Below are 109,586 nucleotides of genomic sequence, written 5' to 3'. Positions count from 1 at the left end.
ATTGACAGGTGGGACCTAATTAAACTAAAGAGCTTCTGCAAGTAGAAGAAACTAGGGCCAGGCACGGTGGCTCACACCTGTAATCCCAGCACTTTGGGAGGCCGAGGCGGGCAGATCACCTGAGGTTGGGAGTTTGAGACCAGCCTGGCCAACATGCAGAAAACCCGTCTCTCCTAAAAATACAAAATTAGCCGGGTGTGGTGGCACATGCCTGTAATCCTAGCTACTCGGGAGGCTGAGGCAGAAGAATCGCTTGAACCAGGGAGGCAGAGGTTGCGGTGAGCCAAGATCACACCACTGCACTCCAGCCTGGGCAACAAGAGCAAAACTCCGTCTCAAAGAAAAAAAAACAAAAAGAAGAACAGTTTAAAGTCACACATATTCAAGCACAATGTATACAGTTCTAGGAACAAGGATGTGACAAACAGCTCATTTTACCAAACTTACCACCACTAGATAAATATTATTTAAGAAAATTTCTATAAATATTTGTAGCAATTTGAATTATTTCAAACTAGTCATTTCAGCAGTACAAGAAGCAGAAATTCAGGAAGTTAAAACAGGCCTATTTGATTTTAAACACTGTGGAAAACACAAACATGCATGGACCTGGTTCTGTGTTATCGTGTAGAGTGTATGATAACACAGCCTTGGCCTGGAGATCTGAAAAACGTACCCAGAGAGAAATAAAACTTTGGAAAACAATAACAAATTAGGTGTATAGGCTCATAATATTACAAAATGTTAAGAAGATAGAACTTAAATGTGATTTAGGAGTTTTTAATTATTAAAATATTTTTCACAGGCTTCCCAAATTTAAAAAATGGGCAATAAAAAACTTAGAATAAAAACTAAAAGCAGCTATAAAAGACATTTTAAGGCCAATTGGGGAAAATTCGAATGTAGACTAGCATATGATAGCATGTTAATGTCAATTTTCTTAGGTGTGACATGGAGTAATGTCATATCTGCGACTTTCAAGATGGGGGGACAGTTTTACAGATCTCAACTTTTGTTTTTCTGTTTTTTTTTTTTTTGAGACAGAGTCTCGCTCTGTCGCCCAGGCTGGAGTGCAGTGGTGCAATCTCGGCTCACTGCAAGCTCCGACTCCCGGGTTCACACCATCCTCCTGCCTCAGCCTCCTGAGTAGCTGGGACTACAGGCGCCCGCCACCACGCCCAGCTAATTTTCGTATTTTTAGTTGAGACGGGGTTTCACCCTGTCAGCCAGGATGGTCTCGATCTCCTGACCTCGTGATCCGCCCGCCTCGGCCTCCCAAAGTGCTGGGATTACAGGCGTGAGCCACCGCGCCCGGCCATACAGATCTCAACTTTCAAATGGAATAGAGAAGGTATACCTATCTCTATCTATTATCTGTCTGTCTGTCTGTCTGTCTGTCTGTCTATCTATCTATCTATATCTCTATCTACCTACCTACCTTGGAAGAGAAAGAGAGAGAGAGAGAGAGAGAGAATGTGACAAAATATTAACCAGTGTTGATTGCAGGTAAAGAGAAACCAGGGTTGGTTGTGGCATTATTTCACTTATCTCTACTTATTTAAAAAATGAAAAGATAGATGCTGGGGTGAGGGAGAAGTACCTGATCTCTTTCCATAGCGACAATTACCCAAGCGCCATTAAGGAGCTAGGACCGGCCCTGACCCTCCCCTGTAGGCAACAGGTGCCATTCTAATGGACTTTGGACACCTAGGGAGACTTTTTGAAGTCTGTGACATAATTTTAAGAACAGCCATTTTTGGCATTCCCAGAGCTATCTTTTTGGATCATTTTGTGCTGCTGGCATTTTTTCTCCGTTCTTAAGATATCATGAGTAAAGACATTGACTACATATACGGCGCTCATAAACTGTAGTAGAGTCCATTTCAGGTAACTACTCTGCAAAATGAGGATACCAGGTGCATTTTGCCCTTTGTTTAGAGTCAAGTCACAGCTGACTCTAGGAACATTACCTATGGGTTAGCCCTGCTCCACCAGAAACAGTGTTAAAAAGGAAAAAAAAAGCTTGCTTCCCTGACCGGGAATCGAACCCGGGCCGCGGCGGTGAGAGCGCCGAATCCTAACCACTAGACCACCAGGGAAGGCACGTGCTGAGGTTTAGCAATATCCTATACTAAATAAATACCCTATGACGTATATCCTATAGAGACATATGATTGGATGCGGTTTCCTCGCAACATTTGGGAAGATGCCGAGAGCGCTTCCCTCCCCTTGGTAGGTAACCCCCTTGCTGCGGCAGATAGGGAACACCGGGCAGCAAAGATGAGTAGTTGTAACCTTCTTCCTGCAGAAAGCGACAAAATACCAACGGACTCCGGGAAAATTTTGGGATTTCCTAAGGGGAAGAAAATACCAATAAAACGAGTGTGTCAGAAGTGGGATTCGAACCCACGCCTCCATCCGGAGACCAGAACGCCCGTAGGCAAGGTGGTTACCTTGAGTCTGGCGCCTTAGACCACTCGGCCATCCTGACACTCGGAAGCGAAGCGCCTCTCACTTACCCTCGTACTTGTGTCCACTGGTGCCAGCCTGCCGCGTCACACCCGCGTTGCGGCCGTGGGAATCCTACTGGCTGGTCGCGAAGTTTCTGCGCTTCCCGTTCCAAGCCGGAGCTCTGGAGAAAGCCGAGACTGCAGTGCAGCCCGGAGTGGCCGATAGCGCTGTCCCAGGCCGGGAATCGAAGCTAACGACCCGGGGTTAGTGACCGTGCGCCAGCGCCTGGCCCCGCAAATGCAGGGCAATGCCTGAGAAAGGCAAAGCTCAAGCTACCGCCTCACATTCCGGCCCAAGCTGGGGAAACTGGCAAGTAGTTACTACTTGGAAAGTAGTTGGAAAAACGCTTGCCACAAAGTGACAAATGGATGCTTTTGTTTTTCTTCATTATCATCATTATTACAGCGGCTTTCTGCTTTATTGTGCCTGCGCATACCCTCCCCTCAAGGTCCACCGCTCTTCCTCCACGAAACCACACAGATACGGTTGGCGATAACGGCCGGATCGGGAGGTCCGAGGTCAGAGGGGCCTGATGCGGGCGTCGGCTGAGGTGAGGGAAGTCAGCTGCGTTTACCCAGCAGTTAACGAGTGCTGTAGCGTCCAATGCCCGGGACTCGCATTGCAGAGCAGCTCTGGCAGTGTCCTCCCGGTTGGCTGTGAGGTTGTTACCTGTGAGCCCAGACACCACTCATCCAGGCACTCATTCGTTCAATCTTAACATCGAGTGTCCACTGGGAACACAACGGCAAATAGAGAAAGCCCAACTTGGTGAGCTGACTTGCTAGTGAAGGAGATGACCAGCACAATCACATGTACAGAGCGTGAGGAGAAACCAAAAGCAATGAAGTGGTGGAGACGTTCTATTTTTAGACTGTGCAGTTAAGTAAGGCCTCACTAAATGACTTTTGCCAAAATATTTTTCAAAAACTAAAATAAATGTCATGCAGCCGGGCGCGGTGGCTCATGCCTGTAATCCCAGCACTTTGGGAGGTGGGCGGATCACGTGAGGTTGGGAGTTCGAGACCAGCCTGACCAACATGGAGAAACCCCGTCTCTACTAAAAATACAAAATTAGCCGGGCGTGGTGGCACATGACTGTAATCCCAGCTACTCGGGAGGCTGAGGCAGGAGAATCGCTTGAACCTGGGAGGCGGAGGTTGCGGTGAGCCGAGATCACGCCATTGCACTCCAGCCTGGGCAACGAGAGTGAAACTCTGTCTCAAAAAAATAAAATAAAATATATGTCATGCAAATATAAATCCACATGTGTCAAGATTTTATTCAATTAACTAATGATGAAAGATAATAACTTTAAAGAGAAAATTATTCTGATACTTGTTCAAACAGCAAGGGATAATTTTATTCAAACTATTACAATAGGGGTGAGAGATTGGGCTCAACTCCAAATCAACAAAGACAGCTAGAAATTTAAAGCCAAGGAGCAGAGTGTGGGGGGTGGGGGGTATCAGTGGATGGAAAATTACTAAGAGAATGGGCCAAGTGGGGCAGCTCAGGCCTGTAATCCCAGTGCTTTGGGAGGCCTAGGCAGGAGGATCGCTTCTGCCCAGGAGTTTGAGGCTTCGGTGAGCTATGATCAAACTCACCTTTCAAAGAAATTTGAAATTTCAAAAAAAGAAAATTACTAATAGGAGACATTACGGGTAGGGGAGAAGGAAAGAAGGAAGGAAGGGAGGAAAAATTACTAACAGGAGTAGGGGCTGCATGCTAAACAGGACTTGAAAGATTCTTGCTTAATGGAGGCCAAAGACTTGGACATCAAAGGTGAGAAATGAGTAAGTTGATCAATATCAAGGCTGGGGGAATTCACACTAAACTGACTTAGCAGGACCGTTTGCTAAGACTAGGCTTTACAGGCCAAAGACAGGCTAGGGACCAAGGTGGAGGCCTGATCAAAAACAGGAATCAGAGGCGCCTGGCTAAAGTTTGGTCAAGGAAGGCCTTTGTCAGTGACCTATACAATGTTACAACTAATTAAAGGGAGAATTTCAAGAGACTTTTAAAATAATAATTCAGCCAAATGAAGGCTGAAAAGAGGTTGCTAACAGATTAAAGTTGGGTTAATATCCTGAGTAATAAACTGTGATATTGGAAGTTGGGATTTCTACTTCGGGGTTATCTTTTCTTTGCCAGAGATAAATCGGTTGTGTCTCTTGACAAATTTTATTTATATTGCTATCCTTGGTCTTGCTCTCAGACAGAAACCATTTTCATTACTATTAGTTTTCTAAAAGTTAACCTCGGCCGGGCGCTGCAGCTGACGCCTGTAATCCCAGCACTTTGGGAGGCCGAGGCGGCCGGATCATGAGGTCAGGAGATCGAGACCATCTTGGCTGACAGAGTGAAACCCCGTCTCTACTAAAAATACAAAAATTAGCTGGGCGTGGTGGCGGGCGCCTGTAGTCCCAGCTACTCAGGAGGCTGAGTCAGGAGAATGGCGTGAACCCGGGAGGCGGAGCTTGCAGTGAGCCAAGACCGCGCCACTGCACTCCAGCCTGGGCGACAAAAAAAAAAAAAAAAAAAAAAAAAGCTGCAGAATAGCCAAGTCAATAAAAATTAACAAAGGTGCACATGCCAATGAAACAGTAATCACAAAGGTTTAATATTTTTTCCTTTTTAAAATATTTTATCTCTAATTGACAAATAATAATTATATATCTTTATGGAGTACCATGTGATGTTTCAATTCATGTACATATTGTGAAATGATCAAATAAGGCTAATTAATATATCCATCACCTCCCATACTTTTATGATTTCTTTGTGGTCAGAACATTGAAAATCCACTCCTGCAGGAATTTTGAAATATGCATTATTATTAACCACAGTCACCATTCTGTGCAGTAGGTCACAAGAAATCATTCCTCCTGTTGAACTACAACTATGTACCTTTTAACCAACATTCCACCCTCTCTTTCCTCATTCCACCCGCCTCCCCCCCCAGCCTCTGATAACCACCATTCTACTCCTTATTTCTATGAGTTCGACTTTTTTAGATTCAAAACATAGGGGATATCATGAAGTATTTGTCTTCCTGTGCCTGGCATATTTCATGTAACAGAAGGCTGTCTAGATTCACCCATGTTGTCACAAATAACAAATTTTGTTAACCATTCATCCTTGATGGGTATTATGGTTGTTTCCAGATCTTACCCATTGTGAGTAATGCTGCAATAAACGTGAGAGTGCAGGCATCTCTTCAACATAATGATTTCAACTACTTTGGATATATACCCAGTAGTGGGAGTGCTGGATCATATGGTAATTTCGTTTAAGTTTTATGAGGAGCTTCCATACTGTTGTCTGTAAGAGCTATACTAATTTACATTCCCATCAACAATGTGCAAGATTTCCCTTTTCTCCTCATCCTCACCAATGCTAGTTATCTTTCATCTTTTTTGATAATAGTCATTCTAACGGAAGGTAATATCTTTTTTTTTTTTTTTTTTTTTTTTTTTAGGAAACAGAGGTTCGCTCTTGTCACCCAGGCTGGAGTGCAGTGGCGCAATCTGGGCTCACTGCAACCTCCACCTCCCGGGTTCAGGCAATTCTCCTGCCTCTGCCTCCCAAGTAGCAGGGATTATGGGAACGCACCACCACACCCAGCATAATTTTTGTTTTTAGTAGAGACAGGGTTTCACCATGTTGGACAGGCTTGTCTCGAATTCCTCAGGTGATCCACCCGCCTTGGCCTCCCAAAGTGCTGGGATTAGGGGCATGAGCCACAGGGCCCGGCCAGAAGGTAATATCTCATTGTGGTTGTAATTTGCATTTCCCTGATGATTCGTGATATTAAGCATGTTTGCATATATCTGCTGGCCACTTGTATGTCTTCCCTAGAGAAAAGTCTATTCAGATTCTTTGCCTATTATTTAAGTGGGTTATTTGTTTTCTTATCATTGAGTGGTTTCTTTTCGATTCTGTACAAATTTTGGGATTGTTTTTTCTTCACCAAAGGTATTTAAGGATTGTCTTTTCTATTTCTGTGAAAACTGCCTTTGGAATTTTTATAGGGATTGCATTGAATCTGTAGATTGCTCTGGTAGCATGGACATTTTAATAATATTGATTCCTCCGATCCATTAACATGAAATATCTTTCCATTTACTCATTTCTTCTTCAATTTCTTTCAATAATGTTTTATAGTTTTTAGTGTAGAGCTCATTGGTTAAATTTATTCTTAAGTATTTTATCTTTTTTTAGCTATTGTAAATGAGATTGTTTTCTGGATTTGTTTTCTGGATAGTTTACTGTTACTGTGTAGAAATGCCACTGATTGTGTATATTGATCCTCCAACTTTACTGAATTAATTTATCAGTTCTAACAGACTTTTTAATGTAGTCCTTAGGGTTTTCTATATATAAGATGATGTATTCTTCTGCTGTTGGATGGAATGTTCTGTGTACATGTGTTAGGCCCATTTGGTCTAGAGTTTAGTTTATGTCTGATGTTTCCTTATTGATTTTCTGTCTGGATTATCTGTCCATTGCTGAAAGTGGGGTGTTTAAGTCCCCTAGTCTTATTATATTGCAACCTATGTCTCCTTTTACCTGTATTAATATTGCTTTATATATTTAGGTATCCCAATGTTGGGTGAATATATATTTACAATTGCTGTATCTTTTTGCTGAATTGATCCCTTTATTTTTATGTAGTGACCTCATTTGTCTCTTTTTACAGTTTTTGACTTAAGGTTTTAAAGTTTATTTTATCTAAGTATACCTGCTCCTGCTCTCCTTTGGTTTCCATTTGCCTGGAGTACCTTTTTCTATCCCTTTACTTTCAGTATATGTGTGTCTTCACAGGTGAAGTGAGTCTTTTGTAGGCAACATATAGTTGGGTCTTTTTTTTTTTTTAATTCACTCAGCCACTCTATGTTTTTTAATTGGAAAATTTAATCCATTCATATTCAAAGTATTTTGAATTCTTTGTTGAGCAATTTATACATCTCCATCTTTTTAGAGTCAGTCACTGGTGCTTTATTTTGTCCCTTTGGTGATGCATATTTCTTTTTTTTCTTTTTTTTTGGAGATGGAGTCTCGCTCTGTTGCCCAGGCTGCAGTGCAGTGGTATGATCTCGGCTCACGGCAATCTCTGCTTCCTGAATTCAAGCGATTCTCCTGCTTCAGGCTCCCAAGTAGCTGGGACCACAGGCATGCACCACCACACCCGGCTAAGTTTTGTATTTTTTAGTAGAGATGGGGTTTCACCATATTGGCCAGGCTGGTCTTGAACTCCTGTCCTCAAGTGATCCACACTCCTTGGCCTCCCAAAGTGCTGGGATTACAGGCCTGAGCCACCGTGCCTGGCCGGTGATGCATATTTCTAATTGTTCTTGATTCTTCCATGCATCGGTGTGTGTGTATTTGAAGAAGTAGCTACTTATTCCAGTCTTTGAAGACAATTATCTAAAAACACCCTTTATCTATCAGTCAGCCTGTACAGAAATTCTGGGCAGGCTGCCTGTTGTGGCCAGTGGGTGAGCTTGCTGCTTAAGTCCTCAGGTTGGCTGGTCTAGTGACTGGATGAGCGGATGGGCAGGTCTGAAGGCTGGATCCACTAGGGTGGACCAGTTGATTGGATCTGCTGAGGTGGACCTAGAACCTGTGTCCCTTGTGGCAAACCTGAATCCCAGGTCTGCAAGGGCTGACTTGCCACTGGAGTGGGCCTTGAGCCTGAGTCTGCAGGGACCAGCCAGGTACGGAGATGGGCCTGGAGTCTGTGTCCTCTGCAGCATAAGTCCACAGGAGTAAACCTATGTCCTGAGTTCACAGAGGCTGGCTTAGAGGCCTGAATCTGCAGCAGTATCACTAGATCCTCAGTCCACGGAGGCTGGCCTGGCTCCAGGGTCTGCTGGGGTGGCCTGGACCCCGACTCCACTGGAGCCTGGGATTATACATACTTACCAGGTACCTGGATCCATGGGGGCTGGCCTGAAGCCTAGGTCTACAGGGGTTGGCCTGAAGGCTAAGAGTGTGTGTGTGTGTGCTATTTTGAAGACTAGGTCTTTAAGGTCTAAGGGTGTTGACCTGGTGCCTGAGGCTAGACGTGCTAACTTGGCTCTGGGGTGGGCCTGAAGCCTGGAGCTGCAGAGGCAGGCCTAGGACCTTGGGCTACTGGGGTCAGCCTAACGCTGGGGTGTGTCTGGAGACTGAGTCTGTAGGGCCTGGCCTGGTGCTTGGGTGAGCTTGAAGGCCTGTGCCACTGGTGCTGGCTTGGTGCTGGAGTAGGCCCAGAGGCCAGAGACTGAGTCCCTGGTCTGGAACTTGGGGATGCAGGATCCAGCCTGGGGCCAGGGACGCTTGAAGGCTCAGACCTCACGTGCTGGCCTAGAGTCTGGGGATATGGGGGCCTTCCTGGTGCTGGGTTTGACTGGGGTGGTCCCAGTGTTAGGGTCCAAGGCCAAGTCCAGTGCTCACTTCTCTCTTCTTTCTCCAAGTGGAAAATCTCTCTCTCTAATGTGCTGCTTGAGGTTGAAGAAAGGGTGATGTAGGCAAATGTAAAACTGTCCTTCCCACCATCTTCGATGCCCCCTTCCTTTTTGTGTGTGTGGTGCTGTTTATTACATTCTATTTTTTTTTTTTGACAGCGTCTGGCTCTTTCACCCAGGTTGGAATACAGCAGTGCAATCCTGGCATCTTGACTCACCGCAACCTCTGCCTCCCAGGCTCAAGTCATCCTCCCACTTCAGCCTTTTGAGTAGCTGGAACTACAGGTGCACACCACCACACCTAGATAATTTTTGTACATTTTTTGTAGACATGGGGTCTCCTGAACTCAACCAATCCACCTGCCTCAGGCACGTGCCAGCCACACCGGCAAATTTTGTATTTTTAGTAGAGATGGGGTTTCTCCACGTTGATTAGGCTGGTCTCAAACTCCCGACCTCAGGTGATTCCTCCTGCCTCGGCCTCCCAAAGTGCTGGGATTACAGGCGTGAGCCACCATGCCCGGCCATGGTTTCCTTACTTCTTGTGAAAATATTTTCATTTGTGAATAGTAGTTCAAATTGATGTATCTAAAGGGGGATAGGAAATGGAGAATCCTGGGCTGGGCACGGTGGCTCATGGCTGTAATCCCAGCACTTTGGGAGGCTGAGGCAGGAGGAATCACCTGAGGTTGGGAGTTTGAGACCAGCCTGGCCAACATGGTGAAACCCTATCTCTATTAAAAATACAAAAAATTAGCTGGGCGTGGTGGCAGGTGACTGCAGTCCCAGCTACTTGGGAGGCTGAGTCAGGAGAATTGCTTGAACTTGGGAGGTGGAGGTTGCAGTGAGCCAAGGTCGCACCATTGTACTCAAGCCTGGGTGACACAGCAAGACTCTGTCTCAAAAAATAAAATAAAATAAAAAATACAGAAAAGAAAGAAATGGAGAATCCTTTTCTGTCATCTTGTTCTATTCCTAAGGTGGACAATTTTTTATCACTTTGGAGTCCTGTCTGAAGGGAGAAAGTGAAAAATGGAGGAGGGTTGTTTTCCATTACCCTCATATCCTAATGCTTCTGGTGGCCTATTTGGCCTTCAGACCCTTCTGGCCAGCCTGACCTCACCTCCCTGTCTCCCATATGCCCCAGCAAGCTTGGTGCCTTTTCCTAAAGGTGCTTGATCTGTCTTTGTTCTTTTTGCCTTGCCCAGAAAAGTCCCTTCCCCTAGCTGAGCCCCATGGACCAGGGATGCTGCAGAGAATAAAACAAATTATCTGTCCTCAAGATGCTCACATTCCAGCAGAAAGACCTAGAATAAATAAAATAATTATTGGGTGGGTAGTGATACGTACTGTTGACAAAAATAACGCATAGAAAGAGGTTAGGGAGAGATGCAAGTGGTTCAGAAGGTCTCTCAGTATGTGGCATTTGAGCAGAAATTTCAAGAGAGTCAAGGAGTGACTAGACAAAATATCTGAGGGAAGAGGGCTCCAGGGAAAGAGAAGAGCAGAAGAAAAGGCCAACATCGAATGCAAAACAGACAATATGGTTGAAACTGAGTGAGAGGGCCTGGTGCTAGCCTTTGGATTGACAGTGAGTGAAAAGGAAGGTTTTGAGCTGTGTGATAAGATCTTTCCTGCTTTTCAAGGATCCCCTTGGCTGTTTATGGTCGCTCATGCCTGTAATCCTGACTCATGCCTGTAATCCCAAAGCTTTGGGAGGCCAAGGAGGGAGGATCACTTGTGCCAGGAGTTTGAGACCAGCCTGGACAACATAGTGGGAGACCATCTCTACAAAAGATTTAAAGAATTTGCTGGGCATGTCGGCACGCACCTGTAGTCTTAGCTACTTGGGAGGTTGAGATGGGAGGATTGCTTGAGCCAGGACTTCAAGGATGCAGTGAGCTATGATAGTGCCACTGCATTCCAGCCTCAGTGACGGAACAAGATACTGTCTCAAGAAAGAAAAACAAAAAGCATCCTCTGGCTGCGTGTGGAGGGTAGACTATAGAACGCAGGAGTAAAGCAGAGAGAACAGTTGAGAGGTGCTGCAAGCCACGTTGGTCTGGACTGGGTGGCAGCAGGCCGCGTGGTGAGCAAGATTTGAATTCTGGGCATATTTTGCAGGTGGAGCTAATAGGATTTGTTGATGTGCAAGAAGTAAATGAGCCACAAAAAGGATTTTTTGGCCTGAGCAATAGAAGGAAAAAACTCATCATTTACTGACAAAGGGAAGGCTAAGGGGAGGCAGATTATGGAGGAGGGAGAGTTCAGTTTTAGACCTTCCAGTCTGAGATACCTAATAGATATGTCAAGTACAGAGTTAGGAATGACCCTCTGGAGTCCAGGGGAGAGGTGATGTTTTGTGATCAAGTCCTGTCCGTTTAGTTTTCAAGGTAAAGCATCTTTCATTATGGTCTGGCCTCGGGGAAAAAGCATGCTGTGGTTAGCCTCTGCATGAGTACCCACAAAGTCTAAATATAGGCCAAAGCCTTGAAATAAATATAGGCTTGAAGCCCAAGGCCCTAATCTAGTGGATCATAGTCTCTGCTCAGGGCTCCAAATGGGATGTTTAGTCACAAGCTTTTAGGTGCTTCTGGAGAGAGTGAACTGAAGACTAACAACGAGGAAAGGGGAGACAGAGAATTCTTTAGTTCCAACCATGTTTCCCAGTTCTGACTGGTGGGAAGGGCTGCATTTCTAACCAGCTGAATGAGCAGTGTCAGGAGGGTAAGATCTACCAGGTCCTGGTGGGTGGAAGCATGGAGAGAGAGCTAGGGAACACCTCAAAAATAGTCTGTTGAGTGGACTAAACAGGAGCGGAATGCAACAGGAATAGAACTAGAAGAAATGTCTTCAAATTGTTGGTAGCTCACAAACTCGTCTGTATTAGAAGCTTAATGCTGGAAGATGGCTGAAGAGAAATGGTTGGGTTCATTTTTTAGCCCAAATGCAAAACTTTTTAGGTACAGAAGGAGGAAATGAGATGAGGCAAGGAAAAGGGGAGAAGATGAAGGAGAGAAAGAGGGGGCAAAATTATGCAATGAGAGAGTCAGAGGTGAGCAGGAGGAAGGGCAGTTAGAAGTAAAACAGAAGGAACAACATTAGAGCACCCAGGCTGTTCGTGCTGAGGGGCACCTGCAGGTCAATACTGGTCTGCCCTCAGCCCTCACCTCGGCCTCCCTCCTGTGCTCCTTGGCGCCCAAAGTCCAGAGGGGGCCGAGGCAGCAGGAGGCTGGCATGTCAGCGCTGCCCGAGTGTGCGCACACCCGGCCGGGTTGCAGTAGCGCCGGCCTTGGCCTCAACTTTGCTCTGAGATCAGAGTGGGCACTGGTAGCAGGGGGCAGCCAGGCAGTGGGAGCAGGCATTTCAGAGCCCGTGCAGCAGGCACCAGGAGCGGAGAGAGACCGGGCAGCAGAATCAGGCATTTCTGAGCCTGCGCGGGCAGGGGGGCCTTCCCAGCCCCTGGAGAGTGAAGAGATGCCTGGGTCTGCAGCCACAGCTTGAGCCGCAGTAGCTGTGCCTGGGAGGGCGGGGCTCCTGGCTGCTCCTGGCCCCCAAGAGCACAGGGAGGCCTTGGTCCGCAGCCACAGCGGGGCGGCAGCGGCCGCACCCATGAGCGCGAAGGTCCCACCCTGTCAACTCAGGAGGGGGCGGGGCTTCTGCCTGTTCCTGGCTCCACTTGCCTCCCCCACTGCAGCCAGCATCACGGCAGTGGCCACTCTAGACGGGCTGCTGCTGCCATCAGCACAACCACAGCGAGGGTGGGCAGCTGCGGCTTCAGCACCAGCAGCAACATGTCGCTCCGCGGCCGGCGTCGCGGGCTCCGCCGCGTCGAGCACCCCTGCAGACGCCGAATTTCCCACGGCGAGTCTTGGCGGCTGGCTTCCTCCTCCTTCGCGTCGTCTGCCCTCCGGCCCGGAGCCAAAGCTAACAGGGCCAACCCAGGCAGCTGGGCCAGCCAGGAGCAAGGGCAACGCCTCTCTTATATACCCCCCCTCCCACCTGGGCCACATGGCATCACCGAGGGCCCAGGTCAGCCGCACTCCAGCGTGATCAGACTCGGTAGAGGCATCACCCTTCAGTTGTCAGGGGCTCAGGGGAAATGGAATTGGCTGGAGGATGAAGATACCAGTCACTGAGAGGATGAGGGCTGAGAAAGAGGGAGGATTCATGCAAATACTCGGAGCTGGGCTGGGCTGAGGGTGTCTGTGGGTCTCGTGGAATTTGGGGTACAAAGTCCTGAAGGAGTGTTCCTTTTCCCACTGGGAATACATCTCAGGATTTGAGGGCAGTGGGTTGACTCAACTTCTGTAGCAATTTGGTTCATTCCTCCTTGGATCCGGGGAGTGGAAAGTAGTTTTTCTCTTTGGAGAGAAGATACTAAAAGTTCAGAGGGTACAGCAATATTAGATTTGGCTGTGCCAAAGCAGGAGATAAGAAAAGCGCTATGGTGCCATGCGTGGCCCAGGAAAAATAAATGTTATGAAGATAAATATGCCCTCCACATGGACCCTTTTATGTGTATAAAAGAATTGGCAGTTTCAGCAGTCTGTAAACTGTATAGCTCAACAGTGACAAAAATACAAATAGCTCACATTTAATCTTAGCCTTTGTAATGGGATGCTAAGATGGAATTCAAGGTCTCAGACTGCAATGAGGTCACTAAAGGCAGAGAACCAACGTTCACAGAGAACCCCTCCTTAAAATGTTAGCACTCCTTTGCAGCACTTACAAAGGAAGGGGCTGGTGACTGTTTTTGAGAGAGTTGGCTCATTCCTTACCTAGATGATATAAGAAATTAAAGAGAGCCTGAGAGATTTATTTGGAGACGGTTATTGAAGAGCTGGGCGTTGGCAGTAATTTCATTTTATTATTTTAAACAAGATCAAACCAAGAGAACCAAAAATGTTCTTGGGTCTCAAAGTGAGACCCAACATTCTAAAAGTAACCAAGAATTACAAGACCTTTCATTCCCTTGGATGAAATCACAAGGATTTTGCAGATATCTATTAAGGGACGATGAGGAAAGGATAAAGTTTGTTCTCGATGGAGTCCTGCCCTTTTGATGTAAAAGTTACACTTTCATTAACGAGTAAAGTAGCTGGAAAAGTTACACATTCATTAATGAGCAAAGTACCTGGGACACCTTCCTTCCTACCTTACACTAGTCAGACAAGTATGTTGAGTCACTGATACTACAAATCAAAAGGAATATGCACAGGACACACTGGGCTCATCCTAAGGGTGTTCATGTTTCGACACCATGCCATTTGAGATATTTAGGCTGCAGAGGAGAAGGCTGGGCTAGTCAACAATCATCGTATACCAATAACAAACACACAAACAAGTCCCTGAGATAATTTCAGAAAGTGCCATGAAGAAGATGCAATAGGGCACAGTGAAGCAGAGCATGACTGAGGAAAGGGAGCTTTCTGAATGAGAGATTTTATGGCTGAGTGGGTGATCTTATAGCCGAGATTTACATGACGAGAAGGGAGCAAACATGAAGAACTGGGTGGTGGGCTGGGGGACGGGGCGGGGGCTGGGGGGAGAATTGAGTGCTCCAGAGACAAAAGAACTCCCTCCGGGATACTTGGCCCACTTGAGAAATAGCAAAAAGGGGGAGGACAAAGTGGGAAAGGTTGGGGGATGATGGCAGAGAAGAAGCCAAGGGCCCAGTTAAGTAGGGCCTCGAGGCCATGATAAGGATTTTGGATGGCACCACTCACAGATTTTAAGCAAAAGATTTGATCTTTGAGGAAATCTTCCCTGCTTTTTGAGGGTACAAGTTAAAGTAGGAGGCAGATCCATTAGGAAGATGTAGCCATAGACCAGGTGAGAGATGATAGTGGTATCGTGGGCTTAAAAATAGTCCTGGAAAAGATATCTGTGTCCCAATCCCCAGAACATGTAGAGATTACTTTATTTTATTTTTATTTTTATTTTATTTTAGATGGAGTCTTGCTCTGTCACTCGGGCTGGTGTGCAGTGGCGCAATTTCGGTTCATTGCAACCTCCTCCTCCTGGGTTCAAGCAATTCTCCTGCCTCAGCCTCCTGAGTAGCTGGGATTGTAGGCCCACGCCACCACGCCCAGCTAATTTTTTTTTGTATTTTTAGTAGAGACAGGGTTTCACCATGTGGCCAGGCACATCTCGAACTCCTGACCTCAAGTGATCCACCCACCTCGGCCTCCCAAAGTGCTGGGATTACAGGCGTGAGCCACCGTGTGCAGCCGATTACTTTATATGGCAAATACTTTACGGAAGTAATTGTCTTAGGATACTGAGATGGAGAGATTATTTGGATTATAAGGATGGACTCTAAATGCATTCACAAACATCCTTGTAAGAGAGAAGCAGAGGGAGATTTGACACAGAAGGAGGCAATGTGACCTCAGAGACAGATTGGAGTGATGTGGCCACAAGTCAGGGAATGCTGGCCACCATTAGAAGCTAGAAGAAGCAAGGAAAGGATTCTCCCCTAGAGCCCTTATATGGCCTGTGGCCCTGCCAATGCCTTGATCTGGATTTTTGGCCTCCAGAACTGTGAGAAAATAAATTTGAGTAAAGGGAGCAAGTTTGTGGCTGAAAACAACACACAACACATTTTGTTACAACAATTACAGAAAATTAATACCAGTGGCTTGGAGTAGGGTTTTAGCAATTGAGAGGGTCAGAAGTGATTGGATTTAAGATAAATTTTTGGAGACAGGACCAACAAGATTTGCTGATGTATACGGTTTAGGTGTCATAAAAGGCAAAGAATCAAGGCTGATTCCCTTTTTTCCGAGCAAGTGGGTGGATGATGACATCATTTACTGACATGGGGGAGGGTACAGGCGTTATTGTTATATGTTTGCCATATTTACGTTGGAGAAAATATCAGCTATCATGTGTCAGTGCTCTCCACATGCCAGGCACTGTCCTAAATTCTTTACATGTGTTAGCTCAGTTAAGACAGGTAAGTCAAGTGGGCAGTAAGATGTATGACTGGAGTTGAAAGAGGGCTAGACTAGGAGCCATCAGTGTATTCCAAGCCATGGAACTAATTAGATCACCCAAGAGAACATATGCAGACGAGAGAAGATCTGGTTCAAGGCCTGAACCAGGGCACACTTCATCTTTTGGCAGAACAGAGGGAATGGATCCAAAAAAAAGGAAAGAAGGAGCCAATGAGGAGGGTGGAAAACCTGGAGCGTATGAAGTCACAGAAGTAAAACTGGGGCCAAAAAATGTAGAGGGAGCCATAAGGATGAGGAAGACGAGAGCTACATAGTCGCGCCCTTTCTAGGGCAGAGAGGCGGACAGAACTGACAGCTACTATGTAGCAATATGACCGTCCCAAGTGACCTTGTGAAGCGCCACTGCAGTGGCTGGGTGGGGAGGAAACCTCCATCAGAGCCATTTGAAGAGAAGAGGATGGGAAGTGAGTGTCCACAGAGAATGTAGGCAACTTTTAGGAGGAATTCTGATGGTAACAGAAGTGGGCTGTAGCTGGTGGGACTCTGCGGTCCACAGAGGGCTCTAGCTGGCTTTCAAAGTGACTGATTCTGCATCATGTTTGCGGGTGGCAGCTGTGAGGGGGAAATCGAAGGTGAATACAAAACGGGAACAAGTGAAGAGGCAACATCCCCAGACAGGCCGGGTGGGCTGGGGTTGGAGCACAGGAGGCCTGACCCTGTCTCTTCCACTTTCCCTCAAACCTTTGGTCACCAAGCGCAGACGCTCACCACAGAAGCCACCCAACCACAACTGCAGCGGGGCTCCGCGACACGCGCGGCCGACTTGAGTCGGGGGACCACGATTCCCGGCGGGCGTTGCGCGGGGCACCCAGTGCGCAGGCGCACGCCGTCGGCCTCAGACTCGCCCCTCCCTCTGGAGCGCGGGCCTCAGTTCCGGGCTACAGCAGCCGTCACCGAGAGGCACCGGTTCTTCTTAAAAGAGAAACGCTGCGCGCGCGAGGTGGGCCCCTGTCTCCCAGCAGCTCCGGGCCTGCTCGCTAGGCCGGGGAGGCGCAGGCGCAGGCGCAGTGGGGGTGAGGGCGCGTGGGGGCGCACAGGTAAGGCGGGGGTGGGGGTGGGTCGCGACGGGGGCTCTGGGCAGCCTGGGAGCTGCCATTGGGATTGGTCTGCTCCACTCACTGTCAGCATTAAGTGGGGGTGCCCAAGACAGGGTAGGGGGTCCCTCCAGACCTCTGACCCCGGCCTCACCCCACTCGACCCAACTATGAAGAGCGCCCCCGGCTGCACGCCAGGACACGACCTTTCCTTCCCCTAGAAACCAGTAAAGGCCGCTGCCCTATTCAAGATGAAATGTGTGGACCCCCCCAGCCCAGTTGAAATTTCCCGTGAAAGTCTCTCGCCCCTTCCCCACACAGCTCCACTTCAGTGGACTGGAGGGCGCAGGCCTTTGTTCTGACTGCTTCTGTCTGCCTGCCTCCCACCGACGACACCCACATGGTAGCGCTGAGCTTCAACACCCTGTATCATAGAAGGACGGGGTTTGGCTCCACACCTGCCACTGCTGTTGAAATAGTTTAGTTTTGCCCCAGTTCACTGATGAGGAAACTGAGGCCCTAACGACAGGTGGAGCCGGGTCCCCGACCCCCAAGATCGGCTGGGCGCTGAAGACGTCCTTTCCACCCTCCAGCCTCTGGTGCGCATGGCTTCCTCCCCGGCGGTGGACGTGTCCTGCAGGCGGCGGGAGAAGCGGCGGCAGCTGGACGCGCGCCGCAGCAAGTGCCGCATCCGCCTGGGCGGCCACATGGAGCAGTGGTGCCTCCTCAAGGAGCGGCTGGGCTTCTCCCTGCACTCGCAGCTCGCCAAGTTCCTGTTGGACCGGTTAGGGGCCGGGAGAAGGGCTTGGGGGAGGGTACCCAGGCAGCAGCCCCTAGCCTCCTCTCCAGGGCCTGTCCTGCTGCTCTTTTCCACCCTCAGGTTTCTCACTTTACCAGGACGGCCTGTGTGACTTGTGGCCTGCGAGGGTCCTGCTCCCCTCCTCATGGTCTCAGCGAATAGCGGCCCTTAGGGCTGGCCCCTTACATGTGTGAGTGCCCAGGGCTGAGGGTGGCTGGCCACCTGAGTCCTGACCTGCCTCTTCTCCTGCTGGCAGGTACACTTCTTCAGGCTGTGTCCTCTGTGCAGGTAGGTAGGGGATGGCAGGGGGTGAGAGCCAGAGGGAAGAGGGACCGCAGGGTGACCCAGAAACACCCTCCTTTCAAAGGGAGCCCTGAGTGAGTTTGGGAAGGGTGGGGTGAGTTGGGGAGCACAGGGTAGTTCGATGGCGGCAACCTCTGGGTGGGGAAGGGAGCAATGTCTCAGGATCTAGTGTGTCTAGGTTCTGAAGAATGATAAATTGGACTGGGGCTCAGGTTGCCCTGGGGTTTGAGGGAACAGGGCTCCCTGGGTATGGCTCTCCAGGGTGAGAGGAGGAGACTTCCCAGTTCAGCCTGACTGCTTCCCCCATCCCTCCAGGTCCTGAGCCTTTGCCTCCAAAAGGTCTGCAGTATCTGGTGCTCTTGTCTCATGCCCACAGCCGAGAGTGCAGCCTGGTGCCCGGGCTTCGGGGACCTGGCGGCCAAGATGGGGGGCTTGTGTGGGAGTGCTCAGCAGGCCATACCTTCTCCTGGGGACCCTCTTTGAGCCCTACACCTTCAGAGGCACCCAAGCCAGCCTCCCTTCCACATACTACCCGGAGAAGTTGGTGTTCCGAGGCCACAAGTGGGCAGGAGCTTGCAGGTAGGCTGGAAAAAGCAGAGTTGTGGAGAAAAGGGAGGAAAAAGGTTTCCCATTTTCTGTAGCTCAGAACCCTGTTCTCTAAAAATGATCCTTTTTCAATGGAAAAACTCTATGTTGACAAAGAAATATATCATCAAATACATTGTTGGGCATGAAAAGCAAAACAAAATACGGTGTATGGTATGCTATCATTGGTGAAAAATACAAACAAGGGGAAAGTGAATGTGTGTATGTGTGTGTGTAAGTACTTGCGAATGTATAACATATCTCTGGAAGGCACATAGGAAACCACGTTGCCTGTGGGAAGAAGTAGGCGATGGGGGACAGTACTGGAAAGGAGATTTTTGATTGTATAGTTTTGTGAACTATGTGAATATCATCTCTGAAACAGAACAATCCCTCCTACTCCAATAGCCTCTGCTCCCTCCTCCTCAAGAGTCTCTGCCTGGGTGCGGTGGTTCACGCCTATAATCCTAGCACTCTGGGAGGCTGAGGCAAGAGGATTGCTTGAGCCCAGGGTTTGAGACCAGCCTGGGCAACATAGTGAGACCCCGTATCTATTTAAAAAAAAGAGGGGTCTCCCATCACTTCAGACCTTAGACCTTTACGTGTCCTCATCCCGTGAGTCCAGAGTTCCTTCTCTTTTGACTTTCCCTGTCCCACAGATTTGGAATCTGAGCATGACGAGAAGACTCAAGAGGCCAGGTTGCCCAGGTGAGGATGTGGGTAGGAGGGAAAAGGCAGAATTGCATAGGTGGGAGGATGAGGGAGCAGGACCTCAGGTTTGCCTTCTTTGGGCCTGCAGGAGGGTGGGACCCCCACCAGAGACCTTCCCACCTCCAGGAGAGGAAGAGGGTGAGGAAGAAGAGGACGATGATGAGGATGAAGAGGAGATGCTCAGTGATGCCAGCTTATGGACCTACAGCTCCTCCCCAGATGAGCAAGTTGGGGTTGAGGGAGAATGAGCAGAGCAAGAGAGGGAGGCAGCTGGCCTGGCAGTTCATGGCTTTGCAGACTAGAGGGAAGGGCTTGTTAGTGTGGAGGGAAGGCAAAAAAAAACTAGAGGCTTTGAACTGAGGGGGTGAAAAAGGGTGAAGTCAGGCGCAGGGAGATTGAGGGCTGAAAGCAGATATGAATGGGGAGCCTAGGGTGGGGGTAGGGTTGTTTCAAGTTTGAGATCTTTTCAATTTAGGGGCTAGGGTCGGGCAGGGGATGGCTGACTGCCCAGAAAGTTAATGCCATCTTCCTCTTTGTTCTCCTTTCAGTAGTGAGCCTGATGCCCCCAGACTACTCCCTTCCCCTGTCACCTGCACACCTAAAGAGGGGGAGACACCACCAGCCCCTGCAGCACTCTCCACTCCTCCTGCTGTGCCGTCCTTGTCAGCATCCTCATTGAGTTCCAGAGCTCCTCCACCTGCAGAAGTCAGGGTGCAGCCAGAGCTCAGCAGGACCCCTCAAGCGGCCCAGCAGACTGAGGCCCTGGCCAGGTAACCTGATGGCTGAGACAGAAAGGGCAGGGGCGTCCTGGGATGTGGCCCTCCCTCGAGGCCCTCTGCTCCCTCTTTGCTGCCCGTAGCACTGGGAGTCAGGCCCAGTCTGCTCCAAGCCCGGCCTGGGATGAGGACACTGCACAGATTGGCCCCAAGAGAATTAGGTAGGACTTGGGGAGATGGGGTTCTGGGGAGGGCCGAGAGGAGGGAGGCAGAGAAGGGCAGGCAGGAGTCATCCTGCTCCTCTCTATTCTCCTCCTCAGGAAAGCTGCCAAAAGAGAGCTGATGCCTTGTGACTTCCCTGGCTGTGGAAGGATCTTCTCCAACCGGCAGTATTTGAATGTGAGGGGCACAGGTTGGGGCCTGTGTGGCTGCTGGGGTGGGGGAAAAGGGCTAAAAGAAAAACTGAGGAAAAGGATCTTAAGGCATGGGAGGATTCAGAACCAGGAAGCAGAGGGTACTAGACATGTATAAAGTCTTTTGGTCCTCACAATATCCCCATAGATTAGGTGCTGATATTATTCCCACTTTGCAGACAGAAAGGTTAGGCATTGCTCAAGGCTTTTCAGCTAGTGTGTGTTAGTGCTAGGGTTCTGAGCCTGGTGGCCTGGCTTCAGAGTCCATGCCTGGGCTGCCTCATATCCTGGCTTGAGAGGGTAGTCCTAGAGTGAAACGGGCTGGGAGACGGTCCTGTCCCCAATCTCATTGCCTGAGAAATTTGAGGCACAGAAGGGGAAGGGTCCAATCCCTACAGTCTGCCAGAGCACTTGGCACAGCAGGTACCAAGGCTGGGGAGGGCCACAGACACTGGGATGGTGAGGTGAGGGTAGACAGACGGGAGAGTGCCGCCCACAGAAGATGACAGGAATCAAGTGAAAAGGGAAAACGACCCGGGATGATGGGGAAGCTCTAGGCTGAGAAGAGCATTCGGCAGGGCATGTCAGACATTCTGGAGTCTGTTATGGAGGAGATCAAAGCAGCCCCTGGAAGTTTAACTGTGGAAAAATGGGATTCTAAAGAAGGGGACAGCCCATGCAATTTAATTTAGTGAGCCAGGATGCCAACTTAGTGAAAAGAGAAATACTTTGATATTTAGGAGTTAAGGTTGAAGAGCCTGTTACCCTTAATAGTGTTCTAGGTTGAGTGCATGTGTGTGTGTGTGTGTGTGTGTGTGTGTGTGTTTCCAAAGCAGATTTAGAAGAAAATCATATTATATATATACCCATGGTGAACTATTAAAAAGCAAGCAGATGGGGAGATACTGTTGTACGTGAATACTGACATCAAATAGGATAATCATACTTACCCAAACTGCTTTCCCCTCTGCAGCAGACAGTGCATTCATGATTAGGTGAATCAGGGGTGTCACCCAGAGTGATACTTTGTACAGGGAACATTGCAGGACATTGCAGGGTGAGAGTGTGACAAGGAGGTGAGATAATGGAAGTCAAGCACAGAATTGGGTGACAGGAGAGTTGAGTGGTCAGGTGGGATGGGTGTGGTGCTCATGGTGTAGGTGAGGACTGAGCCTCAAGGAAATGAGCAGGCCATGACAGGGAGAACTGCTGGGGCACAGGGGCCAGGAAGGGGACGGAGGAGCATGCTTGCTGGGTCAGCTCAGTTGATCTCTCTGTGGAAGGCGGCTATCCTTTTGCCCCTTCTCTCCCTACCACCCACTTCCTTCTCTAGCACCACAAAAAGTACCAGCACATCCACCAGAAGTCCTTCTCCTGCCCAGAGCCAGCCTGTGGGAAGTCCTTCAACTTTAAGAAACACCTGAAGGAGCACATGAAGCTGCACAGTGGTGAGTGGTGGAACTCCACCTTTCTCTGTGGGACCTTTTACCTTCCTCTGTGGGTCCCGTCACCCTGGGCTCTGTGGATTTCTTCACCTCCCCCTCTACAGGGTCCTGTCACCTCCCGCTCTGTAGGTTTCTTCACCTCCCTCCGAGGGATGACTCTCCCTCATCCTGTATGCCTTGTGTGTTGAGCACCTGCTTGTTTTAAACTGTTCTGGGTACTGGGTATAGCAATGAACAGAGCAGGCAGCGCTAACCCTCTTGAGACATCCACTTTAGTGATACAGGGCTATGAAGAAATGTGGAGGCAAGGGAAAGGAGGAGAGCATAAGGAGGAGTTGCTATTGTAGAAAGAGAAGATGCTTTGAGCAAAGACTTAAGTGAAGTGAGGAATGGAGACCTGTACTTTACAGACTACGGACAGCACCTGTGGAAGGGCCCTTAGGTGGTATCTGGGTGACATGTTCCAGGAATAGGGAAGAGGTCAGGAGCTGAGAAAGGAAGAGAAGTCACATAGTTGGTGGAGGCCTCTGAGACCATCCACAGGACAGTTTGACGTCTGCTTTAAGTGAGATGGGTGCCATCGCAGAGTCTTGAATGGCAGAGGGACATGGCTGACTTTTTAAAAGATCATTGTGGCTGCTGTGTGAACAGGGGGACCTCAGATGAGCAGAACCAGGCACTCAACTGTGAGATGACTGCAGAGACGCGCAAGAGGGCAAGGTGGTGCCTGGATTTGCTGGTAGCAGCTGAGTCAGTGAGGAATGGATGGAGGCCAGTGTGTGTGCAGACGGAGCCAAGTGGGCTGCTGTGGGAAGGATGGGTTGGCTACAGTCAAGTGGACAGGGAGGAGTTGGGTAACTTGGAGAATTCCAGCCTCAGCAACTGGGCAGCAGGTGATGTGATCTTTCTGAAAACAAAGGAGAAATGGGCTTGGGAAGGGAAATTTGATTTGAGACATGCTAATTAAACATCCAGGAGATGTGAATGTGGAGATCAGGGGAGATGTCAGGCAAAAATATAAATATAAATGTGTGGGTCATGAGCATATGGGTGGTATTTAGAGCCATGAGGCCAGAGTGTCCCTACATAGAGGAAGTGAGTGTCATGGCACTCTAGCCATCAGAGGGCAGGCCAGGTGAGTAGTGAGGAAGATGAAGAGAGTGGTATTTGAGGAACTGAGTATAGAAAATGCTCCAGGGAGGAAGGGGGGATGATTGCCAGTGCGACAGGCCAAATGTGAGCTGAGAACAGGCGACCAGATGTGGCAGTGGTGAAGCCACCAGGTGACAAGATGGAACTGACAAGAGGGGCAGTGGAGCTGTGGGGATAGCCAGAACGGAGTGCATTCAAGGCAGAGTGGAGACAGCAAGTATGGACAACTCTGTTTTTCTGTGAAGACAGGCAGAGAAATGGAGTCTTAGCTGGAAGGCTGTGGGCTCAGGGCACGGAGATGGGAATGATTCCACAGAGAAAGGCTTGCTGCTGATGCTGGAGTGGGGTGGGGGACCTCAAGTGAGAAGGGGTCGGTCTTGAGGGGCACAGTGGAGGGCTGCCAGGGGGGAACAGTTTGAGCGGTTGTTTACATAGGCACAGATGCAAGTTGAATAGTGGATTTGGTGGGCAGAAGATGTGGGTGTTCTAGTTTCTTGGCGACTTTAGAAACGAGCACTGCTGAATAAGGCTGGTAGGCTGGGGGTGTTGGAGGCTGGTGGAGAAAGGTGGTGGTGTGAAATGTCTTCTGTATTTCTAAAAAGTTGGAAAAGTGAACTGATGAGGGAAATGCAGACACAGTAGGGCAAGAAGGGGGCCTTAAGACTTGTGGTTTTAGATGAAGAGTGGCCAAGAGGCAGATTGTGCCCCCTACAGTACACACGTGCAGGGCTGGAGCAGACCAAAAGTTGTGTCTGTCCCGAGTTGGGCTTTAACCAAGCAAGTACAGTTGACGGAGAGAGGGACGGAAGATTGGTAGTGTGAATGAAAGAAGGCAACAAAGATGGCTGTGGAAATGCAGCTGAGCAGGGAAGGGGCTCAGAGGCAAGATGGTGGGGCCAGCAGACTGGCCTGGAATCATGGGATTATCATAGCAAGAGGACAAGGTAGGAGGCCCTGGCACGAACCAGGATGTTTGAAATCACCATTTCTTTTTTTCTCCTCCTAACCCACTGTATCTCAGAAGAAATAGCAATTTCTGAAGTGGTGCAGTGCATGGGTGTGACCTGAGACTGGTGGCTGAGGAGGGTGGGCGATGAGGTCAGTGAGGTCAGGGAACAGAGGGCTGGAGTGCTGACTGACAGCAGGAATAGTGGCTGACAGGAGTAGAGGGGCTGAACCTAGTTGTGTGGATGGAGAGGGAGTGATGGGGCCAAAGGAGGAGGCTGCAGGTGTGTGTTCGTGTGGTCTGATGGTGGGGTCTTCGCAGAGGTGGGGATGTTAGAGGTGGTCTAAAGGGCACCATGAAAAGCAAAGACACCTTTTCTACTGTAGACCCTGGGGTTTGGTGGGTTAGAGAAACCACAGTAGCCTGTGAGAGCTGCTGGCAACACAGTGACCGTGGGCAACAGGCAGGTACTATTGGAACAAGCAGGGAGTGCAGGCTCAGGGAAAAAGAGGAGAGGGGACTGGCTGCCTGCAGACAGGTGGTTCCACAGGGCACTGCTAGGGTCTGGGACAGGTGGGATATGCAAGCCTGAATAGGTGGTAGATGATTCCAGGTGCCAGGGTCTGTCCTTGGGCCTTGAGCTTCAATCCTAATTCCCATCGCTGACTCCAAGCTTCTGCTTGGCTGCTGCCCAGTGCCTTCAATTCATACATAAGGACCCAGCTCTCCATTCCATGTGTCTCCTTTGAGAAAGAACCAGCCTAGAGGCTGAGGTGGGGTGGTGCACCTGCATCGGGAGTTCATTGGTTTGAGTGGGATTGGCGGGAGGGGGCTGGGGTGAACAATAATGTCTTTTAGCTGGGTTCATATCTTACTTGGTTGTCATGACCCATCAGGTAAGGGAGGTCCAGACGGGCTCCATGATTTGGATAACAACTACTTAGAACCTGAGCCTCCTGAATTCCAATACTGGTGCACTCCGGTGAGGGACAGTGGGTGGGGTGGGCCAAGGAGGGGCCACAGGGTGGGGGCAGATGCTGGAGTGTCCCTCATATGCCTGCAGACACCCGGGACTACATCTGTGAGTTCTGCGCCCGGTCTTTCCGCACAAGCAGCAACCTTGTCATCCACAGACGTATCCACACTGGAGAAAAACCCCTGCAGTGAGTGCTGGGGTGGGGTCTGAGGGCCAGGGGCCAGAAGAGAGGAGGTGGAGTCTGGAAGCTAGGCATATAGGACACCTAGGCAGTGGGGAGCAGGAGGAACCCCCTAGGGAAGTCATGATGGCCTGAGGCCTGTTCCTACTCTCCTCTGTTCCTGACTCCAGGTGTGAGATATGTGGGTTCACCTGCCGCCAGAAGGCTTCCCTGAACTGGCACCAGCGCAAGCATGCAGAGACGGTGGCTGCCTTGCGCTTCCCCTGTGAATTCTGCGGCAAGCGCTTTGAGAAGCCAGACAGTGTTGCAGCCCACCGTAGCAAAAGTCACCCAGCCCTGCTCCTAGCCCCTCAAGAGTCACCCAGTGGTCCCCTAGAGCCCTGTCCCAGCATCTCTGCCCCTGGGCCTCTGGGATCCAGCGAGGGGCCCAGGCCCTCTGCATCTCCTCAGGCTCCAACCCTGCTTCCTCAGCAATGAGCTCTCCTCCAGCTTTGGCTTTGGGGAGCCAGACTCCAGGGACTGAAAAGGAGCAATGAGGAGAGGGTCTGCTTGAGAACGCCAGATGATTGGTCCCCAGGAACTAAGGTGACAGAGTGCAGGGTGGGGGCAAGACTGGGCTGTAGGGGAGCTGGACTACTTTAGTCTTCCTAAGGGACAAAATAAACAGTATTTTATGCAGGCATGTGTGGGCAGAGCAAGTGTTTTGGCACCTGAGGTGCAGAAATCCTAGATCCCTTTGAAACCATGTACCAGAATGCAGCTTAGGTGCAGGCCCTGTTTCTCTCTGCAGGCCCTCACCTCTGACCCTTTCCAGACTCACTTTGACAGTTTGCAGCCCTTTCCTGTGGACTAAGACACCCACCCTTACACTCAAATAGAGCAGGCGGAGATAATCTGGAGAGTGCTGGGTCACTCCTGGCCGACTGGCTGGAGTGGAAATAGAGGCATATGATCCTGAGCCATCTTGTACTTGCCATTAACAGAGAAAACCCAATATGTAGGCCTTGAAGTCTCACCTTGTAGTGTGGAATCAAGTGGTCCTCCATACGAGATCACTGAGCTGCCTTGGGAAGGTACAAGAGACCTTGGAACTGAATGGACCTGCTCTTGGATCACTTCCAAACTCTGGTGAGCAGCCGTAGGTTTGACAAAGGGGGCGCTTGGCATCTAGTACTCAGACAACTTTATTTCACTAGCCATGAGCAAAAAGTTGTTGACCAGCTCCAGGGGACTTTCCACCCTGCCCTCTCCTTACTGGTGGCTCCCATGATTTGGAAATAACCTCATGTTCCACTTGGCAGTGCCTGGCTTTGTGGACCCACATGGTTTTGGCCTGGGTCCCAGTGAAAATGTTCCTCACCTGGCTGGGGAATATTGTCCTGAGAGGCCCCTTGATCTGCCCTGGGGACATGTGTGGCCATGCTTAGGCCCCTGCCCACCTTCACGTGACTGGCCACCTCTGCCAGGGTGCAGGCAGCTCCTAGCATGGAGACATCCTTCATGGAAGTGAGCTTTCCCACCTCTATACCCACATTTCTCAGAAGCAGAGTTAACAGTGAGCCAAGAGTCAAGAAGCCACAGGGCTGGTAACATGTGACTACAGCCAAATCTGTGACCATTACCTGAAGAGGCAGGACAACAAAAGTAATCAGGAAGGGAGAAGATGCGGGCTGGAATGAGATGGGACATGAGAAGACAGAACAAAGGCAGGAAAATCAGAAACACCAGAGAGCACAGTCGCATTAAAGGGACACACCAACACCTGGGCTCTTGCACACAGGGGAGTCTAAGGGTTCCCTGACTCCCTGCACCTACACCTGAGGGGAGAATCCGAGTTATACGAGGACAGGATGGCAAAAGGGCCGACAGGGTAGTAGGTGTAGAGGCGAGGCAGAAGGCCAGGTGAAGGGCTGCCAACAGAAACGGGAAAGGCAGGAGGCCACATAGTCTTTTCCCAAACCTCCATCTACGAGTTGCCTCAACTGTCCCCGTGATACTATATAGGTGCCTGCCCAACCACCTTTAGAGAAGCCTCAGCAAGCCTCCCTCAACTAGGACACAGAAAACTTTGGCTTTTCCTGTTCAGCCGGCCCCTCAAAGACGAGGGTAGTGCCCACTGCGGACTGGATGGCAACGGCGGCAGCGGTGCGGGCGCGCGTGTGGGCCCGCTGATGCTGCGACAGCGAGCGGCTGTGGCTGAAGCACTTGCCGCACTCTGCGCACTCCGCTGGCCGTTCGCCCAGGTGCGTCTTGCGGTGCAGTGCAAGCTTGGAGGCGACGCTGAAGGCCTTGCTGCACTCGGGGCATTTGTGTGGCTTGTGGCCGGCATGGTTGCGCCGATGCACGTTGAGATTGGACACGCACGTGAACCGCTTGCCGCACAGTTCGCAGCGGTAGGGCTTCTCGCCCGTATGCGTGCGCCGGTGCTTGGTGAGGTCCGAGCGGTCGCTGAAGCGGCGGCCGCAATCGGGGCACGCGAAGGGCTTCTCGCCCGTGTGGATGCGCTGGTGCACCACCAGGTCGGAGCGCTGCCCGAAACCCTTGCCGCAAGTGGCGCACGCGTGTGGCCGCTCGCCCTGATGGCTGCGCTGGTGGCGCAGCAGCGTGGAACTCTCGCTGAAGCAGCGTCCACAGTCGCCACATGCGTACGGCTTCTCGCCCGTGTGTGTGCGCTGGTGGCGCACCAGCGTGGCGCTCTCCAGGAAGCCCTTGCCACACTCCGGGCACTTGAAGGGTTTCTCCCCCGAGTGCGTCTGCAGGTGTCGCGTCAGCGTAGAGCTCTTGCCGAAACACTTGCCGCACACGCCACACTGGTGGGCGTCTGAGGCACGGGGTCGCATGGGGCTCCGGGACACGTGGATGCGCGCGTGACTCCGCAGCCCGGCGCCGCTTCGGAAGGCTCGCGGGCACTGCGCGCAGCGGTGGGGTGGGGCAGCAGGGTCAGAGGTTGTCCCCGAGGGGTGCGCCCGCGCCTGGTGGAAGAGCAGCGCGCTCTGTCGGAAGGTGCGGGCGCACAGCGGGCAGCGGCGGGGCCGCTCTGGCAGATGCTGGCGGCGCCGGTGTAGCAGCAGCGCCGGAAGGTGCGGGAAGCGGCGGCCGCATGTGCGGCAGGGGCAAGTGCGGCATCGCTGCCGGTGTGCACCCAAGTGTAGGTCAAGGCGGCTGCTGTGGCGGAAGCTTTGTCCGCACTCACTGCAGATGTAGAGGGTCTGGCCAGCATGGGTGCGCCTGTGCGCTCGGAGGTCAGCAGCCCGTGCACAGCGCTCACCGCATTCTAGGCAACGGAAGCGGCCGTCACCGCCGTGAGCACGTTCATGTCGCAGCAGCACTGAGCTGTAGCGGAAGCTCTTGCCACACTCGCTGCACGAGTAAGGCTTCCCCGCTGCCACTGCCCCAGATGTGGCAAACATGGTGAGGACGGGTTCACAGGGAAGCGTGCCACTCACACTCTGGGGTCCACCTCCTGACGCTGCAGCTAAGTTTTACTTCTCTTAAGGCCTGGAAAAGGCACTGTAACAGAGAGGAAAGGGGGAGGCCGCAAAAACTGGTCTGATTTCAGGGTTCTTCTCTAAGGGGCAGACACTGCGGCTGTTCCAGAGGTGAGCTGTGGCCAGGTTCACCCTGCACCGTGAGCCTGTGGGGAGAAGGTCATTGTGAGCCTCTGCAGCAGCTCCTAAGGAATGGAGAGGGGAACACGAACTCCCTATTTGTTATAACTTCTTTAGGTAGTCCATCTCCAGGATTCCCTTCCCCAAGACAAAGCAAAGCCATGGGCATCCCGGAAATACGGAGTCGGTGTCCTTGAACCACTTGGAAGGGCAGGAGGGAAACTACAAGTGTCCTGGAGAACAAACACGAATGGATTCAAAGGGGAGCTTCCATTTAGCCTGGGAACCATCAACACTGCTCTGAGGGAAGGGAATGCCAAGCCTGTTTGCTGGCCTCAGATGGGGATCCTTGTCTGGGGATGCATTAGGAAATGACCAAGGAAGGATGGGGCAGTGAGAAGTCCCCTGCGTTTAGACTATACCAACGCCTTCCTCCAACACCCAGCTTTCCTGAGTCACTGACATGAACCCAGCCAGACTTGGGCTGGAAGAACAAAGTGGGTAATGTGATGAAGCACAAACAGGTCCAGCAGCAACAGCCTAGGCAAAGGGCTCAGACCCTGAAGTTACTGAAGGGGCTGGGGTCTGGCCAAGGGAAGGTATTTGAGAAACCCCAAAATACTGTTCCTTGGCTTTGGACAGCACTTGATAAACACACTACCCCATGCCAGTATACAGCCCCAAAGTTGAGAAAGCAACTCGGGACCCGGTAAAGGGGTAAAACGGGAGCATAGATAATTCACAAAAAACATTATTAAAAGTTGGTGGCATTATCCAAGAAACACTTTTCCCATTTTCAGGAAAGGCTGGGGAGAAGGAAGGGGCATCCATTCTATAATAATTGTCAGGATATCCAAGTTTTTTGTGAAGGTTTGAATATGATGAATCTGATCAAGAAAAACATATTGTTTATGAACGTTCTGCAGCATTTCCTCACTGTCTCAGCCACAGGAATCTGAGAATCTGGAGTAGCAGAAAAACTCCTTTATGGAGACCAAATCTGCTCTATTATCCTATTTGTCTCACATGATATTCCTGAATTCTTCTGACAGGTTGCTCCGGGCAGCTGTCTGGGAACAGGGTCAGCCTTTGTATTATGTGCACAGAACCTCACATGCCCTCTAGTCAAGAGCACAATGTGGCTGCCCTCCTTACCTGGCCTCAGCACTGACGACTTCTCTCAGGGGCCACGGGTCAGTCTCTAGCCTTATGGGAGATTAGGTCTAGTTACTAGTACAGTATAGCCCCTTGTCACTCAACAGATGCAGCAGAGGACGCAAACAAAATGGTCAGCTGCCACTTTCTTCTTAGCAGATGAAAGTTCATCATAAATACTCAGAACTTTGGTTAAAATACCCCCATAGACAGGGTTCTTATGTTTTGGATACAAATGGGGGTAAAGTGAGAATAGCAAACCTGCAAGTCTGGGCTCTGGAGCTTCTGCTGCCCCACTACGCTGGGCAGGAGTAGCCGGCATGGGGTGTCCTCCTCTTGTGCCTCTGCAGTAGGGTGTGCTGTGCCCAGTCGACATGAAGTAAAAGGGAAAATGTGAGTTACAACGGAGCAGGGGAAGAAAGGGAGGGAAATGTTTTCTGGAGGAGGGTATTTATTTAATGGACATTTTAAAATACAAAAAACTGAATAGTGTCACAAATCAATCCCCATTTTACCATTCTTGTTTCATCCACACCCCCACTCCACTTTTTTGTTTTGGTGGGGGGAAGCTCTAGAGTATTTTAAATCCCAGACATCTTATACAAAGAGTATGATTAGTATGATTTTTAAACAAAAAATGCAAGCAGGAGCGCTGGAGTAGACTTTCTGACAGTCTCGCCCTGTCGCCCAGGCTAGAGAGCAGTCACTCCATCTCGGCTCACTGCAACCTCTGCCTCCCGGATTCAAGGATTCTCCTTGCCTCAGCCTCCTGAGTAGCTGGGATTATAGGCACGTGACACTGTGTCTGGCTAATTTTTGTATTTTTAGTAGAGATGGGGTTTCACCATGTTGGCCAGGCTGGTTTTGAACTTCTGACCTCAGGTAATCCACCCGCTTCGGCCTCCCAAAGTGCTGGGATTACAGGCATGAGCCATCACGCCCAGGCTGGAGTAGACTTTAGAGAGAGTTCCTTGGTTCCTCCAGAGGGACTTTCAACCCAGACACAGGCTGCTGATTTTAGTTAGATGTCAGTTCAGAGGAATGTTTGCCCTCCTGAAAATAAAAACTTCCCTGGAGACTCAGTGGCTGATCCCAGATGCCAAAGAAAGCAATGCTCATGCCCCACTGAGTGCTCTGCCTCCTCCTTGGGTATCTGGAGACCATGGTACCTCTCAAACCATGTTTCTAGGAGCCCACCTTCTCCCAGGCCACTGCCTCCCAGGGCACATGCCCAAGGACGGCAAATGCACAAATCCCAACATGCACACTTAAACGGCATATAAACAACAATACCATTTCCTTCCATTATGGATGTGGAGTAAGACACTTGCTAGGGTACAGGTTTGGCGCTTGAATCCCAAGGCAGGCTCTTCAAGTCTCTCTTCTATACCTCACCCCATGCTGGAGCTCATCCCACAGGCAAAAGGGTCACGACTGAAGTGGAAACCTGAAAGAAAAATTATTACTGTGCCAAAAAAAAAGACTGACTTCTAGATCATCCTAATCCCCACTCTCCTGATTGAATGTGAGTTTTAAAGTTGTTATACCACCAAATTTCTTTCACTTTGGAAAAAAAGTACAGGAAAGTTTGGAAAGAGGGAAGGGGGAAATTACGTCTGAATTGGTGAAAATTCTCATTGTTGAATAAAGTATGTAAGTACCTTTCAAGCATTTAAAACAAATACTATACATGTAACTAAAAAAACCGAAACAAAACAGGTACTAAGAAGGAAGATAAGCTAATGGAAAAACCAATATTTACAATAGGGGCAAGATAAACTTCTGAGTTTCATATGTCATTTTGTTTCTTAATAATAATTGAATAATAATTGAAAATAAAATAATTGAAAATTCTTATTTTCAATCAGAATAAAGATTTTTCTTCCCTGGTTATCTGTTCTGCCATGCCAGCATTTCTGGGGTGGGACAAAAGACCTCAAAAAGTCATGATTCACAAGAAACAAGTGGTCATCTTGAAGTCAGAGTTGGTAAACCTGGTCTGGGCAGCGGGGAATAGGGCTGAGGGGAACTGTTCCCTGCTATGCTGTCTACTACAGTGGCCCAGAGCCACATGTGGTGAGCACTTGAAACATGGCTGGTTCAAACTGAGTTGATTTGTAAGAGCCAAATACTCTCCTCATTTCAAAGACTTAGTGTTAAAAAAGAATGCAAAATACGTCATTAATAATGTTTAGCATTGATTATTTGTTGAAATATTTTTGGATATATTAGGTTAAATGAAATATATCTATCACAATATATTTTACCCATTTTTAAAGAAAATTTAAGATTATAAATGTGGCTTATATTTTATTTTTATTGAATAGTGCTTATCCAAATGGCCTTTCCAAATCCTGGAACATTTGAAGGGAGGCTGGCCCACCTCAGTCCTTAGAGGGCTTTAGTTGAGAAAAGGTCACTGACCCTGTCTGACCTTCAGAGCTTCAGTGAGCCCAGAGGAGAGCTGTTCCCCTCATTTTCCAAGGCCCTAGTTCCTAGCCGCCCTCTCCAGAAAAGTCCACCTGCTGTTTTGGAAACTGGACACCTAGACCCGGTAGGGACCTGGGGTTGTGACTTACGCAAAACCTTCTCTCACTGTGACTCTCAGAAGGTGAAACCATACCAGCTGTTACTGGTATTAACACACAAGAACTCTCACATGTTTGTACATGTGTTTCCCTTTCGTCCTCCCAGTAGTCCTTTGAGGTGGGTGTTATTAGTAACCCCCATGTGACCTGGGCTTCCTATACAGGCTTGTCCAGTCATCCAGCACAAGTGTGCAGGTGGGTCTGGGGACAGGACTAAGTCAGCAGGCCATGTAGCCCATCTCTCAGTCTCCCTAGGGCAGCCCCGCCCCTTCCTAAAGGCCCCAGGAGGCTTGCAGCAGCTCAGTGAGCAGCAGGGACAGACCTGGCTGTGAAATTCACAGGTGAGCACCAGGCAGCCAGGGGACAAGGGGGTAAAATGCCAACCCCAAGAACCAGCACTTGGGGCCCCAGGGAATGCTCTGTGTTAATCTTGGGCCCTGACCCAGGAATGGAATAGTCTCCATGAGAAGAGGGGCAGGAACTGGCGGTGGGAGGGTGGGAGTTGTAGCTGCATCAGGAGAGGTGATTCTTCTGCTGGCTTCTCCTTGTATTCTTACCCCTCAGGATCGAGTGATGCTGCTGTCTCCAGGATTCTGTGGTACCCCTAGACTGCCCTGAAATCCAGATGAGATAGAAGCAAACTATCCATTCCCCAATCTAGATAGGGTATGGAGTAGAAGTTTCCCTGGCCTTCAGGAGGCAGTTTTGGGGCCTTGCCACTTACAGTTCCTTCTGCCAGCAAAGCTCTCTCACTCCTTCATTCAGGACTCTCTACCCTTTCTCAGAGAGGCTCCCCCTGACCCCACACCTCCCTCCTACTCATTGCTCAGCTTTATTCTCCCTGATCTGAGGTGCTCTGGCCACTCTGGGCTTCAGTGTTGCCCATGTCTCAAAGGGACAGGATAAACTCCCACTATCTATGTTCTCTCCGTGTTCACATCCATACCTTCTCTACACTCCCCAGATTTCACAGGAAAATCTTTGTGAAACCAAAACTTTCAAAAGAATGTATTTGGATCATGATCAGACTTAGGCACTTGGGGTAGGAGCGAACTGTTATTCCTGTTTCCACCAGCTCCTTAGACATGTCAGACTGAATCTGAAGCTGGAAGGAGCGTATATTAATCAGTGAATGTAACAAGAAGCGGGGATTCCTGTCCACTCTGGACAGATTTAAGCCCTATTCTAGGAGGTGCGGATGGGGAATGGAATTTAGAGCACCAGAATTGCCACTCCTTGCTTCCTTCCCCCATAAAGAAACAAAATCCAATACTTCAAAAGAAGTTGCTCCTTCCAGCTTCAGATTCAGTCTATATCTAAGGAGCTGGTGGAAATAGGAATGACAGTTCGCTCTCAGCCCAAGTGCTCAAGTCTGATCATGAGCCAACACATTCTTTCTATTTTGGAGGCAGAGTCTCACTGTGTCTCCCAGGCTAAAGTGCAGTGGTGCCATCTCAGTGTGATCTCGGCTCACTGCAACCTCTGACTCTGAGGTTCAAGCGATTCTTGTGCTTCAGCCTCCCAAGCAGCTGGGATTACAGGCTCCAGCTACCACAGCTAATTTTTGTATTTTTAGTAGACACAGGGTTTTGCCATGTTGCCCAGGCTGGTCTTGAACTCCTGGCCTCAGTTGATCCTCCTGCTTCAGCCTCCCAAAGTGCTGGCATTACAGGTGTGAGCCACCATGCCGAGCCCAAATACATTCTTTTGAAAGTTTTGGTTTCACAAAGATTTTCCTGTGAAATCTGGGAAGTATGAAGAAGGTATGGATGTAGACAAGGAGAGAACATACATAGTGGGAGCTTGTCCTGTCCTTTTGAGACACAGGCAACACTGAAGCCCAGAGTGGCCAGAGCATCCCAGATCAGAGAAAATGGACTATAAGGTCTTTTGCACCTTCCCTGGGCCTAGCAAGGACTTGGGCACACAGAAGATACTCAGTGCTTTTTAAAAGTGATGTATTAGTCTGGAATCCAATTTTCCCAAATGTTAGGTCCCTGGAGGAAAGGGCCTGACTACAGTCATCATATCCTCCATAGCACTACCCACTGCACATACAAATACTCTGACTACAGTCATCATATCCTCCATAGCACTACCTACTGCACATACAAATACTCTGACTACAGTCATCGTACCCTCCACGGCACTGCCCACTGCACAAATACTCTGACTATAGTCATCATATCCTTCACAGCACTGCCCACTGCATATACAAATACCCTGACTACAGTCATTGTACCCTCCACAGCACTACCCACTGCACATACAAATACCCTGAGTACAGTCATCATATCCTCCATAGCACTGCCCACTGCATATACAAATACCCTGACTAGTCATCGTATCCTCCACAGCACTGCCCACTGCATATACAAATACCCTGACTACAGTCATTGTACCCTCCACAGCACTGCCCACTGCACATACAAATACCCTGACTACAGTCATCATATCCTGCACAGCACTACCCACTGCATATACAAATACCCTGACTAGTCATCGTATCCTCCACAGCACTGCCCACTGCACATACAAATACCCTCACTACAGTCATCGTATCCTCCACAGCACTACCCACTGCATTTACAAATACTCTGACTACAGTCATCATATCCTCCACAGCACTACCCACTGCACATACAAATACTCTGACTACAGTCATCATATCCTCCACAGCACTGCACACTGCACATACAAATATTCTGCTTTGGTTTACTAGTTGAGCCTGCAACCTGTGTAGCAGAACCAGAGAGGCAGGCATCCAAATTCTGGTTCCTCCCATTACTAGTTGTCTGATCTTAAGACAGTAGACTTGGAGTGTCTGATCCTCCTGGCTGGGACTTTAGTAAAGAAAGTTGGCCAGGCATGGTGGCTCATGCCTGTAATCCTAGCACTTTGGGAGGCTGGGGTGAGCAGATCACCTGAGGTCAGGAGTTCGAGACCAGCCTGGCCAACATGGTGAAACCCCGTCTCTACTAACAATACAAAATATTAGCCAGGCATGGTGGCACGCGCCTGTAGTACCGGCTAACTCGGGAGGCTGAGGCAGGAGAATCGCTTGAACTGGAGAAGCAGAGGTTGCAGTGAGCCGAGACCGTGCCACTGTACTCCAGCCTGGGCGACAGAGTGAGACTCCATCTCAAAAAATAAATTTAAAAAAAGCTATTATTACGGTGTTTCATATGGAAAGGTCCAAATATTGCTAAATCTTGCTGGGCATGGTGGCTCACGTCTGTAATCCCAGCACTTTGGGAGACCCAAACGGGCAGATCACTTGAGGTCGGGAGCTCGAGACCAGGCTGGCCAACATAGGGAAACCCCGTCTCTACGAAAAATACAAAAAACAGCCGGGTGTGGTGGCGCCCGTCTGTAGTCTCAGCTACTGGAGAGGGTGAGGTGGGAGGATCACTTGAGCCCAGGAGGCGGAGGTTGCAGCGAGCCGAGATTGCGCCACTGTACTCCAGCCTGGACAACAGAGCAAGACTCCGTTTCAAAAAAAAAAAAAAAAAATTGCTAACACTGAGAATTGCGGTTGCCCGGTACTTAGGATTTACTCTCCCTAGGACAGTCCTTCTTGTTGTTGTTGTTTGTTTGTTTTTTGAGACAGGGTCTTGCTGTCACCCAGCTTGGAATGCAGTGATTTGATCACTGTCTCACTGCAGCCTCGCCCTCCTGGACTCAAGCAACCCTCCAGCCTCAGCCTCCTGCGGAGCTGGGACTATGAGCAGGTGCTACCACACCCGGCTAATTATTATTATTATTATTATTTTTGTAGAGACGAGGGTTCTCACCATGTCGCCCAGGCTGGTCTTGAACTCCCGAGCTCAAGAGAGCCTCCCACTTTGGCCTCCCAAAGTGCTAGGATAACAGGCATGAGCCACTGTGCCCGGCCCTGGACAGTTCTTAAGATGGACTCTGAGTAAGGGGCTTAACTCCTGTCTCCACTCCAGGCATCCTAAACGGTCTGCAGCCCTTTTCAGTCCTTCCCCCTCAACCCCTAAGAATCCCTCACATGATTAGAGCAGCACAGCATGGGCCTTCCATAGCTCCACTTGCGCGAAGTGTGGGCTCCAAGATGAAAGAAGGGAAGCTGGCTACTCATTTGGGGACTTGGTGCCTGGTACTTAAGAGCAGAGCACAACTATTCGCCGAATGCGGAACACCGCACCTGAACAGGTCGCTTTCTGTGACCCACAGCAGCGCAGCTAATCCTGGGGCGCCTCGGTCGGCGCGCGTCACAAGTTGCTGGGCAAACTTTCTTTGCGCGAGCCCCTTCCCAACCCCGAGCGCCCCTTACCCGCGGCGCCAGCCGACTTGGAGGGCGAGACCGGGCACCAAAAACGTAGTGGGGAGCGTTTAACGCTGCCAGAACCCGGTGGCGGCCATTGCCCCCTTAAGCCGGCTCAGCCTGGCGATGTTTGTCGTGGTGACGCCAGCCCCAAAAAGGTCACCCGGGGAGGACCAGGGAGGAGAGGCTGAGGGGAAGGCCTGGGAGGAGCAGGCCGCGCGGACGTGTCCGGCCAATCGCTCGCCCCGCAGTATCTCCGCGTCACTCGTAGCCCGGGCGGCGCTGGCGACCGCCGCAGACACCAGTCGCCCGAGGCAGATGGGAGAAGACTAGCCACAGCTGAGGACGGCTGCCCCGCGCCACCCTTGCCCTCCCCTGCCCTTCAGTCACCTCACCGGTCGCCGACTGGCTCCTCAGACACCGCGCGGTTCCCACTCAGCCAGCTGCCGACCCCCGCCTCCCGGACTGCGGGACTGGGGCCGGGGAGCGAGGAACGGGCTAACGGCGCGCGCGGCCTCCGAGTAGGGGAAGCGGGGAGGCGTCCGAGCGTCCGGCCCCTCGGGATGGGGAGGTCACGCTCCAGTCCCTCTCGCCCGCGTCGGCTAGTGGTCAGTCTCGCGCGGGCAGTGTCATCGGTTGCTGGGGAGACTGGGAGGCCAGCGAGCAGCGTACGGACCACTCAGCCTCTCGGGCCCCAGCTGGAACCGGGAAGGAGGCGGGGCTAAGAGAGAAACCCCGGGGAACTCCACTCCCGCCTCCCGCGCGGGCCAAGGCCCCGCCCTCTCTCCGGGCTTAACCAATTCCTGCCTGCCGCTTTGTCTGTCGGCCCACCCCTGGGCCTCGTCCCGCCCAATCAGAGCAAAGGGCGCCGAGCCCTGCGCGCGCGTCAGCCCCCAGCCGCGGAGTCCCGGGAGCTGGGCGGTCCACAGTCTAGTCTTCTGGCAGCTCCTCCCGCGGCCGCTGGCGGGACACAGGCAGGTGTACCCTTCGGTGCTGCCGGCGCGGTAGACGGTGCCCGGCGCGGACAGGGCCGCGGCAGCCATCCCCGTAGTTAAGTTAGCGCCTTCTTATAAGTGAGGCCAGACTGAATACCTATTATATCTCAATCCTCACCACAACCCTGTCAGGGGAAATATGAGCATTTATCCTGTATTTTAGGTGAGGACCCCACAAGTTAATGATACGCCCAAAGTCGCGATGCCAGGGATAGGGGTTACTCCTGGTCGGCTTGCCAGCTGCCTCTCCATGAACTTCCTGGGTGAACTGCCTGTCCAAATGTTGACCCTAATGTCTTCTACTAGGAAATGCTACTAGTATTGTTTTCCGGAAATGCATTTTGGGGGCCTGGCCATCCTTTAGTGTGCCTATATCGTCAGAACAGACGCCCAGGGATGGCCCTCAACGTCCTTCTTCACTGCTCTAATCTTCCTTTGGAGGTCACTTAGTACCACTCTTCTGAGCTCTGCTCAGGGGGTCCCCTAATTAGTGTACTTAGACCTGCCATGCTTGGCCTGGAAAACTCTTACACTCTTCTCTGTTTTAATTTGTAAAAGCTTAGTCGAATGCCATCTCCATAAACCTATGCTAGAATACCCTTCTCTGTCCTCAGTCCTGGGGACATATCCATGCTGCAGCGCAACCTCCCGCATGTTGTTATAGTCAGATGAATACTGTTCCCCCATAGCTTAAGGGACAGGCCTTGTCCTACTCATGAACAATTGATGCCTTGAAGCATGAGCACAGGGCCAGCACGCCACAGATGATCAGTGAGTGTTTGCTGACCTGCATATGACAACACGGATTAAGGAAGACAGATCTGGTAGCAGCAGGCAAGAAAGCTGAAAAGCAAGACACAGGATGCAGGTCTGGAGTGATCAGGGCCTGAACCAGGAAGGGATAACATTGAGAGAGACATGGAGAATGCGCTTTAAGTATGTATATTTTTATTGTAAAGAATCATACACAGATAAGGTAGTATTATATAGAGAATGATTAGTTGAGGATATTTCCAGAGTCTTTAAGCCAGAGAAATATACTAATTTAGACATTTCTGGAGTCATTGCTCAGTATTGATGTCATGTTTTTATTTTGAGACGGAGTCTTTCTCTGTCCCCCAGGCTGGAGTGCAGTGGCGCGATCTCGGCTCACCGCAACCTCCACCTCCTGGGTTCACGCCATTCTCCTGCCTCAGCCTCCCGAGTAGCTGGGAATACAGGCGCCCGCCAACACGCCCGGCTAATTTTTTGTGTTTTTAGTAGAGACGGGGTTTCACCGTGTTAGCCAGGATGGTCTCGATCTCCTGACCTCGTGATCCGCCCGCCTCAGCCTCCCAAAGTGCTGGGATTACAGGCTTGAGCCACCGCGCCCGGCTTGATGTCATGTTTTTAAGGACACTGACACACTTGGCTAGTCCTAGAGACATGAAGAGGATGGTGACTAGGATGGTCACATAATTAAAGGGGCTGGGGATATTTAACCTAGAAACATTTTTTTGTGCACATAATGACTGTACACAAATTCTAACAAACTTTCATGTGAAAGAGGACTGGATTAGATGACTTTCTTCTGTGTAGCTTTGGAGGGAAAAACACAAACAATGGGGGGAAAGAACAGGAAGCTGGATTTAGGTTTCCTATGTTATGGAAGTCATCACAGTGGGGGATGCTAATTGTAACAGGAAGATGGAGGGTAGTGAAAGAAAGGTCAAGAATGAAGTTATGTGTATATTTGTCAACTAAAAATATCACATCCAAATAGTTTTATTTCTGTACACATCTACATCAATAAATGACAACTCTTAATGTGGTTCTGTAAATATTCAAAATGTTTATGGAAGGTCTACTATATGCCAGGTAGTATTCTAGACGTTGGAGATAACAGCTGTGAACCTACTAGATTAATCTCCCCAAAGTTCTGCTTGCATCACATTCCTGCTCAGTAACAGTCAAAAAAGTCTGTACAATCACCAAATGAAGTTTACGCTTCTGGCGTAATATTCAAGACCCTCTTTCACCTATTCCAACCTGTCTCTCCAGTCTGTTCTCTTAAACTCTCCATTAAACCGGATCACTCCCCATCTACCCTCTACATTTCTCTCAGCTTGGCATACACTTCTCCTGTTCCTCCACTTTTTCTTGTCTGCCAAAGTCCTACTTATCCTTCAGGCTTCTGTTCAAAGACCAACCCACTCTCAAAGTGAAAACTGTATCTTCTTTCTGAAGACCACTAGTATTGTTCATCCAGAAATTCCCTAAGTATTTATTGTCTTTGCAAGCCACAAGACACTTAAGACACTTTCTCTGTTATTTACATCCTTTACCATGTACTTTAAGATAGAGTCTTGCTCTGTCACGCAGGCTGGAGTGCAGTGGCATGATCTCGGCCCACTGAAGCCTCTTCCCAGGTTCAAGTGATTCTTGTGTGTCAGCCTCCCAAAGAGCTGGGACTACAGGCACGCATCAACATGCCTGGCTAATTTTTGTAATTTTAGTAGACATGGGGTTTCACCATGTTGCCCAGGCTTGTCTTGAACTCCTGGCCTCAAGTGATCTGCTGTGTTCGGCCTCCAAAAGTGCTAGGATTACAGGCAAGAGCCACCATGCCTGGCCACCATGTACTTCAGAATAATGTGGATACTTTATTTCTCCTACTAAATTATAAGCTTGAGGGCAGAGTCAGTCAGAGGCTGGATGCACATTTCTGAACACCTGCTATGTGCAAAGAAATGGGCTGAGTATTGGAGACAAAATGGAGATTGAGTCCTTTGAGGACATGCTGAAGGAGGGCACCCCCACCCCCCATCCCGGCCCACAGACCTTGCCATCCCATCATGTGCAAAGTACAAAGTGGTATAAAGGTACAACAGGAAGAATAGGGTAATTCTGCAATAGGTCATCAGTAAACTTCATTGGCTCAGCATGTAGCCAAGATTTTGTATAGGGATCTGTGGATGGAGGTGACAATGATTTTCACCTTCCACCACACACCCCCACTGGCAGATTTCTGCAATGTAAGTGATGGGACTGGGTCAGGCAGAGGGATTAGATGAACAGGAAGGGAGTGAGCATGCACTCAATCCAGACTGAGTGAGTCAAGGAGGCTCAGAATCCTGTGGAAGATGCTGAGTGGGGTGGGACAGGAATTCAAGAAGGTAGAGTGGGTGAAGGTATTGGAAGAGGAAATGCAAACAAGTTTTGGGCTAAATCAAGGAATTTATCCTTTCCACAAGCTTTTATTGAGGACCCACTAAGTCTGCACCTGGGTGGGTAATAGAAATACAGAGATGAATAAATTATGTTCCTTTACAGTATGGAATCTATCCCATACCCAAGGGTGTAGGCCTCCCTCAGTGAGAAGAGGAGGAGCCATGGTGTATCAGGATTTGTAAAGACTAGGAAGTTAGAGATGAATACGTGAAGCCGTGGGCGTGGATGACATTTCTAAGAGGCTATAGGTGGATTAGTAGGGGCTGAAGGCACCGTACCTAGAGCACCAGCCTCCAAAAGGAAGCAGCTGCAGAAGGGGAAGCCAGTAAAGGCTTTGGGGAGGAAGAAGGTCAGGACACGGTCAGGTTTTAGATTCCCATGTGAGGAAGTGGTGGACAATGTCCAATGCTGAAGTAAGTCAAACAGCATCAAGGTGGTTGTGTTTGGCTAGAGGGCACTGTCAGTGGTTTATGAAGTAAGACAGAAAGGAAGGGAAGTAAAAGTTACAGGCATGCAGAGCAGGCACATAGTACATGGCTTACGTTGCTGTTGGGGGCAACTGAAAGGCAAGTAAGTCGGGCTAAGGTATAGACCACTATTTCAAATCCCGGTCTGAAATGTGAGCCCAGTGGATATTCACAATGCCAAAAATCAGATGCTGAAGGCTTACTGTGTTACCGGGGGTATAAGGACTGAGAAGACTGTTTCAATTTCATTCATCTTGTTCCTATATTGCTAAATACAATGTTTTCCATTCTTCAAACATTCTAATTTCAGTTACAATAAAAACATTGGCTTCTAGAGCATGGTAGCTTCCAGTTCTTACCCGAATAACTCCACAGATGTCAACTGACACAGCTTTCAAATAGAGGAAAGAACCACATACAGAAAAGTGAAATCTAACAATTTAGAATAATAAGAACTGGAAAGACTGGCTGACTAAATCCTGAAATGAAGATTTTATTTAGTGTTTAAGGAATAAGGGTTTGTATTAATTTCAAGTTGCAAACATATTGTAAAGCCATATCAAAATGGATTTCAGAAAACAAGAAGATAAGTGAAAACATAAATTGAATCAATAACACACATATTAATCTTAATGGCTTGACAGAGGATTTAATGTCTTTTAAATTAAACAGTAACCTTAATAGAAAATTATTGGAGTTTGTGCTGCTTACAGTCTGTGGTCAGCTTCAAGGACTCAAACACGATTCCATCGGAGAGATTGCTACTTTAATTATTTTTACATTTGTACAGGTAAACTAATTGTGAAGAGCTATAGTAAACGATAAAATTGGAATAGCACAAACGTAGAATATTTGTTGAGGGGATATCTGAAGATCAACTTCCTTTAAAATACAAATTGTTTCCTAGTCCTTAACGACAATTTTTTTTGAGTTATGTTATATAGAAATTATGTTCAAAATTCACATCTAGGCTCAGTGGTTCACAAAATAAAATACAGAAAATGAGCTTAAAATCACAAAGCAGAACTTTCAGGGGAAAAATCAGTTTCAAAGTAAAATGCAAGGTAGGATAGAATCAGTTTTTATAACTGAAACCACTTTAAAGGTTAAGAACAGTAGTATAGGGGCCGGGCGCGGTGGCTCACGCCTGTCATCCCAGCACTTTGGGAGGCCGAGGCAGGTGGATCACAAGGTCAGGAGATCAAGACCATCCTGGCTAACACGGTGAAACCCCGTCTCTACTAAAAAATACAAAAAATTAGCCAGGTGTGGTGGTGGGTGCCTGTAGTCTCAGCTACTTGGGAAGCTGCGGCAGGCGAATGGCATGAACCCGGGAGGTGGGGCTTGCAGTGAGCTGAGAGAGCGCCACTGCACTCCAGCCTGGGTGACAGAGTGAGACTCCGTCTCAAAAAATAAATAAATAAATAAATAAATAAATAAATAAAATAAAAAAGAACAGTAGTATAAATAATAATGGTATCACATGCAAACCTGTCGGATCTTTAGAAAGTATTTTGATTTTGGTTGGTTATTTTCACAAATTAGAGCATTTAAAATGTAAGTAGATACATTTAATATATGATGTGTCGCTATAAATTATTTTTAAAAATCTTAAATACTTTTGTCTGTGTTTAAAGACTGGTTCCACCACTTAGCAGCAGTATGACCTTGGACAAGTTATTTAATCTCCTTATCTGTCAATTTCCTCAACTGTAAAATGAAGGTACAATTTACTGTAGTTGGTTTTTGTGAGGATCAAATGAATAAACCAGAACAGTGCCAGGTAAAAGGCATACACTGCATAAGTGTTTGCTGTTTTTATTATGACATGTGATGAGCAACTCGGGGAAGTAATTTACCTCTGGAAAACTCAGCAGATTTAATAAGGGTAAAAATAAAGATTTTTAGTAATACAGGTTTAGGGCAAGCGTGGGGGCTCACGTCTGTAATTCTAATGGTTTGGGAGGCTGAGGCAGGAGGACTGTTTGAGGCCAGGAGTTCACAACCAGCCTGAGCAACATAGCAAGCCCCAATCTTTACAAAAACAAAAATCAAAACATTATCCAGGCATGGTGGTGAAGGCCTGTAGTCTTTGCTACTTGGAGGCTGAGGCAAAAGGATTGCTTGAGCCCCGGGGTTTGAGGCTGCAGTGCATAGTGGTGAAGGCCTGTAGTCTTTGCTACTTGGGAGGCTGAGGCAAAAGGATTGCTTGAGCCCTGGAGTTTGAGGCTGCAGTGGGCTATTATCAGGCCACTGCACTCCAGCCTGGGTGACAGAACAGGACCCTGTCTCTAAAAAGTTAAATAAACAAACAAGCGTAATACAGGCTGTCCCTTTCATTAACACTTATTAGTAGATTTTACATTATATATGTCTGGGAGCAAGTTTTCAACTGGATTTTAAAAAAAGTTTTAGGGAGGTATAATTGATACACAAATTACACACTGAAATGTACAGTTTGAAAAGTTCTGACATATATATATACCCTCAAGAAAGCCTCACTACAATCAAGATGGAGAACATATCCACTACCCACAAGTTGCTTCATGCCACTTTGTAATCACTACCACCTCCCCACCAGGCAACCTCTGATCTGCTTTCTATTACTATATATTTGTCAACTAATATGTTTAATCAGCAATTAATGGTGGTATTTATTAAATCTATAACTGATAGTAGGAAAAAAGTTAAGAACTATAAAAAGGTAGCTTATGTTGGTAGACAAAAAAACCTAAAAAAGGTAATTTTTAATGATGGAGGCAATTTAGGGTACTTACGTGAGAAAATCAGAAATAAAAGTTACAAGTAAAAATTTATGAAAAAATTATTTAAGAAGTTGATTTGTGATATTACATAGTAATTGACAGTGTTGCTAACATCTTTATATGGCTTTCATATTTTTACATTTCACTCATTAAGTCAGTCTACAGGGGTTGGTTGGTTGTTTATTAGTGCCAGGAACTAGGAGGGATCCTTGTGGCAGGATCCATATGTGGCTATTTAAACCCGCTCAAGAGCTACACATGACTCGTAGCTACCATATTGGACAGTGCAAATATAGTAACTTCCATCATTGCTTAAGTGCTACTTTAAGCGCTGATTTAGAAGACTTCTGAGGTATGTGATCTATGATGGAGATGAGGAGAGTCTAAGCTGAAGCTACGGTAATAAGATGAACAGAAGGCATCTCTCTGAGATACTTAGTGTGATGAAAAGCAATGTGGGGGGTGCCTTCTAGGTTTTTCCCTGGGTTAAGAGCTGGACTGTAGAACTGTTTACCAACATTAAATGTCAGAAGAGCAGGATTTGGGAAAGGGGATGAAATCAGATTTGGATCCACTGAGAGAGGCAACTCTGGGACAGGCCAGCGGTATCTCAAAGGCTGACAGATCTCAGAATGTGATCTGTGGAAAGTCTGTGGAGACAGCTCTAAGGAAGGAACAGTAGCCCTGGGTAAGGACTACAGCCATGCACTAGGGTAAGGGCACTCAGGGAAAGTAGGCAGCATGACATGGTCAGAAGCTAACATCAGGGCCTGGGGCACAGTAACATTTAGGACAGGGTTTTCAGCTGTGAACAGGTAATGAAATCAACAGATGAGATCTCCACCAGCATTTAAAAGTAGTATAAAATATTAATGTGCTTTACATATAATTTGGGTAAAGATCTTTTCCTGTATCTTTTTAATGAATATATTTACACACATATATGTATACTGGGTTGCAAGGTAAAACATGTATCTGAGTTGTCTTCCAATTAGTTTGAATCCCACCAGTTTATAAAATAAGCACCATCGGCTGGGCGTGGTGGATCACACTTGTAATCCCAGCACTTTAGGAGGCCGAGGCAGGTGGATCACTTGAGGTCAGGAGTTGGAGACCAGCCTCACCAACATGGTGAAACCCTGTCTCTACTAAAAATACAAAAAAATTAGCTGGGTGTGGTGGCATGCGCCTGTAGTCTCAGCTGCTCAGGAGGCTAAGGCAGGAGAATCACTTGAACCTGGGAGGCGGAGGTTGCAGTGAACTGAGATCGTGCCATTGCACTCCAGCCTGGCGACAGAGTGAGACTCCATCTCAAATAAATAAGTAAATAAATAAAGAAAAATAAAATGAGCACCATAGACTATCACCTACATGGGAAGTGAGATAGTGTCCTTTTTCTCATCATTGCCTGAAATTCTGGCACATAATAGGCACTCAGTAAAGACATATTGCATAAAGGAATGAATCAACAAGCCAGAGAAGAGGAAACCCAATACAAGGGTGACTCAGAAGCTAAATGATAAGAAAAAAGAGAGAAATAACCCAGTGTCAGATGTCAGTGATGTGGCAATATTGAGAGCATGGATGACCTTATCTTTGTAATTCCTATGAATTGGCAGCATCCGGAGCCAGACTGTAGGGGTGAAAGGGAAGGGAGGGAGTGGAGAAAAGACAAACGATAGTGGAGACTGAGAGGCTGTTTTGTATTGAAGATGTGAAAGTTCAGTAGGTTTTCTGAAGAAATTATATAGAAAAGGCAGGTTCTAAAAACATGCTGTCCAGGAAAGGAGCCACTAGCTACACAGAGCTATTTAAATTAAAATAAAAAATACAATTTCTTAATCACACTAGCTCCATTTCAAGTTCTAAATGGCCACATGTGTCTAGAGACTACCATACTGTGCAGAGCTGATTAACATTTCCTTCTTTGCAGAAAGGTCTTTTGGACAGTGCTGCTCTAGACAAAAGTTTTAATTCATCATGTTTGTGCTGGCTTCAATAAACAAGTTTAGGTTAAATCAATGCACAGCATCGCCCAATCTCTTCCTACCCAAAACATTATCCAAACCCAGCAGAAAAACTACTGTGCGATTATATCACAATCTATACATGATAGATTCACATGTGGTCTCAGTGGGTGAGAGTTAACCTTGGAAGAGGCCAGTGGAGACTTTAAAGGGGCTGCTAAAGCTCAGGATGTGATCTAGGGGTCTGGTCATTATATGTATTCGTAATGTTTTCCCACCAAAGATCTGTGACAAGTAGCAGCAGTTTGTGATTGCTAAGCATTACACAGAGAAAAGGAGCTATGGGATAGGGTATAAGAATGACAGGTATTGGAGCAGTGCGGAATAAGAAAGGTTGGATAATTCAGGCTAGGGTAGACAGAACATCTTGGGTAAAATGAGGTTATTACAGTGAAATTCTAGTTCTACAAAAGTAAAGTGACTGGTAGACAACAAATAAATCATGTTTATCACCTTATATTTAATTTTTATGGTTTTGTATGGCACCTTAATAATAAAAAGGACTGTGGTAGAAGACTGAGGCATTATTATCCATCAAAGCTGTCCACTTAGACAATGTTACTCAAGGTCCTGCTGACTTATTGAAATTAGAAAAATCAATTTTGTAATTTTAAAAACAAAGCCTCCAATTTAATGGAAAAATCTGTTTTCAATCACCTCTTTTAAAGGAATATATTTTGCTCTGCTCAATTAAAAAAATCGTTATTCATGGGATGAAGGGATAGAAGAAATGGACTGAGAACTGTAGAACTCTTGGCACATGACTCCATCCAAACCTCTGAGTTACTAAGAGACAAACTTTAGCATGCCTTCTAGCAGTGTAAGATCATGTCCCTAGGAGAACCCCAGCTCCCCCATGAAAATGCCTGCCTGAGAAAGCTCAATGCTACCAGGAGAATTTACTATTTGTTCTAGCCAACACCTCATGATAGGCTCCTGACCTCCCTTTCTCAGGGCGTTTATTAAGGGCTTACAATTATGAATCCTTCCTTCTTCTCTTTAAGGTGTTTATGCGTCTGCTACAACTCAAGAGGTCCTTCTAAAGGACCTGAGAGCCATTCCTTTGAAATGGATCGTCAGGAAGGGCAGAGCCTCTACCTCCCAATCTCAGTGCAAGAATAGCACAATAGGCTGGGCGTGGTGGCTCACGCCTGTAATCCTAGCACTTTGGGATGCCCAGGCGGGTGGATCACCTGAGGTCAGGAGTTCGAGACCAGCCTGGCCAACGTGGCAAAACCCCGTCTCTACTAAAAATAGAAAAATTAGCCAGATGTGTTGGCATGCACCTGTAATCCCAGCTACTCGGGAGGCTGAGGCAGGAGAATCTCTTGTACTCGGGGGTGGGGGGGGAGCGGAGGTTGCAGTGAGCCAAGATCGCGCCATTGCACTCCAGCCTGGGCAACAAGACTGAAACTCCGTCTCGAAATAAATAAATAAATAAATAAATAAGCACTCTTAACTTCTATAGCTGCTAGCTAGCAGACACATCTGGCCTAATCACATCTATGCCAATCAAATCTGTAATTTTTCACTTCTCTGACACTATTGAGCCCTGATCACCTTCCTTCCCTCATTCTCCCTTTGAAATGCCCAATCACTTCTGTACAAATCCCTTTGAAATGCCCAATCACTTCTGTACAAAACTGAACAGAGGTCAGTTCTTTTCCTTTCTGTAAGCAGTTACTGAATAAAGTCTTTTTCACTGCTTCAATGTCTAGCTGGGTTGTCTCTGACAGGATCCAAAAAGGAGGGGAATTCAGCCCATTTGCCTTTTCCATCTGCAGGGCAAACTTTCAGTTGACTCTGAGGAAGTTACGCCTTTTGTGAAAACAAAACATCCAACCCTGAATGAAGCCCTTCCCCTTAGGCTTAGGCCCTCGCCTCACCAAGCGACACCTAGAGGTGTCAACCAGGCGCTCGTTCATGGACCTAGGTAACGATACACAATGCCATGTAACAAACTCCTGCTCATCGAGGGCATCTGACCTTGGGTGCACGAGTGAATTAATTGAGTTAATGTTGACTAAGTTCCTGATTAGTATTCACGGAGTAACCGGTGACCCCACCAAAATGTCGTTCAAGTGCGAGGTCCAGAGGCCTCGAGGACTGGGATTTACCCATCGGAGCCGTCCGCTCAGACGCCGTTAGTAAGGGTTCCACCGACTTCACTGGAGTGAGGAAAGTCACTTTTGGAAATCCACTTTGCCTTCGCCGGCGAAGCCCGCCAGTGCCCTTACTCGAGTTGCCCCAGGAGCCACCGCCGGAAGTTTACCAGCTCACTTTCAGCGTCGCGCCCGCCTTCGTGGACCAGGCCGGAAGTGGCTTTCGGGCAGCCGCCGCCGCAGCTCCGTAAAGCAAGATGGCACTACTCGCTCTGAGGCTATTATCTCCGTTTTATATCTAGTATTCCTCTTCTCACCAGTTACTCTCGATTTCCATCCCGCGCCCTAATTTTCTTCGGCACCACATTCTCATGTTTTTCTTTCATTCAGCCTTGGTGAGGATGGTCCGGAGGCAACCTACGGCCAGCCTGAGCAACGTGGGGCACCATTTTGTACGGAAACTGAAGGCAGGGCGGGGGCGTGTGAGGCCTCCCGAGGAGGCCCGGCTTGAGAGAGAGCGTGGGAGGGAGGGCGTTGTTCACCGATGATGTATTTCCGCTTCTGACCTGCCTGGTCGTTTTTGGTTGGATCGGCTTGTTGCGGAGAGGGAGGGGGGAAGATTGTTTGCAGCCTAGAAGCTCCGCGGATGGGAAGGTAAACTGAGGTAAGGCTGTGAGGGGGGCTTTTGCGCATGCCTGGGTAGAATAGACGGGAGTAGGGTCCTTGGGATTGCGGAAGAGTGTGGAATTGGAGACGGGAGGTTTAGATTGTCTCGGGTTGGACAGAGAAGGTGGGGTGGGGCTCGGGGTTACAAGGTGAATCGCAAAGCCGGGTGGGGGTGGAGTGGGACGAGCGGGAGACCACAGGAGATGGAGGAGAGCCTGGGGTGCAGAGGAAAGTCTCGAAGGCGCTGGCTGAGGAGGGGCTGGGTCGAGAGGAGCTGGGACCGGGGAAGAGTAGAATCTAAAAGTCCTTGAGGGCTAGGGAGAGAAGTTGAGGTAGGGACTGGTCGGCATACATGGGTGGGGGCGTGGTGAGAGTGTACAGAGTTGGAAGGGGCCGGTGGCTGCGGTTTTGATGCTGACATGACCATATACTTGGCCTTTGTTTCTCTGCAGCTCCCCAGAGACGCTCATCCTACAGCCTCAGCTCGGGCCCAGCCTTCTCTCTTCAGCTGCCACCACAGCCTGGAGGCGCCTGCCTCCACCCTCCCGAATGGTGCTCCTCCTAGCAGGCCTCGGCCCAGGATCCAAGCCCCCTTTGCCCCCTGCCTTGGAGCTGTTGCTCCGGGTTTCTCATAGTGGACTCCCTGTGGCGGGAAGGGAAGAACTTTTGCACAGACAAGGCTTCAGCTCTAGGAACCCCACTGACAACTTGAATCTCAACCTCTAACCTAGTGTGAGGTTCTTCCTGTGCCCACCTTTTCTGCCTTTTGAGAAGAGAAACTCTTCTCCTGGCATCTAGAGCCCAGGAAGCCCCAAGCTGGGGCCCTGGTCCCAGCATGTCAGTCCTCTCTTGTGCATAGGGCTCTGCCCTCCTCCTGTTAGCATGGCTGAGCTCAGACAGGTTCCAGGAGGGCGGGAGACCCCACAGGGGGAGCTGCGGCCTGAAGTTGTAGAGGATGAAGTCCCTAGGAGCCCAGTTGCAGAAGAGCCTGGAGGAGGTGGAAGCAGCAGCAGTGAGGCCAAATTGTCCCCAAGAGAGGAGGAAGAACTGGATCCTAGAATACAGGTGAGAACACTGAGAGCGGGGAGAGAAGGAGAGCCGAGATTCCAGCCTCCCTGAAGAGTGTTGGATGAATGAGGGCTTAGACTTACTCTGTCCCCATTCTGCTGGGGCAGGAAAGGAGAACAAGTTTGTCAACAAATCATTGCAGGGTAATGACAAGTTCCAAAAGAGTTGTGTGTCTGAAGTGCTGATGGAGTGCAGAGAAAGGCCTGGCCTTAGTGCTTGGGAGGCATTGCTGAAAGCTTCACTGAAGGAACAAAGCGTCACTTGGCAGTAGATGGAGGAGGCACACTTTAGGTCGGTGGAGGGTAGGCGTGTTGTACTTCTTTCCAGATAAGCAGAGGGGCTGCCACCTTAGTTAGGGATGCTGTGTGAGAGGAGATGACTTTGATACTGGGAGACAGTTTTGAGGCTGAGTGAGAGCATCATTTCCCCTTTCTCACCTTCTCAGCAGTACCTTCCAGGGATGTGCAGCCCACATTGCTCTGATAATGTGTTTCACTCTTGTAAACAGTGAGACCTTTCCAGTGTTATAAAGGTAGCATCAACTTTAGATCTATAAAGAAACCCCATATGTTCAAGGATTTGTAACTTTTGTTGTGGCCAATCCTTAGTAACATACATACCCAGCCCTCAGGATGGTGGGTCTCCTAAAGGAATGGAAGAGCAGTTTATTACCTTGGAGTGTCTACAGTCTAGTTGGTAGGACAGGCAGATCTTTGTGTAGGAGACCTGGGGGTAGTCAGTGAGGAAGACCAACTCCATGTGGAAGAGATGCCTGGCCAGTCAAAGCTGGGTTGCAGTGTTTCAGGGGATTGGCTGAGAATGACTTCCTGAGGAAGCTTCTTGGGCAGGTGAAGACGACCAGGATGCTCCTGCATGTATGGGGCTTCAGTCTGCCATTTGTTCCGGTCACATCTCCAGGACTCTGATGTTGTGGAAGTGACTCTTCCATAGGTGAGCAGGAACATATGAAGGCTCAAATTCCTAGGCTTATCTGTCGGCAAACCTTTATTGGATTACTCCAGTGAGTTGGGAAGAAATCAAAGCCAGTCCTGGCATTCTTCCTTCACTCTCCGTGTGGGTTCCTGGGATATGCGTGTGTGTGTGTGTGTGTGTGTGGGATCCTCTTCTACTGTGTCCATGCTTATAATGGAGCAGTGGTGAGCCATTCGTTTCTGGCATGAGTCAGTAATTTATTTCTGCTCTGCCTGACATTGCATTGAAAACAGCCAATTTCTCTTGCTATTTCTACAGATTTATTATCCTCTGAGGAAATCAGCTGTAGTGAAAAAAGCCTTGGGCTGAGTTTCATGCTACCTCCAACCCCATGATTTATGATTTTTATGGAAGTTTCTTTACATTTCTGAGCCTCAGTTTTTTCATCTGTAAAGTGAGCAGTTGGTCTAGCTGATTTGCACAACTCATTCTTGTACTGCTCTGACACAAGTCTACAGTTCTTTCTCAAACTCTTTTTGCTTGTTCCTTGGTGATAGTTTGTAGATAGCACTTTGGGAAAGAGCTGTCTCTGTTGCTTGCGGAGGAGGGCTGTGTAATGTGCATTATATGCCTCCCTGCAGCCTTCCTTGCCATGCTCCAGAGGAGGTTTCTGCAGAGGAGAATCCACTGTGGTCTGTTTACTTGGCCTCTACTACTCCTATGTATTTTTCCAGTGTCCGCATAGGCAAATGGTAGTAGTAAGAAGAGTCATACTTGCACTGTGCTGTCTAATAGGGTGGACTAGCTGCATGTGGCTTAAACACAATCAATTAAAATTAACATGTAAAAATGCAGTTCCTCTGCTGGGCATGGTGGCTCACACCTGTAATCACAGCATGTTGGGAGGCCGAGGCAGGTGGATCACCTGAGGTCAGGAGTTTGAGACCAGCCTGGCCAACATGGTGAAACCCCATTTCTACTAAAAATAAAAAAAGCTAGCCAGGTGTTGTGGCGGGTGCCTGTAATCCCAGCTACTTGGGGGGTTGAGGCAGGAGAATTGCTTGAACCCAGGAGGCGGAAGTTGCAGTGAGCTGAGATCGTGCCACTGCACTCCAGCCTGGGTGACAAGAGTGAAACTCTGTCTCAGAAAAAAAAAAAAAAAAAAAAGCAGTTCCTCAATGTTATACTGACACTGCAGAAATAGAACATTCTGTCATCACTGACTCTTCTATCAGATGAGCTCTATGAGAGTTGGAGTACACTGAGGTAGCATAAGATTTACTTTGCCTCCAGTGAACTTGTGATGTCACTGGTGCAGGAAGGGTAAACCAGACCCTAGTCCCTTGCTAAACTGCACAGCATGTTGTGGAATGTTGTGAACCAGACCCTAGTCTCTCTTGCTAAACTGCACAGCACATTGTGGAATGTTGTGGGTTGTATAGGGAGGAAAGGTCTGGTAATAGCTTCCCTCATTTGATGACACAGGTGTGGGTAGGCCAGTGCTCTGACCTCAGCAGGGAGTTAGTGTCTTCTTGCTGTGTGAGAGAGGCAGCCTGGCTTGAGGGGCACGCTTCATGGAGGAGGCCGGTGGCATTTTGCTCTTCTGTGGTTGGGCTTTCAAGATGAGGAGGAGATTGGGGTGTTTGTCTTTCGAGGTCCCTTTTAGTGTTGAAAGTTCACCAGACCATGCACATTGCTCTGATCATGTGTTTCAGTGCTTTAAGTGGGTGCTCATTTCTCTGGATTCTCAGTGCATTTACTGGGTTTCCATCCACAGTCCATAAAAACTCACCAGGGAGCTTCAAAAATACCCTTACCTGAGCCTTTCCAGACACGTGGATTCTCTTAGTCTGGGTGGGGTGAGAAGGGATTCTAATGTTGCAGTCAGAGCCAAATCCACTGGGCCAGGTATATCCCAAAGGTAGAGCGCCTGTTTTGGTATTTTCTGAGGCTCCCAGAAATGGCTGTCCTTAGGGTGAGGCCCTCTTTGACCTGGGGCTGGGGTTCCTTCGCAGGCAGGCAGCTCCATGGCCATTTATGGTGGGATTCCTCTGGAAGTTGGAAGGAAGTCAGCTGGTGCCTACCTGGAGTGTGCTGTCCCTCCAGGGAAGGCTGCTGGCTGTGTCTCTATGTCACGATCTTAGTGGAGTTCTTTTGAGTCCTCCAGGCTCATCCTCAGCTTTCCGAGAGGGTTCCAGTGGAGGGAAGAGGAAAAGAGCGTGGATCTAGGATGGACCTGGGTCTGTTCTGTGACTTTCTCATCCTCCTCTTAGTGGTTGCATTCTTTCCTCAGATGTGAGTGCTCTCGTTTACCTGCTCCTTTCCAAACTCTCTAGGGTGACTTTGCAACCTCTGTGACCTCATCTAGAAGTATGGGTTTAGCTTTCACAGGACAGTCATCACCCTGGCCCCAGTTACCATTAACTTGAGTCTTTTGATGGTCTGCACTAGGTGGGGTGGGAGCATCTGCAGCCTGAGTCTCCATGCCTTTGATTCAGTGTCCTGGCATCCTGGGAATTTGACTGCTGTGCCCTGGGAAGGTCACCCTCCCTGCTGGCTGCTGGCTCACTGATGGATGATGCACGTTGATTCAGACTTTGTCCTCCCTGAATTCCATTTCAGCTGAGTGCCAGGAGTCCCTAGTGAAGCAGGCCAAATGGAATGTGTTGCTGACTGCCGAAAACCGTCCCAGGTCCTCAGTGGATTCCTGCTCAGCCTTTCCCTGGGTATCCCCTAGTTGGGCTATCCCCCTCCCTCCCGTGCTGGCCTTGCCCTCCAGGCTGCTTTGCTCCCCAGGCATCTTCTTGTCCTGTTAGGGAGAGCTTTGTGACTCTGAGGGGACAGATCCCATCAGCAGATGGCTTTCTGTAAATTGCTGGAGGTGCCACTGGGTTGCTAGTTCCCATATAGAAAGATAATGCCCACTCCTGCCACTTGCCAATAGCAACAGCTCTTCTTGTCCTTTTAACAGTAGTAACAACTTATGCTGAGCCATCCAATCCATTGATTATCTTGTCAGGAGCTGGAAGTTGATGACTGGAAGCATTTGAGGCCATGGAATCCAGTGGGGATCCAGTCTTGTACTTTGATTTGCCACATGAACATTGCAGGGTGGCCTTTACCAACTGACCCCTCACAATCAATGTTTGTTACATTTCCAATCCCTGTCCTTTTCCTACCTGGGCTGTGGTTTTCCTAGATTACAGCACTTCTTTCTTTACTGAGATGTCCTTCCAATGGTGTCCTCAGTCCCAGGAGGCTGGTCACAGTGGAAGGAAAGTGAGATCAAAGGTCGGTCCTGGATCCAGACCCAAGTCTGTCACTAATTTTCTGCCTGGTTGTTTCTCATCTATCAAATGCAAAGGAGCTGAGAAAGAATATTCCAGCAGGAGGTGCTGAAAGAACTGGTCACTCGTCTCCCAGATAGCCTAAAAGCCCCTGTAGGCCACGTCAAGCCCCAGGAAGCTGGGCCCCCAGGGAGATAGGTTGCCTTTCACCTTGACAGACATTGCCTTTTTAGGGCCTGTTAGGGTGATCGTGTCAGTTGCTGGTGATGTCTCTGTTAGGAAGGCACTGTGAAACTTGGAGTTCTGTGTATCTGGTAGTGTTGGTGCTGACCCTATGCCTCCTCTGGGGCCCTGAGCTGTGTTGGCTGCCTGTTCTTCCAGAATGGTTGTTATTTTATGGACACTGGGTTGTGTGACACTGTAGATGCATCTACCCAAATACAACAACTTCTAGACCTTCGCCATCCAACACAGGAGCCACATACCACTGTCTAGGTTGAGATGTGTCCTAAGAGTCAAGTGAATATGGATTTTGAAGACTTAGTTTAAAAAAGTAAAAGTATGGATAATAATCTTATTTTATGTTGATCACATGTTGAAATATATTTTACATATATTGGGTTAAATGTATTTTTATAATTTCACTCTTTTTTTTGTTTTTTTACTTTTAAAAAATGTGGCTTCTAGAATTAAAAATTCCATGTGCAGCTCCTGTTAAGTTTCTGTTGAACAGGTCTCTTCAAGAAAGTTTAGAGCAAGCCTGTTCAACCCGTGGCCTGCGGGCCACATGCAGCCCAGGCTTTGAACTTTGAACAGGGCCCAATGCAAATTTGTAAACTTTTCTTAAAACATTATGAGATTTTTTTTGCGATTTTTTTTTTTTTTTTTTTTTTGAGACAGTCTTGCTCTCTCACCCAGGCTGGAGTGCAGTGGTGCAATCTCAGACCACTGCACCTTCCGCCTCCCAGATTGAGGTGATTCTCCTGCCTCAGCTGTCCCAGTAGCTGGGACTACAGGTGCGTACCACCATACCCAGCTATTTTTTTGTATTTTAGTAGAGATGGGCTTTGCATCATGTTGCCCAGGCTGTTCTCAAACTCCTGAGCTCAGGCAGTCTGCCCACCTCGGCCTCCTGAAGTGCTAGGATTACAGGCGTGAGCCATTGCCCCGGCCACGATTTTTTTTTTTTTTTTAGCTCATCAGCTATAGTTAGTGTTAGTGTATTTTATGTGTGGCCCAGGACAGTTCTTCTTCCAGTGTGTCCCAGGGAAGCAAAAAGACTGGACACCCCTAGTTTAGAGCCAGATTTGTGGCCCTCCTTAGGCAGGGTCTACACTGTTGTAGGTGTGTGCCTTTTCATATCCTCATTCCTCGTTCCACTACAGGTTTCTACCTTTGTGTTCTTCCTGTTACTGTAATTAACATGTCAAACCATTTCCTGTATTCTTACCTGCTGACCCAGATCTTTTCAGGATCAAGGCAGGGGATGGGGGGAGGACAGAAGGGATAGAAAGGACTAAAAGGAAGATTGTGCATGTCAGCCTGACTCCCTCACCGGGTTGCTGAAAGGCCCGAATGAGGTGAGTGGGGGCCATATGAATGGGAAGTGATTGTGGCGTCACTGCCAAGTGCAAGTCATGGGTCTGGGCAGCAGGCACATGCTGGGCTGGGTCCCTCTAGCCTCTTCAGCCTCCTGTCCAGAGACAGCAGGGGCTGGTGAAGGCAAATCCTATAGCTAGGCAGCAGGTATTTCCTGGCACAAGGCCCTTGGCACAGACCAGCACTGCTCCCCAGTAGCGTCCTTAGCTCACCAGGGGCTCTGGGAACTTTTGTGTTTTCTCGGCCAAGGGAGGATGACTTGAGGCCAGTACCCCCTCAGCTCTCTGCCATTTCATGGAAAGCCCTGGTTGGTTCTATTGCTTCTCTCTCCAGTCCTTCCAGGGGCCAGGAAGGCACTCAGACCAGCTTGTCCAGCGACTTCTCCCCAGGACTCTCCCTCCCTCCCACAGGATCTGCCCTGTAGGGACCTGCGGTCACCCATTGCCCAAGCAGGCCAAAAGGCTTCTTGGACTCTATACACGTTCCTGATCTTGATCTTAGTCATCCACCAAGCCCCTGTGATTCTGTGTCCTGCATTTCCTTGGGATCTGCCCTCTCCTCTGCCACCTGCAATACTATAGACAGCCTCCACCTTTTTTGTGTGTGTGATGGAGTCTCACTGTGTCGCCTAGGCTGGAGTGCAGTGGCACGATCTGGGCTTACTGCAATCCCTGCCCCCCAGGTTCAAGCCATTTTCGTGCCTCGGCCTCCCAAGTAGCTGGGGTTATAGGTGTGTGCCACCACGCCCAGCTAATTTTTGTGTTTTTACTACAGACAGGGCTTTACCATGTTGGCCAGGCCTGTCTCGAACTACTGGCCTCAAGTGATCCGCCCACCTCTGCCTCCCAAAGTGCTGGGATTACAGGCGTGAGCCACCACGCCCGCCCCAGCTTCCACTTTTGTCTCCCTGGCTCCCCCAGGCTGTCGTTACATTGGCACCAGGCTCTGAGAGACCCTTTTGCCACTGCAAAAAGTCCTGGTAGTACCTCCCGTAAGTGCTGTAGCCTTACTGACCTTCTCACCTGCCAACTTGTCTGCCCAGGGTACCTGCTCCCCTTTGGTTCCTTGGCCTTTTGTTCTTCACTGGCACTTTTTTTTTTTTAGACAGAGTCTCGCTATGTTGCCCAGGCTGGAGTGCAGTGGTGTGATCTTGGCTCACTGCCGCCTCTGCCTCCTGGGTTCAAGTGATTCTCCTGCCTCAGCCTCCCAAGTAGCTGGGACTATAGGTGCACGCTGCCACACCCGGCTAATTTTTGTATTTCTAATAGAGACAGGGTTTCACCATGTTGCCCAGGCTGGTCTCGAACTCCTGACCTCAGGTGATCTGCCTGCCTCGGCCTCCCAAAGTGCTGGTATTACAGGCATGAGCCACCTTGCCCAGTCATTCACTGGCACTTTTGTGTCTATGAAGTCCTTCCAGCTGGGGAGCAAGTGTTCCAGGCATCCTACCCTGACCTTGCTGCCCAGAGGGCACCCACACCCACCCCTCACAAGGCTGCACATACTGCCCAGGACCTGCTGCTGACTTGCTGGGTTTCCTTACAGGCTGTAAGCTGCCACCTCTATGTCCTGAATTCTCAGGTCTCACGGTCCCGAGAGGTGATAAGTGTGCAGTAAACATGTGCTGACTGAGTGGCCCTGCCCTGGCCCAGGTGGCCACCCTCTCGCATAGAGCGAGCCTTCAGGTCCAAGGAGACTCCCTCAGTTTGAGGAAGTGTTGCAATCTCATGGAGAGAGTGAGGGCTCACCACAACTTCACGTTGTGCATATTAGTGTTGCATTCTCCAAACCTCAATTTCTTCATCCTTGAAACTGGGGTTTTACTACCCAATACAAGGTAGAGTTGTGAGGATTACATGAGATTGTATGTATCAGGTCCCTGATAGACAAGAAAGCATTTGGCAATCTCCATATCTTCTTTCCTTTCCTGAGCGTCTCATCTCCCTTCCTTGGGCAAGTGGGGCTCTCTCTCTCTCTCTGTGTTGCTCCTGCCTCGCATGGTTCACTCGAGGCTACTTCCTTCCACTGCACTAATTTGCCACCCCTCTCTGTGGCAGGAGGAGTTGGAGCACCTGAACCAGGCCAGCGAGGAGATCAACCAGGTGGAACTACAGCTGGATGTGAGTGTCCTTTTCCTTATGTGCTTGGGCTGGTCCTTGGAAGTATCTCCATCTGTCTCTTTCCCAGATGGAGGCAGTGGCAGTGGGAGGGATGTGTCTGAGAAACAAGAGGGGCTGGGACCCAAACATGTGCCTTTCCTCTCCAGGAGGCCAGGACCACCTATCGGAGGATCCTTCAGGAGTCGGCGAGGAAACTGAATACACAGGGTTCCCACCTGGGGAGCTGCATCGAGAAAGCCCGGCCCTACTATGAGGCTCGGCGGCTGGCTAAGGAGGTATGGCTGGCTGACCATGTTTGAGGACGGCTACATGCTGAGCCTGGCCTTGGATTCTTCTGTCTCTATATGGAGTGAGAGACAAAACCCCGGACCCTGAGGGCAGAGCCCTGGGCTAGACCTGGCTGGTCGGAACCAGCTCTGTGGGCTCAGGAGGTTCCTTTACCACCGTGGGCTCTGGGCTCATGGTCTATAAAATGGTGAGGGTGGGTGTGGGAGAATATTTAGTTCAGCCCTGCTAATGTTTAAGTGCCTTCTGCGTATCAGGAACCAGGCTTTAGGGTATATCAGATATGTCAGTTCTAACATCCTGTTGTTTTCATCTGCGCCCATTTCCTCTTCCCTTTGGTTCGTGTCTCTCTTCTGAATCTTTTCTTTGCTTACTCCTCACTCTTTTCCCCATCCCACATCCCTTTTTTCTGTAACAAATTATTTTTAACAAATAATATGTGTTCACCATTGGAAAAACATAATAAATCAAGAAAGAAACAAAAATCACCCAAAATCCTACCACGCATGTTTCATGCATTCTGTTTCCTGGGATTTGCTGTCATCCTGTATGGTGAGGTGATAGATACAGAGACAACTGCCTTGGAAGAAGAGTGTTCCCAAGAGGAGGGGACATACCATGCCATGCAGGGCCACACTGGGAAGCAACCAGGGTCCTTCAGGAGGCAGAAGAAGTGAAGGAGAAAGCAAAGCGCAGAGCCTTATTGTGGTTTTTGTGGAAAGGAGTAGGTGAGGCAGGGTGGGCAAGTTTGGATAAGTTTAGGAGTGGATGCTTGGAATAATTTTGCTAGGCCCTGGGCTATAGGGGCGGCCTCTGATTGTCTAGTACCTGGCCCTGGGATGACTTAGGGCAAAGGAAGTAGTGGTTTGGTGGGGGAGAAGTAGGTAAAGGGGTTAGTTGGGGATCCAGGCTTTGGATTAGTTGGTTGGTTTGCATATGAAAGGCACACTTACAGAGGAGTTTACTGTCTCTAGGAATTAGCCCTGGAAGGGGCAGTTTGTCCTTGGCCAGCAAGGTCCCCCAAGACATGAAAGCATCATAAAGTATAGAAGATAAAAATATGATTAATACAGCACAGATAACCATGTGTGCTGTGTTAATCATATTTCACGTCCGTGTATATCCAGCCAAAATGGGATTACACAGTATGTGCTATTTTGTTCTTTTATTAGCATTATGACATGGTTCCATGTCAATAACTATATATCCAAGCCGTCATTTTAAAGGACTGATTAATATTTTATTTTTTTAAGAAATGGGGTCTTGCTCTGTTGCCCAGACTGGTGTGCAATGGTGTGATCACAGCTCACTGTAACCTCAAACTCCTAGGCTCAAGTAACCCTCCTCCCTCAGCCTCACAAGTAGATGGGCTCACAGGCAGAAGCCACTGCACCCAGCTTATTTTCTTAGATGTACTATTATTTATTTAACCAATGTCCTATCACTGAAAAGTTAGGTTTGTTTCGTTTTTTGCTTGGTTAGTATGGCGGTGATGACCGGCTCTGTGCACTTGTCTGATTATTTCCTTCAGCTTGCCTGCTGAACATGGAATTGATGGTCTCAAGGTCATCTTTTCTGTAAGACTCTGCCTATGTTGCTAACCACCTTATACTAAAATGGTTTGTATTTTCCTTTGTTTTCCCTAGGGCAAAAGGCTAGCAGCCTTTGGGAGTGCTGGATTTCACACACCTACCCTCCACTGGCAAAATTTTTATTTCTTCTAGTCCATATCCTTATGAAATATTCTTTATAGAGTGTTGCTTCCCTGGCATTTATCCTCAGCACAGTTTGGAAAATGAAGCCGACATTGCTAGTAGGCCTTCCTCCTTCTCTTATCCTCACATCTATTACGGGTCTCCATGGGCAGCTGGGGTCCCTCAGCGTTCCCCATCCTGATATCCCTTTTCCCCCAGGCTCAGCAGGAGACACAGAAGGCAGCGCTGCGGTACGAGCGGGCCGTAAGCATGCACAACGCTGCTCGGGAAATGGTGTTTGTGGCTGAGCAGGGCGTCATGGCTGACAAGAACCGACTGGACCCCACGTGGCAGGAGATGCTGAACCATGCTACCTGCAAGGTGAGCCGGGCGGTGCCGGCAGGTCCCCTTCGCCGGTTCTCATCCATCCTTTGCTATGTCTTTATCACCTCACCTCCTCACTCTTTCCTCCATTCTAGCCTTCTTTCAACTTTGATTCTGTTTCAGGCAAAACCTGTTCCTACTTTTCTGTTCTGTTTGGCCTCCAATGCTTCCCATATTCCATTTCCCTCTGACTTAGAATGTCATCCTGGGCTCTTCTTGAACGTTTGCCTCCGGGTGTGGGACTAACCCAAAGAATTCATCCCTGGTGGATACTCAGGATTCAACATTCACATTTTGTTATGTTTAGCTGTGTGACTCCTCGCTTCTGTTTTCAGAATCTGCCCCCTTTCCTGCTTTTGAGCTCTGACAATACACCTCAAGTCTTGAAGTATAATTTATGTATCATTTCCAAGCTCCTGAAAGGGGACTGGGGAGCGGAAGGATCTCTGCCATTGGCCCTGTCTGCCACCTTCAGCTTGCACAGGGCAGGTGTCAGCTCCTCGAGGGGGTGTTTGTGGCTTGTGATTCTTCATCTGCCCCTCGCCCCTCACTTCTACTCTAGAGCTCATGCAAATGAGAGCACAGAGCACTGGGGGAGGGGTTAGGGTATGGTGTACAGTCTAGAGCTACACCTGAACAGGAAGCAGGTGAGGGCTCCAGCCACTTTGTCTACCAGGACAAGTGGGCCAACTGTACAACACCCTGAGCAGAAGCACACCAGAGCCCCATCCAACCTTGGCCCACTTGTCCTGGACGGTGCCCACATAGGGTGTGGAAACCTGGAGAACCCAGTGTACGTCTGTGGCTCCCCACACAGGCTCTTCTCGTTCCCAGATCCCTAACCATTGGCGCTGAGGGCTCCTTGAAGAGAATGGCTGTTGCAGATGTGTGATGTGCTGACAGACATTCCCTTGATGCTCTCAAGTGGTTGAGTGGGCACCAGCATCCCTTTCCTGGCAGCAGCAAAGCTGAGTAGCCAGTGGTGCAGGTGACAGTAGGCAAGAACATGGGGAAGAGGTGGCTCAGAGGCACTGTGCCTGTGATGTGGTCCTCGACGGTCAGGCAGCAGATCCAAGAGAGACAGAAATAAGCTCTCTTGAGGCTCACAGACCCTGTGTTCCCCTGCGTGTCTCGGGCTCTGTACACAGTTGGGGGTTTGCAGAGGATGTTCCTGTTTGGGTTCCCCCCAGGGCATTGTTCAGATTGGCAGCCTGGGGCAGATGCCAGAGACTGAAGCATGGGTCCTGGCTCAGTGATGTGTCCTCTGGGCCAGGTGAATGAGGCGGAGGAAGAGCGGCTTCGAGGTGAGCGGGAGCACCAGCGAGTGACTCGGCTGTGCCAACAGGCTGAGGCTCGGGTCCAAGCCCTGCAGAAGACCCTCCGGAGGGCCATCGGCAAGAGCCGCCCCTACTTTGAGCTCAAGGCCCAGTTCAGCCAGATCCTGGAGGTAGCTGAGTGGGTAAGGGGGAGGAGGAATGGGTAGGTGGGGGTGCAGGCTGGAGGGGATGCTGGTCGGCCTCTCTGGGCCATCTTGGTGAGGTGGCCAGGGTGAGGCCTCTGGCTAGTGGTGGGGAAGGCTGGTGGCACACATGTTCCAAATGACCTTGCGGGAGTGAGAGGCAGGGACGGGGGCTGATGACGGGGGCTGGTGATGGCGAGAACGTAGTTGGAAGAAGGGAGGTAAACAAGAGGAAAAGAACTGGTGGAAATCCGGGATGGGGAAGAAGAACCAGCCATTGGGTGAAAGAGAACAGTGGGGAGAGGATGAGGAGCAGGAGCTGGTGGAGAGGAAGGCCTGAGAGGAAGGCTCTGGAAGGTGGGGCTCAGGTCAGGAGCAGGATTGCTGGGGAAGAACAATGCAGAGCGGGTGGAGCAGGGAAGGGTGTTGTGGGTCTGTGGTGGGTGCTGAGAGTGGAGCAGGGAAGGGCGTTGTGGGTCTGTGGTGGGTGCTGAGAGTGGAGAAGGGAAGGGTGTTGTGGGTCTGTGGTGGGTGCTGAGAGTGGAGCAGGGAAGGGCGTTGTGGGTCTGTGGTGGGTGCTGAGAGTGGAGAAGGGAAGGGCGTTGTGGGTCTGTGGTGGGTGCTGAGAGTGGAGAAGGGAAGGGTGTTGTGGGTCTGTGGTGGGTGCCGAGCCGGCTGTCCAGGTATTCTGGAGAGCAGGCCCTCAGACCTCAGTGCAGAGTGCTGAGTAAGGTGGAGACGTGCCCCATGGGTCGCCTTACCCTGTTCTTCCCTCTGCAGGAGCACAAGGCCAAGGTGACAGAACTGGAGCAGCAGGTAGCTCAGGCCAAGACGCGCTACTCCGTGGCCCTTCGCAACCTGGAGCAGATCAGCGAGCAGATTCACGCGCGGCGCCGCGGGGGTCTGCCTCCTCACCCCCTGGGCCCTCGGCGCTCCTCCCCTGTGGGGGCCGAAGCAGGACCTGAGGACATAGAGGACGGAGACAGCGGGATTGAGGGGGCCGAGGGTGCGGGGCTGGAGGAGGGCAGCAGCCTGGGGCCCGGCCCCGCCCCCGACACCGATACCCTGAGTCTGCTGAGCCTGCGCACGGTGGCTTCAGACCTGCAGAAATGCGACTCCGTGGAGCACCTGCGAGGCCTCTCGGACCACGTCAGTCTGGACGGCCAAGAGCTGGGAACCCGGAGTGGAGGGCGCCGGGGCAGCGACGGCGGAGTCCGTGGGGGTCGGCACCAGCGCAGCGTCAGCCTGTAGCCGAGGGGCCAGGGTTCCTGGCTTGAATCTGCTACCACGGGCCGGTTGGGGCCCACAGTCTTCTCACGCCCTCTCCTCTGGGGCCTTGTCTTCCCGAAGGTCCTCTTCTCCAGTGCTTCCCTGGGAGAGGCCAGCTGTGTTCGAGTCCTCTGTGCCTGCCCTGGCGTTCTCACAGCCTCCCCCTTCCCCTCAGCAGGCAGCTCTCTTTGCCTTACCCATTCAGAAGGCTTGCCCTCGGCGCTCTGTCTGCCTCTCCCTGCTAGCTCATCCCAGTCTGCAGGGCATTGACCCTTTGCTTTCCCTTTCTGCGCCCTCTCTTTCCATCTGTTTGGCTTTTTCCCTCAGGGAACTTGGTCTAGAAGGCACTGGGAAGCTCATCAGAGAAAATGGGTGCTGGGCCTGAGTACTCCCGTCGGAGGGGATGGACAGTCATCCCTCCCATTGGTTTCCGACCCCGCCCCCATTCCCAAGGCAACTCTGGAGGGCACCCTAGGTGTGCTGCTGAGCCCTGCACCCCCGTCCTGCTCCAGCCTGCCTCTGTGTAACCTGTAAGATGTACTGTGTGCCTCTGGAAGACACCACCTTTCCCTTCAGCGTTACCTTTCCTGACCTGAGGCACCCTGCGATGTGTGCCCCAAAGCAGAACTTACAGGACCTGCAGGAAGCTGGTGTCAGGGAGAGAAACCCAACCCCGCTGTCAACATAGGGAGTGTCACCAACTCCAGACTGGCTCCTGTGGGTGTGGTGTTTCCACTGGGCTTGGTCCTCAACATTGCCAAGGTGCTAGTGGGTCCCTACCAGGGCCCATGTTGGGGGCGAAGTCATGAGGTCCTGAAGGTGTAGGCCCCTGTCATTCCCACCCTCACTCTTGCTGCACAGTCGTGTTTACTTTTTCTGGGTAGAGGATGCTGAACTGACTCAGCACCCTCCTGCAGGGCGGGGTTAGGGAATTTGGTGCTCAATTGCTCTCCCTTGCTCTTCTCCAAACTGAACAATACCTACTGCAGGATCCCTCGGGGCACACTGAAGCTTGGCTGCCAACTCTCTTACTTCCTTTGTTACAGGGAGGGGTTGGCTTGGGGTGAAAATTTCTGCCCTCCGCAGGGAGCAGCTCCAGCTGCCTGGCAGTGCTCCCAGTTTGTAGGGAAGCCACACCAGATCTGGGTGCCTTGGGAGAACCGGTCCTTCCTTTTGACCCACCCCGGGATGATGGAGTGCTCTTGTCTAGGCCCATGTTCTGCCAGCGACCGGGATGAGTGGGCAACTGGACTCTGCACGGGGGTCTACAGGTCGAGGGAGGTTGGTCACAATGAGAACCTCGGGGTTTGAGGTGGCCATGGGCAGAGAGCAGAAAGGGAGGGAGGGTGTGGGTGTGTGTGCGTGCATGTGCTGGTGTGTAAGGGGGAAAGGGTCTTTCCTGGTTTTATTTGAATAAAGTAGTTTATGTAACAGTTAACATCTACTGTCCTTGCTGGAGGAAGAGAAAAGGGGCAAAGATGAGGCAAGGGTTGGGGGAGGGAAGAGCAGGGTTAGGCGGCAGGCTTTTTAGATGGTGTGGTCAGGGAAGGGAGGTGAAGGACCAGATTGAGTGAGCCGCGCTATGCATGCTCTTGGGGGGTGCAAGGCCCCATGGCCAGGGTGGTCATGTACAGGGCAAGTGTAGAGAAGCAGGGGAGGAGTTGGTGCCTCATGGGGCCATGGTGTGTGAGGTGATGGGTGCCAGGAGAGGGTTTGGTAGAAAGGGGCCTGCAGGGTGGAGTGGGCTCTGTCTGAGCTAAGAGATGAGAGTGCCAGAGGGGTGGGATCTTAGATGTGTCTGGATGTGAGCATGAAGGTAGAGAAGGGACACAAGTAGTGATGCCAGATTTATCAATACAGTGAACCCACTGAAATTTCAGATAGATAGGCAGTATTTTTGTCCGCTGCAGTGTTTAGGATGTACTTAACATTATGAATTATCCATTGTTTCTCTGAAATTAAAACCTAGATAAAAGGTGACTTCCACGTCAGGGCTTGACTGGCTGGGGGGTGGGAGGGGTTTGAGGGCACTTGAACTCACAGGTGGGAGATTGGATAGGGATGTGAACTCCAGGAGCTTTGAAGAAGAGCAAAAGGCTTTGTTTAGCCTGAGCTGCACTTGGGGTGTACCAGTATTTGGAGTTTTGTTGAGAAGAGGTCAGCCAAGGGAAGAAGAAGGTGCTGGCAGGGAGGAAGACCAGAAACCTTGGGGGTCAAGGGGCAGGGTGAAGGCCAAGAATTGGAGGCACACAATCAGAGCAGTGACCCTGGTGGCTGTGGACGCCATCTGAGGGGCCATCTGGGGCCACTATGTGCTGAGCACTCACTGTGCCTTTGGACGGGTGCTGTCCAGGAGTTTGAGATTGCCTTCCCTGACTTGGCAGATGGGTGTCATAATATTTTATTACTAGAGAAGCTGCTATGAAAATGCATGGCTTATGTTTTTGGGTGAGTGGGCTTTAAATTTTTTAAATTGTATATATAGGAGGTGTACAACATGGTATTTTGATGCACATAATGAAATAGGTATCAAATTGGCCTATCATTTTGCACAGTTACCTCCCCCCTTTTTTTGTTGTAAAACCACCTAAAATCTACTCTCAGCAAATTTTCAGTCTGTAATACAGTATTATAGTCCTAATGAGGGGCTTTCTGAGATGACACACAGTGCTGGACTTCCCTACCCAGTTACTGGCAGGCAGGACCTGTGAGGCTTCTGGTACAGAAGAGCCCCAGAAAAGAAGGGCTGTGCCATGCACATGCTGTTTCTTCTTGCAAAATCACCTACAAGATAAGGCAGGCGGGAAGAGACACCAGGAAGGTTAGAGCCAATGGTACTTCTAAGGAGAAGAAAACAGAAGCCACAGAGCTCCCTCCCTCCCACCCTAGTCATAGTAACTTGTACTCATCCAATGCATTTCACGTACCAGGAACACGCCGAATTAATCTCCACAACAATGTTATAGGACAGATAAACACTATGATTTCCTTTCCACAATAAGAAAATAAGGCACAGTGGGGGTACTCAGCCTTGCTGAAGGTAACGGAGGTGGCTCCCTCTCGGCACTTGGACTCTAGAGTCCAGACACTTGAACCACTGAGCTCACAGGAACAGGAGGTGAGGAAGTGGAGGTAGTCATCTCCGAGGAAGTTTTGCTGGGAAGAAAAGATGAGAAGTGGCAAAACTGTTTCTTAGCTCCTTCTCCCAGCAAAAAGCGTCGAGAAATTTTGTTTAAGGTGAGGAAGAGATGGTCAAGGTGTGGGGGACATAGGGCCCCATCCCCCATTCCTGTACCATGTCGTGTTACATGTTACATTGGCCTGTTGGTAATGAATTGTTCTGATCTTCATCTTCCTCAAGTGTGAGGCTGGGGCCTCAGTCTACCCAACACCTGACACAGGCTCTGCACCAACAGATGCTCAGGAAATCTGGTTTTGCTTCTTGCCCCTTCTCTTAGCCCACAGCTGTATCAGGTGAGTTTATCAGTACAGCAATTCGGAGGTCAGGACCTGGTGATGCACAATCCCAGGATCACATCTCCATGGGAATTCTCAAATTTCATGACGCTTCAATTTTATTGCCTATAAAATGGGAGCACGGAGGCATTTGTGGCATGATGCTACATCAGTGGATCTGAGGTGCAGCGATTCTTGTTAGCACCTCTTCGCAGCCTCAGGGCTTCATCCCATCTTGCGCTAGGCAAGTGGACTCTATAAAAGGGTTGTGTTTCCCTCCTCGTCTGGATGTGATTTTTGACAAGCATGACAACCCCACTGCCTTTTTAAAAATTTAATTTTTAATTTTTATTTTATTATGAGACAGGGTTTCGCACTGTTGCTCAGACTGGAGTGCAATGGTGCAATCATAACTCACTGTGGCGTGGGACTTCTGGGCTCAAGCAATCTTTCTGCTTCAGCCTCCCTAGTAGCTATGACCACAGATGCACACCACCATACCCTGCTAATTTTTAACTTAATTTTTTTTTTCTCTGTAGAGACGTATTGCAGTGTTGCCCAAAATGGTTTTGAACTCTTGGACTTAAGCAGTCCTCCTGCCTTGACCTCCTAAAGTGCTGGGATTACAGGCTTGAACCATTGCTCTTTGCCTTTTTTTTTTTTTTTTTTAACCCCTCGTTCTAGCCCAGGCTGGCGTGCAGTGATGTGATCTCGGCTCACTGCAACCTCGACCTTCCCGGCTCAAGAGATCCTCCCACCTCAGCCTACCAATAGCTGGGACTACAGGTGTGTCCCACCATGCCCAGCTAATTTTGGGATTCTTTTGGAGGCGGGGTTTCCCTGTATAGCCCAGGGTGGTCCTAAACTCCTGGGCTCAAACGATCCCCCTACCTCGGCCTCCCAAATTGCTGGGATTACAGGCATGAGCCACCATGCCTGGTTATGCTTCCAGCCTTTAGACGTCTTTTTAAATTGACGTAATTGTACGTATTTATGGGGTGTGGAATCAACCCATCTGTAGATGCTCCTACTCTGCCTGGCAGGAAGAGCGGGGATGGCCTTCTTGGGCTGTCAAGGTCTTGCTATGCCAGCAGGGGGCAGCAGCTACCAGAAAGTGCGCAGAGCCCGTGATCTGACTTTCCCTGTGCGCGCTGCGTGTTGACCCTCCAAGCCTGCGTGGTCAGCCTCGTGGACACTTTGCAGAAGGGCCTGAAAAACTGCACATAGAAGGGTGGGGGTGTGTATACATCAGAATGGAACCCCATCTGTACTTCTCATGGGCCTCTTGCATTCCCGTGTGTCCTCGGAATCGCCTACTGTGTGTGAGAGCTGGCTCAAGACTGCAGCGCAGCTGGTCTTATGAGGAAAGATGTTGGATATCTGTAGATGTGCCCTGTTCTCCTCAGAGCTCACCTCCTTCCTTGGCCTCCTTAGTGGCTTTTCCCTCTCCCTTTCCATAGCCTGTTTATAAATTTCTCCGCCCGTGCCTGCTCACCATTCCTGAGCCCCAGGCTGCACCACATTGCTCATGCCTGGGATAAGGGAACCAGGAGACCATACACCGGCTGGCAAATGGATATGTGTGGTTTACTAAGAAATGTTCACCAGGATCTTTCAGTGTACAAGCACTGTGGTAGGAACACTATACACTATAATGCCACTGGTGGGTCTTCCGGGTAAGGAGTGCAGGTGTGCACAGGTGGTGCAGGGCAGTAAAAAAATAGATAACCAGGCCAGGAGCAATGGCTCACAGCTGTAATCCCAATGCTTTGGAAGGCCAAGGTGGGAGGATCACTTGAGGACCAAGTTTGAGGCCAGCCTCAGCATCATAGTGAGAACCCGCCTCTACAGAAAGTAAAAACAGTAGCCAGGCGTGGTGGCGTGCACCTGTGGTCCTAGCTACTCCTGAGGCTGGTCGGACGATCTCCTGAGCCCAGGAGTTTGAGGCTGCAGTGAGCTATGATCACACCACTATTTCAGAATGGGTGACAGAGGGACAACCTATTTCTAAAAATAAGTAAATAAATAACTAATGAGGGCTGCAGTCAAGGAAAAATCTGGGAGGTTACAGCCGGGCATTGCTCTCCGAAGCTCTGAACCAGCCCCTTGGTCTCAGACTGGAGAGGTAGCCCCGGCTCCCAATCCTCACTCTTTCCAAATCTGTCTTGAGCTCCCAGGGCCTGTGTCTCACCCATCTTGGTGTTCTCGGGACCTGGAACGTGGAAATTTTCACCAAACAGCTGTCTACTGACTTACTTCTGCTCGTGCTACCCTTGGCACAAGCTTCCTCCCTTCTCAACCTGTCAAACTGCTGCCTGTGGTTTGAGGACCAGATCATGTGGTCAAAAGTCCCCATGAGCTGGGATTCAACCACAGGCACCTCTCTGGCCAGTCTGAAATAATCTTATCACTCTCAAGTTCCCCATGGCTCTTTTGACTTACTGAAGAATGGGCCGGTTGTTGTAGACATGTCTCTTGTTGGTCCTAAGTCCTCAGAAGAAGGGGTCAGTATCATCCCTGACTCCATCTCACTCAACACATAACACAATAGACATATGTACAGGGACCATACGTGATGTATAGTCTAAATTGGGACAGCTGAGTGTGAAAGGGGACAGGTGTAGCCGGGGACTGGCTTGGGTGATCTAGGACATATGGTCACCCTCATTCTAGGTACTCAGTAAACAGTTCATTTGAGAGCTTAGGTGTTAAAAACACTAACCACACTATTCAGAGAGGGTTGTTCTTGGCCTACCCCTGCCACGAGGGGTTATGTGCACAGGGACAGTTCACTCAGCTCCTCTGGGCCTCAGTGTTCCAATCTGCCGGAAGTGTGGACAGACTCAGTAGATAAACTCTAAGGTTATCTAAAGCACTAAAATTATACAGCTGGCAGTGGAGGCTGGGCCGTGTGAAGAGTTTTGATGGATGATGTGAAATGGTGCATGTGTTTGCAGAAAGGGTTAGGGTTGGAGCATGAGAAACCTGAGCAAGTCCAGAGCTGGTTAGGACCCAGCCCGGAGGCAGCAGAGGGCTGCTGGATATTTCTGCGTGGGTGTGAGATGATGGTCATCCCCTGAGGTCAAAGTGCTGAGTGCTAGGCAGTAGTTTCTCTTTCTCCAGGCAGGCAGGTGGCTCTCACTGCACAGTGCAGACAAACTTGTTGATTTATTCAAACATAGGAGGAAGGGAGTATCAAAATGAGTTTCTTCCCCATTTAGAAAAGAGGAACCTTCTTGGTCTAGGATAGAGTGGAGGAGCAGAGCTGCCTTCTTCCTCAGCTGCTGCTTCATCTTACGTGCTCCTTCCAGGCCACCCCATCCTGTTTCCTCTCTGTGATTTCTGCAATAATATGCAGAAGAGCTGGATCCTCTTCACATCGACACAAGGAAATCTCAGTTGTGCCAGGGGCTGCTTTTTTCCAGCAGGAATTCTTAAGGGCCTGGGGGCCTGGGGCAGCAATGAAGGCTGGAGGAGGCTCATGGAACTGTACAGTTTCTCAGGGGCTGCTGTGGTTTAGGGAAGAAGGAGAGGATGTTGCTTAATGTCACCACCCTTGTGTGCTAACCTCAGTGTTGCTATGGTTTCAGCCTCCCACTCCACTTCGAAAGAGTGGCCAGGAGCCCACCAGCCTCTGCAGCCCACCTGCCTCTGCAGCCCACCAGCCTCTGCAGCCCACCTGCCTCTGCAGCCCACCAGCCTCTGCAGCCCGGGGTTGGAATGTAACAGTTCCTGCTGTACGATCTCCTCTTTCACTTTACAATTTCAGAAGCCTCAGATGACAACCTCTCCCTTCCCTCAAACAGTTGCATTTGGCAATAGCGACCATGGCTGCCCCATTGGAAGGGACTGTTAACAGAAAAGGGCATGAGGCCTTGGGATGGTCTCCCTTAGGAGGAGGGAGCTACGTCTTCGTGACACTAACAACAACAAACCCAAGGTTAAATAAAGTGAACCAGGTATTTAGTTCACCTGCCACCTGGGATATACTTTTTAATTTTTTCTGAGTTGGTTAAAAATATATTTAGGGCCAGGCACGGTGGCTCACGCCTGTAATCCCAGCACTTTGGGAGGCCGAGGCGGGCGGATTGCCTGAGCTCAGGAGTTGGCAACCAGCCTGGGCAACATGGCGAAACCCCTTCTCCACTAAAATACAAGAAATTAGCCGGGAGTGGCGGTGTGCATCTGTAGTCCCAGCTACTCAGGAGGCTGAGGGAGGAGAATGGCATGAACCCAGGAGGCAGAGGTTGCAGTGAGCTGAGATTGTGCCACTGCACTCCAGCCTGGGAGACAGAGTGAGACTCCATCTCAAATATATATATATCTATATCTATATATCTATATATCTATATATATATATAGATAGTGACACATTCAGAGAGAATGTGACAGAGATAAAGGCTGAATAAGAATGACAGGAAAACTGATCTGGAAGCATAAATGATGAGGATGAGAGAAAACATCTGCAGCTAGACAAACCCAAAAGACGTGGAGAAAGTGACAAAAGTGAAGCCGCAGGGAAGAGGAGAGATGTGAAAATACACACTGGAGAGAGGGACGTCAGAGACAAGAAGAGGAAAGCCTCATGGGTGACTGGGACATCAGAGACAAGCCTCGTAGGTGACAAGGCTGGTAGCACAAATGATACCCATACGTGCCAGGACTCTAACTGAGCCCGAGTTAGATTTACAGCCCTCCTTATCTTGACCTATCTCCAAGTTCCTAGATGAAGTGGCTGTTCCAGTGCTGCCTGAACCCTTCAGCTGACTGCCTGCCAGAGGTTTATGGCTCTGATCAGGAAGGTCACTGATGAGTCTTGTTTCAGACACGTCCCACCCTCTGTTGGCTCCAACAGTGTTTGATATCCAACAATAGGAAACCAGATTCTGTGAGTGAACTCGAGCTATAGGCAGGACCCATGGAAGGCACAGGGAAAGGAGCTGTCTTCCCAGGAAATCTTGGATTTCTCCCTGGAAGTAGGTATCCGAGGTACCAGGTGGGAATGTGCCTTAGGACGTGGCTGAGAGCCTCTCTACAGCTCTGCATCATTAATTCCGTGGGGATCTGTGTACCTGGAGCCACTCTAATCAAAACGGTGTTTCTTTCTTGAGGACCTGCTGGTTGTGAGAGATTTATGCTTCTGTGTGGGATATGTTCTTTCACCTATAAACATCAAAATCCCACAGTGAAATCGGAACAGAAAGATGTTTATTTCCCACCCGACCTTCATCTTAAACATGGTTCAATAGGAAGGTATCACTCAGAGACCCTGGCCCAGAGAGGACCCTTCTATGACTCTAGTTCCTAAAATGTGTTCTCTAGATCAACAATATAAACATCACCTGGAACTTGTTAGACATGCAAATTCTCAGCCCTACTTCACTCCTCTGCCCTCAGCAATACTGCATGAGAAACGCTGCGAGTGGACCCCAGCATCTTTTAACAAACCTTAGAGTGATTCTAGTGTACCCTGGAGTTTGAGAACCTCATCTTCCAGGCAGGCGGAAGGGATTGGCAAACAGTGCACAGGGCTCCTAAGACTTGTCCCTTCACTCACCTTTCACTGGCAAAGCAAGTCACCTGGCCTTGCTCCCCCATTGCCTTCTGCCGTGATTGGAAGCTTCCTGAGGCTCCCCAGAAGGAGAAACCACTGCTTCCTGTACAGCCTGCAGAACTGTGAGCCAATTAAAACTCTTTTCTTTATAAATGACCCAGTCTCAGGTATTTCTTTATAGCAATGTGAGAACAGACTGGTACAATGTGCAAAAAAATTGAAAACAGGCTCTTGAAATATGTGCACACCTGTATTGAAGCAGTATTATTCACAATAGTTAAGAGGTAAAAGCAACCCAAATGTCAATTGACAGGTAAATGGACAAACCAAATACGGTATATACATACAATTGAATAGTATTTAACGTTAAAAAGGAAGGAAATTCTGACATATGCTACAACATAGACTATCCTTGAGGACATTTTGCTAAGTGAAACAAGCCAGTCACAAATGAACAAATACTGTACGATTCACTTACATAAGGTGTCTAGAATAGTCAAACTTACAAAAGCAGAAAGTAGAACATGGTAACTAGGGAATCTGGGGAGAGGAAAATGGGGTGTTGTTGTTTAATGGGTAAAAATTTCCAGTTCTACAAGATAAAAACTTTTGGAGATTGGTTGCATAGCAATGTAAATATTTTTAGCAAAACTGAATGGTGGCTGGGTGCGGTGGCTCACACCTGTAATCCCAGCACTTTGGGAGGCTGAGGCAGGCAGATCACGAGGTCAGGAGTTTGAGACCAGCCTGACCAACATGGTGAAACCCTGTCTCTACTAAAGATATAAAAATTAGCCAGGCGTGGTGGCACGTGCCTGTAATCCCAGCTACTTGGGAGGCTGAGGCAGGAGAATTGCTTGAACCTGGGAGGTGAAGGTTGCAGTGAGCCGAGATCATGCCACTTCACTACAGCTTGGGTGACAGAGCAAGACCCTGTCTTAAAAAAAAAAAAAAAAAAACCCAAAAAACAAAAAAACCACGGAATGGTAAGCTTAAAAATGCTTAAGATGGTAAATTTTATGTTATCCACTTTTTTTTACCATAATAAAAATAGTATCTTGACAAAATTAATAGAAATCATACAAAGTATGTTTTCTGACCATAGTGGGATTAAACCAGAAACCAATAACAGAAAGCTGGAAAATTACAACATATTTGGAAATGAAACAAAAACTGTTCTAAATACACAAAGAATCAAGAAGTCTAAAGAAAAATTTTTAAATATTTAGGACAAATGAAAATGAAAATGCCACTGTCAAAATGTGTGGGACGCAGCAAGAGTGCATAGAGGGAAATTTTTAGTAACACGCCTATATTAGAAAAGAAAATGAGCGAAAATCAATAACCCAGTGTTCCACCTTAGGAAACTAGAGAAAGACAAACAAATTAAGCCTAAAGGAAGCAGAAGAAAAGGGATAATAAAAATTAGGGCAGAAATGAATGAATTTGAAGACAAGAAACAATAGAGAAAAATTAATAAAATCAAAAGCTGGTTCTTTGAAAAGACTGGTAAAATTAATAATTTAGGCTAACCAAGAAAAACGGAGAGGAGACAAATTATCAGTTTTATAAATGAAAGAGTGTTAATTATCCCTTGTACATTAGAATGATAATAAAAAGATAATGTGAATAAATCTATGCTCACAAATTGGATGATTTTGATGAAAGGACTGATTCCTTGAAAAATATAAATTGCCAAAATTCACAAAGAAGAAATAGATCAGCTGAACAGGTCTATAGATTAAATAAATCATTAATTATCAACCTTCCAAAAAAGAAAACATCAGGTCCAAGTGGTTTCACTGGTAAATTATACCAAACATTGAAGGAGTGACTGATACTAGTTTTCCACAATTTCTTCCATAACATAGAAGCAGTGGAACACTTCCTAGCATACTCTGTGAGGCCAGCCTTATCCTAGTCAAAATCAGATAAAGACACCAAAGAAAGGAAAACAATGGACCAGTATTTTTCATCAGCAGAAATGTAAAAATTATCAACAAAATATTAGCAAATCAAAGCAAACAGTGTGTAAAAAAATTTTACACCATGACCAAGTAGAATTTATTTCAGGTATGTAAGACTGATTTAACTTTCTTTCTTTTTTTTTTTCTTGAAATGAAGTTTCACTCTTGTCTCACCGCAACCTCCACCTCACCTCACCTCATCTCATCTCACCACAACCTCCGCCTCCCAGGTTCAAGCAATTCTCCTGCCTCAGCCTCCCAAGTAGCTGGGATTACAGGCATGCACCACCACGCCCGGCTAATTTTGTATTTTTAGTAGAGACGGGGTTTCTCCATGTTGAGGCTGGTCTCGAACTCCTGACCTCAGGTGATCCGCCCGCCTCGGCCTCCCAAAGTGGTGGGATTACAGGCGTGAGCCACTGCACCCGGCCGACTGATTCAACTTTCTAAATTGAGCAATATAATTTAGCACATCAGCAAACTAAAGAAGAAAAACCATATGATGATTGATTCAGAAAAAAAGTTTGACAAAATCAAACACCCATTTGTGATAAAAATTCTCAGCACATTATGAATTAGCAAAACTTCTTTAACATAGAATTGCTACAGAAAACATACAGCTAACATCACACAGAATGATGAAAATGGCATGCTCTTCTGAGCTTGGAAACAAAGCGGGGTTGTCCTCTATTACCACTCCTATTCTACACTGTACTGGAAATCTTAGCTAGTGCAATAACACAGGAATGAGAAAAAAGTTACAGGTTAAAAGGAAAAAATTAAACTCTATTTGCAGAAGATACAATTTTCTATGTAGAAAATCTCAAAGAATTGACAAACAAAACAAACCAATTTATGGAAGTAAGTTAGCATTGCAAGGTCATGGGATACAAGACTAACATAAGAAGTCAATGACTAACTTGAGGAAATTATGCTAAGTGAAATGTGCCAGTCACAAAAGACAAATATTGTATGATTCAACTTACAGGAGAGACCTAGAAGACAAATTCATAGAGGCAGAAAGTAGAATGATGGTTACCAGGGAAAAAAGGTGAAATGGGAAAGTCTTGTTTAGTGGGTATAAAATTTCAGTTTCACAAAATAAAAACGTTCTGCAGTCTGGTTGCATGCTAATGAGAATATATTTAACACCACTTACTGAACACTTAAAAATAGCTAAGATGGTAAATTTGGTATAATGTGTATTTTACCATAATTAAAAATAATTTTTAAAATGGAATACAGATTTTCCCTGGCTTTTTTCAATGGAGTCCCAATCAAAATCCCAGAAGGTTATTGTAGATAGCAACAAACTAATTCTAAACTTTATATGAAAAGGCAGAAGATCTAGAGTAGCCAACACAATATTAAAGAAGAAGAACAAATTTGGAGGAATGACACTACCCAATTTCAAATCTTATTATACAGCTATAGTAATCAAGACAGCATATATTTTTGTTTTTTTTTTTTTGAGACGGGGTCTTGCTCTGTCGCCCAGGCTGGAGTGCAGTGGCACAGTCTCGGCTCACTGCAAGCTCCGCCTCCCGGGTTCACGCCATTCTCCTGCCTCAGCCTCTCCGAGTAGCTGGGACTACAGGCGCCCGCCACCGCGCCCGGCTAATTTTTTGTATTTTTTAGTAGAGACGGGGTTTCACCGTGGTCTCGATCTCCTGACCTCGTGATCCGCCCGCCTCGGCCTCCCAAAGTGCTGGGATTACAAGCATGAGCCACCGCGCTCGGCCAAGACAGCATATTATTAATTGAAGATAGTCACACAGATCAGTGAAACAGAATATAGAGAAGAGAAATAGATCCACATAAATATAGTCAACTGAACTTTGATGACGGGGCAAAGACACTTATCAATTTTCTCAATCAGTCCATTTTCACACTGCCATAATGAACTACCTGAGACTGGATAATTTATAAAGAAAACAGTTTAATTGTCTCACAGTTCCACATGGGTGGGGAGGCCTCAGGAAACTTACAATCACAGCGGAAAGTGAAGGAGAAGCAAGACACATCTTACATGGCGGCAGGAGAGAGAGAGAAAGAGAGAGAAGAAGGAAGTGCCACGCACTTTAGAACAACCAAATAACCATGAGAACTCACTATCATGAGAATAGCAAGGGGGAAATCTGCACCATGATTCAGTCACCTCCCACCCGCCCCCTCCTCTGACGTGGGGATTACAATTCGAGATGAGATTGGGGTGAAGACACAGAGCCAAACTGCGTCACATCTCTTCTGTAACAGTCCCTGGGCCTGGAGGGATTGAATAGTTTTAGATTTTTAGAGGTGAAACAGAATATAAAGAATTAGCAAAGTTTTAAACCAAAATGTCATAAGCCCTGCCTAGTTCTGAGAATGGCAGAAAAGGAAGCTTATAGGTAATTAAACATTTAAATCATTTAGTATCAAGACATAGAACAAATTATATTATTTTAGATAAAGGCAAAATTATTAAATGAATCCTAATGGTTTTGAATACTGGCCTGTCCCTGTGTCTCACAAAAGCAGTTTACTTTGGTTGTCACCTTTGGCTCCATAGATAAGGCTCTAATTAACTGGAGTTGAGGTGTCAGATACTGGCAGGAGTCAATGTCTTCTTTGGATAAGATATGTGCACCTGCAAGTCAAAGCTGTATAATTTAATAGCACAAAGATTAGTTAATAGCACCTGATAAGGACCTTTTTAAGTGGTTGGAGATAGTGGTACTGGAGTCCGTGACCTGACTGGAAGCTGCAAAAAGATCTTCTAATCTTATGGTGATTAATTTTTATAGCTTTGGGCAAAAGGCCAGACACAATTCTAGACTCAGTTTTAAAGACATATGTAAAGATGTTAAAATAAACTATTTGATTAAAACAGAATCACAGGTCATTGTAAAATAATACTCATTTAACCAAAGTGATTATCAGAAGACATTAAAGGCAATATAGAAGGTTACAATGGATGTAAAAACCTTAACCCTTTTAGATCGGTTTTTCTAGGCAGTTGAAAACCCAGTAAAGACAACATAGTGAAACCTGGTCTCTGCAAAAAAATACACGAAGTAGCCAGGTATAGTGGCGTGCTCCTGTAGTCACAGCTACTTGGGAAGCTGAGGTGGGAAGATTGCTTGAGCCTGCGAGGTCGAGGCTGCAGTGAGCCGAGATTGTGCCACTGCACTTCAGCCTGGTAGACAGAGGGAGACCCTGTCTCAAAAACAAACAAACAAACAGAAAAACAGCATAGGAATCATTTCAACAAAACATAACACGTTGTTCTCCTTATGGGAAACCCATTAGATAACCTGGAAGTTAAACCTGATGAAAGAAAGTGCTTCAATTTAATCAGGAAGAATGTGTTCAAGGCTATGAGTATAGCAAGGAAATACATAATTCTTAGTGACTGTATGACAAGTGTCCTGATCACATTGCAAAATTTAGACATACCAAGAAAAGCCCAGAGCACAGAATCAAGTTATACTGGAGGAAAATATTGCTTTTCTGGACCTTTAAGATAAAACATTTTAGCATTAGGCCACAACAATAGTTATAACTGGAGGAAAAAGTTACGGGAGCTGATGAAAAGGTAAAGGAGAGTTTTAGGCCTTCATTTTAAGCCTTCTCAAGCGGAGAACAAGCTGAAAGCAGTGAGACACAGCAAAAGTTGAAGTTCTGAGATATGAGTCTGAGGAATTAAAAAAAAGGTTATAAAGTTAAAAAGAAACATTCTTCTAATTCATTACGAGCAAATGAACCTTAAGAAAAGCTTGTTCTAACATAGGGGACTAATGCTAGAGAGATCATTATAAATAATTCCCTTTTAATTATAGTCAATCACATAGAAAATTCCCCTTGTAAATTCTGCTTCATGAACCTTATTACGACTTACACAGGCTGCCACACGCTTAGACTTTCTGACTTGTCTTACGTTTCTCTTTCCTAAACAATCAGCTATTTTACTTTAGGGCAAAAAATTACCATACAAGATTTTCTTTCCACATAAAATTATTTTTGGCCGGGTGCGATGGCTCACACCTGTAAGCCCAGCACTTTGGGAGGCTGAGGTGGGTGGATCACCTGAGTTCAGGAGTTCAAGACCAGCCTAGCAAACATGGTGAAACCCCATCTCTACTAAAAATACAAAAATTAGTCAGGCGTGGTGACACACACCTGTAGTCTCAGCTACTCGGTAGGCTGAGGCAGGAGAATCGCTTGAACCCCAGAGGCAGAGGTTGCAGTGAGCTGAGATCACAACATTGCCCTCCAGCCTGGGTGACAGAGTGAAACTCCATCTAAAAAAAAAATTATTTTATTTATAAGATTTTTCATTAAAAATATGCCTTGAAGTGGGCAGGTCAGGTAGTGGGGGCGTGATGGCTAGGAGTGGGCCAGGGTGGGGGAGTTCTGCCAGGCGGAGGGAGGGAAGCTCCAGGCTGCGAGGGAGTTGGAGGGGCGCCCCGCGCCCTGAGTGGACGAAGGCAGATGAATAAGGACCAATTGTAGAGCTGCGTTAAAGAAAAATGCCAAAATCTTCAGAAAATAAGGAATCTGCCAAAGAAGAGAAAATCAGTGACATTCCAGTTTCTGAAGGCGCTCCAAGACGTCTGATTTCAAGGCTTCGCAAAGATTTTCACTGGCTGTCTTGCAGCAGTTACTAGTGGTATGATGTATGATCGCTACTTATCTGTATACCACGAACAGAAATTCTGGTTTTCCAACAGGCAGGAGCTTGACCAGGAAATCACATTTCAGGGTGACAATGGCATTTACTACTCATAAAGGTGAGTTAAAGGCGCCTTCATTTGAAAGAGGTGTTTATGAACTGACACACAGTAACAAAACAGTATCTCTGAATAGCATAAATGCAGTGTAGCAGATGTTTCTATATCCAGAACTTATTGCCAGCGTTTTATATCAAGCCACTGGTAGCAATGAGATTATTGAGGTGGAGTATTTCTATATTGGCATTGTTTTCGGAGTGTAAGGAATATATGTTATTGCTTTGCTTGTTACAAGTTAGCTTATGAATGGAACGTGGCTAGCAGGAATGCTTACTGTTGTGTGGGTCATTATTAACAGGGTAGCTATAATACAAGAATTGAATACTCCATTCCTTTAAGAGAAAACTGGGCACTACCATATTTTTCATGCCAAGTTACTGGACTTACAGGCTATGAGAAAGCAACTTCAATACTTATGGAGAGAGGTTTTGCTACTTGCCGATGAGTGCTTCAATTTACGCGTTTATGATGATGGGGGGTATAGCCACTCTCCCGTTTCTCCGAGCTGTATCTCTGTTCCTGCTAGATATCTTTTCACTGAAGCAAAGTGATGAGGTTTATGAAGTTTATAAAATCTATGTATTTTCTCTCTTCCTGGGATATTTACTGCAGCTAGAGAATCAAGCTTTATTGGTATCTTGTTTATTAAGTTTGGTAGCAGTCTCAATGCTTGCTAACTGCCTTTGGCTGAATCTAAAGAAAGGAACCTTTGTAGCTAAAATAATGAAAGTGATTAATTTTTACTTGGTGTGTACTCTCACTGTGACATTGTATGTTATAATGAAGACGTTTGTCCCACACAAAGAAAATGGGCTCATGCTGAAATTCCTTGAAGTTAAGTTGGGACCAAATATGGCTAAGAATTTTACAATGATTGGCTCCTCTGTCAAGAATCTCTGCAGGGGCCATCTCAAGATTTTTGTGTGTGTCTGTGATTGACACAGTCTTCTTTATTACCCGTTCATATTTTAGTGTTATTTATTTTGTTGCAAGTTATTTTTAGGAGGATTAATGGTAAATCCCTGAAAGAAGCTGTTACTCTTGAAGATGAACGAATTGGTGACATTATTGGAGAAATTATTTCATAATTCACACTATTTTATTGGATTCTCTTGCGATGGTTGTAGAAGGCTTGAAGTACATCTGGATTCCGTATGTCTGCACGTTAGCGGGATTTGGTGTACGCTCTTCTGAACTCTGAACGACACTTTTCAAGTGGTGCCGATTAAGAACTGTACACCCAGCGTTGCTGGCTCTCCCTGAGCGTGGCTGTGCCTACGATAGTAGGTCTCAGTTTATGGAAAGAGCTTTTTTCCAAGATTAACGACACAATTAATGGAGCGACAGGAATTCTATGACCCAGGTACAGTGGAACTTATGATGTGGATAAAAAGGCCAGTTTCAGCTGCAACTGTGTTTGCAGGGAGTCCTCAGTTAATGGGTGCGATTAAGTTACGCACTGAATGGCTGGTGACAAGTTTGCCTCTTTACAATGACGATCTTCTCAAGAGAAATGAAAATGTCTACCAAATATATCCAAAGCGATCTGCTGAGAATATTTATAACACACTGACAGCCAACAAAGCTAATTACCTAATTGTAGAGGATACTGTCTGCAACGAGGTGGGAACCGGAGAGGCTGTGGGGTTAAAGATTTATTAGACACTGAAAATGACCACACGGTTTGTGAAGAAGGTGACAAGCTAACCTACTCAAAATATGGGCAATTTTTTCGTGAGGTCAGAATTAACTGTTCTCTATGCGTGAATTTTTTCGCTAGAGTCTACTGGAACAGATCCTACTTTGTACCCAAAATCAACACTGTGGGCCGGGCGCGGTGGCTCACACCTGTAATCCCAGCACTTTGGGAGGCCGAGGCGGGCGGATCAGGAGGTCAGGAGATCGAGACCATCCTGGCTGACACGGTGAAACCCCGTCTCTACTAAAAAAATACAAAATTAGCCGGCGCGGTGGCGGGCACCTGTAGTCCCAGCTACTCAGGAGGCTGAGGCAGGAGAATGGCGTGAACCCGGGAGGTGGAGCTTGCAGTGAGCTGAGATCGCGCCACTGCACTCCAGCCTGGGCAACAGAGCGAGACTCCGTCTCAAAAAAAAAAAAAAACAGAGCGAGACTCCGTCTCAAAAAAAAAAAAAAGAAAAGAAATCAACACTGTGATGTCCTCCCAATCTTGAAAAATAACTGAACCTTAATTTCACAGATTACCTGAAGTAGAATGCAATTTTTTTCTACCTGCTCAGATCAAATAGGGACATTTGAAATATTGCCGCTGCTTCTCCCTACCTGCTGTTAACTGGATCCAGAGTTCTGTGGGAAACAAAAGATGAGACATTACCGTCCTTTGATAAAATGTGATATCTACCACTCTGCAATATTCCAGACGGGCATCTTGTTTACTATTAGCCAATCTTTAAAGATTTTACTGATTGCAACATTTCCCCACAAATTTTCATTCTATTATAATAGTGATCTTGAATTTGATTATGTTCAAGGTCAGAATATATTTCTCAAACTTAATTTTATAAATATTTAATGTGATATAATTATATAATAGAAGGAAAGAATTATTTCTACCTTCAAGCAAGTTTCTGAAAATGTTTCGTGATTTATAACAACTGAAGCTTTACAACAAAAGACTAATTTAAATGTTAGCTGAAAATATGTGACATTTAAAGTAAAATCAAAATTACATAAAGGGAAGTAAGTGATTTTTAAGGATATACATAAGGATATATCCAGAATTTTCGGGATACTCTTCTCATCATCTGCTGCTTATCTGAATTACTTTCTTGGTAATATATAGTGAATGATATTATTGCATTTTTTATGACTAGTAAGTGATTAGTTTTTTCACTTATGCCTATGAATTTGATACCAATTTAATCATGATAAAACAACTGTTACCTATTATATATATATATATAAAATTTTGATTTCCATGGGTTATTGGGGAACAGGTGGTATTTGGTTACATGAGTACATTCTTTTTTTTTTTTTTTGAGACAGAGTTTTGCATTTGTTGCCCAGATTGGAGTGCAATGGCTCGATCTTGGCTCAATACAACCTCTGCCTCCCAGGTTCAAGCGATTCTCCTGCCTCAGCCTCCTGAGTAGCCAGGATTACAAGCATGGGCCACCATGCCCGGCTAATTTTTTTGTATTTTTAGTAGAGACGGGGTTTCTCCTTGTTGGTAAGGCTGGTCTTGAACTCCTGACCTCAGGTGATCTGCCCTCTTCAGCCTCCCAAAGTGCTGGGATTACAGGCGTGAGCCACCACACCCGGCCACATGAGTACATTCTTTAGTAGTGATCTGTGAGATTTTGGCGCACCCATCACCCGAGCAGTATACACTACACCCAATTCGTAGTCTTTTATCCCTCACTCCTTTCCACCCTTTCCCCGAGTCCCCAAAGTCCACTGTGTCATTCTTATGCCTTTGCATCCTCATAGCTTAGCTCCCACTTATGAGTGAGAACATACAATGTTTGGTTTTCCATACCTGAGTTACTTCACTTAGAATCATAGTCTCTAATCTCATTCAGGTCACTGAAAATGCTATTAATTTATTTGTTTTTAAGGCTGAGTAGTATTCCATCATATATATATTTATCAGGTTCTTTATGCACTTATTGATTGATGCACATTTTGATTGGTTCCACATTTTTGCAATTGTAAATTGTGCTGTTATAAACATACGTGTGCAAGTATCTTTTTTGCATAATAACGAATAATAATAATTTTTTTGTATAATAATAAATAATAAATAACTTCTTTTCCTCTGGGAAAGTAGTCGGATTGCTGGATCAGGTGGTAGTTGTACTTTTAGTTCTTTAAGGAATCTCCACGCTGTTTTCCATAGTGGTTGTACTAGTTTACATCCCCACCAGCCGTGTAGAAGTGTTCCCTGTTCAGCGCATCTACATCAACAGCTATTATTTTTTGATTTTTTGATGATGGCCATTCTTGCAGGAGTGAGGGGGTCTTGCCTTGTGGTTTTGATTTGCAATTCCCTGATCATTAGCAATGTTGAGCATTTCTTCATATGTTTGTTGGCCATTTGTGTATCTTCTGTTGAGAATTGTCTATTTGTGTCCTTAGCCCACTTTTTGATGGGATTGTTTGTGTTTTCCTTGCTGATTTGTTTGAGTTTATTGTAGATTCTGGATATTAGTCCTTTGTCGGATGTATAGATTGTGAAAATTTTCTCCCACTCTGTGGGTTGTCTGTTAACTCTGCTGATTATTTCTTTGTCTGCAGAAGCTTTTTAGTTTAATTAAGCCCCATCTATTTATCTTTGTTTTTGTTGCATTTGCTTTTGGGTTCCTGGTCATGAAGTCTTCGACTAAGCCAATGTCTAAAAGGGTTTTTCCGACGTTATCGTCTAGAATCTTTATGGTTTCAGGTCTTAGATGTAAGTCCTTGATCCATCATGAGTTGAATTTTGTATAAGATGAGAGATGAGGATCCAGTCTCATTCTCCTATATGTGGCTTGTCAATTATCCCAGCACTATTTGTTGGATAAGGTGTCCTTTACCCACTTTATGTTTTTGTTTGCTTTGTCAAAGATCAGTTGGCTGTAAATATTTGGCTTTATTTCTTGGTTCTTTATTCTGTTCCATTGGCCTATATGCTTATTTTTTATACCAGTACCTTGCTGTTTTGGTGACTATGTCCTTACAGTATAGTTTGAAGTTGGGTAAAGTGATGCCTCCAGATTTGTTCTTTTTGCTTAGTCTTGCTTTGGCTATGTGGGCTCTTTTTTGGTCCTATATGAATTTTAGGATTGTTTTTTCTAGTTCTGTGAAGAATGATGGTGGCGTTTTGATGAGAATTGCATTGAAATTGTGGATTGCTTTTGGCAGTATGGTCGTTTTCACAACATTGATTCTACCCATCTATGAGCATGGGATGTGTTTCCATTTGTTTGTGTCATCTATGATTTCTTTCAGCAATGTTTTGTAGTTTTCCTTGTAGAGGTCTTTCATGTCCTTGGTTAGGTATATTCCTAAGTATTTGATTTTTTTGTAGCTATTGTGAAAGGGACTGAGTTCTTGATTTGATTCTCAGCTTGGTCACTGTTGGTGTATAGCAGAGCTAATGATTTCTGTGCATTTTGTATCCTGAAACTTTGCTGAATTCATTTACCAGTTCTAGGAGCTTTCTGCATGAGTCTATATGGCTTTCTGGGTATACAATCATACCATCCACAAACAGCGACAGGTTTACTTCTTCTTTACCAATTTGGATGCCCTTTATTTATTTCTCTTGTCTGATTCCCCTGGCTAGGATTTCTAGTACTATGTTGAATAGACGTGGTGAGAGTGAGCATCCTTCTCTTGCTGTAGTTCTCATGGGGAATGCTTTCAACTTTTCCCCATTCAGTATAATGTTGTCTGTGGGTTTGTCATAGATGGCTTTTCTAACCTTAAGGTATGCCCCTTCTATGTAGATTTTGTTGAGGGTATTAATCATAAAGGGATGCTGGATTTTGTTAAATGCTTTTTCTGCATCTCTTGATACGATTATGTGATTTTTGTTTTTAATTCTGTTTATGTGGTGTATCACATTTATTGACTTACATATGTTAAACCATCCCTGCATCCCTGGTATGGAACCCACTGGATCGTGATGGATTATCTTTTTGATTTGCTGTTGGATTTGCTTAGCTAGTATTTTGTTGAGGATTTTTGCATTTATGTTCATCAGGGATATTGGTCTGTAGTTTTCTTTTTCGGTTACATCCTTTACTGGCTTTAGTACTAGGGTGACACTGGCTTCATAGAATGATTTAGGGAGGGTTCTGTCTTTCTGTACTTTTTGTAATAGTGTCATAAGATTGGTACCATTTATTTATTTATTTATTTATTTGAGATGGCGTCTCGCTCTGTCACCCAGGCTAGAGTGCAGTGGCGCAATCTCAGCTCACTGCAACCTCCACTCCCTGGCTTCAAGCAATTCTCTTGCCTTAGCCTCCCTAGTAGCTGGAATTACAGGTGTGCACTACTATGCCCAGCTCATTTTTGTACTTTTAGTAGAGACGGGGTTTCGCCATGTTGGCCAGGCTGGTCTTGAACTCCTGGCCTCAAGTGATCCACTCGCCTCGGCCTCCCAAAGTGCTGGGATTACAGGTGTGAGCCACTGTGCCTGCCTCTTCTTTTAATGTCTAATAGCATTTAGCTGTGAGTTTGTCTGGTCCTGGACTTCTTTTATTGGCAACTTTTTAAAAAAATTACCATTTCAATCTCTCTGCTTGTTATTGGTTTGTTCAAATATTCTATTTCTTTCTGGTTTAATCTAGGAGGGTTGTATATTTCCAGAAATTTATTTATCTCCTCTAGGTTTTCTAGTTTATGCATGTAAAGATGTTCATAGTAGCCTCGAATGGTCTTTCGTATTTCTGTGGTATCAGTTGTAATATCTCCTGTTTTGTTTCTAATTGAGCTTATTTAGATCCTCTGTTTTCTTATTTTGGTTAGTCTCACTGGTGGTCTATCAATTTTATTTATCTTTTCAAAGAACCAGCTTTTTGTTTCACCTATCTTGCTACCAAATTGGCATATAAGTAAACAAGTACTCATAAATTAAGTCTAAACAGTTTTCAAGTTCATGTGAATCTTTGACAAATAAAACTGGCTTCAAAAATTATCAGTAAAATAATAAAAATGTCTTTAGAGTCATCAGCATACATTTCTGTCTAAATAAATAAATTTTATATTGACCTCTGTGGTTATTAGGGAAATAACTTTAAATAATGACTAACTTTATATAATACCTTGGTTTTCAAGAGTAATCTAAACTGTTAAAAAATAAATTAATTAAATACATATAAATGAGATAAATACCTATAAGTGGACTTTTTGTGTAATGTAAAATCTTAACATTATTTTAAATTAAATAACAAATGCTTATTGAATGTCTGGGTCATTTCCAATGTAAATAATTATTATATGAGAAAACATGGTTCTGAAATTGTGAAATAATTTTATCTATAATATGCTTACATCTGACATACAGTTCAGATTTCTTGCTTCCCATTTTCACTAAATTTAAGATTACTAGAAATAAAAATTCTAATTAATATATAATTTTGTAAATTGCATTTTATAAAAAATAATTTTGTGTAATTTGGAAATCATTTTAAAATCATTTACTTGAAAACGTAAAAAGAAACCAGAAGTGGGGAAGAGATATGTGAAGAAAGTTATGGGTATAAAGGTGCACCCATAACTTTCATATATATATATATATATATATATATATATATATATATATATACTCATAAATTAAGTCTAATAATACTGCTATGATTATTCATGTACAAGTTTTTATATAAACAGTTGTTTTCATTCAATTATATTGGGTTCATACCTAGGTGTGGAATTGCTGTGTCATGGGTAACTCTCTTAGAGGAACTGCCAAACTCTTTCCCCAGTAGCCGCACCATGTTACATTCCTACCAGTAGTGTATGAAGGTTCCAACTTCTCCATATCCTTCCTAACACTTGCAATTTTCCTTTCTTCCTTCTCTTTCTCTGTTTCTTTTTCTTTCTTTCTTTTTGATTTTATTCGTGTTAGTGCTCATGAGGTGGTATCTAATTGTGGTAGAAGTGTGTTCCAAGGCTGGACCTCACCTTAGACCATTGCCCTGTGCAGATGTGAATGTCCCTCTGGGCTGTGCAGTCACCGATATGAGCTCATAGAACAATGATAGCAGTAGTAGCCATTGTTTTTAGAGCCCTTTATGATGTGACAGTTTCATCCTCATCGTCTGCTTGTGTGACCTCCTTTAACCCTCAGAACAGCTTCTCAGGCAGTAGTGCCGTTTTTGCCACTTGAAATATGGGGAACCCAAGACTCGGGGGATCATCATCCTCCATAAGGCCATGGACTATTGGGGAAGTTTATCTTCCAGGATATGCTCATTTCCTCTGCAAGGTGACTGGGGCGCGGGAATGTTGGGGGCAATAATTCATTATTTTTAGCCTATTCTCACATCTCCAAGCTGGAGGAATAAGCTAGTCAATGAAAGGCTCCCAGAAGCAAACACAGAGAGAAGGCGGGTCAGGGGTGGATGCTCTTGATCCTTTTGCTGAGTTTTTGGCTTGGACTCCTGTTGGGTATAATTCCTGCTCTGGCTTCCCTGACCTGACCCTACACACCTCCACATGCTTATTCCAAAATGGGGTGGACTCCTCTGGAAACTCACCTCCAAGCTTTGCTGGTCATCAAGGGAAACTGGGAAAAGACCATTTCCCAAAATGGTTCCAGATTTACCACTGGATGACTCACTGGGACTCAGCTGAGCTCCAGGTTTGCCTCAGCTCAGCAGGTTGTAGGGACAGGCAACCTTGTCCCCTTCTAAGAAGATGATGGAACCAGGGTGCCTAAGGTGTGCCCAGGGCTTCTTACTTTACAAGTTGGGCTGCTTGTTGAGACTTAGCTTCTCCTGGGTGTCTGGACTTCTTGGCTAGTCAGGAGGAGTCTGCTTTAGAGGGGTGCTTTTTCATAATTCCTTGTGACTGATTCAGGTCCTTGGACCCCACATTGAAGACAGAGAGGTGAACCCCTGGGAGAGGGAGGAGGGGAGTCAAGTCAATGTCTGCAGTCCTGTGGATGGAGGCTGCATCCCACCTGAGCCATGTTGAAATGGAAAGATTGCTGGCCCAGGTGTCTGAAGGCCTACAGTGAAGGCCTCCCTGGCCCTGTTTCCTTATCTGTCAAGGCAGCGGGGGATACCCTTGGCACACTGCCTGGGGCTTCAAAAGGATGAAGCCAGGACTGCTGTGAGCAGCCGTGTAGACTGCGAAGCCTCGTTCAGGGGGCTTCCGATGTCTTCAGTGTCCTTACTGGTAAGTGGCCCAGTTAAAATCATTCATGCTATTAATAATAATTCCCACATGGTTAGACATCCTCAGGACGTTATTGTTGGATAGATGGCCTTGGAAAAACACAGAGGAAGGCGGTGATGATTCCAGGAGTAAATAAATCATCAGGAGGCATTTCTTCAGGGCTTGATGATTCCATTTTAAAGACAAAGAGCTCTGGCCCCACGAGTGAGGTTAATAAGTAACTTATGTGATGTGAGGGACAAAGTCTAGATTCAGACTGAGATCTTTGTGGTCGCTTTAAGTCCATTTGCCTGAGTATCTGGTGCCTTCTGAGAGGAATTAACATTGATCAGCCCGATTTTCCCATGCCAGTACTCAGCCTGACACCAGAGCTGTTATCTCAGAAGCGGTGTTCATGAGCTCTTCGGGTCCCCCATCGGTGGCTCAGGGAGGCCACATTCATGAAACCCACAAACCCACACACACCCCATTGGATGTGACTGTGCTACTTCTCTTGTTGTGCCCTGCCAGGTGACTGACTAATGTGTGCTGGGAAGCAATATGGTTCTGTTTGTTGTGTTGCTATAATAGATCTAAGTTGTGTCTTTATGCAGCAGCACTCTGGGTACCTGTGGTGGGATGTGGATGAGACCCCAGGGATGGATGTGGAGATGAAGGAGCAATTGGGCCCCTGGACAGGATGTACTCTGGTGATGGCTTCACTCCCAAAATGGTGCCATGCTGCAGCCCTGGGTCCTGGGACATTGGGGGAATCCAGCATAAATCCTCTCTCTGGAGCAGTAAAGTCATGTGGACTCTAGGCAGTAACTATACTAGACTAAGGGACTGTGAGGGCTGAAGGCTCTCCTGTGGCTATGACTGCAGGTGTCTGGTGGGAACACAGACTTCTGGGGACCTCCTGCTAACCTTTCCTCCACAACGGGGAGGGAGTCCCTCCTGGCTGCAAGCACATCTCGGTGGGCTGCATTGCTTACCTCTCTGTGCTGCCATCCTGAATTTTTGTGCCTCAAAGTTTCTTTTCTTTGAATTTGAACACTATCTGCTGAATTCCAGTGTTCTTCCTTAGACATTCCAGTCAATGCGTGTTTATCTATTTGTTACTTTGGCTCTTCTTTGTGGAGAAGGTGAGTGCTAGGCACCCCTAGGGAGCCATTTGATCTCTCTGTCTTCTTTTGAGCTACTGACTCTTAAAAAATCTTTTTATTGTGGCAAAATATACATAGCATAAAATTTGCCATTGAAACCATTTTCAAGTGTATAATTTAGTATCATTAAGTACATTCACCACGTTGTGTAACCACCTCTACTATACATCTCTGAAACATTTTCACAATCTCAAACACAAACGCTACACATTAAATAATTGTAATTTTGCTTAATTTTCACTCAGTTATGTACATTTTTGATTCCCTATTTATATTTCCCTATTTATGTCTTTATCAGATATAAAGATATAAATGAAGAGCAGCATGAAATTGCATCAACATTCAAGTTCATTGTGTTCTTTTTCCAGCTTTTCTTCTACTGCCCTACATAATTATCATTCTCTTTAAAATACATATGATGTTGCAACGGATTCATTTTTAGAAACTGGTTTTCAAACAGCAAAGCTTATGAAATCTCCATAACTGGCTGTGGATATTGCTGCCGTTGCTGGTTTTGAAATTACATTTTCTCATAACCGGTTCTGAAGTTCCTTCAGGACACTAGGCAGATGAAGCAAGCTGTCAGTAGGATGAAATATGTATTGTTTTACACTTCCCTAAATAAGATAAAAACCACCCACCACAAAACTCAGTGTACAATGTCACCTAAACTAGTAATTCTCATGTTATTCCCTCTCATCATGTGGGGACTACAGGTCTTCATGAACACTGGCACTTCTGAGCGCATAGAATCAGCAAAGGAGAGTTATCTGGACCATAGTTTCATCTAATTGTTGATGTATTATTTTAAGGTGTTGCTTTTCTTAAATAGCTTAAAAAGGGAAAAGATTGTGTTTAGCCATTAAAAGTAAAAGGGAAAGGTAAGAAAAGACTGTTAATGTTTCCAAAGAAAATATACAAATGGCCAGAAATCCCACGAAAATATGCTCAACATCATTAGCCACTATGGAAATGCAAAACAAAACCACGATGAGATTAGCCAGGAATGGTGGCATGTGTCTGTAGGCCCAGCTGTTTGGGAGGCTGAGGCAGGAGGACCGCTTGAACTCAAGAGATCGAGGTTACAGTGAGGTCTGATTGCACCACTGCACTCCAGCTTGGGTGACAGAGTGAGACCCTGTCTTAAAAAAAAAGAAAAAAAAGCCCACAACGAGATGATACTTTATACCTCACAGCCCAAGGTTGGTCACAGTCCCTAAGTGCAGTATAGGGTGCTGCCTAGAGTCCATATGACTTTGTTATTCCAGAGAAAGAATTTATGCTGGGTTCCCCCAGTGGCCCAGGACCCAGGTTGCTGCAGCATGGCACGTTCAGGAGTGGGACTGGAGCCACCACCAGAGTACATCTTGTCCTGGGGCCCAATACTGGGATGGCTACAATAAAAAAGACAGTAACAAATGCTGGTGAGGGTGTGGATAAATGCAAAACCCCCCGCACACTAATGGAAATATAGCGCAGCTACTTTGTAAAACTGGCAATTTTACAAAAAGTTAAACAGAGAGCTACCGTCTTATTCAGTAGTTCCACTTCTAGGTATATACCCCAGATATCTGAAAACATGTAAACGCAAAAACTTGTACACAAACGTTTATGATGACAACATAACAACATTCATAATTTTTTTGTCCACATATTGAATTAGGGCCCACGCTAATAACCTCACTGTAACTTAATTACCCTGTAAAGACCCTATCTCCAAATGAGGCAGGAGAACAGGGTCTGGGGGCAGGAGAATAAATAAACAGGGTCTGGAGGCAGGGAACTTAAGGCCAATTCATGCCAAATCAAGGAAAAACTCCAAGGTCTAGGGGCTGGGAATCTGAGGCCAATTTGTGCCAACCTCCTAAAAGAGAAAACACCAATTTGTGCCAACTTCCTAAAAGAGAAATCCTAAAAGAGAAAACACCAATTTGTGCCAACTTCCTAAAAGAGAAAACCCCAAGGTCTGGGGGCAGGGAATCTGAGGCCAACTCGTGATAATTTCATAAAGCTGGATCAAAACGAAAACACCTGGTTCTGGGGGCAGGGACCCTAAGGCCAATTAACTCAAACTTCCTACAGCTAAACCCAAAGGAAAAGCCCCATCTTCCCACACCGATAACAAAGGCTCAAAGGCTACTCTCCTTACCACCTCCCCCTCCACCAAGGCTCACAGCGAAAGCGAGAGTGCCTTGAACTGCCTGAGGACCAAGCAGGGACCATCCCTTCGTCTGCACAAGTTGCCAGTTCACCTCAGCCTCAGCCACAGACCAAATCCTTCATCCAGACAAGGGGTAACCCATAGGAACCTCAAAAGAAGTACTTGAAGCCCAGAAAACCTTGTAACTGGGTCCTTGAGTGGCTTGCTGGGACCCGCTTCCACCTTGACGAGTGCTCTCGCTTTAATCCCTGCGTTTGCTACTTTGTTCCTGTGTTTCATTCCTTTGTTACTTTGTGCATTTTGTCCAATTCTTTGTTCAAAACGCCAAGGACCCGGACAACTCACTCAAGACCCTCCATCCAGTAACACAAGCACAGTCACATCTGGAGGTACTGGGGGTTAGGTCTTCAATATATACATTTTTAGGGGCAACATTCAGTCGTAACAATGAATAATGCTTAGTTTACATGCTTCTATTAGTCTATCCACACGTGTAAAATCTGGGTACATGAGCTGCCAAATATATTCTATTTCTACACAACCATCAGGAATGTTTAGAGGAGGTGAAAATTCAAAGACTGAGGACACCCAATTGGTGAAACTTCAGGTCAGAAAATGGAATTTTGAAAGTGCTTTTTTGTGCTGAGTTTGGAACCACTGACTGAGGAGGAGTTGCAGAATAGTTGCCTATTGCTTTACATTTGGGAGGGTGATAATAAAAAATAAGCCTGTAATCTCTTGTCTGCACACATTTCTAGGGACAGAAGATGCTCCAGAATTCGAGGAGATGAGGAGTGTGGCTGCTTCTACATGACCTGTTCATCTTCTCAGTAGTTGTAGCTGAAATAAAAACTTTACGTTGACTACGGCACATTGCCTCATCAGTCTCTGGGGTTTGACGGGTGATTTCTTTCTTTCTGTTTTTTTTTTTTTTAAGAGAAGGAGTTTCGCTCTTGTCCAGGCTGGAGTGCAGTGATGGGACCTTGGCTCACTGCAGCCTCTGCCTCCCAGGTTCGAGCGATTCTCAGCCTCCTGAGTAGCTGGGATTACAGGCATGCCACCATGCCCAGCTAATTTTTTGACAGCTGATTTCTATTAAAAGTCTAAAATCAATAAATGTCGCCCCTAAAGTTGAAGTCTATCATCACATAGTACTCCATGTTTGAAGAGTTACATAGAAAGCCTCAAATAATAGAAAATTGCCATCTTAGATCAAGAATAAGAATCATTCACCAACAAAAATTACCAAGCACCAACTAAGTATCAGCATCACATGTGTTAAAGATGCAAGCGTGAACACGCAGATGGAAATCTTACCCCATGCAGCTCACAGTGGGAAAAGCTACAAGATTTGCTTATATCAAAATTAATGGCATTTTAACCAGAAAAAAATCCCCCAAATTGAGCATTAAACGGTAGACGTTGAACCAATAACAATAAATATGACAAAATGGGCATCTTTACATAGAAGTTATAGTGTGTGTTTACATCCATGTTTTGTATACATGGTAAGTTCATATACATGAGTTGTATATATGTATGACTGTCATAAAATGCTAAGAAGAAAACGTTAAGATGTTAATATATGAATGGTCAAAGGGCTAGACAAGTAGTTCTTACAGAAGACTTGCAGTTGGTAAGTAAAAGTGAAACCGCTCCAGAGTGAGACTGCTTCCTGCCTTGGCCTGCCTGTGACCTGCTGATACTGCGGTTTCAGTTTACGAGAATTGGCCGTTGTTCAGACCTTCACGTGAAGCCTCCTGTGCTATGCCAGGGGTTATAACATAATAAAGGCTAGAATGGCAGGTTGGTGAGGACAGTGAAGGCAGGGCCAGGCATTCTGCAGGCCCCCAGGGCACTCCACTTGGGCCTTGCTCTTCTGCCTCTACACTCCCAGCTCCTGCGTCCTGCTCTCAGTACCCTTCACCCACCCAGAATCGCAGGATTCTTGCTAAAATTGGACAAGGCAGAACCACATGGAAGCCCCCAAATGAGGGCCTAGTTGAGAAGGGAGCCGAGACAGCCTGAAGTAGAGTTTGGTCCAGAAGACAGTCTTTGTCTGCTGGGAGAACAGGGAGTGTGCCACTCTCAGAACTGAGCCCAGGAGCTGGGCTGACGGGAGGGTGGTCATGGTGCCCCCCTGGGGAGTGCTTTTGTCTGGAACATGTTGTTTCTGGCTCCGAGAATGATCTCAGCTGCCCTGAGAGAGCGGGATACCCACAAGGAGATCTGTGGGATGGTTCTGAAGCTGGAAGGTGGGGGAGGTGATGAAGACAGTGAATACCCGTGTGCCCGATAAGTGTCTTGGACTCTCTTCTGTTTTTCTGCACGAATGGCGTCCCCAGGTGGGCCACTGGCAGCTTTGCCACAGTAACAACAGGTAAGCCCAGGTCTGTGCTCACTGGGCCGCAGACAGTTTGCTGAGGACCTGCTTGGGGAAGTAGGAAGTTGGCACGGAGGGGGGCGGTCCCAAATTTAGTATCTGTTCCACTCTCTTCTCCGTGTGACATGAGTGATGCAGACCCTGACTTTCTACCAGCAAAAACGGTTCCTTCTGCCCGACGATCCCTCCTCACTGACGCCAGCCTGCCCTTCAGGCTCCAGGCCGCACTGACAGCCAGCCCAGGTAGGCATCCAGCATCACTACGTTGCAGCGGGTAGTTGGATTTAACTAGCAAAATTTTAACCAAGGCTACACTGTAAGTTCGGCTTCCGGGCTTGAAATTCTGAAATTCCTCTGCCAGAAACTATCCTTATTTCTGGCCACCTCAGCTGGTCAGAGTTCATGAGTATTATCAGGAAGAAGGGGAGAGGTTTAATGGGCCAAGAAAAGAAAAGAATCATGAAATGTGCAGCCTCGGAGCATGCTTTTTGCATGGGCATGGGGACAGAGCACTGTTCTGGGAGGGAGATGCTGATTTTGCTGTTTTCAGAAGTGGGGTAGAAACCATGTCTGCCATGCGAATATGGCAGGCTGTGGACCCAAGAACCCCTTCTCTTAAAAAAGTCCAGTCACACAGGATTATCATTGTATTAAAATATGGTCATAAATTTCCCCTAACATGTGGAATACTGCCAGAGAGCAGGACCTGTCAGTGGGACTGATAAGGAAATAGTCTAGAGCAGCTGATGAAGGCAAAGAATATACTTCCAGGTATCTGCAGATGCCACGTCATAAGAAAACCTCAGTGATGACTCCTGGTGGGTAGATTTGCTGTGGTTTGTGGGCTCCATTTTTCATGGAAGGAAAGGCTACATTTCAGATAGAGGTTAGGAAAAATGAAGATGCTGTCCTTCTTTCTATACAACCATACAAAGGACTCTGTGGGGAGTCTCCGATCTGGGGGTCCAAGCCTCTGGGGGCTTCTGGACATCCAGTCAGCCTGTGAGACGTCTCCTCAGTTGAGATGGTGGAGGAAAAACACAGGATGTGCACTTGTCTTATATTGTTGCTCCCAGGTGTTCACTTCCACGTTGGCATAGGAGAGCATTTCAACAGGTTGACTGGCCCCACTGACCTTGTTCCACCAACCACAAACTCTCGCCTATTTTTGCTCACATGTTGCTAATACGGACCAGGGAAGTCCACTGCTATGTGCCTGCACTGCGGCAGGCGTGTCATACACATACCATCTCCTTTCCATCCTGAGAAGTAGGCATTGCCATCCTCCCTGCACATTCCTGAAACCAGGGCTCACACTAGTGGAACAGTGCGTCTGGGTTCACACAGTGCTCTGTGACAGAACTAGAGACAGGACTCACTCCAACGCCTATTCTCACTGTGCTCAGCCAGCCCCTCTCCATGCAAAACAATCTTTTCCCTCTTTTTAAAGAAAGCAAGAGACAACATTTTTGTCTGTTATCTTGAGGTTATGACGGAGGCTGAACAGGAGAAAGCTGGAACGAGGTTGCAGGTTGTTCCTGGTTGGGTATCATATATATTTGTCTCTGCCTGGGTTGGCTTAAGGTTATAGAAAATGAAGCCTGAATTTCAGAGTATAAAATGAATCTTTGCCATTTCCTGAAAACCTGCCTTCAAGAGGGAACAGCGGTGGGGCCGTGACCCCTCCTCAGTTGTCACACCATGATATTGCACGATTTTTGCAGGCTTTTCCTCCAACCCCTGGCAAGATGAGTTTCCAGGCAGGTGGAGTGGGACAGGCTGGTGGTGGGGAGATGGCTCATGAAATTCCACAAGGCAGGGAGTCTGGGATCCCTTCCTAGGTTGGGGAAGTCCGTACATCTTCTTTGAAAGGATAATTGATGACAGAATGTTTAGAACGAATGCCCGAATCTGTCTAGCAAGTCCTGGCTCTGTCATTTTGTGGGGCCTGAGCAGAGTTCTGTCTGGAATGGAAGCTGGCATTTCCCACCCATTTTGAAGGGCATCTTCTACCCTAACCGTGTCTGAGGGGTTAGTGGGTCCTCTGGCCTTCTCTGAGTGCATGTTTCTGTCTCCTCTGCAATTCTTTATCGGCTTCGTTCAATAAACAAGAACCTGCTATATTTGCTGCCGCACTTCTCGGCATCGTGCTCTGCCTTTGCAGAGATTCCAGCGAGGCCTTGCTGACCTCTACACCCGTCCTGGGCCTGTCCCTCTCCTGCTCCTCCATGCCTTGGCCTCTGAGGCACCTGGACAGCCCTGTTGCTTCTCTCCTGCAGGCCTGACACCTTCTTCTTCAACACTCAGCCGAAGGAGACCCCAGGAGGCTCCTTCCTGCCCACTGTAGAGAATAACCACAACATCCTGAACTTTCAGACTGTGCAATCAGGATTTCAGTGCCTCGCAGGAGGGTTTATTGCCTTTTATGGCTAGATATGTCAACTTGTCCATAGATACCAATGAAGAATGACATATGTTGTAATAAGAAATTCTCAAAGTTTGCATATAAAGGTGTTTATCTTATCTCCCTTGTCTCCCATGTCAAACAAGTAGCCGGGGATAGAGCTTATGCCCTAACAATAGATCAGCAAGAAAATAAAGACAGAGGGAGAAGGAAAATGGGGTAAAGGGAGATTCCCAGTTCCTCATCTGGAGAAATATAAGCAGATCATAAGAGTTGATTCTGGGAGGAGAAAGGAAGGGATGGATCTCATGAGAAGGAGATCTGGGAATTAGCATTGAGGAACAGCTGGACAATGATACCGGCTACAGGCCAGCGACACCGTCTCTGTAGTCCCCGCAGAACCCAGGGAGGGAGACTTGGGACTCTTCTTTACAGCTCACAAAACAGAGGCCCAGAGGTGTTGTGAAGTACCCACTCCACCCCCTGCCATGAGGACCACTGTCTCCTAGGTCATGTTCTTTCTTTCACAAGTGGGCTTCCCACTAACATCTCCACTGCCCCTTGAATGGTGACAAGCCGGCTTCAAAAAGATGAACGTAGCAACATACAAGAAGAACAGCAGGAAGCAATTACAGAAATCATGGTTTGGCATAAAACACAACTCTGAACTTCCTGGTGGCCAAAAACTCTTTTATCTGAGAGTTCATACTTCATATTATTCAAAAAAGGAAGCAAGCTGTTTCTTGGAAAGAGAGGCAGTCTCCCCCCTCTGACACTTAATTCTAGGAGAGATTTATTATTTGCAGTCTTCCACAGCAATGTCTAGTTCAGTCAACGATATCTCCGCTACAACTGCCTCGCATTTTGTGTCTGTTTCTGGAGCTGGATGCTTGATAAATGCCTATGCGAGACCCAGCATTAAAATTGTTGTTGAAGGACATGTGACTGGGTGGTTCTGAATTACAAGCTGTTCTTAATTCTTTTTCTTTTCCAACTTATTTGCTAAACTCACAAGAATCTTTTTCCCCAGAGAGTTTTCTACTGGGAGATCAGAGAGTCAGGAACAGTTGTTCTCACAGTGTCTTCCTAGACCAGTGCCATTTACTGCACTTGGCTTTGTGTCAAGATGGTATTGATCTGCAGTGCTTAATTATTAGGCCACTTGAATTGGAGTGCTATAAAAGTAAGTGAAAGAAAGGGATAGGGAGAGATCGCATCTTCAGGATTTTCCTCCTTTTCTAAGTCGCCTTTCCTCTCTAGGTGAGAAGAGTTGCCTTCCTGTCCATCTCAGAGGCAGTCCCTTCACAAGAAGATCTGAAATACCTGAAGGTGAGCATTTCCAGTGTGGGTGGTAATACCCACGTCAGGGTGGCTGCCTCTTTGTGGGAAGGCGACTTCAAAACTGAGAAATTTGTGTCCTTAGCTAATGGGGTGCTTGCTTTGAGAGGCAACAGCTCAGCTCTTTCCAGCACATGCTATAGTAGGAACCTGGGCCTACATCCCTGACTCCTTCATTCTCACTTGGGTCTTCTGCAGTGTATCAAAGGAGCCATCATGTCCGTGTCCTCCAGCCTAAAGAGTCTCGTCACCATCTGCATCCTCGCTGCTTTTGTTTCCAGCACTGTGGGTAAGAATGAACAAATGCCCCTTTCTCCCAAAGATCTGAAGGGTGAAGACAGCAATAAAGTCCCTTAGGGAGCAACTGTGGGCCGTGTGGGCCTCCAGGGACCCATCCAGCCCCGCAGGGACCAGGTTTCGTGGGACTTTGATTCCCAGGGATCTCTGGCTATTGGAAACATCAACTATGACTTGACAGTTTTCATTCTTGAATTATTTTTTGAACAATATTTATTTCCTTTTAGTAGAGAGTTACAAATGTGCACAATGTGAACCTGAAGAGTGTAACAATGGCATTGAGAAAACCTGTGATACCTCTCTCGGCTGCTTCAGTGAAAAGAAAGAACTTAATAAGACAGGTAGGCCCCAGCCACCCTGCCCGAGCTGCCAGATGCTCAGGGCAGACACAGGAGGTGCTTAGTGTGAGGGGTTACTTTGTTCAGAAACTTGATGTATCTCCTCATTCCTTTATGCATCGTCTCTTTTATCCTTTCTTCCTAAAATAATGTCCTGCCAGGATGGGGCCAGGAGAGTACGGGGGCAGGAGGTGGCAGGGATGGGGCACTGTGTGAACACAGGGTGTCCAGGGGAAGGTCTAGGTGGTCCTGGCTCCTACACCAATCTCGTGGGGACCATTGAGGCCTGACACTCCCTTTTTAGCAAATTCTAACATACTGTCCCTCCATTGGTTTATTCTATGAAATGGACCAATGCAAAAGCAGTCTTTCGGAGAAGAGGAAAGACTAAAGATGACACATGGAGTGTGAACCTGCAGTCCTTTAATACTGGCTGCCCATGGGGCATCACTGCCTCTGGCAGACAGAAAATTCTTGGGGTTTGGTTCTGTGCAGGGCAGCAGCAGCAACCGAACCAGCGTATCCTGAAGAAAGGCTGTTCTTTAGGCAAGTGTGATCCAAAGGCCTTCTCAGCCACACTGGGGAATGGGTACACATTTGGGTATGGCTATCGATGCTGCCAAACTGAAAATTGCAACAAAGCGGACTTCCAAGGTGAGGACCAGCTCAGCTCTGTGCTCTCCCTCCCTTCCTGCTCCTACTCCTAGCCCATTGATTTTAGCCTCTGCCTTCTAAGAACCGGTCCACAACCCATCTTTCTGCTTCTGAGATACCCACTGACGTTGCTTTGTCCTTCTTCCTGTGGAGCGTCATGGATAGATGCCAGTCCCTCCCCTGCATGGGAAACTGGGTGACAATGGGTGGCCGTGCTTCCTGTGGAGGTCACGGATAGACGCCAGTCCCTCTCTGCATGGGAAACTGAGATAGACACACGTCTGGCCTCTGCATGGGAGACTGAGTGACACAGCACGGATAGACACCAGTCACTCCCCTGCATGGGAGACTGAGTGACAGTGGGGGACACTGAGTGACAGTGGGGGAGACGGAGTGACAGTGGGGGAGACTCAGTGACAGTGGGAGAGACTGAGTGACAGTGGGGGAGACTGAGTGACAGTGGGAGACTGAGTGACAGTGGGGGAGACTGGGTGACAGTGGGGGAGACGTGGGGGAGACTGGGTGACAGTGGGGGAGACTGGGTGACAGTGGGTGGCAGGGATTGGTTCGGGGATTTTCTCTAAATGTGAGTCGGTCGATTTAAATAATTTTCTCTTCGATTCCCACTGAAAGACTTGTCCCTCCTCATCATTTAATTCCTCAGTCCTTCAGTCGTATCTTTTTAGACCACAGATTATCTTCTCTACCATTATTTAAATACTTGTCTCCAGTCAGGGCAGAGAGGGGGTGATTCATGAAAAGGGAAAATAACACTGAATTCCTAATACATGTTTTTTATTACTTTACATGGAAACAAGTAATACCTACAATCCTCTTCCCTCCCCCCATGCCATCCTGGTTGTAATTTGTGTGTGTGTGTGTGTGTGTGTGTGTGTAGAAATCCTAGAATAACCATGATATTGGGGATAAATAATGAACTCTTATCTGCCTATTCCTTAAGATACATTTTTTCTGTCTTCATTCAGTGGCTCGGAAGTCCTCAGATCCCAATGGCATTACCTGTCCTGCCTGCTACAGTGACCAGGGTTCAACCTGCCAACCAACCAACCTCACCTGTAGAGGGGAAGAGACAAAGTGTCTTGTGTTTGTAGGCACAGGTATCGATACTTACCCAAGCATTTGGTGATCATTTTCCTAAAGGGTGTAGTATATTAGCCAATTATTGCTGGATAACTAGTTACCCCAAAATTTAGAGCTGAAAACAACAAAGGGTTATTTTACAGTTTTTGTGTGTCAGGAATCTGGATGTGGCATAGCTGGATGGTTCTGGCCCAGGGTCCTCCATGAGGTGGAAGTTAAGGTGTTGGCAGGGGCGGTGGTCATTTGGATGAAGGGTCTGCTTTCAAGCTGGTTCACATGGTTGTTGGCAGGCCTCCGTTCTTCTCCTATGAGCCTCAGAGAGAGAGAGAGACAGACAGACAGACAGACAGACAGACAGACAGGGATTCTGGGGCACTCTGCACACCCTTTTCTTCCACAGAGGATGCAGATAGGTTGACCTGAGGTTGTGGGTGAGGAGGGGAGACAAGATGAGAGACAAGACTAACCCCTGGATCTTTCTCTTTGCAGCTAGTGGTGTCCTACCAGTATTTGGTATGGGTTGTGCAACTGAAACTGCTTGCAACTTAAAGGATATGGAAGTGATAGATAATGTAAAAATCCATACCGGCTGTGCAGGCAGCAGTAGTGGAAGCCCCCACCTGACGTCCATCATCCCATCAATTCTGACTGCTCTCTTTCTGCTGAAAGTCTTGCTTTGATCTCTGAGGCACTTCCAAGCCCATCTACGAACATTTCCAAGCACTTCTATAAACCTGAAAAAGTTGGAGACCTTGAATGTCTCTTTCCCCCAACACTGCCTACCCACAACATCAGAGAATTAAAGAGCTGATATGTCCAGAAGTATGTGTGTGATTACTTGTTTGTACTTGAGGTTAAAAAAATCCTATTCATTCTTCTAATGGCTTCTTTCTTCAACCCAAGTAGCACACTGAAGTCTAAATGGCATCTATAAGAATCCCTGTGCTTTATAGCAGCATGATTTATAGTCCTTTGGGTATATATCCAGTAATGGGATGGCTGGGTCAAATGGTATTTCTAGTTCTAGATCCCTGAGGAATCGCCACACTGACTTCCACAATGGTTGAACTAGTTTACAGTCCCACCAACAGTGTAAAAGTGTTCCTATTTCTCCACATCCTCTCCAGCACCTGTTGTTTCCTGATATTTAGGTGCAGGAAATCAACATGGCACATGGATACATATGTAACAAACCTGCACATTGTGCACATGTACCCTAAAACCTAAAGTATAATAAAAAAATGCAGATACCCCCCAAAAAAACAACAACAAAAGAATGCCTAGAGATTAGAGATTCACCTGCTGGTTTTGAAGAAGCAGCTGGCCACCAACAAGAAAAAAAAAAAAAAAAAAAGAATCCCTGTGCTGCCATCTTTGTGTGAATCAAACTATATCCTCAGCCACACATCCTGGAATGCACCTGTTTCTTGATATTCTCAATTCCCACCTTTGAACCTTAACTGCCCATTGCCAGGGAAAAGTATTTTGAATGAACAAATCACATTTGTGGGAGGGTCCTTTCCCACAGATTGTAAAATCACAGGTGCAACGGACTCTCCTGACCTCAGGTCCCTGTGTGTGAAATTCTTGCCATACACTCTGGATACCTCTGCTTTCAAGGATGGATGGGTATCAGGATAAAGGATGCAGGCAGAGGTGGTCTGTGAAGGTAGTTTTAAATGCTAAGTTTTAAGACGGAGGTGCATGCATGGAGAGCCAAGAGGGCTGTGTCCTCACATGGCAGGGTTTGGAACCGCGGCAGCCACAGCAACATTTCATAAATGCCTGTGAACATGCAGAGAGTCCAAGAGAGGAAAAGCTTTTACAGGATTCAAACTTGCATGATGTTCTTGTGGTGCCGATCCCACAACTAAGTAACCCTGTGGTAGGCTCAAATTGCCCCCTTGATTCTCCAAATTCCTGGCACACGGCTAGACCACATCTCGCAGCAATTTTCGAGCTATATGTGGGCCAAAGTGAGTACCCTTCTCCAGTATCCTGGAATGGAACCCTTTCAGACATGACCCTTTATGCTCTCTCTGCATGTTGACTGAGTGGGACGCACTTTGTGTCTGAGGAGGGCTAAGACCCAGTATAGGGAAGACTGGTCCTTAAGTTGCTACTTAGAGGAGATCCACGTAAAGTAACGTCCCAGCCGTGAATGCCATTATGTGGGTAATGAAGAAACACTTCTGTGTTAAGTCTCTGGAATATGAGGGCTTAGGGTGCACCTGTTAGCCTGTCCTGACTAATCCATCTTAATTGCAATGAGAGGAGTGCAGACTACAAGCTAGAGACCAGCCAAAAGGGTTTTCTTGCCAGTTACCATCTAAGAAGCACAGTCTCAAGTAACTCCCTGAAACCCATGAGTTATTCCTTCCCTGTGCCTGAATGTGAAGATTTCTGCTTTCTTAAACTGGTCAGGGAGTTCAGAACAAACCCAGTTCGCTTGGGCTCTGAGCTAGATCAAAGGGGAACACTTATTTTAGCCTCCGTCGTCAAGGTCGCATGACCACCCCCGCTGGGAAGTGTTTTGACTGCTTTTGCTGATTTTTCCAGAACAGAAATTACAGATTCATGGTGACATCTAAATTCCAACCGTCTTAGCTCATTTGGGGGAGTGAGGCTGTTCTTCTTTAATGGAAATGTTAGAAAGCAAGGAACGTGCATTTCGGACACAGAGCTTTCAAGTATTTGCATATTGTTTTCAGCTGTTGCATGTCCAGAGTTGATCCGGGAGGTGATATATGGGTCTTTGCAGTGCTCTGCCTATCAGTGAGTAAGAATTAATTTCTTCTGTTTCTCACGAGAAGAAAGTGGAATTTCCTAACATTTGTTGAGGGTTTACTACATACCTGCCTCTGGTCTAAGTGCATTACATGTATTAACTCAGTTGATCCTCACAAAAGCCCCATAATGCAAGTACTGTACTATTTTATTCTCATTTTATAGATGAGGAAACTGAGGCACAAAGAGGTTACTAACTTGTCCATCTAGTAAATAGTGGAGTTGAGATTTGAATCCAATCTCTCTGGAGGTGAAATAATCAAGCTGCCTGGTTTATTCCTTGTAGAAATTGAGACTTTGGTAGCAATTCTTTGTTCATTTTTTAAATAACCTGTATCAGTTTTCAATTGCTGCCAAAACAAATTACCACAAAAGTAGTGGCTTAGAAAGCAATTTCATTCCTTGTTCCGGAGGCTTGAGTCTGAAAAGAATTGCACTGAGCTGACGGGAACAGGGCTGCTTTCTCCGGAGACTCTGAGAGGAAAATCCATTTCCTTGTCTTTTTCAGCTTCTAGTGGCCACCGCACTGCTTGGCTTGTACCTCCCTCCTCCATCTTCAAAGTACATCACTCCACTCTCTGCTTCCAATATCACATGACCCTAACTCCTCCTTCGTCTCTCTTATGAGAACTCTTGTGATTACACTGGGCCCACCCAGATCATCTGGGATAATTTTCCCATCTCAAGGTCCTTAATCCATCTGCAAAGTCTCTTTTTCGTTAGCGTGACAGTGCCAGTAGTCCTCATTTATAGATATCTTTTGTTGACAAAAAAAATATTTGAAGAGATTTTATTCTGAGTCAAATGTGAGGACCATGACTCATGATGCAACTTCAGGGGGTCCTGAGAACACGTGCCCAAGGTGTGTGGGTTACAGCTTCATTTTACATATTTTAAGGAGACCTAAGACATCAATCAATACATGTGATGTATACATTGGTTTGGTCCTAAATGGTGTGACTATTGGAACTGTTACGCTAAGGAAAATATTACAAAGCTGAGTTATACAATGGCTGAAGGGGAGGGTCACTGTACCAGGAAACTAATTTATGGCTGTGGCTGTCTTTGAGAGGGAATTAGCACACACAAAGCACGTTAGATCATCAACAGAACAAACCTTTGAGAGAGATTTATTATAGGAATTTTTTATATAGAACTCTGAACATTATGGATGATGTCCTACCAGATTTTTTTTTTTTTAAAAGACAGGGTCTCACTCTGTTGCTTAGGCTGGAGTGCAGTGGTACAATCACAGCTCACTGTAAACTCAAATTCCTGGGCTCAAATGATCCTCCTGTCTCAGTCTCCCAAGTAGCTAGGATTTCAGGCACATGCCATGATGCCTAACTAATTTCTTCATTTTTTTTTTTTTGGTAGAGACAGGGTGTCTCTATGTTGCCCAGGCTGGTCTCAAACTCCTGGCCTCAAGTGATCCTCCTGCCTCAGCCTCCCAAAGCATTGGGATAACAGGTGTGAGCCACACTGTGCTTGGCCCTACAAGAAATTTGACAAAAATGCAGAACCAATCTTCTGTCGCCTCCTGCAGAAAAGAGTATGAAATATAATGTAGACCATTGCTCCAGGTAGCTGAACATAATGCAGCGTGCTTGAGGGGCTTAAATTGATGAAGGGAGGAACGATTTTCCCTGTCGTAATCTCAGGTAGAGGCTGTTCTTCACTTTCCACACGCAGGCTGGTGACCGCAGCTCATTTCTGGCTCCTCATTGCTCTGGCTCTTGGATATATATGTATAAATCATAGGTTCATACTAGTATTTCTGATTTCAGTTCCACCTCAAAAGGTCCATAATCATTTTTCCACTTTCCTGTTATAATTATAATATAATTCTGATAAATACAACACAATACACAACATTGACACAAACAAACAAGAATTTCTTCTATTTAAAGGCTGAATTACATTTCACTGTGGATATATGCCTTGTATCTGTGCATCCACTGATGGATACTTAGGTTGATTCCATAACTTGGCTGTTGTGAATAATGTTGCAGTGAACATAGGAGTGCAGATATCTCTTTGACATACTCATTTAAATTGGACATATCCTTAGTAATGGAATTCCTGAATCACATGGGGTTCACACTATTAATGCCTACATCAAAAAGTCTGAAAGAGCACAAATAGGCAATCTAAGGTCACACCTCAAAGAACTAGAGAAACAAGAACAAACCAAACCCAAACCCAGCAGAAGAAAAGAAATAACAAATATCAGCGCAGAACTAAATGAAATTGAAACAAAAAGTACAAAAGCTACATGAAACAATAAGCTGGTTCTTTGAAAAAATAGGTAAAATTGATAGACTGTTAGCAAGATTAGTGACGAAAAGAGAGAAGAGCCAAATAAGCTCAATTAAAAATGAAACAGGTGATATTACAACTGATACCACAGAGATACAAATGATTATTCAGGGCTACTATGAACACCTTTATGTGTATAAAGTAGAAAACCTACAGGAGATGGATAAATTTCTGGAAATATACAATGCTCCTAGATTAAACCAGGAAGAAATAGAAACTGTGAGGAGACCAGTAACAAGCAGCAAGATTGGAATGGTAATTAAAAAATGCCAACAAAACTAGTCTGGGACCAGATGGATCCACAGCTGAATTAATTGGCATCAATCCTACTGACACTATTCCACAAGACAGAGAGGAAAATCTTCCTGATCATTCTATGAAGCCAGTATCACCCTAATACCAAACCCAGGAAAGGTCATAACCAAAAAAAAAGAAAACTACAGACCAATATCCCTGATGAACATACATGCAAAAATTCTCACCAAAATACTAGCTAACAGAATTCAACAGCATATCAAAAAGATAAGTCAACATGATAAAGTGGGTTTCATAACAGGGACGCAGGGATGGTTTAACATATATGAGTCAATGCATGTGATACATCACATAAACAAAATTAAAAGCAAAAGTCACATGACTATCTCAATAGATTCAGAAAAAGCATTTGACAAAATCCATCATCCCTTTATGATTAAAACCGTCAGCAAAATCAGCATACAAGGGACATACTGTAAGGTAATAAAAGCTACCTATGACAAACCCACAGCCCACATTATACTGAACAGGCAAAAGGAAAAGTTGAAAGCATTCCCCCTGAGAACTGGAACAAGACAAGGACGCCCATTTTTGCCACTTCTATTCAATAGAGTTCTGGAAGTCCTAGCCAGAGCAATCAGACAAGAGAAAGAAATAAAGGATATCCAAATCAGTAAAGAGGAAGTTACATTGTCACTATTTGTTGATGATATGATCATATACCTAGAAAACCCTAAAGACTCATCCAAAAAGCTCCTAGAACTGGTAAACACATTCAGCAAAGTTTCAGGACACAAAATTAATGTACACAAATCAGTAGCTCTGGTATACAGCAATAGCTACCAAGCTGAGATTCAAATCAAGAACTTAACCCAACTTACGATAGCTGCAAAATAAAATAAAATACTTAGGAATACCTAACCAAGGAGGTGAAAGACCTCCACAAGGAAAACTACAAAATACTGCTGAAAGAGATCATAAATGACACAGACAAATTGAAACACATCCCATGCTCATGGGTGGGTAGAATCAATAGGGTGAAAATGACCATATTGCCAAAAGCGATGGACAAATTCAATGCAATTTCCATGAAAATACTACGATCATTCTTCACAGAACTAGATAAAACAATCCTAAAATTCATATGGAACCAAAAAAGAGCCCACATAGCCAAAGCAAGACTAAGAAAAAAGAACAAATCCACAGTCATCACATTACCCGACTTCAAACTATACTATAAGGTTATAGTCACCAAAATAGCATGGTAGTGGTATAAAAAATATGTGTATAGACCAATGGAACAGGATAGGGAACCCAGAAATAAAACCAAATATACAGCCAACTGATCTTCAACAAAGCAAATAAAAACATAAAAGTGGGGAAAGGACACCCTGTTCGACAAATGATCTGGGAAACTTGCTTGGTCTATGTCCATTTCTACTGCACAGGAGCCCAAGAACCTGTGGTTAGTAATACTTCCACATTTTGGCCTGAATGAATCGGGTACTCTCTGTTTAGCTGATAGGTGACTAGTTTCCTTTATTATTTTCACAGTTTTACATCTTATGTATCAGTATGGTTTGTCTCTGTGTTCCCACCTAAATCTCATGTTGAATTGTAATTCCCAGTGTTCAGGGAGGGAGCTGGTAGGAGGTGATTGGATCATGCGGTGGATTCCCCCTTGCTGTGCTCATGATTCTCAGTGAGTTCTCATGAGATCTAGTTGCTTAAAAGTGTGAAGCACTTCCCCTTTCGCTCTGTCTCCTGCTCAGCCTTGTAAAGATTGTACCTGCTTCCCTCCACCTTCCCCCATGATTGTATGCTTCCCGGGGCCTCCCCAGCCATGCTTTCTGTAAAGCCTAAGCAACTATCAGTCATTTAAACCTCTTTTCTCCATAAATTACCCAGGCCCAGGTATGTCTTTATAGCGGCATGAGAACAGACTAATACGGTATCTATCTGTAAACAAGAGTTTACTTTTGCCTATTTTTGAACTTTAAAAATGAAGTTACTTTGAATATATTATTTTGACTTTTTTGCTAAATATAATTTTTGTGATATTCAACTCATCTTGTATAGTTTGCTGATTTTCCTTAGCACATGGAATGTCATTGAATGAATATCTTGATATATTTATTCTATAGTTATTAGGTACGTATGTTATTTTCGGCTTGGGGCTATTATAAATGCTTTTGCTATTGACATTTATGTTCTTATGTTTTCATATATAAATGCAGAAAATATAGTGCATATACCTATGGGTAGAATTGATGGGTATGTATTTTTCTGACTTATAGTGAGGTTGAGTAACTTTTCTTTATCAGCCATTTAGAGTTTCTCTTTTGTAAAGTACCTATTCAAGTATTTTTCCCATTTGCCATCAAATTTTGGCCTTTTATTATAGACACGTAAGAATTTTTTTATACACGTGCTGGATATTTTGTTTTCAGTTTTGTTACACATCTGCTAGTTTGTGACCTATCCAAGTGTTTAAATTTTATTTGTAAATTGAACTACCAATATTTTACTTTATATTAGTTCTTTTTGTCTTAACTAATCTGTTCATAAGCTGAAGTTGAGAAAATATTATCCTATCTTATCTTCTAAAAGCTCAGTTTTTTTTTTCTTTCTTCACCTTTTAGTTTTTAACTCACCTAAAACATATTTGTGATATGTGACCTTGGGCAAATTTTCCATTCTCCATATGAACAAACAATTTTCCCAATACAACCTGATAAATTTATTTTTCCCGGATCTGCAGTGACATCTCTGTCTCCTTTATAGTCACATTCCACAAAAGCTTTGCCTGTTCTTGGTCTCCCCAATTCCTCCACTGTCCTCTCTATTCAGGATATTCACCTCTCATTTCAATGATCTTTATGTATCTTTATGGATAAATCAAATCCTTCAGGCCTTATTGTGCTAGGGCCATCAGCACAGTTTTTGTTTGTCTGTTTTTTTTCCTTGTTTTGATATAATTGTTTATTCCCTCGATTGAAGACGTGTGTGTTTTGTTTTGTTGCATTTTCATCTGTCTTCAAGTACACCGTACTGACGGCTTTTCCTAACTCCCTGTTTTGCTTTTCCTTTTAATTTTTTTTTCACCTCGTGTCATTTCTCCAGGCTCACTTCTTAATATTGGAGGGCTCCCAGCTCAGTTACTGGTCCTGTTCCTTTTTTTTCTGTACCTTTTCTCTGTTAAGCTCATTGGGGTTCTTAGCTATAAACGTGTATTATGTAACATCTATGTATTAATGACGTCAGTTCAAAACAAACTTGGCGTTCACCAAACTGATCTGCGCCTCTTTCTTCCCACCCTAAACTTCCTGCAGCTGCGTCTTCCTGAGGCCCACTGGTAGGAGGTCCACAATTTCAGTTGCTCAATCCAAGCCCTTAGAGTTGCCCCTGGTGCTTCTCTTTCCCTTGAAACCGATATCCAACTAGTAAAGGAATCCTGTGGGCTCTACCTTCAGAAGACACCCAGGTTCCAACCATTTCTACAATATGTTCCTGCTCTACTTAAATCCTCTAAGGGTTATTTCTAAAGCAGCAGTTGAAGAAACATCAGATCATGCCATTTGGTGATTAAAACCCCACTCTAGCTCACCGTTTATTGGAGTAAAATCTAAAATTCTTACAGTAAGCTCTACGGGGCCCTTTTACATGCCCCTCTGCCCCATTACCTCTTAGATGTCTGCTCGTGCCACTGTTTCCCTCACTGCTCCAGCCATCCTGGCCTTCTTGTCATTCTTTGAATAAGCCACGTACACTCTCACCTCAGGCCTGTCCTACCAGGTTTTTTTTTTTTTTTCTCCACTTGGGATCCCTCCCACCCCAACACTCTCTTCAGGGCTAAATTCTTTATCTCCTCAAGACCGCTCAAATGTTATAATTCCCAGAGATCTATGCTATCGATGACATCGTAAAAAGCAACAAATATTACCACAGCTTCAGCCATTCTTTCTCTCCCTTCATCTACTCTACTTTTTCCCTTTCTCTATACCATTTGACATTGACAGACTATATAGTTAACTTCTTTCTTCTGTTTATTATTGTCACTGCCTCTGGGCTACGTGGGCAGCTTCATAAGGACAGGCACCTATTTTGCAAACAAATATATCCCAAGGGTCTTCATAGTTCAATAGATGTCTGTACATAGTATAAATTCAGCAAATATTTGTCAGATGAAATAAGGCTTCATAAAACTTCTGTAGATGCATGGACCTATTTCTGAACTCTTTATTCTTTCTTTTTTGGCTTGTTTTGTGATGTGTGAATTTTACACTGTTTAACAGTTTAAATTGAAAGTAAATCTGAATTTCTGGTATGACAATTTATCTGCATTGTTCTTATTTAACATTATCTTGGCTGCTATTCTTGGCTCTTTGATCATCTTTTTAAGAATCAGCTTGCCAGACTGTATTCATACCCTCCAGCTATCTAGCTATCTGTCTATCTTGGGAGAGAGAGAACATTGAATCTGTATCTCTGTTTCTAACTGTAGTTCTGGCTCTAAGTATCTGTCTTCATTAATCTCTGAATCTATTTCTATTTCTTCAGTATCTCAAACTA

At 46.7% G+C, this 109,586-nt stretch overlaps 5 protein-coding genes, 1 long non-coding RNA gene and 2 other non-coding genes across 18 annotated transcripts in view; 4 read left to right on the top strand and 4 right to left on the bottom strand.

Moving 5' to 3' along the window:
- Positions 1–2,027: 2,027 nt before the first annotated feature.
- Positions 2,028–2,099, bottom strand: TRNAE-CUC (transfer RNA glutamic acid (anticodon CUC)). The gene has a single exon. It is a non-coding gene; the product is annotated as a tRNA-Glu (tRNA).
- Positions 2,100–2,385: 286 nt separating this feature from the next.
- On the bottom strand, positions 2,386–2,491 carry TRNAL-CAA (transfer RNA leucine (anticodon CAA)). The gene is made up of 2 exons: positions 2,454–2,491; positions 2,386–2,431 (listed from the first exon to the last, which is right to left on the bottom strand). It is a non-coding gene; the product is annotated as a tRNA-Leu (tRNA).
- Positions 2,492–16,827: 14,336 nt separating this feature from the next.
- Positions 16,828–26,056, top strand: ZNF692 (zinc finger protein 692). Of its 4 annotated transcripts, XM_032137638.2 has the most exons (13): positions 16,849–17,019; positions 17,610–17,800; positions 18,072–18,103; positions 18,434–18,697; positions 19,363–19,411; positions 19,503–19,637; positions 19,963–20,184; positions 20,274–20,351; positions 20,451–20,529; positions 21,877–21,991; positions 24,983–25,068; positions 25,150–25,249; positions 25,414–25,598. In XM_032137638.2, exons 2-13 carry the CDS (start codon positions 17,622–17,624, stop codon positions 25,455–25,457), a joined length of 1,383 nt encoding a protein of 460 aa, XP_031993529.1. In that variant the 5' UTR covers positions 16,849–17,019; positions 17,610–17,621; the 3' UTR covers positions 25,458–25,598. The 4 variants fall into 4 exon arrangements, with proteins under 4 accessions (XP_031993527.1, XP_031993529.1, XP_031993528.1 ...); XM_032137636.2 differs by lacking the exon at positions 24,983–25,068 and having other exon boundaries at positions 16,828–16,922; positions 25,414–26,056; XM_032137637.2 differs by lacking the exon at positions 24,983–25,068 and having other exon boundaries at positions 16,850–17,019; positions 19,966–20,184; positions 25,414–26,056.
- A 124-nt stretch (positions 26,057–26,180) lies between these two features.
- ZNF672 (zinc finger protein 672) lies at positions 26,181–37,608 on the bottom strand. Of its 3 annotated transcripts, none has more exons than XM_032137639.3 (4): positions 37,281–37,608; positions 31,300–31,453; positions 30,268–30,365; positions 26,181–28,877 (listed from the first exon to the last, which is right to left on the bottom strand). In XM_032137639.3, the coding sequence occupies exon 4, from the start codon at positions 28,651–28,653 to the stop codon at positions 27,295–27,297; it is 1,359 nt and encodes a 452-aa protein (XP_031993530.1). In that variant the 5' UTR covers positions 28,654–28,877; positions 30,268–30,365; positions 31,300–31,453; positions 37,281–37,608; the 3' UTR covers positions 26,181–27,294. The 3 variants fall into 3 exon arrangements, with proteins under 3 accessions (XP_031993530.1, XP_031993531.1, XP_031993533.1); XM_032137640.3 differs by having other exon boundaries at positions 27,109–28,877; positions 37,276–37,594; XM_032137642.3 differs by lacking the exon at positions 37,281–37,608 and adding an exon at positions 36,766–36,900 and having other exon boundaries at positions 27,109–28,877.
- Positions 37,609–48,963: 11,355 nt separating this feature from the next.
- Positions 48,964–64,653, top strand: SH3BP5L (SH3 binding domain protein 5 like). Of its 3 annotated transcripts, XM_032137633.2 has the most exons (7): positions 48,964–49,115; positions 49,570–50,182; positions 58,062–58,124; positions 58,271–58,399; positions 60,323–60,484; positions 61,761–61,934; positions 62,727–64,653. In XM_032137633.2, the coding sequence occupies exons 2-7, from the start codon at positions 50,000–50,002 to the stop codon at positions 63,195–63,197; spliced, it is 1,182 nt and encodes a 393-aa protein (XP_031993524.1). In that variant the 5' UTR covers positions 48,964–49,115; positions 49,570–49,999; the 3' UTR covers positions 63,198–64,653. The 3 variants fall into 3 exon arrangements, with proteins under 3 accessions (XP_031993524.1, XP_031993525.1, XP_058286743.1); XM_032137634.2 differs by lacking the exons at positions 48,964–49,115; positions 49,570–50,182; positions 58,062–58,124; positions 58,271–58,399 and adding an exon at positions 58,421–60,222 and having other exon boundaries at positions 62,727–64,606; XM_058430760.1 differs by lacking the exons at positions 48,964–49,115; positions 49,570–50,182; positions 58,062–58,124; positions 58,271–58,399 and having other exon boundaries at positions 60,387–60,484; positions 61,678–61,934; positions 62,727–64,606.
- Positions 64,654–78,556: 13,903 nt separating this feature from the next.
- Positions 78,557–83,367, top strand: LOC116457462 (probable C-mannosyltransferase DPY19L4). Its single transcript, XM_058430510.1, is given in 11 exon segments — positions 78,557–78,789; positions 78,791–78,958; positions 78,960–79,269; positions 79,272–79,356; positions 79,359–79,835; positions 79,838–80,040; positions 80,043–80,221; positions 80,223–80,271; positions 80,273–80,591; positions 80,594–80,787; positions 83,344–83,367. Coding segments are annotated over 11 exon segments (2,241 nt in total).
- A 10,107-nt stretch (positions 83,368–93,474) lies between these two features.
- On the top strand, positions 93,475–100,333 carry LYPD8 (LY6/PLAUR domain containing 8). Of its 3 annotated transcripts, none has more exons than XM_058430785.1 (8): positions 93,475–93,518; positions 93,652–93,764; positions 97,186–97,254; positions 97,462–97,552; positions 97,791–97,901; positions 98,394–98,552; positions 99,539–99,670; positions 100,143–100,333. In XM_058430785.1, the coding sequence occupies exons 4-8, from the start codon at positions 97,480–97,482 to the stop codon at positions 100,331–100,333; spliced, it is 666 nt and encodes a 221-aa protein (XP_058286768.1). In that variant the 5' UTR covers positions 93,475–93,518; positions 93,652–93,764; positions 97,186–97,254; positions 97,462–97,479. The 3 variants fall into 3 exon arrangements, with proteins under 3 accessions (XP_058286768.1, XP_031992526.1, XP_058286767.1); XM_032136635.1 differs by having other exon boundaries at positions 97,788–97,901; XM_058430784.1 differs by lacking the exons at positions 93,475–93,518; positions 93,652–93,764 and adding an exon at positions 96,983–97,108 and having other exon boundaries at positions 97,788–97,901.
- Positions 100,334–109,042: 8,709 nt separating this feature from the next.
- Positions 109,043–109,586, bottom strand: part of LOC131381855 (uncharacterized) — a 3,591-nt gene continuing 3,047 nt past the window's right edge. For both annotated transcript variants that reach the window (XR_009210844.1, XR_009210845.1), the window contains exon 2: positions 109,043–109,586. This exon is cut by the window's right edge and continues 1,068 nt beyond it. This is a non-coding gene — a long non-coding RNA (uncharacterized LOC131381855).

This window comes from Hylobates moloch, unplaced genomic scaffold (genome assembly GCF_009828535.3).
Source record: "Hylobates moloch isolate HMO894 unplaced genomic scaffold, HMol_V3 SCAFFOLD_18, whole genome shotgun sequence".
In the NCBI taxonomy this organism is placed as follows: Eukaryota; Metazoa; Chordata; class Mammalia; order Primates; family Hylobatidae; genus Hylobates; species Hylobates moloch.
The sequence above is the reverse complement of the archived record's forward strand: the minus strand, read 5'-3'. Positions and strand labels throughout refer to the sequence as shown.

Coding starts and splice junctions, on each gene's coding strand:
- ZNF692 (XM_032137636.2), top strand. CDS start 17,622: ATGGCTTCCTCCCCGGCGGTGGACGTGTCCTGCAGGCGGCGGGAGAAG. Junction 18,698..19,362: donor AAGTGGGCAGGAGCTTGCAG/GTAGGCTGGAAA, acceptor CCTGTCCCACAG/ATTTGGAATCTGAGCATGAC. Junction 19,412..19,502: donor CAAGAGGCCAGGTTGCCCAG/GTGAGGATGTGG, acceptor TTGGGCCTGCAG/GAGGGTGGGACCCCCACCAG.
- ZNF672 (XM_032137639.3), bottom strand. CDS start 28,653: ATGTTTGCCACATCTGGGGCAGTGGCAGCGGGGAAGCCTTACTCGTGC.
- SH3BP5L (XM_032137633.2), top strand. CDS start 50,000: ATGGCTGAGCTCAGACAGGTTCCAGGAGGGCGGGAGACCCCACAGGGG. Junction 58,400..60,322: donor CTCGGCGGCTGGCTAAGGAG/GTATGGCTGGCT, acceptor CTTTTCCCCCAG/GCTCAGCAGGAGACACAGAA. Junction 61,935..62,726: donor AGTTCAGCCAGATCCTGGAG/GTAGCTGAGTGG, acceptor TTCCCTCTGCAG/GAGCACAAGGCCAAGGTGAC.
- LYPD8 (XM_032136635.1), top strand. CDS start 97,480: ATGTCCGTGTCCTCCAGCCTAAAGAGTCTCGTCACCATCTGCATCCTC. Junction 97,553..97,787: donor TTTTGTTTCCAGCACTGTGG/GTAAGAATGAAC, acceptor ATTTCCTTTTAG/TAGAGAGTTACAAATGTGCA. Junction 98,553..99,538: donor CAACAAAGCGGACTTCCAAG/GTGAGGACCAGC, acceptor GTCTTCATTCAG/TGGCTCGGAAGTCCTCAGAT.